Source organism: Sebastes fasciatus, chromosome 24, assembly GCF_043250625.1.
Source record: "Sebastes fasciatus isolate fSebFas1 chromosome 24, fSebFas1.pri, whole genome shotgun sequence".
In the NCBI taxonomy this organism is placed as follows: domain Eukaryota; kingdom Metazoa; phylum Chordata; class Actinopteri; order Perciformes; family Sebastidae; genus Sebastes; species Sebastes fasciatus.
Window position 1 is genome coordinate 14108280 of NC_133818.1, and position 144179 is coordinate 14252458.

Consider the following 144179-nt stretch of genomic DNA (forward strand, 5'->3'; position numbering starts at 1 on the left):
GCAAAAAAAAATCTGTTTGGAGCCTCAATCATTTGCGGTGAGGTAGGGGCCACATTGAGGGAACAAAAAACATGCAATTTCGTGAATAAAGTCATAACTTTACGAGAAAAAAAGTCGGAATATAAAGAGAATAAAGTCAGAACTTTACGAGAAAAAAGTCGTAATATTACCAGAATAAAGTCATAACTTTACAAGAAAAAAATAAAATAACATGTAAAATTACTACTATACTACTATACATATATATATACTAATATTATGACTTTATTCTCATAATACTGCAACTTTTTTTCTCGTAAACTTCTGACTTTATTCTCGTAATACTAGGACTTTTTTTACTCGTATTCTTTTTTTGTGAATTTCTGAGGATTTTTTTCGTGCAAATTTATGACTTTATAATATCAGAGAATATTCAATTTATTTTGTTTTGTAAAGAGTTTTTGCTTGCAAATTTGTGACTTTATAATCTCAGAATATTCTAATTTTTTCTCATAAATTTTCAACTTTAATCTCTGAATTTTTCCTCTGTCATTTTTTAATTTTATTTTTTACCTACAATGGCCCTAATATGTCTGAATGTAGACACCAAAGTCATTCCTGTGTCCCCAGGAGCTTAACACAGTGTCTATCTACTGTATGAGGAGATCTCATTCAACGTGTCCATGGCAACAGCTGCCTTAGAACTGATGATGTGTGTGCATGCTGACATCTAGTGGACATCTACAGCAGCTCTATTAACATTCATGTTTCTGTTCTTTCTCATGACAGTTTTCAGCAACCTGCTCAGGACGTCCTAGACACCTTCTGCACCCAGGACTAAGTCAATGTCTCCTCCTCTACACATCCCTACTCCATTCAGCTTTTTGGTCTCTCTATTCAAATCTATTATCCAACTTGGAAAACTATAAACCGAAAACACCGTTAGCTGTGTATCATTTATCTTTCCTTGACTTTCAACCCATCCTAGCTTTTTTAAATCTTATACTATGTCAAACTAAACACGTATTTGTTACTATAGTTGTTCCATGGGTGTGGATCACTGCACTGTAAGACTCTAATAAGGTGTTAGTTAGTTAGTTAGTTAGTTAATTTCTTTCCATTTAACCACCTACCTAACATTCTCACGTTAAAGGAGGTATTTAATTAAGGAGAAGTAGCGAGGCCAGCCTGAACTCATACTGAAGGCCATACAGTATAACCACTGAGCACAGGTGGACTCACCTGTACTTTTCATCACAACTTCCATTCACTAATTAACCCCATCAAGACCTTTCTCCCAGCAGACATTTAGACCCGTCGTAGTAGGAACAGCACGGATGTAAGCCTGTATACTCACATTAAGGATGGCTCAGTTCAAGTTTAATGGGATTAAACACACCTGTGCTTTTCCTACTATGACATAAAAAAAAGGCCGGTCGCTTCTACTTTGCTGTTTTATCAGTCTCTGTTCTGTTCAGTGGTGAGTGTGACATGACGTACATGTTCATTGACAATGCACAAATGACTAAAACCTGGTACAATATACTCATATAAGGGGTGAAATAATAAATAAATTACAGTTATCAGGGGTGCAAACTTACGTATACGTCTCATCCAAGTCATCCGCGAGTTGGCATAGTAACACATTTTCTGTTGTGTCATCAATCTACGGCGGAGTGTTAAAAAAATCGGAGATTTACAGAATAATGTCATAATATTACGAGCAAAAAGTCGTAATTTAATGAGAATAAAGTCATACTATTTCAAGAAAAAAAGTCGTAATATTACGAGAATAAAGTCATAACTTTACGAGAAAAAAAGTCGAGGGAAACTGACTCTTTGGTAAATTTTTGAATTTATTCTCGTAATATTATGACTTTTTTTCTTGTAAATTTATGACTTTATTCTTGTAATATTAGCACTTTTTTCTCCTGAAGTTCTGACTTTATTCTCGTAATATTACCATTTTTTCTCTTAAATTTATGAAACTTATTCTCGTAATCTCAGAATTATTTTTTTTCCTCAATGTGGCCTTTGTTTTGGGCCATCACCAGTTTGCACCCCTGGTTGTCCTACAGTGTGTACAGCACAACACGAGGATGTTTCACGTTGTATTGACATAATCATCATGTAGCTGGATGGAAGTCCAGCAGAAGGAGCTTTTTGAATATAAAACGCTGATTGTGATGTGAGCTAACGGAGGTTATGGAACCCAAAGGAGAAACATGCAGTTTGGTGGCGTGGCGTTGTGAGCGACATCTTTCCTATCACATACTGTATGTAAATGTAACATGTAATGTATACAGTATAGAAGCATCAGCTCTTTGTCTGTCGTCGTGTTCCAGATTGATCCCAAGTTTGTGCACTGCAAAAATTCATTCAGTCTGAATTTGATTCCTTAAAGTGTTATTTTTCTAAAGCTGCACCAATCGATATCTATTATATTATAAATGAATGAAATATCGACGTATAATGTGGGAGACAATTCGCCTCTTTTAGCTCATTGTTTTCCTTTTACAGCCAACTGTTTGTGTCAAAGTTAGCAACTAGCTGGTGAACACACAGGAGCATTTAGAAACTAGAGGAAGAAGAAACTTTATTAATTCATTAATTCATCAGGTGACACAAACAATGTCCCCCCCTAGTGATCTAAAAGAATGAATGCAGCTTTAAAACAAGCCGTCTTCTTGAAACAAGAGGATTTTAGTTGGAAACAAGTTGAGATATTTTCTACGACGAGAATTAGGAGGAAAATAAAATGGAGATTTCGAGAATAAAGTCATAACATTATGAGAATAAAGTCGTGATATTACGAGAATAAAGTCGTAATATAATGAGAATAAAGTCGTAATATTACGAGGGAAACTGACTTTTTAGTGCAGGAGGAAATTACTTTTTTCTCGTAAATTTATGACTTTATTCTCGTAATATTACGACTTTTTTTCTCGTAAATTTATCACTTTATTCTCGTAATCTCCGATTTATTTCCCCTCTCAATGTGGCCCTAATACTCTGTCATAATTTTAACACTTGTTTTAAGAAAATACATTTTTTTAGGACTCAATGACAGAAATGAGCCGACGACATGGAGAGTTTTCTTGGAGAGTCTGTGTATTTTATCAGTAGTATTAGTCAGCTTAGTGCTTGCCTTAGCAGCAGCAGCAGCAGCAGCAGCAGCAGCAGCAGCAGCAGCAGCAGCAGCAGCAGCGTGGAACAATGCTGATGCACTGCGGTCCATGTTGATTCCTCAGACTCGCCCAGGTGTCATCGCTTTATTCGAGGCGCACATATCATAAAATCCGGGGGGATTTATTGTTATGATGCTCAGATAAGAGTTGCACCCTTGTGAGCTGTAAATACTTGATGATAATGATGTGTATAATTGCCTGCTGACTTTAGCTTTAGTTTTCGGTGCTGCAGCGTGCTTTGAGCTTTTCAGTATCAAATATCATGATCTCTCTTTTGAAGTGTTTAATTTTTGTCTCAGTTTTACAAGCACAGGTATGTTATTACATCTGACGATTAGACGAATGTTACTGTTGTGTGTGGATTTAAAGTGTGTGTTTTCAATAAAGTGGTGTTGTACAGTTGGTCTGCGTTTTGTCATTGTCTTTATAATTAATTTAAGCTGAGGAGTTTTCGCTCTCTACGTGCACACACGCGTCTTTTCACAGGAAACAACTTGGTGTTTAGGCAACAAAACTACCTGGTTAGGTTTAGGAAAAGATAGTTTGAGTTAAAATAAGTACGTTTGTAGGCTATGTTACGTATGCAACGCAAGTTAACCCAGATAACGTAATGTTACGTAACTTAATAAGTTACGCTACCTTTTTGGTCCCCTGGGTCAAAGTCCTGTGTTTGTTTGACCCGTCCATCCACCCCGACCTCGTCCATACGCAGACACTCTGCATCACCTGACCTCCTCCTTTAAGCCCCAGTTTGTGCTTTCTGCACAGACATGAGCTGACAAGGAATCGTGACGAGGATACTTTTGGACCTTTTATACTCCGTTAGGGCGTCTCCTCAGTATCAGCCCGATATCCAATCCAGTATTGGTATCGGTGCATAGGTACAACACATGCAACACATGCATTTTACACGAGTAAAATTTGGTCTTCACTCCAAATTGAGCCAATAGCAACACACTGATGTCAGCAGTATGTTCATGAAATAAGTTCAGAGCCCATCATCCCCATGAGGACACTACTGTAGGCATGGCGGCAGCGGCGGCTGGTGGTACTACGGCCTTTGCACAGTTTCTGAGTTTTATTCTTGCAAATTTATGACTTAATAATCTCAGAATATTCTTTCTTTTGTGAATTTCTGAGTTTTTTTCTTGCAAATTTATGACTTTATAATTTTAGAGAATATTCAATTTATTTATTTTTTGTGATGAGTTTTTTTCTTAGAAATTTCTAATTTTATAATCTCAGAATATTCTTCCTTTCTGTGAATTTCTGAGTTTTTTCTTGCATATTTGTGACTTTATAATCTCAGAATATTCTTTCTTTGTGAATTTCAGTTTTTTTTGCAAATGTATGACTTTATAATCTCAGAGAATATTCAATTTATTATTTTTGTGAATTTGTGAGGTTTTTTTCTCACAAATTTTAGATTTTATAATCTCAGAATATTCTTTTTTTGTGAATTTGTGAGTTTTTTTTCTTGCAAATTTATGATTTTATAAACTCAAAATATATATATTTTTTTCTTGCAAATGTATGACTTTATAGTCTCAGAGAATATTCAATTTAATTTTTTTTGTTAAGATTTTTTTTTTCTCGCAAATATTTGATTTTATCATTTCAGAATATATATATATTTTTTTAGCCAAAAATTTAGCCAATAGCAACGCGCAGCTCCAGTTACGCTGTGCATGTGTCACACCTCATAGCTCCAGACAGCGTCCCAGCCTCTTTCAATAGGCTTTGGATGTGCACGGTGACAGGTGAAAACCTGCCGCACAGAGCCGCTGCGAAGGGGGCGTGTCTGATGGTGTGACGTCACTTTGGCTGTGCGGACGCTCACGGATGCGTCGAGCATAAATCAAACTTTACTCAGAGCTTAATTCATAGGCCACTATTTAAATCACGACTGTATCCTACGATACAGTAGGATACGTTACCATCTGTGTGTTTATCTGCTTGTTTCCTTTAAAGTGTAACAGGAACCGCTCAGTGGGAGGACGATTAGTGACTGGACCATGTGGACACACAGTGTGTAGGAGCCATCAGCAGAGGGACAGGAGGGCAGGGGTCGGGAGGTCAACGCTGTTGCACAACACTTGGCAAAGCTCACTGACTACTAGTTGAATGACCAGTTGGAACAAACAGATGAGCTGATATTTAAGGTCCCAGTAGCAGCAGACTGGCTCCCAGCAGCCTGTATGGGACAGACCAGTCCGAACACAGTCCTCGTCTCCTCTGTGGATACAGGTCCTGGATCTGCAGAAGATTTAAGACATCCAAAATGTCAGGTAGGTGACGTCTCTTCATATAAATGATCTACATGTATCAGGTCAAATTGTACTTGTTGAGTTCTATAGAGGAATAAAAGGGGAAGTAAAAGACAAGCTGGACCAGAATTGTGATTCTCTCTGGTCTCCCTCTCAGAGTTGATGTCGAGCACACTGTAGTTTGACTTCATATAATAATAATATTACTAGACATAGACAATATAATAGACTGTGTGCTCCTCCACACAGCACAGAGATGGCTGCAGACTACAGGTTACTACAGGTTACAAGGCTCCGCAACGACTACACACTTAATATTCCTCATGGAACTGGTTTTAATGGTAAAAGGTAAAAACCATTCTGGAAATAAATGCATCAATCAGAGGAACCGTAGTGGCCTTTAGTGTGAAAATAATATATAGAGTTGCAGTGGGAGCCAAAGCCATTTAGACATTTTAGGTTTGTGCATGTTGTTCTCGTGGTTTCATGTCAGCTCATTAATGTCTGGACACATGTGGGCTTCTGAAAGCATTATTAAGAATCTTTTTGTGGAAATCTGAGTAAAATTGAAATTCTCTTTATGGCCCCAAAATGGTGGAAGTGACTCAATCTGTCATCTAATAAAATAACGTCATATTTAGTTTCACAGGAAGAAAAGAGGATGGATTTTGAATCAAAGTTAACGCGATACTGAAGAGCAAATTTGTTTTAACGCCTCTAATTTCTTTAACGCATTAACGTAATTGATCTTTCGGAGGTTGTAGCGCTCTCACGCTCTTTTAACGCTAGAGTGAAGATACTAGTATCATAGGAAACTAGAAAAGCTAATGAACCCATTGGTATCAACCATGTCTTACTAGCTTGTTAAACTTACACTAAATATTGGTAAGGAAAAGCTGTCATGGCCATTTTCAAAAGGGGTACCTTGACGTCTGACCTCAAGATATATGAATGTGTGAGGGGTTTTGTCCAAAAAATGTCCAATAAAAAGTCAGAAAAATGTCTGAAAAAAAGTCCAAAAAATGTCTGATACAAGTCTGAAAAATGACAGTCCCAGCTGATCTCAGTGCATCTTTTATCTGCCCGTTCTCTAGCTGGTGAGGCCTTCGTCACCCTGGCAACCACAGACTCATACTGTAAGGGAGCTACAGTAGTGGCCAGATGTTTACGGCGTCACGGGACGACCCGCAGCATCGTCGTCATGGTAACACCAAACGTCTCAGAACAGTCACGGTGGGTGATACATCCCGTTTCTCTCACAATGTATATATACAGTATATATATATATATATATAACTATTGAAATCTTTCTACGTGTCACCAGGCTCGCCCTTGAGGACGTGTTCGATGAGGTCATCACGGTGGACCCGATGGACAGCGAGGACCGCGTCCACCTGGCCTCGCTGGGACGTCCTGAGCTCGGCATCACCTTCACCAAGATCCACTGCTGGTCTCTGACCCGCTACAGTAAATGTGTCTTCCTGGACGCCGACACACTCGTGAGTCCCGCTGAAACTTTCTCACTCATTTTAGCTTCACTGTTTACAGTGGCCACTGTTCTACAGACATATTGGAGCTGTTAATGATGGGGCATTAAAGGTCCCATATTATAAAAAAGTGAGATTTGCATGTTTTTTTTTATTATAAAGCAGCCTTAAGTCCTATATAAATACTGTGAAAGTATCAAAACGCTCAATCCACATGGAAATACTCACAGCCCGTATTCAGAAACTCTGCATTTGAAACAAGCTGTCAGGATTTCTGTCCATTTGTGATGTCACAATATACAATATTTAGACCCTTTACATAGATTTAAACATAAACATTCTAAACGTGTCCCAGTTTATTCCTGGTTGTATGTGAATGTCATCAGCTGAACATGGACCCAAGCTGTTGCCTAGCAACGCAATTCTGTTGCAATTTTGTCGCAATTCTGTCGAAATGCGCTAAAACGGAGCGTTTCAGAAAGAGGTTAAATACAGGTATATTCAGGCAGACAGTGCAAGGAAAATATATATATATTTTTTAACATTACAGCATGTAAACATGTTCTAGTAGAAACACAAAGTACAAGTATGAACCTGAAAATGAGCACGATATGGGACCTTTAAGTCTTAATGCAAAACAAACATTTCATGGTGCAAAACACTGGACTTTTATTGTGAAGGAGCTATGGGAAATGCAATGTATTTGTTACCGACATCAGCGCTGCAGCGGTTCAGTGCAGATATCCAGATGACGTCAACATGCCTGGCATGCTCTCACCCGTCTTACACTAAAATAGATCCATTCATCAAACAGTTAACTATTGACATAATCCCCCCCCCCCCGTCTCTCTGGTAAATATAGTAAACTCTAGTGAGTTTTATTCCACGTGGGCAGAACTCATCCACAGCTGGAAGCTAATTTGACATAGTGGCCGAACCGTGTAATGACATCTTCAGGGTCCAGTCCACTGGCCAACCCTCGCTCCGTCATTACCATAATAAATAATGATTTATTGACCATTAATAAAGGCATTAGTTACGCGTTATAAACCTGTTATAGAAGATGATTTACTTTAAAGGGAACTGCTAATGTTTTTGAATGTCTCACTCCAGTAGGAGAATAACAGTCTAAAGAGCCACAATAATACCCACACTGCTCACCTTCAGAGAGGTTATTAGGGCCCGAGCATGAAAGTGCCAGGGACCCAACGGTGTCAGAACTGGCGAAAATTGCAAAGTTCTGTAGTGATTGGGATCGGGCGTTGCCATCGAGCCTCAATGGCTCCTAATGCGTGGAAGGCCATAGATTTTTGACAAAGTTGATCCTATATTCATGAAAATTGGTAGGCACATCCCGCACATTATTTCAGACATATTCCTCATTTGGTTTCATTAGCTCCGCCCATCAGGAAGTCAGACATTTAGAATTTTGTGCGTTTTTCATGTATTTTATGCATACTTTTACATACTCCTCCTAGAGTGTTTATCGGATTTGCGACAAATTTGGGTGGTATAACCCTCAAACTAATGTGACGCTAAATTGCAAAGGAATTTTTGATCGCTCGAACGGGGATGTCATAGGTCATGTGAGAAGACGCCATTTTGTCCCTTTTCCAGGTATGCAACTTTATGATACTCCTCCTAGAGGATTCAAGAAATCCATCTCAAAGTTGGGCAGCAGAATCTCAACACCTTCACCATGCTAAATTGTGAAGCTTTTGTGTTTTCGCGAAACGGCGTTGTTGTGGCGGCGCGGCGAATTTCGATGCTTGGACATGACACAGGAGGCTGTTGTTACTTGACTTTACATAGTCCGATCTGCCCGATATTTCACAAGCTGGATAAGAGTCCAAGCCTGAAGAGATATACGTGCCATTATTGAGTTATGGCGGTAACGCCATCTACTGGCAACAAGAAATGGTTGTATACGGCCACCCACCCTCATAGAAGTGCCTTTTAAGGATGCCCCACATGTTCTCAACAAGTCATTGGCAGCGCCACGTGCTCCATGCAGAAAATACCTTCTAACTGTTGCTCGCAATGTCTGACTTTTATGGAAATGCATGTCAGCGGGTACCCACAGCTTTGATCCCTCTTCAAAGGACTAGTGTCTGGAAGCAAACACACATGGCTCTGTCTAAATAAAGGGATACTATGAACATCGTTGACCCTACTGTACATCCCTATCTATCAGTCAACACATGCCTCTATTCTCTTTAAGGGGTCATGTTGTGAACTGCTGGGCAGTGTTCTCCATGTTGTCATTGAAATCAATAGCAGCACGTTAGCGGACATCCTGGGGCTCTTCCTCTGTTGACTCAGTGTAAACATGTTGTCAAGTTAGCGGGAGCACAAGGTCAAGCCTCAAGGTCACACATGAGCTGACGTACCGACATCTACGTGTGCATCAACCAAATGTCACTTTACCCCTGATCCTCAATTCACGCTTTTATTGTTATTGTTTTACAGTAACAAGTAAATAATGACGGGTCACCTGACCAAGGTTAGTTATGTGAGACTATCAGGGTCGGCGCCATATCATTAGGAACGAACGGGCATTTATTTCACCTCACATAGCCTTTATTAAGTGTATAATTAACATTATCATGTTTCATGAAAGAAATAAACTATGAAAGAGAGGCTCAGGCTTCCACAAAACTAGAGGTTATAAACTCAGATACACAATCTGTTAATTGTTTTGCAACCCTGTAACACTGGGCCGCTTTCACCAGTTACATAACTAATTAAAGGATAAACAATGTCTTTAAAGATCCCATATTGTAAAAAGTGAGATTTTCATGTCTTTTATATTATAAAGCAGGTTTAAGTTCTATAAATAACATCAGCTGACAGGAAGTAAACATGGACCAAAGCCGTTTCTTAGCAATGCAATTCCGTTGCCATTCCAGAAATGCGCTAAAACGGAGCGTTTCTGACAGAGGGTAAATACAGGTATATTCAGACAGACAGTATGAGAAAAATAATGTGTTATTTGAACATTAAAGCATGTAAACATGTTCTAGGAGAACCCCCAAAAACAAGTATGAACCTGATTATGAGCATGATATGTCCCCTTTAAAGCTGTAAACGTATGTCAGTTTAGTTTTTTTGTCAGGAGAGAATTCAGCTGAGGGGGCACAGTGACCTTTTTGGACGGACCTGGACCCCCAAGGTCCGCCCCTAACGCCGACGCTGGAGACTATGCATGACAAACACGTAGGCCTCAAAGCATGGGTGATGAATATAGGGTTTTTAGTATGAAACCATCTAATTATCAGTATCAGTGTCTCTTCGCAGTGAATCAGCCTTCAGAATGCATTCACCTGCTCTAACACATGCTGTCCGACCTGTCCCTCTCAGGTTCTGTGTAACGTGGACGAGCTGTTTGAGAGAGACGAGCTGTCGGCGGCTCCCGATCCCGGCTGGCCGGACTGCTTCAACTCCGGCGTGTTCGTGTTCAGACCGTCCGTCCACACCCACAGCTGCCTCCTGGATCACGCCCTGCAGCACGGCAGCTTCGATGGTAACCCATGACTACATGTCTCTGAATACTGAAGACGTGACTGAGTGCATTCATACAAAACTAAAAGATGATGCCAGAGAATGTGTTGGAGTTTCAGAAGGGTCACGTTAATCCTCTCAGTGGGAATAACCAGACTTCCATTGTGTGTTAAAGGCATCTACTCTGAACCCACATTCAACTTTAGATCAACTCATCTATTATTTACATGTAGACATGGCATTTATTCATATGTTTTCCTCATTTCCATTCTCAGGAGGAGACCAGGGCCTGTTGAACTCCTTCTTCAGTAGCTGGCTGGTGGAAGACATCCGTAAACACCTGCCGTTTGTCTACAACCTCAGTGCCAGCTCCTTCTACAGCTACCTCCCTGCTTTCCAAAAGTGAGTATGTCCTACTGCGTCTCACAACACAGCTCCACTCTCTTTACACTCTCTCTATGTGTGGATTAGAGGTATCCTAATGTGTTTGCATTAGCCCAGGAGTGCCCAGGAGGTGAACTGAACAGTACGCTGTAATAAGCATTAAAACAGGCCTGTAAAGTTAAAAGGAAGCTTGTCCTAAAGTGTGCACCTTGTGGCGTTCAACTTTTCCTTTGTTAGAACCACTGGGCTGTTTGGGTTGATGCACTGCTCAGCACACACGTCCTGGACTTACAGTTGTGTTCCTGCAGGTTTGGCCACGGCGCAAAGATTGTCCATTTCTTAGGAGCGGTGAAACCCTGGAGCTGCAGCAGCCAGAGGGACGACAGCCGCTCACACACCATGCAACGGTTTGTGTCTCTGTGGTGGAAGGAATACCTCAGTTGCACAGCATCGTCGGCACCAGGGAAACCACAACAGGTACCCAACATCTCTGAGATATCTCTGACCGGCTGCACGCTCGGCCCGATAGGAGAGAATGATCTGGTTTAAATATAGGACACTTCAGAGAATGGAGTCTCTTTGTTCATTTGCTAATGTCTATGGAGAGCAAGCGCTGTCAAAAAGCAATTTCAGATTCTTACATAGAGCCCATTTAACTAAAGCTACATCATTAATAATGATTATTGTTAAGTCTCACTCCCAAGTGCAGTCTCTTTGCAAAATAAGCTACCAACGTAGGTTTACTCAGTTTTTAGATTTGACTTAAAACTACGTGGTTGAGTTATCAAACTCAAACAGGAGGAAACAGTTTGTTGGGGACTAACAAAATCCACATTTGGTGCTCTAGTGAGTATTGATGGCAGCAAAATCAACTACAGTGTGTGTGTTCATGGTGATAAAAGGAACACGTTTCCCCAGTTTTTTGGACAAAAATGGAGCTCTATGGCACAGAGGAAGAAAATGCACATGGGAGAAAATATAGAATATCACCAGAGTGAGTTATGTGTTAATATTATATATTGCTGATTATGTGTTCAGCAGTGCCACTCCATGTTGTTGTGCAGGAAGCCGACCGTGTGCCATGTCTGGCGGATGCTCTGCAGGGTTCCACTCCAAAACACTCGAGCAGAACATTTTCACTGATGACTTCCCCCTCTTTAGTCGGAGGTTTTGGAGTCACAGGAGCTAGCTGCAGAGTTTGGCTGTAAACTTAAACATGCAGACCGACAGCCAAACGCCACACATGGCTGCCCAGCCCTCCCTCCCTCCAAACACTCAACATCCTCCCCTTGTTTCTGCAGATCCAAGAACGAGAAGCCGAGATGCCATTTAGAGAAAACCTGGACGGTTCCGACTCACTGCTTGCCCCCCCTTCTGAGAGGCTTCATTCACCGCCTCAACCAGAGACAGTAAGCTTTACTCTAGCTCTTCTTTTGTGTCACTGTTGGATATTATGTTGTTGTGGCTATATTGTACCGCATCATAATGGAAACCCCCCATTCCCCCATAGAGGACATCAGATTTTGAAGCATCTTGCTACACATTTTATACAATAAAAGCAGTTTTTGATCTCCAAAGTTATAATCCGTAAAGCTGCACTGATCAATACTTGTTGCATTAACTCTGGGTCAAATCACAAATTTTACTTGTCGTGACAAACTCACAGAGAATTATCACCCCCACCTTTTATCTCGTTGTTTTGGTTTTATAGCCCACAAACTCCTTTATGAAGCTGTTTTCAGTGACAAAGCTCTGATAAAACCCACAGTTCCCTACCTGCCCAGCAGCAGACAGCTGGTGAACATATAGTGGAGCATCTAGCAGCTAAAGGGACAGATATTTGGGGGTGGAGACCAAAATAGAGCAAAAAGGAGAGTAACTATTGGACTAACACGACTCCAGATGTATGTTGCTGTGTATGATGTGTAGATAGGAAACTGTTTGCTAACACTATAGTTGTGTTGAAAGCTTTTTGTCCCAAAGTGACCAAAAAAATCAACTAATGCTGCTTTAACCCTAAGAGACCCTATCTTTGCCCTCGGCAGGGCCGAGGGCAAAGATTTTATGAATCCTTTAGGATTCTAAAATTAGATTAAAAAAATCACCTTGCTTACGATATCACGATATTGTATCGTGATACGTATCATATCAGGACATACTGGAAAGTGTGCATCCAGTACAGAGATGGGTCATGTTAGCCTAGCTTAGCACAAAGACTGGAAGCAGGGGGAAACTGCTAGCTCCAAAAAGAAAGGAAAAACAATCCCCCTCTTTTTAAACACAGAGTTCATGTAAAGTCACACATCTTCTGCGAAGTAAGGAGTCATTAGAAATATCAATCCGTTAATTAGCTGAATGAATGACCTTATTAGCATAGCCACTCGTGTTTATAATATATCACGGTGATTATTATGGAGGCTTATTAGGCAGCTCGAGTGCCTCTCGTTCGTTCCTGTTAATGTATGAGTGTTTGTGCTTGACTGCGGCGGAACAACAGAACACAGAGTCTATTATCTGTGTGGCCCTCTGAGCTCCTCATTGCCTTTCTGTCATTTGTTTAATTCCTTTCAACTTGATGCATTGAACAAGCTTGTACAGACACACTGCCTCCAGTATGACAGCAGCCAGGAACATACATCAACTGTGTTATCAAGCCTCCACTCTGCTGCTGTATTTCACGCTTTTAACAACATCAGTGTAGCAGCATGTATTGCAGCGGCTGACATGACTATGGTGTGTGTAGTGTTCCCACACAGATAACATATTGGAGGAAGAGTCCAGAGCGTCTGAGAGGACGGAGATCCAGGACCCAGCTTGTGAATCAGAGGGGTCGGAGGGCAGCGCTCGCTCCTCAGACTTTCATCCACATCCTGTACGTAACCGTTTCCTTTCTGACCTCTACGCCAACCTCACTCCCACATTAGTTAAAGGCCGTGTAAAGGAAATTCTAAACACATTATAAATGTTGGAAAATAATGACTGAAAACATGTGAAAAGGGTCAGTGTATCTTTTGGTCATTCGATTTTCCTTTCACAAACGGATATGGTGCTGTGTATGAGAGATAAAGAAGCACGGTGCTGCTGTGTAACTGAAGGTGATGGACATGGATCAGTACGTAGGTTTTTGAAACAATAAAAGAGTGTGTCTCAGGGAAGAAGGCATCTCTGTCTGATTAAGAACTATTTATAAGTCAATCAATCAAAAGTCTGCAATTATGTCATTATTTTTACTATTTGTAATATAATCCAAAAGCTGCTCTCTTGTTAATGCGTCCTATTAACTCATATTAAGCATGATTTATACCATTAATAAAGCATTCATTTATTATGAATTGGTTTGATCTTGAAACTCTCCACGGATCAGAGCTGAGAGAGATGATATTGCAGGTAATATAAGACACAGGTCGGTTGAACGTGTTCATAAGACGAGCATGAAAGAATAATGACAATCTACTGGTTTGAATGCTCAACTGCACATTCTGTCTGTGTGTAGAGATGAAAACTAGGAGCTGAGAGTCAGCCTGCTGTTTTTCTTTGAAGACTCATTTGTTATTCTCACGGCAGAGGGCTGCAGACACAGAGGCGGAGGCAGAGACGGAGGCAGAGCACGAGGCAGAGGCAGAGGCAGAGACAGAGACAGAGGCGGAGCGGCTGGAGCAGCGCAGGCTGTGGGAGGCCGGGCAGGCCGACTACCTGGGCAGAGACGCCTTCCATAACATCCAGAAGATGCTGGACCGCTTTCTGGATTAACTGAGAAACAACTATGGCACTCTATAGGGATCTGTTGATAATGTCACACGTTTTATCTTTGAAGTTTATATTGAAGAATTGTACTGTAATATTGTACTGTATGAAGCACATTTATATCGTGTTAAACATACATTTTTAAAGTACTCCAGGTAAAAAGTTGTCGTTTCTACTTTGGCTCCGTGTCAGAATTTCTTATCCACTTTTGTTGTTTACGCTCTGATACATTCTTGTAATACCTAACTGATAGATGCAATACCAGGATTTAGATTATCTGTTGCATAAACCTACAGTATCACAAACTGAAACTAAATAAAAACAATATCCTTTAAGACTAAAACTAAACTGAAACTAGTTAAAAAAAACTAATAAAATAAAATACAAAACATAAATTAATTTCAATACTGAACGATACCACTGACATGGAAGAAGAGGATGTTGAAACATTCAGTAAGGCTTTATTTTACAGGTGGACTCGTGGGGAGGTGCAGTGCCTCATAGAGATTTGGTCAGATGATTGTATGAGCTCGCAACTTTCGACAACCACACAAGAATACCGAAATCGACTCGCTCTTTAGCAAACGGCTCCGGGAGATGGGGTTTCTGAGGTCGGCTGCACAGTGCTGCATTAAGGCAAAAAAAAATTTGCCAGGAGTACATAAAAGTGCGCGATGCACTTAATAAAACAGGAAGTTCTGGTAAGGAGAAAGACAAATTTTCTTGGTTTGACGCGCTGGACAAAATAATGGGGACAAAACCGGTAACCCTAACCCTAAGTGAGCATCGGTGTAACGTTATGTACACTATAAGAACTTATTTTTGACAAGATTGTTAATATGGTCCAGGTTGAAAAATACCCTTTAATAAGATAAGTTAAAGAACAGTTCTTATAAGGAACTTCTTCTGAAAATATGCTTAGAAACTCATGATTATTACGTCATTATTTCCAGTAAACCCTCCAGGAAATTATAGGATTCCTAAAATAAAGCATTACCAAATATAACTTTTTAATATGCTGCATTACAAAAGCAAAACTTGAAGTTAATGATTCTCCAAGTTGTGAATGCTCCACTCTGTAAAAATGGATCCATGTTGGCAATAAAGCATGTGATATTTTCAATTTCTTTTTCTTTTTCAACTGTTTTTTTTGTGGAACTAAATACATTATTTCCTGGTGTCATTTGAGTTCACATAGATCCCACAGATACAAATGTTGAGTCTTCCGCCAGGGGGCACTGTGGCTCTTCTATGAGAACTCTCTCCATCATGGCAGCCAATCAGAGAAACAGGGAGGCAGATTAATAGATGTCTGACTGCAGTCAACAGTATGCTGTGTGATCCTTATCCACCGGGCACATGGTGCATGTCATTTCATAGGCATTCCTCTCATAATGTTGTGGCACAGTGAAGGAAAGATAGTGTGCTGAATACAGAGTGAATGGCAGGAGGTGAGGCCGGGCCGGGCCGGCGCTGTGCTGTGCCGTGCCGTGTCGCAAGTGAAAAAAGGCCTTATGATGATTGCTTTGAAAGGCAACCTGGCACATCGCTGCTCTCGGATGAGTGGCTCCCGCTTGACTCCGATTCATCAAGATTAAAGTGCGAGCACCGATCTGGGATAAGCTGCTGGTTTCCCTTGACCGCCTCATTCATTAAGCTCTGAAAAGGCAAAAGGAATCAGAAAGAGCATCAGTCCCTGCAGAGCGGACGCTTCCTGATATAATGCTGGTAAAGACGGCTTCTAAGCCAGGTTAACCAACAACAGAAGGAACGGCAATGTCTGTGTGTGTGGGGGCTGTTTTCTCAGATTGGATGTGGATTAATCAGTTCCTGTAATGATGAGCTGGCAGACTGGGGTCTACTCCTGCATTGTGTTGTGTGTGATTTAGCATAACCTGTTAACTGGGAGAAGTCCGTCATGTCAGCCCCCCAGTGGTAATTGTGTCAACATTGATATAGACCAGGGGTCAGCAACCTGCGGCTCTTCAGCCCCTCTCCTTTTGTTTACACTTTCATTTATCATTGTTGTAGGTCTTATATTCTCATATTGAGCGTTTTGATAGTTTAACAGTGTTTATATACGTAGCACTTAAACCTGCTTTATAATGTAAAAGGCCTGAAAATCTCACTTTTTACACTATGGGACCTTTAAATCAGCTGTTATAATGATGATTTTATTCTTTCCTTCAATAAGAAATACTCTAACGGAGATAAAAACATCAGACAAAAAATGTTTTATTTAGAGGTGAAATAATAGTTTTGTCCCTAAAAGAAGAAGAATGAAATGATTCGAACTTGCATTTAGTGGATGTCCCCACAGTGTTGCATGATGGGAGAATACTGTTTCTCAATCACTCTCTGACTCTGTGGCAGAAACCCTCATCCACGCTTTCGTCACCTCCCGTTTGGACTACTGCAATGGAGTTCTGTCCGGGGTTCCCAGCAAAGCCCTGGACAGGCTCCAGTATGTGCAAAACTCGGCTGCCAGGGTTCTCACCCGCACCAAGCCCTGGCAGCACATCACCATCCACCCTCATCCACCTCCACTGGCTCCCGGTCAAGTCCCGCATCACCTACAAGATCCTCCTCCTCACCTACAAATCCCTCAACGCCCTGGCTCCTCAGTACCTATCTGACCTCCTCCACCCTTACACACAGCCCCGGAACCTTAGATCCTCAGGCACGGGTCAGCTCTCCATCCCTCACACAAGAATGCAAACTTTTGGGGACAGAGCCTTCAGTGTGACAGCCCCCACACTTTGGAACTCTCTCCCCATAGAGCTCCGCAACGCACCATCTCTGGACACCTTCAAAAGACTCCTCAAAACCCACCTCTTCACCAAGGCCTATGGCCCCTAGCTTCTGTTACATTTGTTGTGTTTATTTATTACTTTGTTAAGCGTCCTTGGGTTTCATGAAAGGCGCTATATAAATCCAAGCTATTATTATTATTATTACTGTTGAACTTGCATGTTGAATTAGCAGTTTGAAACCAGGTTTCCGGTAAACTGATGCACATGAATCGACGAGACTGCGGCCTGAAGTCTTTGCTGCCAAGGCTGTACGTTGGCTCAGTGGTCACCCACTTTGAATGTTATCAGACGATTGAATGGGCGATATCAACGGTCATCGTTACCATTTTAATACTTCTTACGGGCCAAACTGAACCTACCACGTTGTGAAACTTCACGCTGTGAATTGATAAAAACAAACTTTAGGTTTAGGTAACAAAACTACTTGGTTAGGTTTAGGGAAAGATCGTGGTTTGGGTTAAAATAATGGTTGTTAGGTAACGAAAGTATGCTGAAATAAGTCAACGTTGACTTCTCACATGGGACAAGAACAGCAGTCTCCGAGGTTATTTGACTTATCCATCCACCCTAACCTCCTCCCGACATCGGCGTCGTCTTCTTGTGTTCGTATCGGTGATCAACCATGTGAATAAATGACCATACGGCCTTCTGAACCTACTGGTAGGTGTAACAGGCACCTTCTAACCCATATCTATGACAACCGCTGATTGATGAATCTCACATTCAATCAGCTGGTGCAGTGGTGATTTGAGCTAAATGCTCGCACTGACAATGCTAACATGCTGATGTTTAGCAGGTATCATATTTACCATGTCATTTTAACGTGTTAGCATGCTAACATTTACTAGTTAGCTGAGTCCAGCTGAGGCTGATGGATGTCATTAGTTCTGCAGGTATTTGGTCATAAACCAAAGTATTGAACAAATTGACCTGATGATGGTGCTAGAAGTCAAAGGATCCTCCTGAGGGGAACTTCACCACAAAGAAAATCTGCTGTTTGTTTGAATGTAATCTTTAAAACTCAGCGAGAGCCTCAGCCTCCCTTACGTAACCAGCACTGACACCACACTGACCCCATAAAGAATTTCACCACACTGACCCAGTCTGTTTGTTTTGACAGTGTGGGGCTGACACCCACATGTGCTTCCAAGAAATGCCACCTTTGTGGGGGTACATCAACGCAAATCTCAAGGTGGGATGAAACCATGACCAGGAGCTCGGAGCACCGTTCGGTCTGGATTGGTGGAGCTCCTGGCTTCTATTCCCCATCTCTTCCCCTTCGCTTGTTTATTCTGTATTTTCATCTAAAGTACTTCCCCCTCTCCCACCTCTTCTAGTGAGTTTAGATGAACAAATAGCCTTGATAATGTCCCCATCTGGAACTCCTCTGTGGCTTGATGAGTACACAGCTTTCTGCTTGATGGAGTGCTTGTGATTCGGAGATGATTGTGAATGAGGCTGAGAGAGAAAAGAGGAAAATGTGTGTGTGCAGGTGTAGGCTGCACGTCTATGCAAGTGAGCTGTTATATAAGCTGCCTTCAGATATACGCAGTGGGGACGAGAACGAAATGTGAGCTGTCGGAGAATCCTAAGCATCTCCATATGTTTTTTGGGGTTAACAGCTTTGAACCGCCTCCTCCGCTCATCTTGTGCGGGAGCCGTCGCACGACTATTTTGATTCATGCTTAAAGCCGCTCGGCTAATTTGATCAGCGGTTCAACTTCAGATTCTAATGAACCACAATTTTTTTTTTGCGATCAGGCTAATTGGGGATTTGCGAGAGTAAATGACAGTCAGCTGTGGAGGGTTTTTGGTCTGGTGGGGCGCAGCAGCTGAGTGGAGTTTGTCCCTGCAGTGGCAGGCTGCTGATTGAAACTGGGCCACAAACCAAAAACCAGTTCCCCACAATTAGAAAGTAAGCACTCTATTTAATGGACAGATGCATCATGTGGAACATTCAAGGTCAACTTCCTGACCTCATGACTTGTTAAGATACATTTTTCAGAGAGCTCGTAAAAGAGGATTTCAGTTTGTGTTTCTGCTGCTGACATCCAGAACTTGTAAATTACATACCGATACAGTGAATCCTCTCTATCTATCCAGGCCGAATAAATTAAACAACATTCAGCCGCATGTTGGCCTGCAGACATGTTCACATCTGCTGTAGACTTACACACTAATTCCCAGAGCGGGAGATGATCCAAAAGGTCCAAAGCTTTCTGCACAGCTGCTGGAACCTGAGAGAATCTTTGGATCTGTTATACGGTTCAAGCAAAGCAGCGGGTCAAATGCAGTTCGTTGACATTAACATCGAAGAAACAAACTGTTGTGGGTTGCTTTAAGCCTCTAATAAACATTATCTTTTTACATATGTGACCACGGTTCTTAAAAAGCACGAAACCATGACGCACCGTTCAAAGCACAGCTGGATACGGGAGCTGGTTTAATAAAAAAAAAAAAAAGGTGCAATGCTTCCTCCAGTTGGGTTGGATCGAGGACCAAGACCGCTTCTTCAACAAGGCCTCGGTCCGGTTGTTTTGGTCCGCACCCGACTGTGATGCTGTATTCACATAACTGGCGTACTTAAAGGCAGGGTTGACGATGTTCTCCGGGCTACACTATTTGATATATTGGTTGAAATGGTCTTTAGACCCCGATAGCGCTCCATTACTGATGAGCTCTGAAAAAGGACCGGAAAAGAGCCATCATCTGTAGCTGCTGTGATCCTGCAAAAACGTCTACCAATCACTGCGTCGAGGTCCGCTTGGAAAGAACCAATCAGATGCCTCCCTGCCTCCCCTGCTCGTACTCTACCCTTAGACGGAGCTCCGCAAGCGCTGCTACTTTCAAATTATGCTAGCTTTCCAACATCGTCGACCCTTTCTTTAACTAATGCCACCTATGTAAGTTACGTACCAAACGTAGGCTACTTATTCTGACCCAAACCATGATCTAATCCTGAACCTAACCAAGTCGTTTTGCTGCCTAAACCCAAAGTTGTTTTGTTTCAATTCACAACGTTAAGTTTACCTTTCACTTTCACAACGTGGTAGCAGGTGCAGTTTGGCCCGTGTGAAGCATTAGAATGGTAGTGATAACCGCTGATAACGCCCATTCAGTCTGCTGATAATAGGGATGCACTGATACCACTATTTTTCAGACCGAGTACAAGTACTTATATTTGGTTACTCACCGATACCGAGTACTGATACGAGTACTTCTCTGTGCCAAAAGACCCTCGTTAACAGCCAGCTGGAGGGTGTGAGCGACACATGGCAGGCTGGGGAGTCCCGCATAGAGGTTAACGTCACGCTTCTGTTAATTGGTATCGGTGCCGTTGTATCGGAGCCGTTTTGTGAGTACGAGTTCATGAGCACAGTATCGGACCCAATACCAGATACTGGTATCGGGTATAGGTGCATCTCTAGCTGATAACATCATTGTATTTGGTGGTGTGAAGATACTTCTTATGGGATTTGCAGAATGTTAGTAGACTGAACTGTCAGCAGTCAGGCTTTACCACAAAATACCATAAAGGCCTCAAAACGCTGTGTCACCTCTTTTCAATTTAGCAACTGAGACTGATGATCGCATGATTTATATGAATGCAAGCATTCACAAAAACAGCAATATATCGCACATGCACACTTTAAGTGTTTAAATCTGAGCCTGATGAAAATGTTGTCGACATCGCAGCAGCCACAGAGGAAGAAAGGTGTTAGCTCAGTGCTGCTTTCATTACCGAGGAGTCTGCAGCATGCACTGAAGAAAGAGGCCAACGCCTCCTGATGGAGCACTCCTTTCAACTCTCCTTCAAATTCACTTGCTCTGTTGCTCAGACATGAAGTGCCTTGATGTTCAGATGTATTGATGGTGTTGCTGTAGGACACAAATTCTCCACAGCCAGAGCTCCCTCGCACTGTCTTTGATTCGTCAATCAGCCACAGCGCCATGTGATCAGAGTAGGTTCCCTCGCTGAAGCTTCTCAGCAGAAGATATGCCTTGATTAACACTAATCCCTTGAATAGTCACTTCTTTTTCAATTTCCTATGATGTCAATTTCCTTAATAGACCATCTTAAGTCAGATCAGATAAGCACAGGAAAGTGCATGACCGGCGTAAACATCCGAAAGCGTGGCATTACTTATTTCTGATGACTGTCTGTTTCAGTAATGAGAGCAAACTACAGTCACGCATCGAGGGGGAAACAGGTGGGCACAAGATGTGAGGCTTTCCCAAACTGTATTCAAGCAGGTTCTGGGTCACAAGCAAGACAGAGATCGCGGCGACGTGGAGCGCTGTGAGCAATCTGGTTTAGCTGTCAGGGCTGCTTCAGCCGCAGGAGGAAAAACATGCATCACTGCAGCCTAATCAGCTCCCAGAGTGGAAAATGTTGATATCATCAGCAAGGAGGAGAAAAACTAAGGTTAGATGAGGCAGCAGAGTGTAGCGCTGGTTAACCCCAGAGCCCTGACTGGTGGGATTACTGCCAGGCTTAACAAAGACGCCCACGGATACGTAAGACTAGCAGAATACTCTACTCAAGTAGAAGTAACGTTCATATACGTTCATTCTAAAGGCATAATATAACCTCTCTGTCCCACTATAACCAGTCCACTCAGCCTCTCTGTCCCATTATAACCAGTCTACTCAGCCTCTCTGTCCCACTATAACCATTCCACTCAGCCTCTCTGTCCCCACTAGAACCAGTCCACTCAGCCTCTCTGAGAGGTCCTGGGTTCAAATCCCGGACGAGCCCCCAATTGTTACGTTTCCCCGTTTATCGTCCAGGGGATGGAGGGAGTAACAATAAAATGTACCCAGGATAGAGAGAGATGGGCAAACTTAAATTTACTTTCTATAAAAGGAAGCGCAACTTTAATTTAAAGCTACAGGTCAGTACTACAACAATAAACATTCTAAATGCACTAGAGCAGGGTTCAGCAACCTGCGACTTCGGAGCCACATGGGGCTCTAAAGCCCCTCTCCAGTGGCTCCCTGTAGACTTTTAAAAATGGAAATGAATGTTGTTTTTTGTTTACATTACCATTTTTAATTATCATTGTTGTAGGTCTGTGGTACGATGGTACAAAGGACTATTAGGGCCACATTGAGGAAAAAAAATAAATCTGAGAGTTTGAGAATAAAGTCATAGGTTTACGAGAAAAAAGTCATAAGTTTATAAAGTAGTAATTTTGTTATTGTTTTTTTCTCGTAAAGTTATGACTTTAATCTCGTAATATTACGACTTTATTCTCGTAATTGTCAGAATAACTGGGAGAGGGATGCAATTGCGGACCAGGGGAATCTTTAAATTAATCCCGAAGGATAACCACTAAAATCGCAAGCGATTCAAAGGGAGAGGGGAAACAGCAAATGAAAACAGGCCTAAAAGGAATGCTCCCTATACACTCAATATAACTTTAAAAGACTTAAACTAAAACACCAATGCCGAGCAGCTGACTTGAACATAAATGAAACAAAAGAACCAGCGAAGGCAGGCCACACAGACCTAACCCACTCTAAGAGACTCCAGAGAAGAGAAGAAGCTAAATGGTGAGAGAATCCCACAGATAGGTTCATGTGGTACTTCTGCAGATTCACACACCCCCTATACAGATAGAGCAACAACAGGACAGCACTCTCACTACCTCTGACAAAGAGACAATGATTCAGCATCTGAGCACTGAAACCAGGGGTAGATATAGGCTTCAACCAGCTGATCCTCATCAGGGACAATTAGGCTCCACAGCTGCCTCTGCTCAGAGATAATGAACCCAACCAGCCTGCTGAGTGGCAGGTGACAGTGTGTTTTCAGTACATGGAAGTTAGTTTAGACAGTTTATCAGGACTTTCTTTTATGTGATTTGTTTCTTACTCTGTAACAGATAAAACAATAACTAAGACATAAAGTGCTTTAGCAAAAATAACATTACTAATATGTAAAAATACTACACACAAAAACAACAACTTTTTTTACAGTAATGAGAATAAAGTCGATTTATTTCTTCCATCGCTGGACATTTGAAGTGTGACTCTTTCAGGCCGAAGCTGCTGAACTAATGGGGGATTTCCTCATGGCTCCAGATGTTTCTTCTTCATGGAAGACGAGACTGCAGCTGTATTCCCAGAGCGATGATTGCAAGTTTTCTAGTCTTCGAGGATAATGGTGACCTACTTCCTTCATCCAAAATACTGAATTGAGTATTTACAGATTTGTATGTGTGCTCTGCTTTTTAAAGACAGCTGAACAAAAAACTTCTGTATCATTTTGTATTGAATCATAAATATCTGTGTGTTTCCTTAAGCTTTTGTTGCGGATGTTCCTATCTCTAAGTTGATTCAAAAGCATTATTCTCAGTTATGAATGTCATTTATTGTACAGTGGCAAACATTCTGGTGTCATCATTTTTCCAATCTTTGCTTTCGCTGCCTCAGCAATAAAAAAAAGTTTTTGACTCTGAGCTTAGTAGAAACAGGTGGAAATGTTTTATTAAAATATGGGAAAATTGCTCTGCATCACAGTCTGTCAAAGACAAATAATTTACAAATGAGGACATATAACCGGCATCAGCATTTTTCAGAGGCAGATTCAAATATGATGCCCACTGTTATTGAAATATGTGCATTTATGGAAACACACACTTAAGATGGATGTTGATTTAAGGCACAAGATACCAACTGACTCAAATTTGGAGTCAAATATAAAAGTTATCTGCCTTAAAGAAGTCTTTATAGCAACATTACACATATTTTCAATTAATTCTGCAATTAAGTTAAACAATATTTCCTAGTTATAAAATGAGGTTATGCAATTCTTTACAGCTTGACATCTGTCATTGTCGGAAGCAATTATGTCATGAAAGCAAAGGTCCATGTACAGCTAAGGATGCTACGGAGAGACATAGTGAAACACCTAGAGTAGAGCTTATAGAGGCACAGTCTGATGGCATTTTGTAGGCTGTTGCAACTTTTTTTCTCATAAAGTTATGTCTTCATTCTTGTAATATTACGACGTTTTTTATCGTAAAGTTATGTCTTTATTCTCGTAATATTATGACTTTTTCTTGTAAAGTTATGTCTTTATTCTCGTAAATTACAACTTTTTTCTTGTAAAGTTATGTCTTTATTCTCGTAATATTACGACTTTTTTTCTCGTAAAGTTATGACTTTATTCTCGTAATATTACGTCTTTTTTTCTCCTAAAGCTATGACGTTATTCTCGTAATATCACGTCTTTCTTTCTCCTAAAGTTATGACCTGGAAATCTCAGATGTTTTTCCCCTCAATGTGGCCCTAATACTCCATAGTACATTTGCACTTTGGCCCTCACTGCATTAGACTTACAGTATATACTATATACTTAGACTATAAGCTGTGTTACCTTCATCACAATGCTCAAATGTTTTGATAGTAAAGGTTGCCGACCCCTGTGGTAGACAAAGAGGCGTGGGCTATGTGACCGAGTATCAGGGCGCCACTAGGGGATGGCACAGAAGAGCACTAGTAGTCTTTACCTGACTGGTTGGTGTTTTTTTGTTCCTAGTATGGTAGGAATATAGAGACACCTGTTGGTCACCTTTGTGCCCAATCTCCCTGAGTAATTTGAAATATACAGAAGTTTAGATTATGTCCATATATTTCAATTAAATACGGCTTTATAATGGTGTTTGGCCTGTGTAGAGCCAATCAGGTAACTACTACTACTACTCATCAATGCCATTACCTTATAGGATGAGGTGCAAATCATTTTTACAGTTATTTATTATTACTGGTAAATCATTCTGTAAAGGGTGATATGCTGCACTGTCAAAAGGGACTATACAAATCATTAGTCTAAAGATAAACACAACAACTGATATCCAAAAATAATGACAGCATCTGTCCACGAGCAATAACTATAAAAATGATGCAATACAACGACATAGACAAACTGGAACAGATGATTATGTCAAACCAAGTCATTATTGTAGTCTGCTTTCCCACTTGATTAGCATTTCTTTAGCAAACATTGCTATTAAAAGTATTTAAATTCTTATATTGGGAGGCCCAAAATGATGGAAATGGTAAACCATGGTGCACAAAATACCATCAACGTTTTGCCTCTATACAGCACACACTCAAAACTCCACTGCAGGTTTTAATAAACTCATTATTTCATCATTGTGACAGCAGTTTTTACAACATTTGGATCAATAAAACATTAGTTGCTATTAACTAGGCAGTTGCTTGGGCATACAGTATGGCAATGGACCATTATGAACAGTGAAATTCCTCAGAACACATTGAGAATGGTCGCTTTAGAGTCTACGCCGATGGCGTTCCTCGCCGTGCATCGATAGACGCCGGCGTCTCTTTGTGTCGGGTTCTGAATGATGAGGGAACCTTGTGGATGGAGGTACTTGTTTCCAAAAAGGCGTGGCTGTGCACTGACAGCCAAGCGGGTTTTATCAGGAGTTTCCCATGCTACCTCCACTCTTGGGATCCCAGTTGCTACGCAGTTCAACTGAACGGCAACTCCATGTTTGGCGTAAGTCATAGAGGGAGGGCCGTTGGTAATTCGAGGCGGGTACGCAATCACAATTACTGACACGGGAAGCTGAGAGCTGCCGTACTCGTTTGCAGCTCGGCAAACGTAGGAGCCCCGATCATATACCGATACTTGTTGGATGGCAAGCGTCCCATTCGGCAGTACAGCGTATCGTCCAGCTCTCTGTGGCCTGTTGAGGACAACCCCACTGGGTAGTGTCCATGTCAGTCTGAGAGGTTCGCCACTGGTTAGACAATGGAGCAAAAGTCTTTCCCCATTCACGACGCTGACTGGAGAGTTGAATCTGTTGTTGATCTCTGGCTTTCTCCCCGGCGACAACGTGACTGTACTCTCCACGAGCCCTCGAGAATTACGCCCCAGACAGCGGTACATACCGGCTTCGGCAACAGAGGGGTTGCTGATGACCAAAGAGCCGCCGGGCTGGTGGTAAAACTTGGAGAACCGAGCACCGCTATGCAAAGGTGTGCCGTTGGGTAAGATCCAAGTGACGTGAGGTACTGTGGAGCCCTCAAAGGAGCAATTCAAAGTCATGGCATTCCCCACAGTCAGCGACAGGCTATCTGTTTTGGGACCGCTAATTTGTAGCCTCTCGACAACCTCCCTCACATCCAAGTTGACCTCCAGCCTGACCTCCCCTCCCTCGTTACGAGCGATACAAGCCAGCCGCCCGGAGTCCGTCCTCTTAGGCGACCGGATTTCCAAGGTACCGTTTTTGTGAACTGTCATTCTGTTGCTGTAGTACGGCGCGGGAAGGATCACGTTTCCTGGTAGAACCCACATGATGCGAGGGGTGGGGGTTCCCTTTGCCACACAGTCCACCAGCCTCCGCTGATCCGGGACTGCGGTCACCTTGATGGCGTTGGCCGTTCCCGGTAAGCCGTTAATCACCGGAGATGTTACGAGGACCTCCAGCCTCATGGCTTTATGGTCTTGTCCTGCGTTGTTTCTGGACATGCAGGTGTAGTTACCTCCATCAAAACGCTGGACCTTTTGAACCACCAATGTCCCATCATCCAGGATCTGGTATTTGTCTAACGCGGGGGAGATCACTCTGTTTGTCGGGGATATCCACGTGATCACTGGCGTCGGGTCCCCTTTGGTGTTACATCTCAGCGTGACGGTCTCGCCGTAGAAAACCCTGACCATCTTTTGGTCTTTATCCTGGATTCGTGGCGGGGAAGTTGCAGCCTTGACCTTGACTCGAACCTTCATCTCGTCTTTGCCAAGTTGGTTCTCGGCGTAGCAGGTGTAATCGCCTTCTTCTGGCATGCCGACGTGGTTGAAGTACAGCGTCCCGTTGTCAAACACCACATACCTACGTACAGTTGAGAGAGGGAAGTATCAGTTAAGAGTTATGTGCATTCATGGAAATGTAATATGAGTATATGCAATGGATATTGAGGATATACTCAGCACAAATAATAAAAAATGCTGCCTTTATATGGAACAGTACATCCACATGAATGAACTCTGGTAGTGAAGCTCTTTGCATACCAGTAATGTAGGTTCTGTATTCATCTTCAAGGCTTTTGAAGCAGATGACAACAAAGGTATTTGATGCTCTGTGAGCCCTTTTTTTCCCTCCTGTGTTCAGGCAGCTATGTGTCAGGAAAAAATACGTTTGGTTGCCCAACCTTAATAGACTGACAAGTGGTATTTACAGCATGCTCCATGTGTCATGACAGGAAACAATAAATGCTGTTGAAATACAAAGGGGTTTTTGTATTGTAGCAGCTAAAATTGGTTTCTTGAAGTCTGTGGTCATCAATCTTAAGGTGGTGAGCTGCCACTGTGGCACAGAGTATATTCCAATAAATTATATGGACATTTCTAATTAATATTTACACGTCTTAATTGATTAATTGATGTGAATGTAATAACCATATTTACAGCTAATTCAGAACTTCTCATACATCCTTTTTCATTCATTCCAATGGCCCCAAAACTACAACTTGATTCAGCACCTCTGAATGAACCAGTGGAGGTATTTGTAAGCAGCTCATACCTGCGACTGCGCCCCCCGCTGACGCTCTCCCTTTGTTTGACCGGGTTGACCATGGTGCCATCCGGCAGCGCCCAGCTGATCTCGGGGTTGGGGAGACCAGAGGCCACGCAGTCCACCTTCAGGTCCCCGCCGTACACCACCTCCTGACTGGACCGCTGCTGCTTCTGCTCGATCTTGGCCGGCCTGGTCAGCACGTCGACCCGCAGCACGACGTAGTCATCGCCCATCTTGTTGCGCGCCACACACAGGTAGTCGCCGCTGTCCTTGTCGGTCACGGAATGAACGGTTATGGTGCCATTGGGGAACACCTTGATCCTGGGGTCAAAACTGCAAAGATAATAGAAACCATAGCATTCAGAGGACATTAAATGCATGCATTTAGTACAACATTTAATTGATTAATGCATTTGTTACCTGTACTGAGCATCCACCAGCTTCTTAGAGGGTGTCCTCCAGATGACCCGCCCTCCTGTTGCCACACAGTTGAGCAGCAGCCTCCCGCCGTAGATCACATCTGTTCTCTGGGGGGACGACAACGTGATACTGGCCTTGGCAGAGGACTGATTCCTCCTTACGCTCAATATCACTGTTCTCGTGCTGGACGCCACCGCGTTACTGGCTGAGCACTCGTATCTCCCGGCGTTCCCCAGACCCAGTCCCCGTATGTGCAAGGTCCCGTTGGGGAAGACGCTGAGGTTGCGTCCGGTGACAAACTGAGAAGCGGTGAGCTGTACGCCATCGGGCGTGATCCAGCGGATGACTGGCTGAGGGGCACCTGTGGCGGTGCAATGGATGTAGGCGGAGCCGCCCTCTGGGAGGGTGGCGTTCTCATGCTGCGTCTGCTGAATCACAGGCGGCAACGCCGAGACATACAGGCGGACTGTGACTGCGTCGGCTCCGGCCGTGCTGCTGCCGATGCACTTATAAATCCCTCCGTCTGTGTACGTGGCCTGGCTGATCCGGAGGGTTCCGTTACCGGAGACGGCCACATGCTGCTGAGTGGCAACGCCGAGTGGGGCGGCGGCCACTTGGACATGGTTCGGGAGCACCCATGTGACTCGAGGAGCAGGGTGCCCCTCCACGTTACACTCCAAATTGACTTTGCCTCCGAGGTGCACGGCGATGTCTCTGTGCCGAGGCTGGAGGACTCGCGGACGCTGAGACAGGACCACGAGGTTGGCCATCATCTTGTCTGTGCCATACTGGTTCTGGACTGTGCAAAGGTACTGGCCCCCGTCCATGGGCTGTGTGTTCCTGATGATTAATGTACCATTGGGATGGACCTCAAACCTCTGGACTCTGGTGTTCTGAGCAATACTCGCCCCTGCATGAATGGAAAGAGAGAGATTTCAAATGTGTGTAAAGCAGCATTAAATGTAGACAAGACAATAAACAATATAGTGTAGGTGAAATGGGTGTAGTATATGTGCAAAAATACAATAATTATAACGTAGTCGGGGTGCCCAAGTTTTTAAAATTTTGCCCAAAACCAGATTTTTTTTTACTTCAATCTCGTTTACGGAGCAGAACTTGAAAAACTATTTAACTTAGGAACTTCAAATTTGGTATGATGGTTGAAGTTGCCGTGTTATAAGCGTAATGTTCTCCTACTTGTACAGTTTTTAAAAAAAACACTGGAGTTTGTTATGAATTATCATTTTTGTGTTGTATAACAAATTACGGTACTACTACTACTAAAAATGCTGATGATTTATATTAATAATTGAATAAAACTGTGCTTATTGGACACAATTTTTTGGCTCTTCCGTATGTGAATACACAAATAATTATAGCCATTTTCTGTAGTGTTTTTAACGAAGGAAGTGACAAGCTTGACATGAGTTGTCATGAGGTTGAGTCATACATACCGCTGGCAACTTTAGTCCACAACAGGAAGGGCTTTGGCTCCCCCTCGGCCCCACAGGGAAGCTGAGCATCTGTTTCAGCTTCCACTGTGACAGTCTGGACGTTGCTCTTAGTTATCCTTGGCTTCCCTCTTGGAATAGATCCCTGTCCAGGTAGCTGGTGCTGTCTGGACACATCCTGAGTGCTTGTTGGAAGTCCCTCTCTGGATGGAGTGGTTTGGATTGTCGGGGAAGGGGTGGCCGTCGGCTTGATCGTCTGCCCGCTGCTCAATTTGAGGGCTGGGGAAGTTGGATTTGTACTAATGAACAGTTTTTGGTCAGTTGACTGGGTTGCAGGATGGAAGTCTGGTGTTCTCCTAGGCTCTGTTGTTATGATGATGGGTTGGATTTGTTGGCCTTGACTGTAGTTGTCTGCTACGCCGTTGATCCCGGGAGCCTCCGGAGTGGTGGCCCTCAATAAAGGGCCCGTGTCGGCCTCTGTGGAAGACGTTTTGGGTAGCGTGACATGTGGCGCCGCTGTAGATGGGATCGCAGTATCAGGCCTCGATGAAGTAGCAGAGGGGGGTGTTGTTATGGTGATAAAAGGAGCATCATTTCCTGTGCTTGCAGTTTCTTTAAGATGCTGATCTACCTCTGAACTATGATAGGGTCTTTCAGGTACTGTTGCGGTGACCAGTTCTGTGTCCGAACTGCCCTCAAAAAACATGTTCAGTGACGTAATTAAGCCACTTGAAGCGTATCCGGAGGTCGTCTTGATTTCATGCTCGATCAAGGAAGCAGCTGAGGCGAGCGGGGATGGCAGCGGTGACAAGTCAGTCTCTTTCAAAACCATCTCATTGCCTTTTTCCGTGGGAGCGTATTGATGGTTTGACTGATTCTGCCCGACATCTGTTTGCTTTTGTGTTACGGTGTGAAAACCCCCATAGGGATTGTCAGAGTGTGGCGTCGGTCCAAAGTCTCCCGTAACGCTCGCCCGTTGTGTCTCCTCTGAGGGTTGAACAGGTGGAAGAGGGCTGCCCGTAAACCCCTGCTGAGTGATTGATGTGAGCACATCCGGGCGCTCTGGAGGAGACGCACTCTCTGAGATTCTCAAGGCTGTTTGAGAACTTGTCTTTCCGTGACCCACTTCTGGAGAGGCTGTTGGAAATGATGGTGATGTGCTTTCGAACAGTGGTTTGGCCAGCGGTGGATGGCTGCGGTTTGTTTGCGAGGGAGAAGTTGGTAGTGAGGAGAGTTTGGTGGCGGCCTCGTCGTCATGCCCCGAGACTGTGCTTTCTTCATGACTCAGTCTGCCTGATGACGCCGCTTGGCTGCCGCTGAATGGAACAGTGGTATTGAATTTGGCTGTTGTAACTTCTAATGGTTCTATTTTTAGCTGTGTGGAGGCGGTGGTCCTGACTGTTGCTAGGGGAGCATCTGCAGGTGTTGTGGTCATAAACTGCTTTTGTTTCCTTTTGTTCGTCTTTCTCCGACGACCCCCGTTCCTCCTCCTGGAGTTGGGTTGCCGTGACGGCGATCGTCCTCCAGACCCCCTCCTTCTTGTAGTTGTCGGAGATACTGTCGTGAGCATTGCCTGAGATCGCAAATCAAGTGTTGTGTCCTCTGGCTGCGACTGCAAAGTCGAGGCAGTCGCGCTGAGATATTTTCCATTTTCCTCTTGGCTCGTCTCCGATTCATTTGGGTCGACCGAAGGGATAATTTGACTTCCCCTCGAAGAGAGTTCTCTGTCATTATTAGAGCTGGCAGCAACATTCGGTCTGTCCGTATCCTCGCTCCTCTCCGATGCCTTGGATACATCAGCTGTTTTGACTCCGTCAACATCTGTATTTGTGCTGTGGTTCTCTTGTAGAGAAAATGTAGTGCTGCTGCTTGCGGTGTTTGTGTTGGCCTGCCAGAAAGTGACAGCGTGTAGAGGAACAGATGTGGTCTGCTGCTGTGGGAGGAAAAATACACTGTTTGAAGTTGTGTGTATATCCAAGTCCATATCCTGGGTTGTGCGCTGTACATTGTATGTAGGCTCTGCTGCAACATGTATGCTGTTTGATGTCATATCGTGTGTAGTATGTGGGGTGTAGCTATCAGATGTCACATCAGTGCCTTGTGTATTGTGTTCATTCATTTGTGTATATTGCGTGTGTGGAGTTGTGAAGTAAGTCGTGCCGTCTGATGATCCCTCTATAGTCTCTTGTGACTGTGTCGTCTGCTCCGTCAGTATCCTCTCCGTTGTGTGCTGGACTGGGAGCGGTGTCGCAGCAGTCTGAGCATTTCGATCCCTAATCTTAGCCAAAATATCCGCCCATTTCTCTGGGTCTATTTTACCCTTTGACACATTAATCTTCCTTCTGCCCTCCACTGTGTTCTTCCTGTCTTCAACGCGCGATCCCGTCGGTTTTCGAAGCACCGGCGGCCTCCGCCAACCACCCCTTGACGGATGGACGCCCCTCCTTCCGGGGGCCACGCCTCCTGGAACTCTTCTTCTCATCGGAGCCTCCACCTGAGTCACCTCACCGCCCCCTGAGGCCTCCTCCGTATCCTCTGTGGGGACTTTAATCTGAGTGTTCACCCCGGACGCCGACTGAGGTCTTGCTGGAAACTTCCTCAAAGGCCTTATGAGCCCTTTGCGCCGTGCGAAATTGACTTTCGTGGCCAGCGTATCCACGCCGTGCTGATTAATGGCGATGCATTTATAATGACCACTGTCCGGTAACTGAGGTTGTGGGATATATAGCGTGCCGTTGGAATAGACCAACGCTCTAGAGGAGTTGGCTTGGAAACTAACGATGTTGCTGTTTGGTAGAATCCAGTTGATTTCAGCATCAGGAGAACCGGACGCCGTGCAGGGCAGAGAAATGGCGCTGCCTGCAAATCCCTCGATCGGTGCGATTGAGGCGTCCTCCCCTGGGGGAGGGCTCGAGGATTCCTGCACCGTCAGATGGAATGGCATGACAGCAAGGTCTCCGTGAACCTTAGCAATGCAGTAGTAAATTCCAGTGTCTGTGTGGCTGACAGCTTTAATGACCAGCCGCCCGTCGCTCGACACAGACACCCTATTGTCTAGACTGCTGTGCGGTGCCTCCACCTTAGAGCCGTCTGGCAGCATCCAGTGGATGACCGGTTGGCCGGAACTGAGCACGTTACAGTGCATTTCACTCGGACTTCCCAGGATAGCACTCAGCGCTTTACGCGTCGCGTTTGTCGACTCGATCATGACCCACGTCCTCCTCTGTCTCCGCACAAGCTCCGTCTCCACCGTCTCTGAGAAGTCCGTGCTCAGGGTCAGTTTTACCATCTTTGCTGATGACTTAAGTCTGTTCAGCTGAAGGTCTGCAGATGTCTGCATCAGCCATTCCGGCTGGGCCATGATATTAACTTTAACACCTGTGAAGTACTGGGCATCCTTCTCTGAGTCCTGTCTGTACACGTAGGTTGGATGAGGCTCTTTTCTGAGCATAATCCCCCTTTGTAAGTGGGCTGGCACACTGCTGTAGTACGCGATTAGCCTCCACAGTTGCTCATACTTTTCTCTATCAACAGGGCATTCAAGATCCACCGACAAAGTGATGTTGGAGGCCAGTTGGAGCTGGTCGACCTGCTCCCAGTTGATCTTGGTAAGCTCTCTTGGCTCGCCAATACCACACTCCAGATCCACCTGATTCCCATGCTCGTCCGACAGGCCCAGGGAGATGTTTCCAAACGGTTCGCCGAAGTCCTCCGCGGTCATGACCTCACTCTGGACGTCATCAGGTGGGGGTGTCCTGTGAGGAGAGCTGATGACGGGGCTGCTGCAGACCAGGTTCTCCGCAGCCTGGAGCTCTGCCTTCCGGAGGTGCCTGGGAGAGGAGCACATGGGACACAGCTGTCCTCCGGGAAGAGCTCTGTCCTTTTTACACTTCAAGACACCTGGAGACAAAAACAACCGAGCTGTCAAATAAGACCTTGAAGCAAGATAGACAGATCAGGTTACTAGACTAAAGAAAGGTCTAACCTGGAGAGGTTTTATCCCAGTCACGGAGCCACTTCATGTTGCAGTCGCATGTCCACGGGTTCCCGTGGAGGTACAGGTTCTCCAGCTGAGGCATGGCCGCCACCAGCCCCGAGGGCAGCGACGTCAGCCCGTTGTCCGACAGATAGAGGTGCCTCAGCGTGGAGACGTGGAAGTGGCCCATAAGAGTGAAGGTGGCGAAGGAGGCCGGGTGCAGCTGCTGGAGCCGGTTGCCTTCCAGCTGCAGCATGCGCAGGGAGGTGAGGCCCTGGAAGGCGTCCGGGTGGATGAACTCCAGTCGGTTGTGGTCCAGGTGTAACCTGGCCAAGGCCCACAGCCCCTGAAGGGTGTCTCTGTTGATCTCCTTCAGCTTGTTGTAGCTCATCTTCAGCATCTAAACCAGCGAGTCATCAGCAGTAATTATGACATTATGAAGCTCTTTAACCTGCCACACCACCAAGATAAGATGTTCCTAAAATGAGGCACGTTATGCTGAACAGGACAGACATCTTAAACAACTATTTCATGTGATGATGCAGCTTTATGGTGTGTTCAGCTGGTGTACCTGTAGTGAAGTAAGATCCCTGAACACTCCCTGGGGCAGACTGTGGATGTCGTTCCCATGGACCATCAGCAGCTCCAGCTTCCTCAGACCGACCAGCGATCGGTCTGTAATCGTATTAATGCTGTTGAACCTGAAACAACAGCACCAGAGTGTCTTATATACTGCATTAATCCAAACTAACATGCCAAATCATAATGCTGAGGACGGACTGACCCCAGATTCATGCGCTCCACGTGTTTAGACACGGCAGCTGGGATGGTGAGGAGGGAGCGGAAGGTGCAGTGGAGCTCGGCGGGCTGGGGGCAGGAGCAGGGCCGGGGGCAGGAGGGGACCGGGACTACGGAGGGCAAGACCATCAGCACCAGCAGAGTCTGGAGGACGCACATGGCGGGGGGGTCCATCTTCATCCAAGGGAGGAGTAGTCACTGCAGCTGCCTGGGTAATAGCTACAATAACAGTAATATTATTATTATGTTATGTTATTATTATAGATCCGGTTTTAAAGGTCCCATATCGTGCTCATTTTCAGGTTCATACTTGTATTCTATGTTTCTTCTAGAACATGTTTACATGCTGTAATGTTAAAAAAAACAACTTTATTTTCCTCATTCTGTCTGCCTGAATATACCTGTATTCGTGCTCTGTCTGAAACGCTCCGTTTTAGTGCATTTCAACGGAATTGCAATGGAATTGCGTTGCTAGGCAACAGCTAGGGTCCATGTTTACTTCCTGTCAGCTGATGTCATTCACATACACTGCAACAGGAAATAAACTGGGACACATTTAGAATGTTTACGTTGAAAACTGTGTAATGGTCTGTATATATTGTATATTTGTGACATCACAAATGGACAGAAATCCAAACGGCACAATTTCTGAATACGGGCTGTGTGTGTTTCTCAGTATATTGAGCGTTTTGATAGTTTAACAGTATTTATAAAGCACTTAAACCTGCTTTATAATATAAAAGACATGAAAGTCTCACTTTTTACAATATGAGACCTTTAAGAAACACCTTTTAAGGCAACATGCGACGGAGAATGTATACTAGTGTATAAAAGTATTTTATTCCCATTCTTGTGAAAATAAAAGTGGAACTGGAATAAAAACAGTCTGTCAGAAGTGAAACTTTTGCTGGAGCGCTGATCCGAGTTTGGCTCCAGTTTGGTGGGTGACTCTCTGTCTCCATCACTGTCTCCATGGATGAGCTGTGGTACATTACGCACAGCGCGCTGCAGCGCCGAAGTGCTCTCTAAATATTTCATAACTTCAGCTGAAATCCTCGTAAATAAAGAAACATAAATGCTCTCACCTCAAAGTGTGGATAGCCTCTCTCTGGGGAACTCCTCATATTCCATTTCAACGTCCAGAAACTTTGGCGCAGCTGAATTAAAACTAGAATAAAAAAAAAAACGGAACAAAGTTTGTGTTGCAAACTGTGAAAACACCGTGAACACGGACTTTAAAAGTGAAGTTTGGGTGTAACTCCTGAAGCCAGTGCGCTCCGTGGATCTCCAGTCAGGAATGAGTGAAGCAGCTTCTGCGCAACAGGAGGAGCCTCAAGATGTAGAGAGAGGACTGGAGAGGTTGGAGAGACTTTCAGTAGTTATATGATACTTTAATACAGCCACACACACACTCTGGTGCTGCTGACAACGCTTGGTTAGTGTTGATATATTAGATGAGTCATATAAACCAGGGGTCAGCAACCTGCAGCTCTCTGTAGCCCCTCCCCAGTGGCTCCCTGTGGATTTTTAAAAATGGAAATGAATAACTGTTTTTTGTTTACATTTTCATTTTTATTTATCATTGTTGTAGGTCTATGATATAACGGAGTATTAGGGCCACATTGAGGAAAAATAAATAAATCTGAGATTTAGAGAATAAAGTCATAATATTATGAAAATATAGTCATAGGTTTAAGAGAAAAAAACCCGACTTTTTTCTTGTTAAGCTATGACTTTATTCTCGTAATATAACGACTTTATTTATCGTAAAGTTATGACTTTATTCTCGTAATATTACGACTTTTTTCTCGTAAAGTTATAACTTTATTCTCGTAATATTACAACTTTTTTTTCTTGTAAAGTTATGACTATATTCTCTTAATATTACGACTTTTTTCTTGTAAAGTTATGACTTTATTCTCGTAATATTACGAGATCACGGTGATTAAAGGAGATTTTCATGTCTTTTATATTATAAAGCAGGTTTAAGTGATATATAAATACTGTCAAACTATCAAAACGCTCAATAGAAACACACGCAGCCCGTATTCAGAAATTGCGCGTTTGAAACAAGCCGTTAGGATTTCTGTCCATTTGTGATGTCACAAATATACAATATTTACACCATGACGCGTTTTTTAACATTCTAAATGTGTCCCAGTTTATTTCCTGTTGCAGTGGATGTGAATGACATCAACTGACAGGATGTAAACATGGACCCAAGCTGTTGCCTGGCAACGCAATTCCGTTGCATTCCGTTGAAACGCGCTAAAACGGAGCATTTCAGACAGAGGGTGAATACAGGTATATACAGGCAGACAGTATGAGGGAAATAACGTTTTTTTTTTCAACATTACAGCGTGTAAACATGTTCTAGTGGAAACACAAAATACAAGTATGAACCTGAAAATGAGCCCGATATGGGACCTTTAAAGATGTATCTTATCTTCACTAGCACCGTGCCACATAGTTCACCCATAAACTGTTAGCCTAAACAGTGTTGAACTGCTGTTTGCATGCTCTCTGTCTCTGACTGTAAAGACAGAGGGGGGGGGGGTGCTAAAGGTAAACTTCAAAGCCCTTTCATCAACATTGACTCACAGATGCACAGCATGCAGTCTAGACACACACTCACTGGAAAAAAGCATGCACAGACAAACACACAGGGCATAACAACAACGGGTTAGACACATTAGAACCACAGGACGGCCAGAAGGGAAGGAGGTCGGATACTGAGGCTGACTATCTGTCCTCTATCTGATCCCACAGATGATTTAATGGAACATCCTGCCATGATATCATGTGCTGGAACTTTGGACTCATTTGTGTTGATGTTTCTGCTCGTCCTTCTTGAAACCCTACCTGTGCTGTTAGCTTTGGCTTACCTGAGCCTTCCCCTCCTCTCCGGGCTGCTGAGTCCCGGCTTTGTGACGGTGTTTAAGTTGGAGGAAAGCGTTGGTCAAAAGGGACGGTTAGCGGAGGGGCCTCCCGTTCCCGCTTACTGGAGCCTCCATCCGTCACCATGTCAGTGCGGGGCCTTACAGCACGCCTGCACCAAAACCACATGGAAGTAAGGTCACTGGAGCTATGTGGCCTGCAGGCAGCATCGAGGACAGCCTCTATGCATCATCTGAGCACCGTGGATCACTTTATCTGAAGAAGGAATACTTTACAGAGCTCCTGAAACAAACTGCACATAAATATTAAAGGTCCCATATCGTGCTCATTTTCAGAATCATACTTGCATTTTGTGTTTTTACTAGAACATGTTTACATGCTGTAATGTTAAAAAAATATTTTCCTCATACTGTCTGCCTAAATATACCTGCCTGTGTCTGAAACGCTCCGTTTTAGTGCATTTCAACAGAATTGCGTTGCTAGGCAACAGTTTGGGTCCATGTTTACTTCCTGTCAGCTGATGTCATTCACATCCACTGCAACAGGAAATAAACTGGGACACATTTAGAATGTTTGAAACTGTGTAATGGTCTAAATATTGTAGATTTGTGACATCACAAATGGACAGAAATCCTAACGGCTTGTTTCAAACGCGCAATTTCTGAATACGGGCTGTGTTTATTTCTCTGCATATTGAGCTGTTGCAACAGCTGATTGTAAAGTGAAACTTAACGCCCCCCCTCTTTAAACTACGTCACCACAGCACTTTCCCTGAGCGTTTACTGTTGCCATGGATGGGTTTACATTGTAGTTAACGTGGAGCCCGGTGTGAAAGGCTGTCTGACTGCATTCCAACTTCAGTGTGTTCTGTGTGCATTAACACACTTTTTCCCTCATTTTCCTGCAAATTGGGTCCATAAATCATCTGTTAAAACAGCATGGAAACTATGTTTTTATACAACTTGAGTTTTATTTTTGGCTTGTCCGACCACCTGATGATATGATAACAATGTGTTCACCCTCGGTCCAAAAGGTTGGAAAAAAAAACAACAGTTTACCCCACATGATAGAAACCACTTTATTTTGAGGTCAAACCCCTGAAATGTCGCTAATAATCCCTCATTACACAAATGAATATGCACAATAAGTGCAGTAGGTCAAAGGTCAAGCGAGAAGTGGGTCTGTAAACCACTGAATGTCTGAACGTTTACAGCGGACATTAAAAGTCACACTTTAACCTTATAAGTTTGGTTATGTGAGGGCTTTCTCTGACTGCCATGTTGGACCTATTCACTGCGTTCTCAGATCTTAGTCATTACCTTTCTGAGTATGATGTTATCATAAGTGATAGGTCAGGGGTCAGCAACCTTTACTATGAAAGAGCCATTTTAAGCATAAAAAAAAAAAAAATCTGTCTGGAGCCGCCAAACATTTGAGCATTGTGATGAAGGTAACACAGTTTATAGTCTAAGTATATAGTATATACTGTAAGTCTAATGCAGTGAGGGCCAAAGAGCAAATGTACTACGGAGTATTAAGGCCACACTGAGGGAAAAAACATCTGAGATTTACAGAATAAAGTCACAACATTACAAGAATAAAGTCATAACTTTAGGAGAAACAAAGTCGTAATATTACGAGAATAAAGTCAGAACTTTCTCAGATTTTTTTCCTCAATGTGGCCCTAATACTCCATCATACCATCGTACCATAGACCAACAACAATGATAAATAAAAATGAAAATGTAAACAAAAACAGTTATTCATTTCCATTTTTAAAAATCCCCAGGGAGCCACTGGAGAGGGGCTGAAGAGACGCAGGTAGAAGACCCCTGGGAGTCCACCATGATTGGTGGACTCCGTCTACTTCAGCATTTTACAGTTTAGTTCCAGCTGACCGATCCTCATCACGGGGCTGAGTGGTGAGAAAGGGAAGAAACAGGCGTTGAAGCACGCTGCTGAAGGTGTGACGTCCTCATTGGATTCTGAGCACAACTGTGCTGCTAGATGCAAAAAAAAAAAAAAAGAATGGCCAATTTCCAAATTAGGATCCAATAAACTAACCGTGGAGCGGTTTACAGCCATCAGTTCCAATACAAACTACATTAGTCGACATTTTCCAGCAGCTCTGGTTCCTGGAACTCCTCTCGGTTACTGCCTGAGAAACAGCGGGAGGCTGTTAAATCAGAAGATGAAGACTAACGTGATGGATTGCTCTCTCTGTTGGTGAGGCTTCCAACATTCAATATGTGTGGCTTCCAGTGAGCCAGTAAGGCAACATTAGAAGCAGCCAGGGGACGCCAGCATGTCTCATCCTGCACTGTGGTATTTACTGTCAATCACTCACATGGTGCTGCTGATGAAGTTTCTCTCTTCTGTTACGTTTAACACACTGGAAACCCTCAAACACATCACTCACTGTGTGACGGAGGCTTGTTCTTCAATTATAATACAAACTTTCTGCTTTCTGAATGGTGTTTTTTTGATAAGGAAAGTTCCTTACTGAGTGTAATGACCTGGAATATCTACAGTAAGTGTCAGCCCGATAAGAGCTGGTCGACTTCTCTAAATGCTAAGGAAAGGTGCTTCAATGCTTCCTTCCTTATCTCCTTCAGCATAGGGAACACTCGCCCATCCTTTAACCAAAGGAAAGGAGATAATGCCGTCCCACAATCCCTTGTGGCGGCAACGTATAAAGTGACACGGCAGACCCAGGTGTCAAGGAAACGGGGAGAATTGTGGACCGGGGGAATCTAAAAGTTAATCCCGAAGGATAACCACAAAGGGAGCAGATGAAAAGGGGCCTAAAAGGAAGGCTCCCTACACTCAATACATGTTGAAAAGACTAAAACAGCGCTGCACAGGAAGTCTGCTGTGCCTCCATTTGATCAAATATCCGAGCAGTTTTATAATACAACATTCAGCGTGAAGGACTGACAGACATATTGGTGCCTTCAAATGAAACTCGTGAGCTCGTGTTTACAACGTGAGAAGTCTTGCACACGGTATGCGTGGCGTTCAAGTGGTTAAGTTGTGAAGATCACAGCTGCTAAACAACGGCAATGTTAACGTTTCTGTCGGCGTCTAGAAGCCACGGAGGCTAACAAGCTAGCATAACATAATGTAGGAAATGCAAAGATATAATGACAGAGGAGAAAGATGAGGCCGTTGGAAATATCAACATGTTATAAAATTAAGAAGAAAAACAATATACATCTGAAATTACAATATATTAACTTATCATGCACCGAACTGCCAAGGCCTCCGCCATTTCCGACAACGTCAACAAACACGTGAACTCGGAGCTTTCAGAAACTTTAGATTTACGAGGTCATGAATACGACAAGAGGAGGGCGTCGATATGGACTCTTCTGGTGAACACGATAAAAACGAGCCCATCTGAAGGCACCACTACATCAGTTCTTAGCTGGTTATGTTGCTGCTAGTATAGTCACGGTGACTGTGTTTTATTGTTATACCAGAGCACACCAACAAAGAGGGACCAAACTCTGTCAAGAAGCTTTCATGAACCGAGACATTGAATGACAGCTGTGTTACAACAATCACCGAGTGAGAGCAGCAAATGGACAATTAATTATATCCGAATGTCTCCATGATTATGATGAGGAATCCCTTCTGCTGACACGCTGTCAGTCACAGAGTAGACCGTGCGCAGATGATGGACGTATTGAGTGTTTCTGTCACGCTGCATCATCCCCGCCGTGGAACACTGTTATGACATCTGTACAAAGACTGAACCTGTCGGGGTAAATTACAGCTGTGCAGTCATAATGGACTTGATTTTCACCATAAACAAATCCAAAACATAATTCTGGCTTGATACTTCCTCAGTGCAGTGAGACACAACTTCCATTAAACTTAATAGCCTTTGTTGGCGAGTCATTACATGACGCGATTGGAACACGGTTAGCGTTGCCGAGTTCTCCGTGTTTCATCTTTACAACGAGGGATTCCTTCCGTGAGGTTTGGTCGGTGACGAGAGGCTCACGGACCACAGGAATTTGCTTCGATAGCTAAAAGAACACACGGCCTGAGACCCGATCTATTAAAACCCCAGAGAAAAACGCTGACGTTGGAAGATTCTGTCACCAGTGAATCCATTTCATCAGAGGAAGAGCGGTCACTGTAATGGAAGAAAAGAAAGAACTTTTTATGACTGAACCTTATTCGCAAGTAATGAGTTTAGTTTAACAATTCAATCTGTTTTGAATAAATATCACACATTAGAATAAACAATGCTTTTCAATGAGTTTAAAAATAACACGTCCTGATTCTGTTATAGAAGCCAATAGTGGTCTAATATAAAATGTTTTAAAACTCAACTCTGAAATTAGGAATTTGGTGGTTCTGCTAGGATCTTTAACAAGACCAGAGCTAATCTTTAATTGTTTGTTCTTTAGAAGGTTTCAATCGTTTCTTTGCGGTTTGGTGTGCTGAGGATCTAATCGCTGCCTTTTGCAGATGATGTGGTCCTGTTGTACAGAGTGACGACGACGCTTTAGGTGAGTTCTATTTTGTTTCTGACCACTTCTACTGAAGTCATTTTAAGATGCTCAGCTATGCTTTTCCGCGACGTACAGCTGATCTCAACATAAACAAAAACACATATGGATGATGGCGCAAGCTGAACCTGCCTTGGCGGAGGTCTGCGCTCTCCGAGTGCACTTCTAGTATACTGATAATTTCACTTCATAACATGCTGCAATTTATAAGTTTTAGTTTAGCCTAACTTTCTTTAAACAACCTCTTTGACCGTACATTTACCTTTCGTGGCCATGTGCAGATAATCTGCAGATAACAAGTCTATATTATAACGGAGGATTCTGTAATCTGGATGGTATTTTGCTAAAGATAATAGTGGCATAAGAACATAAAGTGCGGGACATGAGGTTGTGCGGATTGTCTGTATGGGCCTTCCCCATCAGTCCAGTCTCTGTGCCATAAAGTCCTGTGGATGAGTAGGTCCTCTGTACGCCACCAGCTACCGTGACACACCTGAAAATAAGCAGAGTTTCAGAGAGTGTATAAACGTGTCTGAGGCCGACTGAATGAAAAAGGCAATAAAAGAGGGAGGAGTGAAGAGATTCAGCGAGAGTATTGCTGCCTCTGCACACACTATAAATCTCTCTCCGTCAGACATATGGCTTTCGTATGTGCTCGGGGTGACTTTCTGCCATCTAATGACAATCTGCTTGGAGAAAAAAAAGCCCACAGAGGGCCGCGCCAGAGAGTGCTTGGATACAGTTTTGGACGTTACGTAAACACCAAGGGAAGCCTGCAAAGTTAGAAGGTGAAATCCTCCCAACATCTGCAGATGCATGCCGGGCTGCGGCGTTGGGAGGCTGACGAGGCAGCAGAAGGTAAAGGGATTAACGCTCCATCCCTCTCCCCCTCCAGACTTGTTTTCAGAGAGAGAGAGAGAGAGGCAGCGCAAGGTGAAGCAGGATCCCTCAAGATTTATTCTCACGCCCACGCCGTTTCAGCCTCCGAGCACCGAGGCAGAAATTGGGGGAAAAGGTTCAGATATAAGAGCTTCGGTGAACTTTAAGTCATTATGGAGTACAGGCAGCTTTACAGTCCGAGAGGAGAGGAGAGGAAAAAGTAACTCATTGCAGGATGGAAAATCCTCCATGACTCTGTCACCCCTGGACACATTCTGGAACGTTAACATGTGTGAGCCTTTACAACACAACCTCGGCCGATTTCCTCCCCCTGTGTACTCCTCGCTGGGACGGTTATGACCTCATGTAAGAGCCTGACCCACAGCAGATGACAGCGGGAGGAGGCTGATGGATGTCACTCAGGATCCAGCAGTGAGATCTCTTTCTACCAAAGACGGGAGTTCAGTTCCAGCAGCCAGACTTATTAGAACCACTGAGCCGGTTGAACATGTTATCCACAGTAAGAGGTGTGAAACATGTTACACTAGTGGTGTTCTACAGGCATTTGAACTAGTTTTAACTCTGGGGTTCCATCAGAGGAGCCACAGATTAGGACTCTTTAACACCGGCTTCAGCTTTAGTCTCATGCCACTTTCCCGCTGCAGGGTGCGGTACGGTACGGCTGAACTCGACTCGCTCTTATTACCGTAACAAAAGTCATGGATTGCAACCAGTAGCTGGTATCTGGTACTTTTTTTGGTACTGCCTCAGGTCGAGGTTCCAAGCGAGACACGGGACGTCCTGAACAAACCCACCATTTTTGCACTACGGCGCGCACTACGCTGCACACTACGCTGCACACTATGCCGTACACTACGCCAAACAGTAGGCTGCGGCGTACACTATGGCACACACTACGGCGCACACTACGGCGCACACTACGCCGTACACTACTCCGCACACTACGCCGCACACTACGCCGCACACTACGCCAAACAGTAGGCTACGGCGTACACTATGGTGCACACTACGCCGCACACTACTCCGCACACTACGCCGCACACTACGCCGCACATCACTACGCACATCACTACATACACTAGGCCGCACACTAAGCTGAACACTACGGCGTACAATACGGCATACACTATGGCGTACACTATGGCGTACACTATGGCGTACACTACGGTGTACACTAGGCCGCACACTAGGCCGCACACTAGGTCCAGACTGGGCCGAGCAATAAACCAAACAGTATGCAGTACACTACGGTGATCAGCTGAGAATGCAGTCTACTCTTAGGGGGAACTATCTGCAGTGGAAAATGAAGTAGAGCAAAGGACCTGGTACCAAAAGGTGAGTTGATCGAGTCGATGGAACCGTGCGGTAGAAACACAGTACTAGTAGTTTTTACTTGGGTTTGTTTCAATTTGCTTCTGATATCAGTGAGGTCATTTCTGTCTCCAAGAGAGCTACACAAATTCAAATGTACTGTACCGATCTCTGTAATGTTCTCCTTCAGACGGAGGAGAAGCAGACCTGTCCTCTGGTTGGAGAATAGTCTGAAGGTATAATCTCATTCCCTGCTCAGCCTCTCACACTCAACATGCTCTTGATCTTAGCTCCAGCTAGAAATCACTGAAGTTTCCATACTCTGTGATGTAGTCAGCCAGACCCTCCAGGACCAGGACGAACATCTGTTCTTCACACACACCTAGCAGGCACACTCCCTCACAACCACACAGGACCAAACACAAGCACTCACGTCCCAAATGGACCAAATATACACTGCATTAATATGTCAGAACCATAACACGTGTTTATTTTCCAGAAAGAACAAAAGCATCACTTTAACAGAAAGAATCCATGGGTTTTGTGAGGTTACTGCTGACCAAGAAATAGGTATTCTTGCATGATTTTAAAGGGTAAGGTTGGCGTCATTCTGTATTTCTCTTATTGTCAACAAAATCCCATGAAACCAGCAAACGTGTTGGTCCGGGAGTTCTCAGAGTTCTCATGACTGAGTGCCCGTTTTGGGGAGCCAGCATGTGATTGAGGGCCGACACGGGAGAAATGCACGATAAAACAAAATAATTCCAAGAGTGATCATTTATTGATGATGCCAGACAGCTTCCCCAGCAGCTCAGGAGAACCAGCAGAGAGAGAGAGAGAGATAAATAGCACACATTTCTGGAATGAGATTTAAACACTCTCCGTTTCCTCCGAAGCGCTCTGCTGCCAGGAGACGAACCCGGAGGAACCCGACCGCTAACATCATCACGCCACGACCACCTCGGCTGCAACACACTCCAGCAATTAGACCCAACCAAGTTATGATGAGGGAAAAATATAGATTTGACAGAACTAACGAGATGGAGACCTATCTGACCCTAAACAAGCAGAACTACAGTACAGGCATCAGACTGACTGATTTCTGCTCATGCATCACGTCACACTTGTAATAAAGCAGAATGGTTCTTTAACGTGGCCACATACGTTCAGGACACGTCCATCAGTAGCCCCCGAGGAAGCTGCTGTTCTCCCTCCTCGTGTCTCTGTGTGCTCAGTCACAGGTTTCTAGGTCACTTCCTCCATTCAAGGCGAGCCTTTCTCACCGTTTTGTATTCTGCTGGCTTGCAGCCTCACTTGAGAGAATCAGCAGCCCCCACCCCACCCTCCTGCCTGCTGTGCTGCAGCTGTGCTCAGACCTACAGATGCCTTGTGTCGACTGGCTGGTGGGCAGAAAAATAAAAAGGAAAGGGGTCTGGTGGCCGCCATCGTAAAGCACATGCAGCGCCGCCTGAGACGGAGGAGCAGCAGGTCATGTCGGAGGCCCTGCACACCGGCTGCCAGGTGTACATACACAACATGCACACTAATTACAGCAATGTGAAAGGGTTCATACCCATTAAACACACATATATGCCAACAGTCATGTTCAAGGATGCTGACATATCAAATAACACACACATGTGGACCAGGGGTGGAAATTCAGAGGAGTTCCTGTCCTGTCCTACCGATCCAATGATTCCTAAAACCACATATATGACCGCTGGAGACCGGCGACAGGCGCATGTATTTTGTCACTTTTTATACTACGTCACCTGACTTCCTTCTTTGCTCCCGTCATAATTATGACGGACACAAGAGGTCGCCGCCTAACAATAAACATAAATATGCCTTGTGTAAGGGATAATGTACAGCGAGCCGGTCTTTGTTGTGAAAGAATCCCCGACAGGGCGATGCTGCACCGTCTGTAAGCGCCCGCTAGCTGTACATTATCCCGCTTATTACACGGCTACTTACTGAAGAAATCCATATTTTGACACAAAAACGGTCCTCCAGAGTCCGACATCTGACCTGCGCCCATATCAAAGGTCTGTTATACGTAGCAACGGTCTGTTATACATAGCAACGGGCTGTTATACTTAGCAACGGTCTGCTATACATAGCAAAGGTCTGTTATATTTAGCAACGGTCTGTTATACGTAGCAACGGTCTGTTATACATAGCGACGGTCTGTTATACATAGCGACGGTCTGTTATACTTAGCGACGGTCTGCTATACATAACGACGGTCTGTTATACATAGCGACGGTCTGTTATACTTAGCAACGGTCTGCTATACATAGCGACGGTCTGTTATACATAGCGACGGTCTGTTATACTTAGCAACGGTCTGTTATACTTAGCGACGGTCTGTTATACATAGCGACAGTCTGTTATACTTAGCGACGGTCTGTTATACTTAGCGACGGTCTGTTATACATAGCGACAGTCTGTTATACTTAGCGACGGTCTGTTATACTTAGCGACGGTCTGTTATACATAGCGACAGTCTGTTATACTTAGCAACGGTCTGTTATACTTAGCAACGGTCTGTTATACATAGCAACGGTCTGTTATACTTAGCAACGGTCTGTTATACATAACAACGGTCTGTTATACATAGCAACGGTCTGTTATACTTAGCAACGGCCTGTTATACTTAGCAACGGTCTGTTATACATAGCAACGGCCTGTTATACTTAGCAACGGTCTGTTATACATAGCAACGGTCTGTTATACATAGCAACGGTCTGTTATACATAGCAACGGTCTGCTATACATAGCAATGGTCTGTTATACATAGCAACGGTCTTTTATACCTAGCAACGGTCTGTTATACATAGCAGGCGTGTAATAAAATTAAATAATAATAATATTGTCTTTTTTGGGGGGAGGACAGTCTGCTTTAGTGCTTTTCATGATAATTCCATTAAAGTTAATGAAATATTATGTTTGTATTTCACATTTGGAAACAAAATGGTAGGCTACATATAAAACTTGAATTTGCTCTTTTACTGATAATGACTGATGCAATCATTATAACTTTTTCGAGCGCTTCAGGCTGTGCGATTAGTTCTGATCACAAGCTCCATTTTCTCCGGTAGACGTACCGTAGGAGACTAAACGAATAAATGATGAAAGGGTAAAACACAAAGCACATGTAAAACTAATCTGACCTATATTTATGAACTCTGAAGGACTCTTTAATCTACAGCTGGATTTCACTTATTTTAATTCATTTCATAAGCCTGCACAGCCTGATATTCTCTTCCTTTGTGATATGAATCTTCTTTTCAGTTGATACCTTGAACGATGTGAGATCCTGGTTCTATCCAGACATACCGGTATGAGCAGAAGTCATACTGGGAGGTCTCAACTTGATCAGCTGTAGATGACTCCCTTGTCTGGCATTTCCACGAACACAAAGATGAGTCTGGCAGCTGGATCATGAGAAAGCTATGCGAGGGAATGATGATGTGCATGCTAGAGTTTCATGAGAGAGCGCGGCTGCTTGGTGACCACCTGTTATTGAGCACTCTGTAATGTTTAGCTGTTAGCTTGACAACCGTAGTTCACAGTGTGATTTTCTCATCATGTCATCGAGAAGTTGACCTCAGTCATCGGTCCTTGAGGTGCACGTGGAGCCAGATCACGGAGATAAAGCATGCTCCCAGTGCTTCCCACGGGAGCTATCAGTGCCAGGGAGCATCGTTTCAAATCTAAAGCACGTCTGCTCATTCGGCAAATCTCCTCTTCCATCGAGTGTCTCCCTCTCGGCAGCGTCCGCTCCCTCCCTGGGCACGAGCCAGCTGCTCTGTTTCCTCAGCTGGGGGACGGGGGGATATTCAGCCAGGCCCATTTGTCTCCATCAGCGGCGAGATCCGTCTCCAGAGAGTTAACGCTCAGCGATATGGAGCGGCTCGGAGTTTGCAAAAAATAACAGACGTTGCAGAGCTGCTGACTGTTTTAAAGCTGCTGGTGTTTAGTTCAATTATAACTAGAGTGAAGGGTTGAGGGTTCGCTGTGTGAACAGGAAGCAGCGCTGGTGCAATCGTGTGTCATTTTGACAATATTGGTGCTTCAATAAGAATTGGATATCAGCCAGAAACCTGTTCTAATGGAAGTGATGGTTGGACTCTCAGGATGAACTGGTGTCAGTTTTAATGAATAAAGCGAAGTAGGGATGCACCGATACCACTTTTTTTCAGACCGAGTACTTACATTTGGGTACTCGCCGATACGAGTACCGATACGAGTACTTCTCTGTGCCAAAAGACCGTCGTTGACAGCCAGCTCGAGCGCGTCATTCGGGTGCGAAATGACCCGAAAGATGGTGATGAGAGGTCAACGTCACGCTGCCGTAAAGTGGTATCGGCGCCGTTTTGCGAGTACGAGTACATGAGCACAGTATCGGACCCGATACCCGATACCAGATACCAGATACTGGTATCGGTGCATTCCTAAAGTGAAACCATTGATCTAAATTCCCTTCCTCTTTTCACAAAGCCAGAGCCGTGGCTGCTCAAACAGGAAGTGCTCTGCAGAAGATCAGGTGTCGTGTTCATGTGTTGCTGATAGAGGTTGATAAGTCAGAGGTTGCTCCAGGCCCGTGTAATGCTGTCCTATAGCCCATTTTGTAATATCTGCGTGCATCAGTGAGAGTAGCACCTCTCTCTGCTAACGGACCAACAGCACCGAGGTGAGGTGAGTCACACCTACGCAGTAAAAACTACCAGGAGCTGATGGAAAACATCTGTCAACACAACTCCGATCCCCAGGTTCCTCATCCGACGAGGGGGTGAGCGGCAGGGCCCTCATTAGCACAAGATGGAAGCGGCAAAAAAAAAAACGTGGACGTTATAAAGAAAGCAAGAGGACTGCCAATGAGATCCCACAGTGGACGACAAAGAAAGGAAAAGAGATGCTGTTAGGGACCTCTCTGCAGAGAGTCAAGAGAGAGAGAAGAGAGGATGAAATCATACTTAACTGGTTACAGCTGCTGGAAACACCCATTTATTATATCAAAGACAGGATGTATAGACGTTCACCCTGGACGTGGATCAGAAATCAGACTCTACTGTAATGTCTCATGACCTCGCATGACCTGACCATGAACAAAAGTGTTTCTCCTGCAGGTCAATGAAGAGAGACAGATATGGGAATCCACTCCTACTAACTGCAGCGGCCAACTGTGAGACTGTCACTGACAATCCATGTGATGATAGCAGCCTGTTTGTGTTATCACGCCCCCCCCCCCCCCCCTCCTTCCGCCGGGTAATGAAATGATAGTTGTATTCATGCTGGGCTGGGTTTGCCTAGCGCAATGAGCCACTGCTGTCGGCCAAAGATTGGATCATATAGTCTATGTTGGGTCTCTTATATGATGCAACTCAATGATTATGACGGCATTTTCTACTTTACTCTGAAGCTGTACCCTCGCAACATTTTTAGATCAACACCGATTATGTGTAATGTGAGATAGTGAAGAACCGACGGAGAATTCTCACCAACTCTGCAGTTCCCAAGTGACCGAAAAATCCATTAATGTTAATCAATGTATCTCCAAATTTGGTGAAATATTGAGAAAATTCTCCTACGAGATTTTATAAGATAAAAACAAATATTGGATCAGCTGGAAAATTCATAATAAATAAATCCGTAAAGTTACAGAAAAAATTAAATAAAAATAACTTTAAAAATAATTTAATTAATTAGTTCAAATGAAAGGTAATAATCGCTACAATAATATAATTCATGGTAGTGAGATAGAAACCTTAAATTAATGAATTAATGAATTAATTAAAAGTAAAAAAATAAATAAAACAGCACATAGAACATAATAATTAGTAATTAAATAAATACCATAGAAAGGTTAGGTTAAATAGATTCTAAGAGCTTTCTGATCCTCCAACACAACAAACACTGCGGTTTTTCCACCATGGATGTGTTCCTCTATTCCACCGCTGTCTTCTGGCAACACGTCACCTCACAGAGATTTCCCCTTGAGCGAGACTCTTTCCATAATGTCAGACACTTCTAATATCAATCAGAACCGGTCATGGCAATAACAAGCCCTTTTAGTGGATGTAATAGCATCGTATTACAGCCTGTGAGCAGCTACAGCGCTCTCCCTGTGTCATAAAGTTAAAGGAAACACGTCACATGCTTTGTCAGTCCACCATTAGTCCATCATTCTAGACCAGTCCACATCATTACATTGCATTTGACACATTTATCCACGTACAATCAGTCCCAACGTCTCTCTACTCCAGCCTTTGCTCCTGATTGACTAGAGTCATACGGTCCACGTCCTCTAGAGGTTTAAGAAACAATCAGGTTTTACCTGATTGACACTGAGCTTGGCCTCCTACTGCAACATGGAACACACTATGGGGAAGCTCACTGTAGAGATGAATCAACTCTTCACTCCGTGATCATCTCACGCTCGGTAAACTGAGACAGACGCAGCCAAACACAGGCTACCCCTCCCCCTCTTCCTCCTCCTCCTCCTCCCAGGTGAAACATAAAAGATTACAGAGGACACACGCTTATATAATTGCAAACAAAAAACGGATACGGGGTAGTGTATCGTAAAAACTATGGGATGCTCAGCAGGAGGCAGATGGGACAGCAGGCCTCCGAGTGCTGCTGGGAGTTTAGGCAGATGCATCTCTGGAACAGAAACACGTGGACGAAGGCTGGATGAGCATATGGAGAGGGGGGATTCGCAGGGACCATTGCCAAGCAGACACATGGAGACAGAACGGCTCAGGAAGAGGAGAAATATGCTCCCACAACTCAGTACAGTATCACAATCAGTCTTTATTAGGGATGCACCATCACCGATATCCAATATGTCGATATTTTCCAACTCATTTTGTCCGATACCGATATACACACAGAGAGCATCAAGTCTCTCCTGTAGTAGAATTAAAGGTCCCATATTGTAAAAAGTGAGATTTTCAGGCCTTTTACATTATAAAGTAGTCCTATATAAAAACTGTTAAACTATCAAAACGCTCAATATACGGAGAAATACACACAGCCCGTATTCATTAATAGTGCGTTTGAAACAAGCCGTTAGGATTTCCGTCCATTTGTGATGTCACAAATATACAATATTTAGACCATTACATGGTTTTAAACGTAAACATTCCAAATGTGTCCCGGTTTATTTCCTGTTGCAGTGTATGTGAATAACATCAGCTGACAGGAAGTAAACATGGACCCAAACTGTTGCCTAGCAACACAATTCCATTGCAATTCCATTGCAATTCCATTAAAACGCCTTAAAACGGAGCGTTTCAGACAGAGGGTAATTACATGTATATTCAGGCAGATAGTATGAGGAAAATAACGTTGTTTTTTTTCAACATTACAGCATGTAAACATGTTCTAGTAGAAACATAAATACAAGTATGAACCTGAAAATGAGCACGATATGGGACCTTTAACTTATTATTATGCATTGGTCAAAGTCTCCCGTCACGGGCTAGTTTTTCTAAAGCCTGAAAACAGAGCCATGAGGGGGTGCAGAAGTCTCTCTCAGAACACTTGAATTACAATATGCTGAAAGGTTATTATGGGATTTTTGCCCAATGATGTCAAAAACATACTGCCTACTGCAGCTTTAACTTGTCAAAAAAAAAATTAAATTAAAACTAGGCACTGCACTTTTCTATGAGCTACAAACAACCCTGTAATAGTCCGATAATGTGCAAACAAAACAAGTTGTACCAAAGTGTAAAGTGTCACCTGATTTGGACTGTTATCAGGCCATTAAAGCACCATAGTTGTGGGTCAGTAGGGGCCTACTGAGGTACTTGTCGTAGTATAATACAGTACATAAGTATTATCAGCTAAATGTACTTGAAGGAAAAGTTTGACTTTTTGAAAAATAGGCTTTCTGATGGAGAGTTCGATGACACCACGATGAATACGAAGCCACCGCGTGCATTCGGTTAGCTTAGCTTAGCATAAAGACTGGAAAACAAGGGGGAAACAGCTAGCCTGGCTCCGTCCAAAGCAAACAACCCTCAAACAGGCCTGTGAAGCATACTCTAGATGTACAAGTACACACAGAGGGAGCTGTAATAAGTGGGTGTTGAGGGGCAGATGATTAAAACAGGATCACTGTGCATTTCAACAGCGGAGTCTGAGGTAACCAGATTTCCATGCTTACACGTTAGCGATGTGTCTGGACACTCTCAATGAGTTATCCGTGATTCATAGAGGGGTAGATGGGCGACTGGCGTGAGTTTCTTTCCTTCCTGGAGCTTCCACGGAGCAAATATGAAAACACTCCCGGGCAGTGTGGCGGCTGTTCTTTTGCTGAATTAGGCCAGCTGGTCGCCGTGCACACTATCTAACACGGCCATGGATACGCAGCTTTGTAAAGAAGACACATTATCCATCAGGAATTAGGATGATTCATTGAGTTGCGGCGGGGCCAACTGAGCGAGGCAGCAGCGTTTTGGATGTGGTCCTGGCCAGCCGGGATGATGAATCTCTCTCTTGTCTTACAGCCATCAGCCTGTGTTTAATGTTTCCTTCCTCCCGTGCCAAGAAGACGTCTCCAAATAGCGGCGAATCCCACATTGTGCTTCGACAGCGGAGCGTCCGCCGAGCGCCAGGGAAACGCCGCAACACTTACTCTGTGTCAAGAGGTCGCGAGGCTAAGTGGGCTTAATGTGCAAACAAGCATGGCCGAACAGCTAAGTAGCAGCAAGAGGGGAAAGCTAATATGAAAATCCATCAATGAAATGATTTCTAGGGAGCTGGGAGAGAAATGTCAAGCGTACATTGGAAACACATGGGCGCTATTTGAGGGGAAGCCTGGATGATTGAGCTCCTACTGGTGCCTTCTCCAGAGGGTTGGTTAGACGAGAGAGACAGCGAGACTAGACTGTGTGTGTGTGTGTGCGTGTCGTCGTCTCCGGAGGACTTAAGGACGGGAGCGGAGGAAGGTTCAATCACATCCAGCTGTTGAGCTGACGGATGGGGAGCACCGGGGCATGTGTGTCCGTTTACCAAGAGAGGAGTTCCACCGTGACGTGCACGCGAAGAGACAAGCAAACACAAGCTGGCAAAAATAAGAAATACGGAGTGGAAATGAAAAAAAAAAAAAAGTTTCTGCGCTCACTCGCAGCAGCTCAGATGTGATGCCAAATGTGTTTCTGGTGGTGTTGAGTCACCATGATGTGATATACTGGTGGTTCTCAGATATTTGATTTACAAGCAATATTTTTTGACATTAAAGGGGTTGGTTCACCCAAATAACAAAAACATATTTTCGCAGCTTCCCACAGTGGTATCAATCACGCAGATGGGTTTCAAAATCTCTGAAAGTTCAGCATCCTCTCCGGTACGATGGAGGGGAATGGTTTGTGGCGCTCGCAACAATGAGAAATTACATATTAAAATGGATTGTTTACGTGTTACAAACAGTCGGTTGCGGGTCGGTGTCCCATGCTGCGATCGCGTGTAGCTACGCTGTTTCAGACTCAGACTCCAACACAAACTACACGGAAGCACCAAAACCGTAAAGATCTATCTATGGAAGCCCCGTCTTGCAAAACAGAGGACCCCGATGTCTCCGGTGACCCAGGGTTTATTGTCGGGGAAACAGCAGAAGGTGATGGACGCTGTGATGAATCCCATGAGCTCATCATTGTCCTCTAAGTGTGAATTACGGAGAACATCCCAGTCTGATGCTTCACAGCAGCCAATGTTACAAATGTGGCGAGAAGTAGAAAGTGAATTAAAGCCACAAGCAGCGACGAGCGGGCCCTCGGCTTCCTGTTGTCAGTAGGTGACTCTATGACAATAACACAATATGGCCGTGTGGATGTCTTCAGGCCTGGACTCTTGGATTGGACGACGTAAAGTCCAGTTACAACCGCTTCCTCTGTAATGGCGAAACATGCAAATTGCCCGCCTCGCCACGGAAACGCCGTTCCAGGGAAACTGAAAAGCTTGTGACAGAAAGTAGACCTCTGGGGTCTGCAGGGGACCCAGAAGGTAGACCTCTGGGGTCTGCAGGGGACCCAGAAAACTAAAACTAATGCAAACTAAAGCAGCAGCAGGGTTACTTTAGGTCAGACACCACGGGGGGAACAGAGAACTGTTCAGTGGAAGCATGGGCTGAGGTAAAAGCTGCAGCAACACCAACTCTACACCAGCATGCCAGGTAGAAACAAGAGGACTTATAGGCCCCAGGTGTCTTATATAACGCGGGTTGGTGGAGGAGGAGTCAGGTAAGGAGGCTGCGTTCAAATACTGCAGACACTATTAGGGGAACCAAAAAAAAGGATGTTTTGGATGATATTGTATCGTTGATCATTGAATTGATAAATTATGTTGACTGTTGCCATACAATAAGAGGTGCTGCAAGCTCCGAACATGATTCTGATTGACTACATCTGGAAGATAATATATATTTAAAATGCATTTGATATATTGTGAAATGTAATTATTCATTACTTAGCTTTGGCAATAATGGAACCTGAACATTCATGCCAATGAAGCATATTTGAATTTGATCCAGATCGATGGAAGGTTACACCCCCTAGCAGCTGCTGTAGCTCCTCACAGGACGCTGACTGCTCCGTGGTCTGGCTCTTATCAAATTAAGCTACCCTCCAGAAATAAAAAAATAAATCATTCACACTTGTAACCCTCAAAAATAACTTTGAAAAACATTTCTTTTGAAAACCAACCTTAAATTTATATTAGCATTGTTCCATAATTTGACCCCAACAAAAGAAAAACATCTCCTTTTAATATCCGTTTTTATCTTTTTGTACAGTATATTTACAAATACTTTTCAGATCATATTTGCTCTCCCGTAGTGAAAAAAACTTTGGGAGTGACTTTGATTTGGCTCTGAACATTATTTGCATTATTTTATAATACACCAAATCATTAGATTTCATAGCATGGGAACCGGCTCGTTTCTGTACGATTGAATCTAGAGTCGTTTTAAAGGTCGACCGCCCATGATTCCGCATGGTAAGAAACATAAGGAAGTATAAGTGAGCAATAAATTATATGCAAAGCCTTGTAATTTCATATATCCCCAGATCTATACGGGATTGCTACTGTGATCTTCATTATTTTGTCTCTTACATTTCATATTCAAAAGCCAACTGAGGACGAGAGGATGAAGCAGCAATCAGTTCTGTTTGCGGTGCTCAAAGCATGAAACAAATACACGCTTTAGTTATTCCAGATAATTAATGAAGCTCTGATGAAGGACGGTGATGAAGACTACCAGTGGAGAGCTCAGTGACCGTCCAGCAGCTACAATCAACCGCCTCTCAAATCAAACCGCACTTTGTTCCAACACCTGGTCCCCTCTAATTAAACCAGATGAAGGTAGAACCTCCTCTCAGCAACACTGGGCAACACTGAAGCACCTGTAGAACCGCAATGACCATGTTTCTCTTTATGAATTATGTTCAATTTACATTTCTTCCTGATTCACGTTTTAAAACCTCAACACAGGTCACAGCGTCAGTGATAGCGTTGGGGGGGAATTAATGTATCGAAGCAGGAAAAGTGGTCCAAGTGTAACAGGGGTGCCTTTAGGACCCTGGGGAGTGAGGGAAGATTATTTAGGGACACCGGTAGCGAGCGCTTTCTCTCTTTCTCTCTCTACTACCGATCCTGCCGACAACGCCAATTATGTAGTATTGAAAATTGTATTTAAGACTGTAACTATCAATTTCCAATCTAGTTCACCTCATCTCTCCCCAGCGTCAGTGATACGGAAATGAATGTATCGAAGCATGAAATTGTCACTGAAAAAAGCATAAGGAAATTTAATAAATATGAATTCAGACATCTGAGACTAAAGTTCCACAATTCTGATGAAGACCATGATTTTTTTTTTATTCTGGGTACTCTGAACTCATCTTCCTCAGAATTCAGAGATCAATTTCTGAATTATTTTTTTCTGTCTGAACTATTTTTTTTTTTGCACATGGCGTTAATAACCTCCCAGCGGTGCCTGCAAAGTTCTGGTCCTGCTGAGGTTAGCCTGAGGAGCCCAGGTGGGTGGGTGTTTGTCACCCAGCAGGGTGTGGTGGTGCGTTCACAACCTCTGCTGATGACAGGAATCCCCCAGTTGACCGCTGCGTGCTGACATGACCTGAGTGCTGACTTGTTATTAAAGTGATATCACAGGGCACGTAAACAAGCGCACCCTGTTGTTAGGGTGGGTGGAGCTTCACAGGGACAATAAGACACTAAGAAGACTCCACAAGACCGATGATTTACAGTGTATATATTACCTCAGATACATCACATGAGCTGCTCACTCATCTAAAGGACCTCCATTAGTGTGCCTCTCCAGACCTTAGTCATTCACTAACAAAGATATGCTAACGTTGTACTCATAGAACTCAACTGGTATAAAATCATGTAGATGATCTACAGTCTTGTTCTATTTGGTGGAATAATGCAGCCATAAAAAAAACCAAAAAACTTCATATTTGATTTCATATAAAAGCACTTCAAGGTGCTTTACATGCTAATAAAAGAATAAATCAAAAAAAGGCAAACTGAAGGGGAATATTCAGGGTGTACATACGTTTGAGTATGAGGCCTCAAATATTAATCTATCAGTGGTAGAAAATCTCTCTCTTGTGGGATCAGAGCTGGTGCCAGACAGCTCTCTGATTTCTACGGGGGCTTAAAGTGTTCATTATTCATTCATCTGAAGCTTTTTTTTTCCCCCACTTGATTTCAATTTCACCGCTGGACGACATTCAGCCACCGACTAATGAATCCATTCGCCGTCGGCTGAAGCATCAGAATCATTGTCACGTCTGTCTCTTATAGCCTCTCTAAAGTTGGCATTATAACCTGTCCGCGCACGAGCTGTGGTACAGGAGAGTTAAACTATACCATCCACATAATAATATAAAATAAAATGCCTCCTTAATAATAATAATAATGAACAAATGCCTCTACAATAAACAATTAAGGAAACTGAAATATAGTTTTTATTTTTCCTTTTACCCTCCTTTAAAGTTTCCCCAAATAAAATACACTAAAATTAATGGGTATAAAGGGTTTCAGTGAAAATCAACACACTGAATAACCCTCCAATCACTCAGCACTCAGCTGAAATGAAGCTTTTGCTTGTTGACTGGTTGACGTGATCTCTGCAGGTGGATGTCAGCTTTATAATTACACCAATTATCCTTAGTTGACCATAAGTGATCCAATCTGTATCTACCTCCTCTGGAAGCTCCGTCATGTTTTTATAGAACAGAGTGTGAAAAGCTTGTTTTCCTCTTCTCAGAGAAACACTTAAAGATGCACTTTCCCTCTTAAATCCCAGCTATGCTCGGCTGTGATATCATCTACTCTGTGAACGAGCTTATAGAACTCCATCACATCCCCTCTGTGTCTCCTGTATACGAGAGGAGGTCGTCTCCTTGTGTGACGTCTCTCTCAGAGTATGGTAGCTCTTCTTTGAACCTTCTTTCTATATATTTTATTTAATATAACACCCTCTAGCTGGCTGTTAACGAGGGTCTTTTGGCACAGAGAAGTACTCGTATCGGTACTCGAGTTCCCAAATGTAAGTACTTGTACTCGGTCTGAAAAAAAGTGTCATCGGTGCATCCCTAGTAGAAATATTTCCTCGCTTAAATTTTGAGAAGTTCTCCTGATTATCTCCAGTTTAGAGCCGGCATGACGTTCTCCGTGATGGATTATCTTCCTCCACATCCTGTTTGGGATCGTCCTCTGGGGAAATGTAGCAGGCCAGTTTGCATGACGCACTAAATTCACGACATAGTAAGATGGTTAATTCAGTGTACACGTTGCAGTTTTTTTAGTGTCTGATACGGGATACTGAGCATTTCCAGTCACAGAGGCCTTCTGGGAAGTTATATCCCCGTGCACTCCTGCAGCCTCTGCCATCACTCCAGCAAATCGTCCCAGAAAGCCCTTCATAAGGGATTCATTAGCGGACTATTAGGAGGCGTGCAGCTCCACAGTCCTGACTGTCACCACTCACGGCGAGACTCCAGACCAAACATGACTCACTGTTCCACTGTAAACACACAATAAGCCTCCGTGAGAGTTCAGCACATTAACGGCAGTCCTACCTTTGGGTTTCAGAGATTAAAGCTCACCATAATCTGTGTCAAATACCGAGTTAAATAGTGATTAGATTTAAGGAGATACAGATGGAGTACAGTCACACCTCTGTTGGAAAAACACATGGTACTAGTTGGGGAACGCCACGTCAGCGGTTTCCTCATGAGGGAAGAAAAAACACCGACACCTTGCTGGCTCTCAGAGAGCTTAATGATCACCAAGCATTCATAATATCCACCATCTGAGCATCAACAGTAGGACTCCACGTGGCAGTGAGAGGAACTGCAGCCGCCTCTGTGATGGTTATAATGTCTCTGAGGAATCAGGGCTAATTCATAGTTACTCATCATTTTCCCATCATGCAGAGCTGATGCATCCTGTGGTGAAATAATTCCTCCTTAGTCACACTGGAGGGAAAAAACATCGACCTCCTGGAGCTGTTAGTCTAGACTCCCACTAACAGGGAAATTCATTGCAAAATTGCTCATACATTTTTTTTCCTTTCTACAGAAATTTCTTTAAAGGTCCCATACCGTGCTCATTTTTAGGTTCATACTTGTATTTTGTGTTTCTACTAGAACATATTTACATGCTGTAATGTTAAAAAAAAAACATTATTTTCCTCGTACTGTCTGCTTGAATATACCTGTATTCACTCTCTGCCTGAAACACTCCGTTTTAGTGCATTTCAACGGAATTGCAACGGAATTGCGTTGCTAGGCAACAGCTTGGGTCCATGTTTACATCCTGTCAGCTGGTGTTATTTACATACACTGCAACAGGAAATAAACTGGGACACATTTAGAATGTTTAAAACCGTATAACGGTCTAAATATTGTGTATTTGTGACATCACAAATGGACAGAAATCCTGACAGTTTCAAACGCGCAATATCTATATATTATATTTTATTAAAATGTCATTATTTTAATACAATCTGCTTATTTTGTGTAGATTCATAATTTTGGGTGGGCGCAATTGCAGACCAGGGGAATATTTAATTTAATCCTGAAGGATAACCACTAAAATCGCAAGCGATTCAAAGGGAGAGGGGAAACAGCAAATGAAAACAGGCCTAAAAGGAAGGCTCCCTATACACAATAAAACTTGAAAAGACTAAAATTAAAACACCACTGCCGAGCAGCTGACTAGAACATAAATGAAACAAAAGGACCAGCGAAGGCAGGCCACACAGACCTAACCCACTCTAAGAGACTCCAGAGAAGAGAAGAAGCTAAATAGTGATAGGTTCACGTGGTACTTCTGCAGATTCAAACACCCCCTATACAGATAGAGCAAGAACAGGACAGCACGCTCACTACCTCTGACAAAGAGACAATGATTCAGCACCTGAGCATTGAAACCAGGGGTAGATATAGGCTTCAACCAGCTGATCCTCATCAGGGCCAATTAGGCTCCACAGCTGCGTCTGCTCAGAGATAATGAACCCAACCTGCCTGCTGAGTGGCAACTGACCCTCACACATTAGTCTCTAAATCCATTTTTAACTCTCAATATTGTTGTCATTCGTCTCTACCTCTGAGATTTACAGAATAAAGTTGTGATATTACGAGAAAAAAGTCCTAATGTTACGAGAATGAAAGACATAACTTTACGAGAAAAAACGTAATATTGCGAGAATAAAGTCATAACTTTACAAGAAAAAAGTTGTAATATTACGAGAATAAAGTCGTTACTTTACGAGAAAAAAGTCGTAATATTACGAGAATAAAGTCATAACTTTATTTTTTTTACCTGAGAAAAAAGTAATATTAATTCATCATAGCTTTCTCAGATCTCAGATTTATAATTTTTCCTCAATACTGCGTCGTACCATAGACCTACAACGATAAATACAAATTAAAATTATTTTAATATTTCAGTCTTGTAATGCAATATGTTTGCCGTTCATTTCAGAGCAGAGAACAGAACAGATGTTTACCTCTGCATGATGCTGAAGGTCTGTAGATGACAGTATCATGTGTGTAGTGATGCTCTCCTCTGTTACAGCCACTCAGAGCTGTGAGCCGAGAGAGAGAGTCGCTGCATTTCTGTCTATCTTTAAACACATCACTGAAATGAAGAGTTCATTTCCCAAATGTCAGATTTCCATTTTATGAATATGAAAGCGTTACTGCCTGACTACACGGCTGACCTTCAGAGCGCCGCTCGACAGCAGTGGCGGCGGCTGAGTGATGGGAGGATGAAGAGTGTGTGAGAGAGAGAGAGAGAGAGAGAGAGAGAGAGAGAGAGAGAGAGAGAGAGAGAGAGAGAGGGAGGAGTAGGAGGAGGAGGACGACAGAAAGGACCAGGCAGGACACGAGGAGAAGAGAATGTTTCTTTCTTATCACATTTCCTTAAGTCTTCATACAAACTTGTGCCATTTGCTTAAAGTTCCACAATGAAAGGTAGAAAAGAAGCTACTGTATATAGATTTAGAGGTGCTGATCCTCATCCGGGCCGCTTCACACTCCGAACCGATCCAGTGAGTGATGGAGGTCACGGACCGATTGATGCCAACAGGACCACATCATCTGCAAAAAGCAGATCCTCAGCACACCGAACTGCATTTGTTGTTATTGATACTAATTTAATTGCCAGTAAAATCCTAAATGTACTATTATAATTGCTATATGTTGTCGTTAGATAGACAGTTTATTTTTCAACCTTTCAGTACATATCTTTAATTTACAGGATCCTTTTTCAAAAATCTTTACTTTGTGTTAAAGTGGAAACAGACAACTTTTCGACACCCGTGTGGTTCCCAGTGGTATTATTGTTGGCGCCGCTGTCGTAAAGACAGAATTGCATAGTGAAAGTGCCGATGGTGTCATTACTCTACAGCCAGTACACTGTACAATCAGCATTTATTTCACAAGTTAAAAAACTGGTCTATTGCCACTTTAAGACGACAGAAGAAGAATGCTCTACAACAGTTTGTCTGCGATGTGAAAGCAATTAAATCATGGGAGTGATTCTGTTTTTTTTTTTTACTGGATGGTGGTGAGCGTGGCAGCAGCAGCACATGGATGTGTGTGGATGAGTGAAAGCGTGGCGAGGTGAGGATGTCAGCTGCCTGATAAAATATCTGGTCTAACATGCCGTCTTCTGAGAAAACACAAAAACACACCTAGAGTGTTTACTACGTACGTAACTTTGAGTTAAAGTCCGTGCACGTTCAAAAATGACGCTAAAGGAGTCCCGATGTGACGTGTTGGGAGTGAGGACCCGATGTTTTGCCTCCTTGTCTACTCTGGCTTGTGACCCAGGAAATCGATCTCAGCGCTCCGCCTCGGAGGACGTCCCTATTCCTAAAATGCATCTGGAGGAGCGAGGAGGCTTGCCGGAGGAGCCATAAGCGAGGATACACCGGTGTATCCTTCACGGAAGTTTTTTAACGACCGACACGCCCCAGCTCCCCCTTATAGGATATCGGTCACTGATTAGACGCTGCCGCCGACCGGACTGATCTGATACACGTCAACATCGCTGAGCTTTATACCGGAGTAGGGATGCTAAAGCTGCAGGAGCACAACAGATATTCGTTGACAGGAGTCCCCATTTCACCCGTCCGGGAGCGTTAACTTAGCAGCTACGATGCTGCGTGTAGTGTCGCGGACATGCAGCCACTTTCCCAGCAAAAGTCTCCACCGCACATTTAGTTTAGTTTAGCAGGTTGTCAGCTGTGTGTCTGCGCGGCGTAACGATAGCGAGTGTCCGACAAACAGTGTGTGTGTTTGTGCTACGTTCAAATCTAGCAAATCTAGCATTGCCGGAGGCTTCGTGCTCGCCGCCGCCGCACACGTAGTCTGCGTAACTTTAGCGAAGATTCCGACAGTGTGAGGTTGTTGGTGGCGTTACAGCTGTGAACGTAGGTGTAGCAGTGTTTGTACAGTTTATTTGTCGGTGAATAAATGCTACGAAACTACAACTCCGGAGCGCTCAAGCGAGCCGGAGACAGGTGCCGACTTCCTGTATCCTGCAACTCCGGCTCCGCCTCTTAAGGTGGGCTGTTAAGGTGGACCTCCTTAAAAAGACGAGCCGCTCCTCTGAGCCGCTCAGCTTTTGAATCAATTATTAACGTTTCTTTTAACCGTTTTAATTGATAGCGTTAATCGGTTAAAACGCTTAATGTCGATTAAACGGTTAATGATTAACATCTCTATACCGGAGTGAAGACAGATCACAGATTAAACGTTTTATAGTTAAAAACCTAAAAAAATATTTCCTCGCTTCATCTCCCCTCGCTTCCTATTCCGTGGGCGGGGGACTAAGACGCGAGGAGAGGAGTTGAGGAGAGGAATAGTTGACTAGCAGCAGCTCTGTAATGAAGCGTGAGGCACAAAAATAAATCACATCATCACTTGGATTTTAATGGCAGCGAACATAAAATCAAGTTTTGTGAAACTTTAAAAGGCCAATATTGTCCCCCAAATAGCAGACGAAGCATTCTGCAGAGTAGTAAGTGATGAATACTGTAACGTAGCTCACATCCCCAGCACCTCTCATGAGCTTTAAAAGCATGACAACAATGATGATGATGATGATGATGATGATGATGATGATGATGATGATAAGTGAAGTGTGTAGACCAGCTGGACGGTAATAACCGCTGGCTGTGAGTAAAGCTGGAGATAACAGAGCAGGGAGAGTTTACAGTGGGAGGACACGGGAGCGCGTTCGGCAGCTCGCGTGCGCGGAGTGTTCATCAGTTCTGCACGCGGCGCCGACGGCTGAGAGAAAAAAAAGCACTAGTTCAGGTGTAACTGCGAGACATCATGCCCATCACACTGTGATGTAAGGCACCTTTCTTTTAGTGCTACGCATTACCAAGTAAAGTGACTCGTGACTACAGAGAGTCGTCTACTGGCCAGCTGACGGGCTACAGCACCGGTCTAGGAGTCACATTTAATACGACTTGCATGAACACATTTTTTAAAAACATATAAAAACATGAGAATATAAAAAAAGACCTGATTGTTCTCTGTGTTTTAAACCTAGAAATTAACAGTCTTTAGTTTTGCATATGAGCAGGCTCAGAGAGAAAAACAAAAAAAATAAAAAATTGAAAAAAAACAGCAAAAGACTTTTTAGTCAGATAAATAAAAATATAAAAAAAAAAGCATCTCTGTGGTATGATATTGGAGTTTTGTCTTCAGGGAGGCCGTTATTAGATGATAGATAAGGGTCTCCTCCCGCGACGGTACCTGGAACAGTTGCTATTCTACATGTGGTGGACGTTCCGTCAATAAATATAAAGCAGGCTCAGTGGTCAGAAGTTCTTGAAGATCTCTAAGTCCTTCGGAGGCACGGGAGGGTCTTTCTTCCAGTCGTCCTCTGGGTAAACGTCGAAGTTGGACGTGTCCCCCTCGTGGGACACTTTGGGAACTATGGGAGGCTGTGGAGACAACGGGGGGGACACAGGATGAGTACAGGTCTGAGAATTCTCCTCCACAACACACCTTCCTGCTCCTCTCTGCCGACTGCGTTGCTGTATTTATGGCAGATTTTTTCACTGTACCAAGGTCTTCATCAGAACCTGAGATGAAGAGTTTAGACCTCTCACCTTCATCTTCCTCAGAGGAACGGCATCCCAGTCGACGGTCTTGAACCACCGGTGCTTCCTCACGTCGTCCGCTCCGTTCTGAAACACACAACACACGGCTGGATGCACACGTACTGTACAACAATACCGGTCATATTAAACAAATTGTTTTAATCAAATAATTAAAATGGACCGCTTAATATTTAAGTCCATCCCAGCAGCAGCAGCAGCAGCAGCAGCAGCAGCAGCAGCAGCAGCAGCAGCAGCAGGAGCTCTGATAGGCCAGACTCCTCGCTGACACATCACAGCTGGCCAATCAGAGCTCCTGCTGCTCTGTGGCCTGAACTTCATTTCAATGTAATTTTCATTAACTGATCTGAGCTCTGTCTGTGTGTGTTGATGAGGTATCGTGTCTGGTAATGAGAGGTCCCTCCAGATGTATCCAGCTGTGAGCTGATGTCTCTCTGCATGAGCTCAGGCTCAGCAGTGAGGGGGACATGTTGGACAACCTGTAGGGTTTATTACTAAGAGTACTAAGTCGTCTGCTAGACTTCAACACGTGGTTACGTTACGTATGTGATGTGACGTTACGTACGTGATGTAACTTTACGTATGTTACGTTACTACTGGGTCAGGTTTAGGAAAAGGGGATACAATTTGGGGTAAAATAAGCACGTTTGTATGTAAAATAAGTCAACGTTGACTTTTGGTTTCACACGGGACACAAACAGGGTGAAAGTCCTGTGTTTGTTGGACCCGTCCGTCCACCCCGACCTCATCCCTCAGACGACTTTGTCTTTATTACACGGCTGTGTTGAATACTCTATTCTGATTGGCCAATTACAGCGTTCTAAGGTCTGTTATTTCATTATAGCAGACGGTTTCTATGTATAACAGACGGTTGCTATGTATAACAGACGGTTGCTATGTATAGCAGACCGTTGCTATGTATAGCAGACCGTTGCTATGTATAGCAGACCATTGCTAAGTATAACAGACCGTTGCTACGTATAACAGACCGCTGCTACGTATAGCAGACCGCTGCTACGTATAGCAGACCGTTGCTACGTATAGCAGACCGTTGCTACGTATAGCAGACCGTTGTTATGTATTGCAGACCGTTGCTATGTATAACAGACCATCGCTACGTATAGCAGACCGTTGCTACATATAGCAGACCGTTGCTACGTATAGCAGACCGTTGCTATGTATTGCAGACCGTTGCTATGTATAACAGACCGTCGTTACGTATAGCAGACCGTTGCTATGTATAGCAGACCGTTGCTATGTATAACAGACCGTGTGTCAATTCATCATTGAAAGGAAGAGGAAAATAATTATAAATTACAGAATTTAGAGATTTTTTTTTTAATAATATATCATTTTATAATCCATGTGTAAAAGCTGTTTATGAAGTCTATGATTCTTATAGTGTGTTGGTCCAGCCAGCCGGTGACTCACAGCAGCGTCAGTGTTGTGCTCTCTTAGGAGGAATATTGGTAGCCTCCGATCAATAGCATCTTGTCTGGGATTATGTGGAGTTAATCACCGGGCTTAGACTAGTATTTGTTTTATTGAGAGCGGCTCTCAGTCTCCGCTCCTTTCACTAATGTTAATTGAAACGCTCCAGTCCTCCAGTGTGAATGGGGAATCTACACAGCTTCCCCATTGATGCGTGATGAAGTGGCAGGCTCCCAGTAAAAAAACGTACACACCATTTTCCACTCTGTAATTCTTCCAAGAGATCAACCCTCTCTCACATTCCTGAGGCTGTACGCAGAGAACCGACTCTGAATGCTTTTTTTTTTTCTCCTCCGCATTTCATACGCGCTCGTGTTGTAGCTGTGCAGTGGAGCTGTTTTAAGAGGTTTGAGAGGAGCCAAATGGAGCACATTCATGTGTGATTTTAATCCTCCTGTCATAATCAGGGCCACACTGGATCGGAGGGAGAAAAGAACAACCTCTCTCTGCAGACTCTAACACTATGGGACGGTTATTTATGTGTATTCTAACTCCCTCAGACCTGGGTAACTTCCTGTCCAGCCCTGTTTCAGGTACTTCAACTCAACTATCAAGAGAGAGCATCGCAGTCAGATCAGTCTATAAAGCTGCACCTTTCTCCTGTGAAACCCTACTTAAAGGTCCCATATAGTAAAAAGGGAGATTTTCACGTCTTTTATATTATAAAGCAGGTTTGAGTGCTATATAAATACTGTGAAAGTATCGAAACGATCAATCCACGGAGAAACACACACAGCCCGTATTCAGAAATTGCGCGTTTGAAACAAGCCGCCAGGATTTCTGTCCATTTGTGATGTCACAAATCTACAATATTTAGACCCTTTCACAGTTTTAAATGTAAACATACAAAATTTTTGCCCAGTTTATTTCCTGGCTGCAGTGTATGTAAATAACATTAGCTGACAGGAAGTAAACATGTACCAAAGCTGTTTCCTAGCAACGCAATTCCGTTGCCATTCCGTTGAAATGCACTAAAACGGAGCGTTTCAGACAGAGGTCAAATACAGACATTATCAGGCAGACAGGATGAGAAAAATAAAGTGTTTTTTTTAACATTAAAGCATGTAAACATGTTCTAGTAGAAACCCGAAATACAAGTATGAACCTGAAAATGAGCACGATATGGGACCTTTAATGCATTAATGCAATCAATCTTTCGGAGACTGACAGCTGCTGATTTTGCCATGTTGTGATTTGAGCATATTGTTTTATGCTAAATGCAGTACCTGTGAGGGTTTCTGGACAATATTTGTCATTGTTTTGTGTTGTTAATTGATTTCCAATAATAAATATATACACACATTTGCATAAAGCAGCATATTTGTCCACTCCCATGTTGATAAGAGGATTAAATACTTGACAAATCTCCCTTTAAGGTTCATTTTGAACAGATTAAAAATGTGCGATTATCGCCATTGAATATGTTAATTGATGGACAGCCCTAATTCTAATATCTAGAGGCGTTTCTACCCACATTGATTAAAGGGTCTATTGTAGTAGACTATCACATAGAGTTGGAGTCTTGTGAGGACAGGTATTGGGTTCTGATCTACGTCTGTGTTCTCTCTAACTCTGCCTCCACACTGGTCAACACTTGGAACTGTTGTGACGAGTGTGTGTCCGGGTAGTTTCGCTTGTCCTGTCCCGTCGTCCTCAGGCTGCTGACGGCTAAGTGAAACCACCTCCTGAAATGGTATGAAACATGGGGGAGCTGCCATGTGGTTCAGGGAGAACAGGAAGTCTAACCAACTCACCTTCATGTTGCCTAGCCGCCTGGCTCGGTCAATGACCAGAAACTTCTTGATGAGGTCTCTGGGGGGGAAGAAAGGAAACAGTCAGTGAGTCCAAAGCTGTACAGTCTCTCTCACACTCTCTCTCTCTCTCTCACACTGTCAGAATGACAGATGCATCCACACAAAAGGTAGCCGACAGCCTGTGAAAGGTGACGAGGGGCTGGCTAAGTGAGTTGTGTCCCTATCACAATCTTTTAATTGAAGAAAGTGAAGCTGCAGACGGGAACTTTTTTCTGAGCCGACTGTAACCTTGTGGCTGCGATGGAGACATCCGTGTGAGGGGAATGAGGATGATTCACAGGGCTGTTGTAATGGCAGAGAGGAGCAGATAGAGAGATGGAGAGATAGAGGTTGCTGTATCTCACATCCGACGAGCTGCTGACAGACTCATAAATACAGAGACTGGATGTCAGCAACTCAGCTATTTCTCAGTTTTTTTTGTCTAAATCCTTCCGATGCTTCGGAGTGAGATGTCACGGAGAAATATTGTAATCAGCTCCGGGGGGAAATATTTGTATTTATGGATTTTCATGACGGAGAATCCGTCTGGAGATGATGGGAACAAGACGTGAAGCAGGGCGAGAGGCGATCACATAGCTACAGGAAAGGGCTACCTTATATCGTGTTTCTTAAAGATGTTTCCCTTCAGTCTGAGGTTTCCCCCTCTGAGCTGCACTAATCACTTTTTATATCAACTCTCAGGGATGCACCGATACCGATACCAGTATCTGGTCCGATACTGTGCTAGGAGGAACAGGAGGAGCACTGCCAGAGCCCTACAAAATGACCACCAGCAGGCTACTGGTGTGCATGTTTCTGACCGAACTGTCAAGAAACAGACTCCACAAGGGTGGCATGAGGGCCCGACATCCTTTAGTGGGACCAGCCCAGCACAGTGCAGCTCCATCGGCATTCGCCAGAGAACGCCAGAATTGGTGCCCTGTTCTCATGCCGGAAGATGCTACAGGCAGCATAACGTTCACCGCGGGGTCTCCAGGCTCTTTCACTGTCATTTTTCAAAATATAATTTATACTTTCTTTCTTGTCCTCAAAAGACTTGGAGAGTTGTGTAACAAGTGGCTGAGCTCCTCGAACACAGTCTTCATCTGAGGCAATACAAGCTCTCCACTATGTAATGTAGACACGGAGGTGGTGCAGAGGGCGAAGGTCAGGTCAACACAATGTCCAGAACTAATCCTAAACTCATTTAATGACTGATGAGGAGACGTTTTTCCTGCAGGGTTCACCCTGGGACGGCTCTCCCGTCCGTCTCGTTGTCTCTGCTCGGCAGCAGCTGCAGTCTGCCTGCAGTCCTCTTGCAAGGCATTCCGCTTCTTGATGGATGGGAGTGTGTGTGTGAACTGTGTAAGAGTGATATAAATGGTGGAAATATTTAAAAAAATCCTTCTGTCTGCTGGCTGCAAGATAGATGGCTTAACAGTGGGTAGCTGCCGAATTATCAGGGGAAGCAGTGTGTGCCTGGTCTCTCCGGGGCCACTGTGTCAGCACTTGATTGAGTGAGTGCATGCACACTCACACACTCACACTCACACCCAAAGTGCGCCGAGCCTGTAATCTTGCACATTCCTGCAGCCTCCAGCTGGTGTAATGGGTGGTGTGAGCTGGGTGTGTCATTAGTGACTGCAGGTCCGACTGAAGCTCCTCCGTAGCTCCAGGGAGCTCATTGACCTCCGTGTTAAAAGGGACGCTGCGGTACTTAGAGACCCCCGCCCACGGCCGATATAACCCACACAATCGTTTGAAGTATGAGGCTTTAATTAGTCATTTGAATGGTTGGTGGGATGGCTAGACTATCGTTTCCTGAATGGCCACAGATCAGGTCCCCCTCCAGGCCAGGGTTAGACTCTAGATGAGCCCCAGTGAGGCTCAACAGATAATAGAGCTGGCCCTGGGGCTGCAGCTACAGCTGAGGACACTTAGGGCAGGTTCTTGGTGTATTTTCAGTTTTTTTTTTTTACATTCTCGAGTTAAAAGGTTGATTCGAGTAATAGATTACTATTTCAAGGTCAATGAGGACCGTTATGTTGAGAAATAAAAGGGGTTTACGGGTCTGTAATTCTTCCTAATCATTTCCTGGAAAGAATGTAATGCCATTTCGTACTACAGTAATAATCATACTTATGTAATATTACGATTTTTTTCTCATAAAGTTATGACTTTATTCTCGTAATATTACAACTTTATTCTCGTAATATTACGACTTTATTCTCATAATATTACAACTTTATTCTCGTAATATTACGACTTTATTCTCATAATATTACAACTTTTTTTCTTGTAAAGTTATGAATTTATTCTCTAGACAGGAAGTGCCCACTAAACAAGAAAGCCCGGTGTGTCCTGGGCTTAGGCTCGAGTTTGTCAGGCGCAATGGAACAAACCACAGGATGATTGAGGAGGGGGGCACCATAATTAATTTTATTATTTCGAGCAAATATGTATATCTTTGTATTGCCTATAATCTATCTAATGATGCCAGCTGTAGTTGCGCACTTGTGCTTCGTCTTAAATTTAAATAATTCATCATTATGATTGTTATGATGACGCACAGCGTGTGTAATATATGTAATATAGACTATACTGAGGGTAAAACACAGACATTATGCTACTGCGTTAAAATTAATTAAAACAATTTCAAATCAAAGCCTTCGCATTTGATTGGACTGCTAAAAAGTGGGCGGGCTTACAGTGTAGCGTGATACGGAGCTACAGGTCCTCTGTGTGCTAAAAGTTGCAGATTGATTGATGGATGTTATGATATTATTGGTTGAAACTGGTTGTTTTCTAGCTAACGTAACGAGAAAAGGTCATTGGATTTTGATATAAAAATACAAAGAAAATGATTTTTTGTATTTATATTATTAGATAGAGGCACAATATGACCTGGGGATGTGATCTGAAAACACACACAGTTCCTGGTCGGTGTAACTCGGGGTGTCTTACTTGACGTAGAAGTCCAGGTGGCGTGGGAATTCCAGTTTTCCGGCCAGAATCTTCTGATAGATTCCAAACGGATTGTCATCAAAGAACGGCGGGTACCTGTGAAGAGAGCGAGAGAGAGAGAGAGAGAGACACATGTTCATCTTCCGGCTGCCCCTCTCTTGAAGCTGAACACACACCGTCACATTGAGCAGAAACAGCCTGATGCAAGGAGCAGGTAACGGAAGGTAAGAGCTGGCGCACCTGGATCAGTCCGAACAACACGGGGAGAGGTCACCATTTAGAGTGTGTGTGTGTGGGGGGGGGGCTATGATAACTGGAGACAGAGCTGCCTTTGTGTTTTGTGTTTCAACCGCTCCACTGAATGCCTTCCCCAGCTCTCCTGTTCTTCCCTCCGCTCTGCTCTGCTCTGGACAAGTCATTACCCACAAATTACATAATGGGACCGGCCTCTAAACGCATTACGCACGGAGCAGACAGGCGCATAATCGCACCGGTTTGTCACACGCCGCTTGCCTTCCCAGTGAAAAGCTCCGGAGGCAGGAGACTGTGGGATGGGGGCGTCTGGGAGCCGGCGCTGCACCACAGACTACCACAGAATACTGGTGCTGTCATAGGAGGAGAATCTGGGTCACTGTGGAGGACCATATGATATGACCATTTACTGGTCAAACAGTGGATGATGTCACATACGACAAACACATTATACATCCAATCTGAATTTGTTATTGTATGGATCATAAAAGGTAAACAATGTGATGTTTAAACATCACAATCTGTTGAAGAGGGCGTGTTATACATTTACACTACGAAAGATGTCATTTGCGAGCTGTTTGATGAGTCGTGACTGCTCCGCCGCGACGTAGAGATGTGGTATGAGAAGGTAAACATGAAGGTACAGGCAGAGCATCTGTAGAACATGATGAATAACGCTTTAAATAGTTTCCTTTCAGGAAACTCAATATGTCCTCAGTGCTACTGTATATCCATGTTTTATTGACTTTACATGCACTGGCATAATTTTAGCACCTGTGAGTTGGAAACGGAGGTCGTGCGTATCATTTCCATAAGGGCTGCACGATGTGAGGAAAATATGCAATACGGAATAATAACATTGAATGTCGCAATAACGATATCACTCGCGATAAATAAACAGTTATTAGAGTGTCACGGTGAGAACACAAATACCGCGTTACAACGCAAAAGTAGTCCTCAAAACTTTTAATCTGCTTTTTGATTGGCCAAAGTCCATTTTCCACCTATTCTTTTCAATTCTATTAGGTGTGCTGAAGAGGCATTCAAGCCACTATGCGTCAGGCCCCCTCGTTTAATTCCTATATTCCCACACGCTGTATGTTACCTATTTGAAATGTATCATTTTGCAGGTTTAAACCCGTATTCTTCGCTGTGATTTATGTTAAAAGGTGCCACAGATGTGTATCTGTACATATTTATATAAAGTGTTGAAGTTAAAGTGACGATCTGCCTGTGTGGGTGACGGCTGGTGTTTCTCCAGCTCTAATCAGAAGGCTGATGCTCCGCTGATCCGAGGTGGACGAGGACCGACCGGGGAACAGGTGAGAAACGGGAAAGGGGTCAATTTCATTTTTTATGCACTCAATATGGAAAATTGAGTCCGAGGAATAGACATAATTAAATTGGGATTCATATTTTTGCATTAAAATACTTTTTGATTCAATAATTAACATGAAAATGACCCTGAGCCTGGTGTGAGTCTTGGTCTGGGGGAGTCAGATTTGTAGTGTGAGGGAGTCAGATTTCCAGAAATGTGGCCCCGGAGGCAGGATTATGGGAAGGAAGACTCATTCCTTATGTTTTTCTCTCCCTTGGGGGGCCCTGACCCTTCACTGAATGCTTTCTCAACTCCCGGAGGATGACGGTCCACCACCTCCACCACCGCTAACTTTTTCAGAAGCAGTTGCCACATTCTTGGATCGGGACCTCTGATGGACAGCTATACACAATACGGCCAGATGAAGGGAGCTCTTTGTCTGAAGGGTTGTTACAGTAGAGCCCCTCCATGGACACGTCTGGCTCGTGATGTGTAGGACAGCACAGCGTCCTAGTCTGCCAGGGCTGCACACTTCAAAGTCTGCCCTGATGAATGCTGGGAGAACGTTGCATTCTTTCTACAAAGTCAAAGCCAGGTAGCTTTTCCTAGCAGGATATGAAGAAGGTGGATGTAGGGGGTGAGGCTAGCTGACCTCTCAGTAGGACTGGAGGAAGGTGCTCCATATGTGGGAGTTAAAGCAGTAAGGTCCGATCTAGGGATGCACCGATACCAGTATCGGGTCCGATACTGTGCTCATGTACTTGCAAAACGGCTCCGATACAACGGCAATAATACCACTTTATGGTCATTTGGGTGTGCTGACCCTTTAAAGAGGACATATCGTGCTCATTTTCAAGTTCATGTTTGTATTTGGGGTTTTTACTAGAACATGTTTACATGCTTTAATGTTCAAAAAACACATTATTTTTCTCATACTGTCTGCTTGAATATGCCTGTATTTACCCTCTGTCTGAAATGCTCAGTTTTTCGTGAATTTCAACAGAATTGCAACGGAATTGCGTTGCTAGGAAACAGCTTGGGTCCATGTTTACTTCCTGTCAGCTGATGTCATTCACATACACTGCAACCAGGAAATAAACTGGAACACATTGGAGACGTTTACGTTTAAAACTGTGAAATGGTCTAAATATTGTAGATTTGTGACATCACAAATGGACAGAAATCCTGACGGCTTGTTTTCAAACGCAGTTTCTGAATACGGGCTGTGTGTGTTTCTCCGTGGATTGAGTGTTTTGATACTTTCACAGTATTTATATATCACTTAAACCTGAACAGGGAAAATCTCACTTTTTACAATATGGGACCTTTAAGTAGGGTTTCACAGGAGAAAGGCACTAAACACTGTCAGAATACAGAATACTCACGTTTAATCGTTATTCTATGTGTGAAAAGAATCAAATATGAAAATAAAATCTATTGAATATTGGCAAAAAATACCAGCCAATATTCAGGTAGGGCCTTGCTTATTGAACTGGTTCAATCCCTTAACTGCTGGATTACAGAATATCAACTGGTGTGTCTGTGAAAACAAAGTCTCAATCAATGTTGAAGTTGATCTCAACCTTCACACCAAGACACACATGATTATCATTCACAGTGAACGACAGAGAACAAACCAGAGCTCTTTCTAAAAGGGGATCGTTGTTCTTCAGTGATCCCCATTCACACGCTCATTTGTCGCACTGAGCACGGAGAGAATGGAGACAATAACAGCAGTACAATTAATAGAATAATTCCTTTGTTCGGTGTACACAGGCTCCTCCGGCTCTGCTCTCTCACTCGCCGACTCTTGCAGGGCTCTTCTGTCGGATTGCATCACTCATGTACAGGTGTTCGTGTTATTGTGTCCGCCCTCTATCCAGTTGTTTTGAGAGATGATTGTTGATCAGTGCTGCTCTGCCTCCGGTGCTCTGGTGGAGGAGAGCGCCCCCCGGTGTTTAAATGGGTGGAGTGTGTGTGTGTGTGTGTGTATACTACACTTACCCAGCCAGCATTTCAAAGATGAGGATGCCCAGAGCCCACCAGTCCACCGCCCGGCCGTGACCTTTGCTTTGGATGACTTCGGGGGCCAGGTACTCGGGAGTGCCGCACAGAGTCCAGGTCCTGATCACACAGAGAGAGAGGGGGGTCTGTTATTTATGAGCCGACTTTACTGTCTTCCAGAGGTTCAGTTCTAGGGCTAGAGTGAAGCCACGGATATCATATGAAACTAGAACACCTAAGGAATCCATCGGTACCAACCATGTCATGCTGACATGTCAGGAAGGAGGCTAAATAACGCTCCAAATTTTGCACAAAATTTTAGCGAGGAAAAACTGGCCATTTTCAAAAGGGGTCCCTTGACCTCTGACCTCCAGATATGGGAATGTAAATGGGTTCTATGGGTACCCACGAGTCTCCCCTTTACAGATATAACCACTTTATAATAATCACATGCAGTTTGAGGCAATCTTTTACGGTATTCCTCGAGGTTTTGGTGTCTTAATGTGGGATTATTGATCATTTTTATCAATTCTCCAGTGGTAAAAAATGCTTCAATTTAGCACCAAGTCTGTGTTACAAATGGTATCAACCCAAAAATTGCTACTTATGAGACATAACAGAGCATTATATCATAATGTTTTAAACCCTTATACACTTTTACAATTCATTTTAAATCATTATTTCATGCTTATTTCTGATTTATGACGAAGAACTTGACACACAATGCTGCATCTCAAATGAATCTCCAGGTTCCCAGCTTTCAGATGATGTACACCACTTCTATGTGACATCTACTGTTGACCTGCTATCTCCCCCTAAAGACCCCCCTAAAAGAAAAGTTGCATGGAAACAGCAACTCTCAATAAAGAAAGTTTTTACGCTCACTTGAGGTGGGTTTTTTTTTGTCGAAAAAGAGTTGATGCTCTAAATTGATCATAGAAACACCTTCGCTGAATAAATTCTGAGCTAGCGGATATTTAGCTCACATGACCGATCAGCTGGTCTCTGCAGTTGGCGTCTTCCCGGATATTCCCTGCCAGTCTGGCTCTTTTAACTGCTCCAAAGTCCAGGTTAAAGACAAAGGCTGACCCTGCAGGCATCGTACAGTACCGTCCGTACTGTAGAAAACGAGTACCGTCACGTTTTTAGAATTTTGGCATCGACTTGGTACCGAAGTATCGGTTCTCGTGACATCCCTAGTCTCTTGTATGCACAGTATATGCATATGTAATTGTGTGAATATGTATATGCAAGTTTCTTTATTTACCTATTCCACTGTTTTTATTTCATTATTTATGTTTCATATCTATGTTGTCTGCCGTCGTTGGGCTTGAAAAGTGCTCTACGAATAAAATAATAATTATTATATTCCCATATTCACTTGACAACACGACCTTGTCTATGTTGTCTGCTTTTTATGTTTCTTGTGTTTGGTGAGACAAAGACACATTTGGACATGACAGACTAATTCTAATTATTTTTTTTCATCATCGGTTAATTTTAAATTCCAATTCTTCTCTAAAAATGAATCGATTCATATTTTTTAATAGTTTACTACAACATCAGACGAGGACAAGTTGTCACATTTGCTGGAAACCGTGACGTGTTGTGAAAAAATGAAAACTATTAAATGGTTTTTATCAAATTGTGGCTTCCCTACCGATCAAGTTTCAGCTCTAGAAGGAAAAAAAAAGTGTAATTGTCTTTTTAGTGCGGCGGCATATCTTATTCTCTCCTGTGTTCAGGTTACAGACACTCATTTCAACATTTAGGAAAAACACTGCCGGGGAACAAAGTGCAATTATCTTTAAATGACTCAGTTAGACGAGGCTTCGCCGTAATGTTTCGACCTTCCCTTCTACCTTGTGTGAAGATATTCCACATAGTTGCTTGAGCGTGTTGAGCGGCCGCTGCTCTCTGACAGGTGAGAAGTGATAGCCTCTGTGTGTAAACAGACAGACTCCAGTTGCATGGGGAAGACAAACAGCCGCAGGTAAAGTGATCCGGCCGTGCCACCTGACCCCGGCCGTGTCATCCTCCATAGTACTACGAGGATAAGGAGCTCTGTGTGGATACAGGAAGGTAATAGATCCTGAAGTGTCAGTCACATACAGGCCTGGCAGACCTCGGGGATCAAAGTGTCACGAGGAGGCCAGAGTCCAGATATCAGTGTGAACAATGACAGGAAGTCTAAAGCAGATTATGTGCGCGGCTGACAGAGCGGCTGATTGACACCAACATGCGCGCCGTCTCTGTGAAAAAGCCACTTGTCCTCTGATGAAGAGCACTTGGCCCGGCGCCAGCCTTTCATCGTCTGTCACCGATATCACCTGGGTAATGACCTCTTTCGGCCAGTTGCCATGGCGACGGTAATTTGTATGGAAATGATGTCGGTCCCGGCAGGAGGATGAGGAGGCTGCTGATGTCGGGGGTGGGGAATAGAGCGAAGGGGGTGCGGAGGAGACGCCGACAGCCCAGCAGGGGACACTGTGGCAACGCGGGATGTCCCCGATCCATCACGTCCTCGAACATGGGAAGTACAAGAGAGCTGTAGGCAATGAGGCAGTTGTCTTCCTATCCGAGGCAATTCTGCTGCCCTCCATTTATATAAGTGGGTCACTTGCAACATCAGAGAGGTATCTACTCCTCCATCTGTTTTGCTCTCCCAGTCTGGGAGGAAAATGTAATCTTACTCCATTATGTTTACATGTCAGCGGGGGTCAACGCAGCCCTGGGTGAAACGCTCGGGAGAAACACTGCAGTGTAGCGAAGGCTGCGGTGCAGATAGATAAATATATATATAAAGCCATCTCTTTCTCCTCTTCAGCGCATCTTTTCAATTGTGCCGAGGTCGCCGGGAGGGCCTCGCTTCGCTGTACCTAATTCAGACAAAATGACATCGGTTGGGGGCGGGGGGGAGTTTGTCCTTCAGTGGCACTGCCGTGGCTTTCCCGTTGGGAGGATTCCCCTCAAACTACCGGAAGAAAACATGAGCTTTTCAAGGACACAAGCAAGATGCTCATTCCTCTGCTGTCAAATAGGGATGTAGATACATCGATGTAGCACGGCTTGTCCCACGCGCGGTGTTTTAAATTACTATATCGCGAACATCGACTACAAATTGTAATGTTTTTTAAGCCAACCCGCCGGCAAGAGACTCACTTTGGCATTTCCTTCTCTCCCTCTCAGACAGACACACACACCCCATCCAGACCACCTCTCTCCTTGGCGAGTGTGTGAGACGTATGCGATCCAAAGCTGTGAGCCTGAATAAGTGGACAAGACTGCAGTTTTGGCCACAGGCTACACCTCGCGATCGGAGAGTCTTTCTACACTAGTGGGAAAATAAGAATTTACAAAATACAATAAAACCTCATCTGTAGTGTTGTGAAATAAATAAATGCATTATAATCGTGGAACCGGGACTATAATGGTACCATCAAAATCTAGAACCGTTGCATTGTGTCAAACACTGTATTTCCCTACAGTAGTTTAATGTCTACATCTACTATTTACAAAGTTAATCATGTCAAGAGGTAATGGGCCAATGCTGATGAAAAAGAGGAGATAAAATGAGGCTAATACCCCATCCAGCAAGCGACAAGAGATTCAGGGTTAAGTGTGCTTGAAACAAACGGGTCCATAAAGCGTGTTTGTGTCTACCTGCTCTGAGCGTCCTCGCACTTCAGTCGCAGCCTCCTCCTTCTCAAACACCTCGGTGTCTTTTTAGTGTCCTGTAGTCTCGAAACCACATGATGAGTTGGACAAAAGTCTCCTAAATAGAAACATACGCAGCCCCCAAACCAACACGTGACCTGCAGACTACACCGACACGGTCTTAGATGGGTTTCTTCCGTCAGCAACTTCCACCAAAACAAGCTAAATCTAAGTGTATCCTGCTCAGCACAGCCTGTGAGGGAACATACAGTACCAGCTCAGTCCTACATTGAGGAAGTGACAGCTGCTTTGTCATTCACTTTCTACTGACAATCAATCACGCATCAAACATCACGAGCCGAGAGCCGAGGATCAACAGCTGTCATTCAGCGGCAGCCACACACTCACTGCAAGGCAGGGAGAGAGAGAGAGACTGTAACCGCAACAGCAAACAACACGAGATGGATGAAGAGGAAAAAACATCTGAGAAGAAACCTGGAAGCCAGCAGCAGCAGCACATCAGCCGTGTGCTTCATTACTGAACTGTGCTGGGTCTTCCATGGTGGTGTCATGTCTGAATAAATGTCACATCGGCCCTCTGATGAGGTCATGTTAACAGATTCTCTCTCCTCTTCCCTCGCTTCATCCCTCTCCTCTTCTCTCTCCTCTTCCCTCGCTTCATCCCTCTCCTCTTCTCTCTCCTCTTCCCTCGCTTCATCCCTCTCCTCTTCCATCTCCTCTTCCGACTCCTCTTCTCTTTCCTCTCTCTCCTCTTCCCTCACCTCTTTCCTCTTCTCTCTCCTCTTCTCTCTCCTCTTCCCTCTCCTCGTCCATCTCCTCTTCCCTCTCCTCTTCCCTCTCCTCATCCCTCTCCTCTCCTCTTCCTCTTCTCTCTCCTCTTCCCTCTCCTCTTCTCTCTCCTCATCCCTCTCTTCTTCTCTCCTCATCCCTCTCTTCTTCTCTCCTCATCCCTCTCCTCTTCTCATCCCTCTCCTCTTCTCTCTCCTCATCCCTCTCCTCATCCCTCTCCTCTTCCCTCTCCTCTTTTCTCTCCTCTTCCTCTTCTCTCTCCTCTTCCATCTCCTCTTCCCTCTCCTCTTCTCTCTCCTCTTCCCTCTCCTCTTCTCTCTCCTCATCCCTCTCTTCTTCTCTCCTCATCCCTCTCCTCTTCCCTCTCCTCTTCTCTCTCCTCATCCCTCTCCTCATCCCTCTCCTCTCTCCTCATCCCTCTCCCCTCTCCTCTTCCTCTTCTCTCTCCTCTTCCCTCTCCTCTTCTCTCTCCTCATCCCTCTCTTCTTCTCTCCTCATCCCTCTCCTCTTCTCATCCCTCTCCTCTTCCCTCTCCTCATCCCTCTCCTCATCCCTCTCCTCATCCCTCTCCTCTTCTCTCTCCTCATCCCTCTCCTCATCCCTCTCCTCTTCCCTCTCCTCTTCCCTCTCCTCATCCCTCTCCTCTTCCCTCTCCTCTTCTAGTATGCATATATAGTATGTATAGTATAGTATAGTATAGTATAGTATGAGGCGGTACTACTAGTATAGTATGAGGTTGTACTACTAGTATAGTATGAGGTGGTACTACTAGTATAGTATGAGGTGGTACTACTAGTATAGTATGAGGTTGTACTACTAGTATAGTATGAGGTGGTACTACTAGTATAGTATGAGGTGGTACTACTAGTATAGTATGCAGTTTCGAATACAGCCAATCTCTAATGCAGGACAAGAAGTAAAAACAGGATCTAGAGCGAGTTTTACAAACAGCGTGAGGGCAGATAGGACTGTCTATGCTTGTCAGACTTTATTCTATCTAATAAATGATGTCCTGTCAGATGTGAACAGACGATGACGCCACATGGGACATTTATGTAACGGACACCTCTGTCTGAATGAATGCAGGCCGTCACTTTTAGAGTCTAAAGGATATTTTTAAAAGTGAGGCTCTTTTTGATCTGTAAAGCATGTGAGACATCTCTGATAGTCCCGTCTGTAGGAGACAGCAGCTCAGAAACAAGACCTCACAACCAACGCCGTCTCAACATCTTACCGGTTAGGATCGCCATTAGCTTTGACTATGGCTTGATTCAGGGCTGTAACTAGTCATTATTTGATTATAAAAGAGTCAGAAAATAGTGACAAATACTCATACAAGTTCCTAGTGGCGAAGATGACGTCTTCAAATCACTTTTTTAGCCAAACAACAGCTAATTCTCACATTTGAGATGCTCTATTCAGTTACTGTAGCAGCCACGGTGCTGCGTTCACTGTCTCCAGTTCACCCGTCCAGGAGAGTTACTGTAGCAGCTATGGTGCTGCGTTCACTGTCTCCAGTTCACCGTTAGGAGAGTTACTGTAGCAGCCACAGTGCTGCATTCACTGTCTCCAGTTCACCCGTCCAGGAGAGTTACTGTAGCAGCCACGGTGCTGCGTTCACTGCCATTGTCGATTTCGTTAATTAGGGTTAATCGGTTAAAATGCTTAATGTCGGTTAACGGTTAAACGGTTAATTATTAACATCCCATATCCATTATCAAAATTGTTGCCAATTAATTGTTTTCCATCAACTTCAGCTCAGGTTAGATCACGACCCGGTGTCCACGAACAAACTACTCGGGTGTCGATGCTAAACGAATTGCTCCTATTGGCTGCTACCAAGTCTAGATTCTAAACAAGTAGTTGTAATTGGCTCCTAACAGATGGTTCACATTGGCTCCTTCAAGTCGGGATTTAAAACTAAAGCTGATCACTACTTTCCCATCAGGCCTCTCAGACTTGGCCGACCTGTCTGAGCTCCGACTGAATATCAATATCATCTTTATATCACCTCTTAAACTCCGTGGTTTAGATGATTCATTCACTGATTTGATGTCCCTTTGTTCTCTCTTACCTCGCCTGTACTCCATTCACTGTCAATTTCAAACTCCTTTCTTTATTTATCGCTCTACTACCATCAAAATGAACAGGGGTTGTTATTTCTGTCACCTGTCGGAGAGCTTCTTAGCGAAGCCGAAGTCGGTCAGGCGGATGTGTCCTTCGCTGTCCAGCAGGATGTTCTCGGGCTTCAGGTCGCGGTACACGATTTCTTTGGAGTGGAGGTACTCGATGGCGCACACGATCTCGGAGGTGTAGAAGAGGCCCGTGGCGTTGCTGAAGCGCCCGCGGCTGCGCAGGTAGCTGAACAGCTCGCCGCCCGGCACGTAGTCCATCAGCATGTAGAGGAAGCGCTCGTCGTGGTGGGTCCAGAACCTGGGGAAGGAACGGAAAGGACATTTGAATTAATACCGAACACTAAATAATTTTTTCCTCCGTCCGCAGTCGTCCTCTGTGTCCGCCGGAGGGTAACAGTGTTAAAGTGGTCTCTGATGAGTTGAGGAAATCAGATAAAATAAGAGGCTGTATCAGTCTCAGGCTGTTATCCCCAGTGTGGTTTGCAGCACTGTGCTACGACTATTTCAGCTGGAAGGGCACTTCAGAGGAATAAAACGCAGAGAGCTCTGTCACTGATGAAGATGGAGGAGGCTCCAGTGTTTCCCATAAGTGCTGGCTGCTGGCCACCGAGACGATTACTGGCTCTATCTCCACACTTCCTTTTTAGCTTTCTCTGTTTTCTGAAGCCATAGTTACCTCCATCTACTGTCACGCTTATTTTCGAAGGGCGCTCCGATGCATCGCCCGCCGATCGCTATCGGACGATATTCGTTGTGAATAGTTTGATCGGTCGTCTCTATAATCAGAGGAGCCGATCAGGTGACGCATTACTTACATACTTACATACATAGTTTACATTACGGGTCTTACTAGACCAAGTACAGTGTAAAACCAGGAGTCTACTTATTGATTATGGATTCATCGTCTCCGACCAAAACTCCGGTGTCTGAAAACATTTGTCACAGATTTGTGACTTTTATCGCAAAATGCACAATTGTTATGAATATTTCAGTTTAGCTGCTCCACTAATGAGGGTTTTCTGTGTGCGTTCTGTTTTCATATATATATTTAATGCTACTTTCATGAATAAATATTGTTCAAATGATCACTTTCCAGGGAATACATCAGTCTCTTCCCAGGGAGAATGTATCGCCATGAATAAAGTTTGATTTTAAACACAGGACTGTACATAAATACTGTTTAGAAAACCACTATAAATTAACCAGAAACTGTTTATGAAGTACAAAGGAGAAATGTGCGTTATATTCTCAGACGCCGGTACATTTGCTGTTATGAAACTATATCAGTGCACGACACTGAAACTGCAGCGAAACAGAAATGGGAGAGCATTTTTGAAATTGTTATTCACAGTCTGCTCCTTAAGTCTTCACATTATATTGGATTTGTATCAGCGGGGAGATCTATTGTATTATGGAAATTCCTCTCAGAATAGCTCTAGGATTTAATTTATTATGCATAATATCTACTGAGACGGTGGACAGAAAAGGTGGATATTGAATTAGATTAAAAAAACACAGGTGTTTTAACTCTTGTGCCTCACTTTAAAAAGTTACTCTGATGTGCTTAGAGCAGGGGTCAGCAACCTTTAGTATCAAAAGAGACATTTTAGGCAAAAAAAGAAAAACAAAAAAATCTGTCTGGAGCCGCAAAACATTTGAGCATTGTGATGAAAGTTACACAGCTTATAGTCTAAGTATATAGTATACTGTAAGAAAAAAAAGTTGTAATATTGCAAGAATAAAGTCAGAAGTTTACGAGAAAAAAACTAAATAACACGTAAAATTATTGTTTTTTATTATGACTTTATTCTGATAATATTGTGACTTTTTTCTCGTAAACCTATGATTTTATTTTCATAATATTACGACTTTTTTTTTATCATAAACCTATGACTTTATTCTCATAATATTACGACTTTTTTCTCGTAAACCTATGATTTTATTTTCATAATATCACAACTTTTTTCCCGTAAAGCTATGACTTTATTCTCACAATATTATGACTTTATTCTCGAAATCTCAGATTAATTAAGCTTAAATGTAATACATATCTGTAATCGTATACATATCTGTATGTATAGGGGCATATACAGCGGGTAAAATAAGTATTGAACACGTCACCATTTTTCTCAGTAAATATATTTCCAAAGGTGCTATTGACATGAAATTTTCACCAGATGTTGGTAACAACCCAAGTAATCTATACATACAAAGAAACCAAAACAAAATTAAGTTATGTGTAATAATGTGAAATGACACAGGGAAAAAGTATTGAACACATGAGGAAAGGGAGGTGCAAAAAGGCAAGGAAAGCCAAGACAACAGCTGAAATCTATCAGTAATTAGAAATTAATCCGAGCCCTTGTCAGTGCAAATTAATATCAACTGGTTCAGTCCCAACTGATGGCCTATAAAAAGGTGTCTCATGACCAAGGTGTCACACAAGAAACATCTCATGACGGGTAAAAGCAAAGAGCTCTCTCAAGACCGTCGCAACCTTATTGTTGCAAAACATACTGATGACATTGGCTACAGACGCATTTCTAAACTTCTGAATGTTCCAGTGAGCACTGTTGTGGCCATAATCCGGAAGTGGAAAGAACATCATTTCATCATTAACTGGCCATGACCAGGTGATCCTCGCAAGATTTCTGACAGAGGAGTGAAAAGAATTATCAGAAGAGTTGTCCAAGAGCCAAGGACCGCTTGTGGAGAGCTTCAGAAAGACCTGGAATTAGCAGGTACAATTGTTTCAAAGAAATCAATAAGTAATGCACTCAACCGCCATGGTCCTGTATGCACGCTCACCACGCAAGACTACATTGCTGAAGAAAAAGCATGTTGAAGCTCGTTTAAAGTTTGCTGCACAACATTTGGACAAGCCTGTGAAATACTGGGAGAATATAGTCTGGTCAGATGAGATTAACTCTTTGGATGCCATAATACACACCATGTTTCGAGGACAAATGGCACTGCACATCACCCTAAAAACACCATACCAACAGTGACGTTTGGAGGTGGGAACATCATGGTGTGGGGCTGCTTTTCAGCATACGGTACTGGCAAACTTCACATAATTGAAGGAAGGATGAATGGAAAAATGTACCGAGACATTCTTGATAAAAATCTGCTGCCAGGATGATGAAAATGAAACGAGGGTGGACATTTCAGCAAGACAATGATCCCAAACGCACAGCCAAGGAAACTCTCAATTGGTTTCAGAGAAAGAAAATAAAGCTGCTAGAATGGCCCAGCCAATCACCTGACTTGAATCCAATTGAAAATCTATGGAAAGAACTGAAGATCAGAGTTCGTAGAAGAGGCCCACGGAACCTTCAAGATTTGAAGACCGTTTGTGTGGAAGAATGGGCCAAAATCACACCTGAGCAATGCATACGACTAGTTTCTCCATACAGGAGGCGTCTTGAAGCTGTCATTACCAACAAAGGCTTTTGTGCAAAGTATTAAATAAATATCAGTAAGCGTGTTCAATACTTTTTCCCTGTGTCATTTCACATTATTACACATAACTTAATTTCTGAACTTATTTGTTTTGGTTTTCTTTGTATGTATGGATTACTTGGGTTGTTACCAACATCTGGTGAAAATTTCATGTCAATAGCACCTTTGGAAATATATTTACTGAGAAAAATGGTGACGTGTTCAATACTTATTTTACCCGCTGTATATTGCCATATTTACCAAATAACATCATTGTCTATTGTCTTTTATTATATTCATTTGTTTTTAGCCGTATCAAGTAGTGCACCACAACTGTACAACATCTAATATGACATCAGTAAGTAGCATCTTCGTGTATGTGATGAACAGTAAAGTCATTGTGACGCCACTATAATAGTACTGAATTGAACTGGGACTTTTGTGAATCCCTGCTACACACATACTACAATATCAGTGCACGTGGTGAGACTGGGGAGAGCGGACTCACAGTCGGATGAGGAAAGGGTGGTTGACCTCCGCCAGCACCTCCTTCTCGTTGTGGACGTGCTGCTCCTGCTTCAGTCGGATCACGTCCGAGATCTTCATCTGCTTCAGGGCATGGAAGGCCCTGCTCTTCTTGTCCTTGACCAGGAAGACTCGGCCAAAAGTCCCCGTGCCTGAGAGACAGGAAGGGGTAGGGGGGGGTGGGTGAGGATTAATCACCGTGACAGGAATCCACAGCACACAGAGGGGGAACTAGACCATGACAAATAACTGCTTAGCTAACATGCCGCGCGTATTGATTATGTTTGGGCGTTACGCTTGGTGTTCAAACCTGTCGTTTATCATCAATGCGTGCAGACAAATATTCAGTGATGTCAAGCAGAGACGGAAGGATGCTCTTCACATCATCAATGACTTCATCAAAAGGTCTGAAAAATTGCTATAATAAAAACACGCATATCTACGGCAGCAACTATGATGATTATTTTCATTATGAATTAATTCATGAATTCATTAGTGGATCAAAAGAGATTTAAAAGAAAACCAATTTAATCCATTAACCGCATTTTTCAAGCAAAGTGCAAAGGTGTAGCCTCTGAATTGTAAGAATTCACCGTCTATGTTTGTATTAAAAAGCAAAAGAATCATCAATATCAGTTGATATGTTGTTATCGGATTTTTTTTTGTTATGCTCAAATGTCGATATTGGCATCAGGCTCATAAATCCAGTCTCAGTGAGACTCTGATGGATTCGTGACAGGCTGTTATTATCAGTCTTAACCATGCATGTCAGAGCGCTGACTGACGGTAAGCTGTCTGCCTCCAGGGCACCACACGGAGGTTTGGTTTCAGTTTGAGTCTCCCTCTGTGTAGTTGTGTCAGTTACATGCCTTTTGTGTACGTGTCTATAATATTCAATGAGACTGCTATCTTTAATCATGTAATAAGAAAATAATGATTTCTCTGTGGGATGGGGCAGATAACAGAGACAGCGTTTGGGCAGCAGTAGTGATCAGTGGTCAGTGGACCCGGGTTAGGGTGGACAGTAACGGATGGGAATCCTGCCGGAGCAGCCAGATTCAGGAGAGAAAAAGCAGTCCAATGACTTCCCCCCGTCTGGCCTCACGTCGCCCTGAGCTCTGAGCTGTTGTTTTCTTCCTCAAGAAGGAGGAGAGACATTTCATTCCTACGGTGCTGATGAGCATTGAGGGGCACAATAAATGGCCGATGACAGTTTTGTGATATAACAGCCACTCTCAGACTGTCGGACATGGAAACTCACCGCTGCAACTTTCCTAATGAAATGCTGCTGTCTCGCTCCTCTGCTTTACCAACAATGAACCCTTTGTCTCAGGTGTATCGGTGTTTCCATAGCAACAAAGAAACAGCAGCGCGCCGTTGCTGTCAGACAAAAAAAACACCTCGTATCTCCATGATGACAAACTTTTCAAGCAATGCACCGGTTTTAAAGCCATCTGGGTTAGATACGGGCGTTTATTAGAGCAATAACTGTGAAAATGAAATTATCAGTGACTTTAGTTTAGCACTGGTATATACCAATAAATCAGCCAAGTTATCCGTCACATTCTAATTGATTGATTGGTCGTTATCGGCCGATAATCGTTCCAAATAGTTGGAAGTCAGAGAAACGAAAGGTTTGAAAGTTTGAGTTTGGAAAAAAGGATACAAATCGCTGCAGCAGATCATGTTTTTAAGCCATGCATTCCCCTTCCTTGTCATAACATGGCGTCTACAGTACCCACAATGCAACTTGACCGCCGACAGTAAGGTCGGAGATTGAGGTGCTAGGAGCGGCTAACCTTGAGCCTCCAGCGGAGATGAGGAGAGGGCTTTAGAGGTACAAATGTAGTTACGTGAAGCATGAAAAAGGTGAGCTAAATGCCCGGTTTGGACTACACGATATCAGCCAGATTATAGCCCGACACGGCCGTCGTAGGGTGTCGACTCGGATCGGGAACGATAAATGGGTGTCGTGTGCGAAAATCGATCGCTTTTTATCTTGTGTAGTGTGTCACAGTACAACCGACACCGCGTCTGGGACGCCTCACGACGTCCAGGAAGTGGGCGGGACTAGATGTTAGACTTCGACAGGAAGTCTAGCACGTTTGATTTTTGGTTTTGTTTTCCACGACGTCACGGCCGTGAATTTGACCGGCTGAGCACAGCTGTGAACAGAAGGCTACTTATTATGCAGAATGATATCATCGGGCCTTTAATTATGTTTTCAGTTTGTGAGTCCGTCTGTCCGTCCGTCCGTCCGTCCGTCCGTCCGTCCAGTTCTTGTGAACGCGATATCTCAAGAACGCCTTGAGGGAATTTCTTCAAATTTGACTCAAACCTCCACCTGGACTCCAGGATGAACTGATCAGATTTTGGTGGTCAAAGGTCAAATTCACTGTGACCTCATGTCCGCTCCATTCTTGTGAACATGATATCTCAGGATCACCTCGAGGCAATTTCTTCAAATTTGGCACAAAATGTCATATTCTAGTTAATTATGAGATTACGTTTACATAAAACGCAGTAGGATATTCAATCTAGGTTGTGTTGGTAAGCCCGTTTATATTAAGACGGCGGTGCCAGGAGAGTGTGAATTGTTGGAACAGGGGACCGACGTGTAGTTTGTCATGTGGCGCGGCCGAGTCACGACAAGAATTTATGACTCTCAATCGTCTTATCTGATATAGTGACCATCGTAACCGTCAAAAATATTGTGTAGTCTGATCCTGGCATTAGGGAGAAGATCAGACTCTCCTAGACAACAGCTGCTTTTGAAGCATACTGACTACTGAGGCCTTTAGTTTCCTGTTTCCTCCAGTCACGTTAAAATAATGCATGAAAATGACCTAAAACTGGAGAATCCACAACAAGAAAACAGAAGGAGGAGACGTCGGGCGTTTGATGCTGAGATATAGGAGGAGCTGTCGGGGTATCTAACCCTCTGCCTCTCTGCATAACAACGTGCTAAATCGGTGTAACGTTACACCTTGCTGAACAAGGACCTGCACTGTGTGAGTGTGTTTGAACGCTGGAAGGGGAGAGAAAAACAAGACGACGACGACGCAGTGATGGTATAAATCTTTGGGATTCTCTGAGCCAGGCTTGTTATCAGAAACCAAGCAGGGGGAAAAAAGGCAACTGACTATTAGACTCAACCGAGAACTGGCCGGTGTATTTCCACTGTACTGTCACTGATAGTTACCACTGAGGAAACTGGGTCATCCCTGACTCCTCTTCCACCTGCTCTGAAAACAAATGCACTGCACGCAACTTTTAGGAGATTCACAGATCAACAAATATCATGTGGGGATATTTTTGCTGCCGACTGGCGTCGCCTTTGGGACTGATATTCTCCGGGTCACCGAGGCCACCGCGGCATGTGACGGCAGCAAATATATCTAATGGCACCAGAGAGTTGCCTCATGATTTCAATGACAATTAAAACAACAGCAGGCAGATAAAGAGCTTTCGCTGATTTGTTTTAGGGCAGCAAATCCCTCTCATCAGACAAAATGGCTTGTGCAAATTGGATTTTTTTTTTTTGCGCGGTGGATCGTAAGCTCGGAGCTTTCTCCCCAACAGCGCTCGCTGCTGCTGCTCACCTCCCTGACGGGGTGTTAAGCTCGCATATAGCTTTTTTAATGCATATTATTGAGCTAGATGTGTTCGGTAAATACGCAGCGTGGGCTCATAAATCACAATGTATGTTAAATCAAACTATTAATGAGAAAGGTTTGAGGGATGCAGTGTCATCACTATCAATTCCTCCGCCATCTGGCCTTTTTATGATCAGCCTGCACCAGTTACACCGTCAACTGTAACACGCTGCACACTGAACAGACGGGTCTGCGTTGTGCATGCGCAGAAATCATTTTTGTTTGTATTTATTATGTATTGTTTTACTTTCAAAACTCTGTCGCTGACAGCAGCTTCACCAATAAATTGGACTTCATTGAAACACAGCAAAATACAGATACATATGACTTTATTTAAAACCCACTGCTTCTCTTTTCTTTGGCTTTTTTAATAGTCATCATGAAGATATGATTATTATTCATTACTTCTCTGTGCAATACTCAAAATAAGAAACATCTGCTGGTATTCCAGGCGTAGTAATAAGGTCTCGGGCTTTTTGCAGTCAAATATTATTCATTATTATTTACATGTTGATATTCAGATATGTTTGCTTCTATTCTAAATATATTACGTTTAAGCCAGGTCTATACGATTTGTGTAATAATGCTCAAATGGAAACGTGGCTTTGTGTTTCCTCGTCGCAATGTTAACTTTTGAAAATAATATCATCCTTCTAAATGAACTGAATTCAACATGCACATTTGACTCTTTTAACCCTCGGAGACACGCAGGATCGCCGGCAATTCGCCACCACTTTCTATTTATGAATTCAGATTTATCTATAAAACGTTGCAACATTCGTATATAGCATGTTTTAGTTTCATTGAAGTGTTCTTAACCACTGACTTTCTGCATACTGGTCAGCACAATGAATGAATAAGAATCTTGTGTACAGGCAATAGGATATAATTTATCATGGTTCCACTTAATATTGATATTAATTGTAGGTGATATTGCCCAGCCCTGCTCCACGCCTCTAGTTTGGAGGCTTTCAGCCAGGGAATGAAATCAACACCTGCCAAATAGGCTGCAGGGTGAATGTTGGCTGTGGCAGGTATAATGTCAGGACACCTGGAAGGTACGAAAGTATGAAAAATAGATACCGCCCGAGCCATATTGCCACTTTAATAGTTTGCGTTACCTCTCTAAAGAAGTCCAGTTTGAGAACATATTATTGTTAACTGACTACCTACACCAGTTTAGCCCGTAATCTCGTGATTTATAGGTGGCATGTGTCGTCATTTTGGATATTTTATTGATTCATTCATTAAGAATGTAGGCCTGTATTTGTTGCTCTTGCCTTGGGGCAGATGTATTCTTTAAATGAAGAGTCATAAAAAGGGGAGTTCTTGTGTAATCCCATGATGACTCAAACGGTGATGACTAACTTCCTGAAAGGGCAGGCCGTTGCCTGAACATTGACAAGCCTAATCTCGGCATCTGAGCTTCTCCAGCGTACAACGCCTCTGATTTATGGAGCGTTCGGAATATCTAATGACCGATCTACCGTGAACTGGCTCGCTGCTGCTGGTTGATGCAGGTTGGCGTCCCGTCGACACTCTGCATTATGATGAAAACAGCACAAAAATAGAACATATACACAGCTGTGCTTGACGGGTCATTACGTGGTTTAAGGTTTGAACTCTCCATACTGTCACTCCCACAGCATGAAGAAACATTAAACATGTTTGACTTCATGGAAAAAAAACGTGAGAAATTATTCTTTTAGCCCCTCAAAATTACTATACCATATACAATTAACATGACTGATACGTGGTATGTGTAGTACTTTAAACAGACAGTAAAGATGGAAGAGTTCAAATGTGTTTTGTTGAACGCAACACTTCATGGGAAAGACAATGACTACTATGGATGATACTGTGGTCCGATACTGTGCTCGTACTCGCAGAACGGCTCCGATACAACGGCACCGATACCACTTTACGGCAGCGTGGCGTTAACCTCTCATCACCAATCTATGGGACGATTAAATGTACAGATGGTGGTGGACCAACCCTCAGCCAGCTTTATACAAACTAAATGTACAAAGAAGACAACAAGATAAAGGATAAAGTAGGTCAGCTGTGACTGGGTGACAGTGATAAACAACTGATATCCTGATATGAGTTCAGTTCAGACGACGTCACGTAAAATCTTTATCAGAAGGAGCTGTCACATTTATCTCAATATCAACACGTAAGCAAATGTGTCTGTACATGATGTCTGAATTCATTACAGTATGACCCAGTTTAAAGTTCTGGACTACACTTTGGGCTGATTGGTCAAATGTCACTGGTTGTTGTAGCTTTTGGGATTCACACTACTGATAACAGCAGATTTAAGTCGGTAAGAGATTGTAGATGTGTGAACGCTCTGCTCATGTACAAGGTTGGGTATGTAGAGTGATGCAGGAGTGAGTCCTAAAACCTGGAAATGAGTCTGCATTTTTTGCACTTCCTGTTCCGTCGTCTGGAAGTCAATGGGTTTTTAGTTAGATGTCTGAAGTAAGGTCTGTGGTTAACACAAGCTGAAGAGATTTTAACGTTTTGCTCTACGATGTAAAATACGTCAGTAAATATCCCACTGGTGAATTATGAAGCCTTTACGTGGCTTAAAAAAGGCGGTTTCTAACAAGTCATCATTGTTGTAGGTCTATGGTACGACGGAGTATTAGGGCCACATTGAGGGAAAATAATAAATCTGAGATTTGAGAAAGTTATGACTTTATTGTCGTAATAGTACGACTTTTTTTCTCTTAAAGTTATGACTTAATTCTTGTAATATTACGACTTTCTTTCTCGTAAACTTCTGACTTTATTCTCGTAATATTACGACTTTATTCTCGTAATATTATGACTTTTATTCTCGTAATATTACGACTTTATTCTCAGAAAGTTATGACTTTATTCTCGTAATATTACGACTTTGTTTACCGTAAAGTAACGATTTTTTTCTCGTAAACTTCTGACTTTATTCTCGTAATATTACGACTTTTTTCTCGTAAACTTCTGACTTTATTCTCATAATATTACGACTTTTTTGACATTCCCTTTAATACTCAACCCTACTGTATTACCTTGTACAACATTGCATTACTAAATGATCTATTTACATACTCTTCTGTCTAACCTGGAGTTTGGACACTACTGGATGTTGCACTGGAGACACTTGAGTCCTGAATCCAGGACATGTCCAGGTCCATGTGTGAGACATGTCTGTGTGTAAAACTCACCCACTGTGGCGACGGTCTCCAGCTCATCGAGGCTATACATCCGGTTATTTGGAGCAGCTTCTCCAGCTGAACAGCTGGCGTTGCCTCTCGTCTCTTTCAGGGAGTTGTTGCTCTCAGCTCCCACCTTTGCTTTGGAGGACGCCATGTCTGTCTTCTTCTTCTTCTTTGGGGAAGGGGGACGAGCTGACTTATTTGGGGTTCAGAAGTATCCAAGTGGGACGCAGACAGAGTCCTTCTCATACATGTCTGGGAGAGGAAACGAAGCCACCAGAGAGACAAAGAGGCTGGAGACAGGTGCACTGGTATGTAGCGTTAGCACCCAGCAACCCACAGTGAGCTAATGCACCGCAACACTGGAGCTAAACTGGGATAAACGCCTGTTAGTCCGGGTTAAAAAGCGAGTTTTAAATCTAACTCGACGACTGCCGGTGCTTCTCTGACTCCCGTTTACTGCTTTCCTCCATTATTTACTCCAACAACAGACCTCACCCAGCAGCTCCACATCAACCAGGAAGCGAATCTCCCAATGATATCCGGTCAGGACTTTCAAAATAAAATACATCGACCAGCATTTTGACGTTTTACTAAGTGAAATCAAAGTTTGCGAGAGAATATCAGCGTTTTATTTGAGCATAAATGTGTCCTAGATGAAAATAAATCAAAACTGTAGCTGTAGTAAAGAAAGCGAAGAAGCATTTATTTTTAGTTGACACGTCTGTGTTGTGCTGGACTCTCCTACTTCCTGTATGTTCATGTGCCTTGACACAGCTGGAAGACAGCCGCTGAGTGTTGACAACATGCAGCCAATCAGAACGAAGCTGCCTCGGGACGTCAGCCAATCATGTGTGAGGAAGGGTGTGGTGATACAGACAGGTATGATTAACTCCATGCACCCATAGAGTACAACAAAAATCATCCAAATCAGTTGAAAATAAAATTTTGTATAACAATATTATTTTATTATATTTATTAATTTATTATTTTTTATTATTCAACAATTTTTTGTATTAATTTTCTCCATTCTCATGTGCAAACAATATGGTCATTGTTTGCAATATTATTGTCCATCATATGCAATATTACATATTTGTTTTAGCTTTCTTTACCTTTTCCATTTGACTTATCTTATTTACTCATTTTACAAAACGTATCTTATATAATTGTTATTCTATTGGGCACTGGTGCTAGAAATAGTAAGTTTTTTTTATTTTATACACTTGACGTGTTTTAATTTTGAGCAATCTCTGGCACAAGAATTTCCTTCGGGATTAATAAAGTTCTATCTTATTTTATAATATAAAATCCAACATTTTTAGTATATTAGTTATAAATAAGTTGAATAATGTCTTTAAAATCTACAAAATTCACGAAGAGCATTTCATTTAGAATATAACTGTATTAAAAGTTACTCCCAAAGATGACTCCACATGTGATTTGGCGATTTCTATAAATTGATAAATAAAAATGAAAATTTAGTCCATTCAACACATCAATCTGGAGAAACACATCTTACAATGTAGTAGCCAACCATGACATTACCGCATAGACAATGATCCCCTTTATTTGGTGACCCCTTTGACCTTTCACTCAGCCCACATCAGGTCAAACAATCCCTCCCATCAACATATAAGGTCTATTACGGCAACCTATCTTGAAACCTAATGTGGGAGCCATAATGTTCTGGTAACCCTATAGGCTTTTTCATCTCAGTCACAAATATTACAAGGGATATCAAAATCAAATGGGCAGACTGCCATAAAAATGTCCTGATCGCATCAAACCTTCCCAGAGGATTAACCCTTTCAAGCCTAAAATGTCAACGTTGCACTCAAGATATTTCATAATCCAATTCATGGCAGACTGCCCTGCAGGAGATTTGCAGAGCACCCAGAAAAAACCCCCAGAGATGATCTGCACCATGTCATCAGTATAGCTAATAGATGGTGCTTTTAAAGATACACTGGGATTATTTATCAATCACCAGCTAGTCTTAAAAAACGACAGTCTGTGTTTACCAAACTGACGAAGAAGGCCAGTGAAGCAAAGAGCCTTTGTTTAGTGGCGCACATCCTAATGAAACACAAAAAGCCCTTCACCTATGGAAGAATTGTAATATCGGCGATGACTGCGGTGGCTGAAACGTTATTAAATGACCATGAAAGTCGTAATAGTCAGGAATAAAGTCATACTTTAACAAGAAAAAAAGTCGTAATATTACGAGAGTAAAGTCATAACTTTACGAGAAAAAATTTCTTAATATTACGAGAATAAAGTCATAACTCTACGAGAAAAAAGTTGTAATATTACAAGAATAAAGTCATAACTTTAAAAGAAAAAAATTGTAATATTACGAGAATAAAGTCTGAACTTTGCGAGAAAAAGACGTAATATTACGAAAATAAAGTCATAACTTTACAAGAAAAAAGTTGTAATATTACCAGAAAAAAAGTCATAACTTTACGAGAAAAAAGTCAGAATATTACAAGAGTAAAGTCATAACTTTACGAGAAAAAAGTCGTAAAATTACGAGAATAAAGTCAGAACTTTTCAAGAAAAAAAGTCGTAATATTACGAAAATAAAGTCATAACTTTACAAGAAAAAAGTCGTAATATTACAAGAATAAAGTCATAACTTAACGAGAAAAAAGTCGTAATATTACGAGAATAAAGTCATAACTTAACGAGAAAAAAGTCGTAATATTACGAGAATAAAGTCATAACTTTACAAGAAAAAAGTTGTAATATTGCGAGAATAAAGTCATAACTTTACAAGAAAAAAGTTGTAATATTGCGAGAATAAAGTCATAACTTTACAAGAAAAAAGTTGAAATATTACAAGAATAAAGTTATATCCCGTAATATTAGTAAGTAAGTAAAGGAGCCAAAAACAACGCTATAGGAGCAGCGACACCTTCCAGTGTACACTTCAACACTGTTCAGATACTGTACGTGTCCTTTAAATAGCCTGGCTGTAAAGGCTATACTTGGGTTAAAGGTGTCATGGGGGGAGAAGGAGAAACTTAAGACACGTGTCCCACTAACATAAACTTAAAATACTCCACAGTGAGTCAGCTGCCCTCAGTGTTCACACTTGGCGAGCAGAGAGTCCTGGCTGGATGCTGGGACTACTTTTGGGACTCCTTCATTTAAATAATGTCTGCAGGTGGAGCAGCTCTGCTCGCTTTGAAGTCCTGTCTGTCCTACACATTTTTGTATTTCACCCTGACATAGCTCTCCTTCAGCGTGGCTTTTATCCTCCTCTGGACTAAATAAATCAGCACAATTCTGCATATCAGAAGCTATTTAAAAGACACAGAATGTGTAATACAAGCACATTAATTTGAATCAGACATAACTTGCACATTCAGTGATTTCCTAGTTTGAAAGTTTTTCCTGACCACATTAGCAATGCAGAGCAGAGCGGCTGCTATTAGTATTCATGCTGAGGCCTTGTGTTCTTTTTTTCAGACTGTCTGCTGCATGGATGGAATAAAGATGCGTTTGATTTAGACAGAGGTGGCCTAACATTTGCACTTGCGTCCTCAAGCTGTGAAACTATTTGGCGCTCCACCGTGATACCGGCTCTCCTCTGAAGCTGTCTGTCAGACACACAGAGAGAGGCTTTAAACAGGATTTCAGTCAGACAGATAAGGTATGTGGAGTGCTTCTGATGATTCACCTGATGGGATTCGAGGAGTTATCTTGATGAGTGAGACTTTAAGTAATTATGTTAACAAAGAATGTGTTCGGAGATATCAGCTGATGATCTGCTATCGTGGACTAAGTTTATTAAAATGACTTCAGTGATCAGTAGAAAAGGAGAGATTCCCCCACACTTAATTCTGGTATGACACTTTATTCACCAGGAAAGCTCTCCAGATTTCAAACTTTCAGGAATGTATCTATTATCTATGTCTATTTCTGCTTTAGGATTCCCTTTCCTTTAGTGCAGGGGTCAGCAACCTGCGTCTCTTCAGCCCCTCTCAAGTGGCTCCCTGTGGATTTTTTTAAAAATGGAAATGAATAACTGTGTTTTTTTTTTACATTTTCATTTTTATTTATCATTGTTGTAGGTCTATGGTACGACGGTACGATGGAGTATTAGGGCCACATTGAGGAAAAAAGATAAATCTGAGATTTCGAGAAAAAAGTCGTAATAATATGAGGATAAAGTCAGAAGTTTACGAGAAAAAAAGGCGTAATATTACGAGAATAAAGTCAGAAGTTTAGGAGGAAAAAAAGGCGTAATATTATGAAAATAAGGTCAGAAGTTTATGAGAAAAAAAGTCGTAGTATTATGAAAATAAAGGCCTAATAATTTAAAGTAGTAATTTTACATGTCATTGACTTTTTTTCTCGTAAAGTCATTACTTTATTCTCGTAATATTATGACTTATTTTCTCATAAAGTTAGGATTTTATTCTCGTAATATTACGACTTTTTTCTCGTTAAGTTATGACTTTATTCCCGTAATATTACGACTTTTTTTCTCATAAAGTTATGACTTTATTCCCGTAATATTACGACTTTTTTTCTCGTTAAGTTATGACTTTATTCTGGAAATTTCAGATGTTTTTTCCCTCAATATGGCCCTAATACTTTGTAGTGCATTTGCTGTTTGGCCCTCACTGCATTAGACTTACAGTATATACGATATTCTTAGACTATAAACTGTGTTACCTTCATCACAATGCTCAAATGTATTGCGGCTCCAGACAGATTTTTTTTTGCCTAAAATGGCTCTTTTGATAGTAAAGGTTGCTGACCCCGGACTAGGGGAAAGATCATAAGGTCACCAAAATCATCAAGAATCATCTTGAGGTGATTATAAATATCATACCATGACTGATGCCTCTGCCTGTGTGCACTGATATCCTGAAGCATGATGAGCAACTGTAGCTTTAACATGGTTTCTTTCTTGACCAGAAACTACATAAGTCATGTGATGCACGGATGGGACTCCCGTCTGTGGGTGTTTTAGTGTGCTGCGCCACCATTACCTGTCTCATAAATGCTTCTCCCATCTGCTGAAGTCAGCCATGCTGTAATATGGTCATCCAACTATGTAATTTGCCTTTGCAAACTGAACCCCCCCCCCCCTGACCACCACCACATTTCATGTCTAACCCTCCTTCTCTAGAAGTTCTCCTCCTGCTCTTAATGTTGCCTCCTGGCCGGTGTTTTAGCAGCTGCAGTGCTATCAGGATGATGATGATGATGATGATGATGATGATGATGGGGGGCAATGAGAAGTGAAGACGGTGTTGGTGGGGAGCGTGAGTTGCTTGATATTATTATGGTCTACCCAGTGGGGAGAACTCCTGTCGGGTTTTTTAATATCTCTTTGTCCCCGTCCTTCCATGACCTTTCCCCTGTATATTCAGGGAGGAATCAAAGAGAGGACGGGGACATAAGAGGGACATTAAATATGTTTTTACTGCTGCATAATTTAATCTTTAAGTAGAGGAAGAGTATATCAATGGGGATTAGGAGCTCTTAATACGAAGACAGTAGGTGTCTAACTCTGACGTGACGGACACGACTCTGTTTCCCGTCATAAATGAAATGTTACAAGCTCTTAATAATGTCTACTGGGAATACTGGGAATGTTTGGTTTTGTTAAAATGAATCTGGAATTATGAGCATGAATTTGAGAATTAAATATGAAGTGGTTGCTAAAAGGTGATGGAGAGAAAATGGCAAGAGGATATATTTGATATAAAACCACCTATCTGATGAATATTTATATCTGAAAGAATGTGCAAAAAAACTTGACACCCTAGCATAATCCTTAAAATACCTCCTGCCCCGTCCTGCAGATATGATGAAATGTGACATTTGATGAGAGCTTATTGAGCTAAAACCATCTTCCAACTCTCGCCGTTTCCTCATTGGTATTTTTGGCTGGACCACAGCAAAGCAGAGCCAGCTCTTTAAAGGTCCCATATTGTAAAAAGTGTCTAGTCTTTTACATTATAAAACAACTTTAAGTGCTATATAAATACTGTTAAACTATCAAAACGCTCAATATACGGAGAAATACACACAGCCTGTATTCATTAATAGTGCATTTGAAACAAGCCGTTAGGATTTCCGTCCATTTGTGATGTCAAATATACAATATTTAGACCATTACACGGTTTTAAACGTAAACATTCCAAATGTGTCCCGGTTTATTTCCTGTGCCAGTGTATGTAAATAACATCAGCTGACAGGAAGTAAACATGGACCCAAACTGTTGCCTAGCAACGCAATTCCATTGCAATTCCATTGCAATTCCATTGCAATACCATTGAAATACACTAAAACGGAGCATTTCAGACAGAGGGTAAATACAGGCATATTCAGACAGACAGTATGAGGAAAATATTTTTTTTTAACATTACAGCATAATACACAAAATAACACAAAATACAAGTATGAACCTGAAAATGTGCACGATATGGGACCTTTAAAGTCTGTCCCTCAGTGAGGGGGTGATGAAGTCACACCGTCGGTCGGTGAAGTGTTTGGGTTTCTTTATCGGCCGTTGCTCTTTCAAAATGAAGAAACATTATGAGGAGAAAATGGAAATAAGACACCGATGATTTCAGTAAAACAACTTCATCTAGTTGCAGTGGATCAATGGTGTCTTACAGGGATATGGTGCTCTAAGAAATAGAAAGGACTAAGCAAAGCATTATCAACTTCATTAGAAAGAAAAGCTCCCACAAGTGAAAAAGAAATTCAGACAAATGTTTCTGTGTGTGATCTATTTTCTAAATCGGATCTTAATTGTTTTCTCTTCTGTGTTTACGACTTAAGAGCAGCTGAAAAAAATGTCTTTCCGGAGGCGAATAATTTTTCTAAGTTAAGATAAAGTTTTGCAAGGTTAAAAATTCAGGACCATTTTGGTGCACATCCAACGAATGTTTGTTGTTGTAATACTCATTTCGGCCACACGAGACTTATAGTGCACTACTACTCCTTGTTCTAAATAGGACTAAAAAGCATTCATATTTTCTTTCAATTCAATTAAATTCAATTTATTTTTATGTAGCGTCAAATCATAACAGAAGTTATCTCGAGACGCTTTTAATGTAGAGCAGGTCTTAGACTGTAATCTATAATCTAGAGACCCAACAAAGTATTTTGTTTACAGTATTATCTGGTGTGTGGCTCAGTGATAGAACAGCATCAGTGATGTGAACTATGAGGTTAGAGTGCATTAGATTAATAACTGCTTTCTGCCATTACTGTTTCATTAGATAATAATGACTATATTTGGATCATCATTAAAAACTAATGGTGAATTACTTTCTATGAATGCTTACTCACTTGCGTGCTTTCATTAGATAATTACTGACTCATTTGGCATCCTTGCATGACTTTACTGAGGGGGCGCAGAACTAGTAATTCAGCATCAAGTAGCGGAGTGCTTAATTATTGTTCACTGAGGCCTGCTCGTGTATGCAGAGCGTATGAGGCAGAATAACATTTGAATGTGTAACACTGGCAGCATATCCAAACGCACGCTGTATGCTGCAGAGAGCTGGAGGATATGAAATATAAAATGGAGCAAATTAACCTGAAAGAGCATGTCCGTTCTCTGAGCTGCACAATGAGCCTGCATTGACTCTCCTCAATGGGAGTCTGCATGTGTGGGGACCAGGGTCTGAAATGAACTTTTTTCACTTCCTTTTATCTGCCACTTTTTGAAATCTCTGCGCTAAATGAAGGAATAATATTTTAGATCTGATGTCATTCAATGTTCGATATATTTAACATAAAAAACATTATATACATTCAGACAGACTTTGAACGCCTCATAATAACAACTCAATGGCACCTCCGTTAGCGTTCATATCTCATCTCTTTATCCAATCAGGACTGTGCTGCCCACCGGCTGCTAACAGGTAATGTTACTAATGGTGCGTGTCCACCGGGGCGTTTTTTTATCGCGAGAGGCGACCCGGTTCCCAGCATTGGACGCTTGGTGGGCTACCACTAGACCAGGGGCCAGCAACCTGCGGCCCCGGAGCCACATGCGTCTCTTTAGCCCCTCTCCAGTGGCTTCCCGTGGATTTTCAGACCCTGGTGGGGACGTTCTTTTACAGCTGAAAGGTCCTTATGGACAAGTATAAATAACATTCTGGTTTTAATGTCTAGGATAACATTTGATAATGTTTGAAATTAATTAATTCACCACCTCACCATTCTGTGGACCTTACATCTCCTGAGTGTAATTTAGTTCCAGGACCCGTTCACAATGAGTTCTGTTTGATCAAGTTGCTGCAGTGGTAAAGGGCTATTAGACAGCCTTGAAACGCTCATTAAGCTCCACTGATTCACTCTCTACTGAAAGAGTCAGGTTAAGAGTTAGGAAATGTTTTTTATCTTCATATGTAGAATAAAAAGTCTTTCTTTGAGCCTTCATTACTGTGAAAAACACCCACGGTAATAGGTTAACAAGGAGGTAAAGCAATGAGGCAGACATTCACACAGAATCTGAGGGTCTTTCAGTGAGGTTAATCAAGCCAGGGTGGACTTTATGTTTGCTGTGACCCATGTTGTTGACTTTATAGCCTCTGATAGGATGTGGAGAAATGAGGCCTCCAGTATTAGTGTGAGAAAGCATCCACTGAGCATTTACCTGTTACAGAAACATATCTTCTATGAACACAACAAAATGTAGATTTATGAGGCTACTTTTAACAGCATGGTTTCCGTGCTTTCAGTGCCATCTAAAGCACAACACTAGCTGGTACCCTGAGTTGTCTTGAATCGGACAGACCGTGTTTGATCTCCGACAAAACCGATTTGATCTTTTCTTGCTCTCATCTCCACCAGCAAACACAGCAGGACGGGGCTGCAGTCCTGACAGCTGAGGGATCCAGACTGACGGGAGCCCCGAGGCCAGCCAGCTCTATTCTCATTATCCATCTGCCTCAATTTGCCCCAAAAAAACAACAACATTTCCGTTCCCCTTTTTTTTACAAGCAGAAAGGAAATAAGAGATGTGATCTAATGGAGGCAAAGTACTACTTTGAAAGTGAAATCGCTCCCCTTTCAAAATTGGTCCCAGAAGTAATACGCAACCTTTTTTTTTTTGCATTATGATAATAATAGATGCGAGTCTGTCTGACTCACTGCGTTAAACTTTCAGTGACAGCTAAAATGTGTTAAAGGATTCCAGTTCATCACAGCTTCCGTCATATTGGTTAGTAGTTTTGGACATTTTATAGTTTGCATCAAAACATTTGATTGTACTTAAATCTTCTGTTCATAACTATAAATACATGCTCATGTAATCCCAATATAATAACCAAAGACAGGCATCCAAACCGAGGCTGCTGCGTCCCGTTCTGAAACTAAAGGTCACTCTATGGGCAGCTCCTACTGCTCAAATCAAGTCGACTCAACTTAATCAGATTAATGATAGAATCTGCTTCATTTAAACATAATAATAAGCACCTCTTAAATTCAAAGATTGTTTCAGCAAATCACCAAAATTACATTCAAGTGATGAGGCCCTCTATAGGTAGTAATTATCACTCATGTCCATCTGGAGCAGAGGAGGAAGTCAGGTGATTTTTTTTTTTTTCTTTCTTTATTTCTCATGCAGATTATCATTTAACTGACATTTTATATATTTACTGAACTTTATTGACTGTTTCAAAATACAGTACAGTTGTTTCAAACACAAATTACATTACCGTACTGTGTTCAAAAACACTATAATACATTACAGTGCTGTATATAAAGAATAGTTTACTGTAGGCCCGGTCAACCGGGGCATCATCAATCTACTTGACGAGGGCGGTGTCAACCACAAGTGCTGTCTCCATCTCTATAGCAACCATGACTGTTTCTCAAAGTATCCTGAGGAACGCCCCAGTTCAGGCTCATATTTGCCAGTTTGTCATAAGCTTGGAGGGAGAAACTGACTCTTTTTCCCGTCATGATTTCAGCGTGCAAGCAGCACCAGAACTCCGTGATCTCTACTGTATATAGCGGTTTCCACTGTATGTGATCAGTGATTCCACCACTTTGATCCAGACTGAAATATGTCAACTGCAGGAATGACGTATTTTAGTAGGCCAACCAGGAAGGGATCATCCATTGGGGTTCGGGATCATTGCAGAAAATCAGCTCACGTTTATGATTCTTACACGTTTTCTAGCGTAAATGCATCGATTTCCAGAAGGAAAGGCAGTCAGGTGTCACCGCTCTTTGCTTAATGTGAAGCTGTTATACTGAAAAACATAATAACAACTCCATATTTCTGGAGGATTTTATGCACCATTATATTAATAACAAAGTTGTGTTTCAGTATTGAACAGTTAAAACCTGCGGTCCTGGCTCTTATCTCTGAGGGAAACAATCTGGCCCCAAACTGCTTCACTAAACTCTTCTGTTACAAACAAACAACCGTAGACTGAACATACACACTATAAGGACAGTTTGTACATGACGTACAGCGATACGGTGGAGGCAGATAAAATCCGTCTTCCCGGAACGTTCTCTTATCAAATCGACAGAGATAAGAAGGAGGAGATGTAAATAAAGAGACTGTGTGATACAGCTGGAGGTGGATTGTCCAAAAGACTAGCTCAATATCAGCAAAATGTCCCTTAAATACAGAGAACAGAGCTGTTTCTCTGTGAAGTTCACCCTGAAGCTGATTCAACCAGAACACAGTCTGTCTCTGAGGAGAGCACTGCAGAACATTCTCATCGACAAATCCTGATAGAGACTGCAAAATGCTTCTGCTTCAGTTTTCTGCGGTGGTTTGTGGGTGCAAAACACACACAGGCTGGACAACTGAAACCCAAGTTGTTTAAAGGTTCCAGTGTGAAGTTGCAGATTGAAGAAGCATACTTACATACAGTATTAATTGAGGCACGTAACCTCCTTTACAGGCAGAAAACATATTGATCAAACTGTCTGAAGTGAACCAGCAGACAAAGCAAACTAGCCTGCACACCGATGGACTACTCCAAGGAACTGCTTGGCTCCTGACATGCTTGTATGCATGCCGCCCAATGGATACTAGAGGGGAGCTACTGTGCCTGAAATGTATGTGTGTATTTATGTATCTGACTTTCATGCAGGAGACCGGAGTTTTCCTCCTGTCACAAACCTGCAATTTACGTTCACTATTTGACTATAGTCATGATATTTCCCTTTCCCCAGATATTATAGAAAGGGAGAGTATTACAAACGTCGGCACTGAACATAATTTAGGGTTTGTGGCAAAAAATCAATCGTCTAACTGACTCAGTGACACCTGCACTGAGCCTACAGTTACCATATTAAGGCACAGTAGCCCGGCTTCACACAACGAGGGCATTCGATGTCATTTTAAGGGCAATTTGAGTCGGCGTATTTTTTCTGATGAGCACCACTCGGTCGCTCTGCCTGCAAAGTGGCCCTTGTTTCAGCGACGCACTGATTGTCTGGCCATCTGTCGCTGCAGCAGCAGAGCCAGCGTCTGAGGCGTCACCCCTGATGTTTAATGAATAAGCGCTGCTCTCCAGCAGCAGCCGTACTGAATGCATCTCCCCCTCTCCTGAACAGTCAAACAGCCAGGACGGCTCTGGGGCCAGACGTGCTCTTCAGAGCGTACCCACCGCTACCCAACCGCCTCTCTCTCTCTTGAGAGAGAGATGAGCGTCTCAGATAAGCCCTGAGTGTTTGATGGGGAAAAACTGTCTCCCCTTCCTCTATCAATCTCAAACAGAGAGCCTTTTTTTTGCACCATTATTCTGTGCTCTAACTGATAAGGTGTGGAGAGCCCAGGGTGGCGTGAAAGACATATTGTGAAGGCCTGCGGTTTGCGAAGATAAAATGAGACCGAACCACAAAGGTCAAAGGCATTTTAGAACACGCTGAATGAGACTGTCCTCTGTACAACATTCATGGATCATGTTTCATTCTAAACCTTTGTCAGGGAAATGTCTTATGTTCTGTGGGAACATGTTGCTGAGGAGTTCATCACGGCAGAGAATATGATCTCAGTTTCAGTAGTAACAGTGGACATCAAGAAATAATGGGAAAGTACGGAGCCTCCCTAGACCCCTAGGAGAAAATTTTATTAATTTGTACCCTCAAATTAGTTACTTGTTCCCTCACATTGGTAACTTGTTCCCTCAAATTAGTAACTTGTTCCCTCAAATTAGTAATTTATCCCCTCAAATTAGTAACTTATTCCCTCAAATTAGTTACTTGTTCCCTCAAATTAGTTACTTGTTCCCTCAAATGAGTTTCTTGTTCCCTCAAATTAGTAACTTGTTCCCTCAAATTAGTAACTTATTCCCTCAAATTAGTTACTTGTTCCCTCAAATTAGTAAAATTTTCTCTCAAATTAGTTACTTGTCTCAAATTAGTAACTTATTTCCTCAAATTAATAACTTGTTCCCTCAAATTAGTGACTTGTTCCCTCAAATTATTAACTTGTTCCCTCAAATTATTAATTTATTCCCTCAAATTAGTAACTTGTTCCCTCAAATTAGTAATTTATTCCCTCAAATTAGTAACTTTTTCCCTCAAATTAGTAACTTGTTCCCTCAAATTAGTAACTTGTTCCCTCAAATTAGTAACACAAAGCTCAGCTGGACCGGTACCGGGTTCATCGGGTTAAAGAAGTTAATATGTAACATCTTATAAAGGCACCACAGTGATGGTAGGCAACTTTAAAATAGAAATCTGTGGTAGCCCAATCTGGACCTTTGGGATGCAGCAAAAGGAAACAACACAGAGCTTCAACGATATGGAATGACCACCCACAATGCACGGAGTAGTGGCTGAAGGTAAAGCTTAAAGCGGAGCTGACGGTGCATCACTGTGAATATCACTGCAGTCACCTGTAAATATGAGAGGGGAGCTGCAGTAGCATCAGGTCTGTCTGAGGTGAAGCTCTGACTGATGTGGGTGTTGACATGAGGCAGAGCAGCGGTGCTAAACAAGCTTTACTCATTTACAGTGTCTACCCAGGAGAGCAGAGGGGCTGCCGGCTGCCTGACCTGAATCTGCCGTCGGATGCCCCCAGCTACATTGAGGGGGGAACACAAGGTGTCAGAAAGGGTTGCCTGTTTTTAGAAGAGCTGTTTTTAAAAATCTGCTCCTGTCTGGCATCTGGAGGTGTAGCTTCTCTGGTCAGAATAATGTCTGCTCAGACGGCAGGTTTCAGCCTGATCTGCTTCACCCGGTGGCATCACCTCTGATATGGACATGACTGTCTACATAATGATTGAAAAAGTTTATTCTAATGCGCTTTCTCGGTGGGAAAACCTTAACCTGATGTTATTTCAATAAGACATTTTCATCTGGATGTAACACTGAAGTGTTGTATTAATATTTATTAAAAATGACCATCTGTCTATCAGTTACTCAACCCGGTAAAACTGTTTTTCTCTCATTCCTTCATGATGAGCAGAGAATCCAAAAACAGGACTTTATTCTCATAATATTCCGACTTTTTTTCTCGTAAAGTTACGATTTTATTCTCGTAATATTACGACTTTTTTCTCCTAATATTCTGACTTTATTCTCGTAATATTACGACTTTATTCTGGAAGTCTCAGATATTTTTTCCCTCAATGTGGCCGTAATACTCCGTAGTACATTTGCACTTTGGCCCTCACTGCATTAGACTTACAGTATATACTATATACTTAGACTATAAGCTGTGTTACCTTCATCACAATGCTCAAATGTTTTGCGGCTCCAGACAGCAGAGTCGACCAACAACCTGGCCCCGCATCTATTTCAGGCTGTAAAGCCACAGCACATGAAAGCTCCCTGCAGCTGATTTGTACTTTGGGCTTTTAGGCACTTTGACGGCTCGACATCTGAACCACCTGCGGCCAAGTCCTGCTAATGATGCAAATATTTTCGCACATTTTTCTCGCTGCCTCTGTACAACGTGTCTCCAAATAAAGAGACAAGAAAGGAGCTACCCGTTGAGAGCGGGGGGATGAAGACATCCAAGTGTTCTCTTAGAGAAAACGAGTTAATCCGCCGCGGCGCTGCTCGATACAGGAAGCTGTCAGAGGCCTCCGCCAGATGATTAAGATAGGGAGCTGTTGCTCGGATGTGTTTTATCCACTTTTCTGCGGCTGCTGCTGCACAACAACAGTATTTAGGAAGCATGTTCAGCTTAGTAGTTGCGGTTTCACATTAACAGCACTGCAACGGCATTCCAATGCAATTACAAGAGTCCCACAGTTTATTTACAATTATAATATAATCCTACACTACACACAGCATCCTTTATGGTGGTGCTACACTGCAGTGTCTTCCTCTGTAGATGGGTTTGGTGACACTCTTATGGATTCCATGTCAAACTAAGAGAAAAGATAATGGTGGATCATAAGCTGTAGTGTTGATCAGGTTACACTATGTAATAAACATGTGATTTATGTTTATACAGGGTGTTAGAGGTGATCCACAGATTACCCCCCTGACCCCTAAACTGTGGTGCTTTTATTGCTCCCGTTAACTACCTTCAGTAAATAATTCTGAGCCTCAGGTAATAAACTGTAAAGGCGTCTGCTGCTGTATGTTACAGGATTTGCCAGCTCTCATCATGTGTTCAGCCTATGCAAACACTTGGGGTCAGTCTTTATAGTGAACATGCATTTATTGAACCAGGTCGGTCCCACTGAGATAAAGGCCAGCAGCAGTACACTGTGTAAACCTGCAGCCGGTCGGAGTGGATACAAATATTCTCACTGTGCTTTCAGAGTGTGTTGAAGAAGCTGCCAGATGAAGGAGTACCGGAGACCATTTTGCAAGGAAAAGAAAAGCAAAAAGAGAGTTTGTATAATTCAATGGAAGCAAACTTAAAATGTGTACCATCTGATGGTGGTGGTGTGTTGCAGAGAAGTTAGTGAGGCTCAGCAGGACTTTGACTCGAAAAAAGGAAAAGCCAATAACACTGAGGACAGGCCGTATCATGGCGTTGACTACCAAAGATTGTGTGCTTTGACGCTGGTATTAGTTAGTTAACTAGTTAGTTACTCAAGAACCACAAGATACACACAAAGCTTACATTTACCTCACCTCATGGACGTTCTATCCCGGACGAGCCCCCAATTTTTACGCCCCACCCTTGGGCAGCCCTATTGGGGCGAACAACACTCCAAGACTGACCCAAACCTACCACGGAAGACACCTTTAAAAAACTCTCAAATCCAGAGGATTTATTAACAAAGAAATATGAAAAAGACCATACAAAAATCACAAGCTGAGAGGCAGCAGAACCAACAGTCCTCACACCAGAAGCCTCTCTCTTCTGCTGCTGGCACAGGAGCTTTTAAGCACTTCCCTTCCTAACCTCGTTGAGCAAATGCAGTACACCTGGGCACCTCGTTGAGCAGTGCAGCACACCTGGGCAGAGCTAGAGAGAGAAAAGGGACAACAGCACAGAAAACATACTGCCGTAACAGTTAGGGGAAGATGGCAGTTTGGGAAAAAGTGAATTTATCTGGTGCATCAGGCCAGTTTTCACCTATAACAGAGCCATACCACTGTGTTAGCAATGTTTATCTCATTAACTACACATCATGTATGCTTTACATTTGTTGCCGTCCATTTTCAAAAGCAGCCTTTGCAGTATTTGATTTTTTAAAATGTATTTGTCCATGACATCTTTCCATGTCAGTGGGATATGAAAACCAGTGAGCAGCCTCTTGGAAGGTGCTTGAGTTGTGTAATCCATCACAGTACACATCAAGTCTACATTAGTTTGGCCATGTTGCAATCATTTTATTGATTCTTTTTACTAGTCAGCACTGCATTACTTCATGATAATAATAATAATTTAACTTTGGAAAATTTTAAGAAGAAGAAACCTTTATTTGTCATAGTACATTCAGGTACATACATGAAATGTGACCTCTGCATTTAACCCATCCTAAGTATTTTAGGAGCAGTGGGCTGCTGCAAACGCCCGGGGAGCAACTCAGGGTTTAGTGTCTCGCTCACCGACACTTCGACATGCAGTCTGTAGGAGCCGGGGATTGAACCGCCAACCTTGTGGTTAAAGGACGACCCGCTCTACCCACTTGTCGCCCCCACCAGTTTAACTCTGACTGACAGATCCCACCTCAGCCGGCGCGCACTGGTCCTCACTTTCATTGCGCCACGGGGGTTTTGCTTGCACCCTCTGACTCGCGCGTGCGTTAGACTCCTTGGCCCGTGTTTCAAGACGGGTCGGGTGGGTTGCCGACATCGCCGCAGACCCCTGGCGCCTTTTACGTGGGCCGAGCCCCGCCCTGGCTGCACTGAGAACAATCCGCCCCGGTCGACAGTCGCACCGGGAGCAAGGGGTCCCGTCCCTCCCTGGCGGGGAGAGAGGGCGCAGCGAGCCCTTTGTCCACGTTGCGGCTAGGTCCAGGCGGGGAGCGCTGTAAAGCTGCGGCCGCGAGCCACCTTCGCCCCGAGCCTTTCCAAGCCGACTGTTACGTCCACAAAGTGGAACAATAACTAAACAACAACCAAATTAAAACAGAGTCAACGTGAAGTTTCAAACTGTAACAGTTTATTTCAGTTCAACGGAAGGTTCACAAATGTGGGGGAGGTAGGGACAATATAGTTTTGCCAAATAATCAAAATTAAGAAACCAAAACTAGGCCTAACTAAATCTGTCTTCTTTAACACAACAAACAAAAAGGCTGACTAACTTCTCTACTAACAGCAGTTTTACAAAACATACATGAGATGGCAACAACCACTAAACCTAGTGTTTCTAGACATGAAACAACCTACGTGCAAGTGTACAGGGTACCCCAGACTTACCTATGCCCTCTACCTCCTTACCACAAACCTTATCTGTCCTTTCCCACTGGAAACAAGAGACTTCAACATACAAATACCTCATTACAAATGAGTTAGAGAGAGAGCGAGAGAGCCCAGAGTGTGCCTCTTTTATGGGCAGCCCACGACAGCGATTGGCTGGATGGAATTAGTGTGAGCTAATTGCAGCTGGCAAACTCTGCACAGGTGGACTCCAATCACCTCCATTAACTCTTTATCCTGGAAGCACCTGCAAGACAAGGAGGAGGGGCAGAACAACACAGGAGAAAACTCTGCAGGCCTGTCTGGCCCTGCAGGCACGTAACACCGACCTAGAACCGGCCGCGGCGCGCCGGCCCCTCATAATTATAAATGACAGCATCAACTGAGAATCCCTGTCGGCCTCGGCCTTCACTACAGAGGCCTCATATCTGTCTGCACAGCAGGGATGTCTAAAATCATACCTGTGATGTGACGCCCTCCCTCCCCTTCTCCTCTCTCCTCTTCCCTCTGTACACACTCAGGCCAGCTGTCTATCACAGGAGAAGAGAGATGGGGGTTGGGGGGGTGGATTGGTGAGGACGTAATGACAACTTACAGAATGGCTTCCTGACTAAACATAGCAAAGCCCCTCTGGCGATGGCTGAACTGTGCCTGCTGCGCCGTACAGCTCCTTAGCAAACAGGAGGCTTGTCTCTCCTCCATGTCTGGCCTTTTTGGGGGGGTTGGGTTGTGGGGGGTGGAGGGGACATCCCCTTCACGGCCATGTGGGGGCGCTGTGGAACTTTGTCTGCTGCAGGTGGCACACACTGTTGTTGATTCTGCTCTGCACTGGAGGTTTAAATTAAACATTAAACACTGAGGAAAATAAGAAGAGAGGAGCGGGAGGACGACAGGATGGAGGGAGGAAGAGAGAGAGAGAGAGAGAGAGTGATTCTATTCATGAAATGTCTACTTTCTTTCTTTGCAAAAAATCTGACATAACACGGTGGGTGGATGATTCATTGCTCATGAGGGACGATCTATTTCGGCAAAAGGATGAATATTTTGGCGCCGCGAGACCTTTTACTAACAGCCCCTGTTGTGTTGTAAATATACGAGGTCCCAAGGGAGGTTATCAAGTCATAAAGAACCTGCCAATAACCAATCAATGAAGCAGGGGTCTCTCTGGAAGACTGGTTCGGGATCAAGGTTAGGATTTGTAATGATTTTATGAAGGTTTGATGGGTAATTTATGAGTTATATATGTAAGGTTTTGTGAAAGGGTTAATGTTAAATGAGAAATGCCTTCCTTTCCCGCCGTTCCAGGGCCAGATGTGATGTAATCGAGTGGCTGAAATGTCAGAAGTGGGCTCAGGCAGGCGGAGTGAGAGGATTAATGCGGTGGCTCTGAGCCATGCAGCCAGTTTTGCTATCGTGACCTTGTCGACTAACTGCCAGTCAACTCAGACCTCCGAGGGGTTTCTGCTTCCTTAGCCGAGGCCGACGCCGTGTCTGTCACGCCAAAAAAAATGCTCCTTCCTCGCGCCCCCCCCCCAGGAGACGCCACATGGCAGGTAGGCAGAGTGTTTTTCCCCCCACCCTCTCAAAGCAGAAAGAGATTAGAGACCCAACTCAATCAACCTTGGCTTGAATTTTCCCTCTGAATTAAGAAATCAGCCGGGGACAATTGGAGGACTTAGTCAAAGACGCGCACAAAAAAAGTGATTTTCTCATTGTGTAGCTGGGGGTTTTGTGTCTAGAAGAAAGTGAATACATTAAATCACATTAGATAGCGCCTAAGTACTTGACACCGGTGCCCAATTAAGATGTGTAAGGCCTGGGGCACAGAGCACTGAAGGAGCCTATAGCTTTTTTAATAGCAAATATATGACAAAAGTGCTACTTTCGACTTTGATAACCTTGTTTTAATTACGCAATTACATGGCCGTCTTCTAACCCTGCTCTCTCTCTGGTGCATTTAAAAAGCAGCCAGGGCCATTTGTTCAGCATAACGACAGCTTTGAACTTGCGGGAAATAATATGCAAAAATCTCTCCTTTGATGCAGAGCAAAGTGCGCTTATTAAACAATTAGCATAGTTATTCTGGTGGTAATCACCCAGAGAGGCTGCAAATTTGCAGGAGAGTTTAAAAATAGCCTTGTTTGAAAAATGCGGTGCAGTGTTTAGTACCTGACTGCATGCCCCGCGGCGAAACATTGCTGCTCTGTCTCCAGTGTAGAGTGCAGATATACATTCATAAAGGCAACAACACAATGTACATCTTCATAGTTTCATCCCTTTTGAATGCTTCTTCTGTAAGAAAGTCTTATTAATGTTGCATAGAAACATGTTTCCAGCGATGAGAGGAGGAAGACATGACAGCAGCAGCTCTTCCTCACCCGGTTATGGATACAATACTGATGAGGAGCTTTTATTACCTGGAGATGATCGGAGTGTTTTAGCCGACATCACACATGCACCACATTAAAGTGCTAGTCCTTGAGATCACTTGTTTTTTCCTCTCAGTGCGTCTCCATCTGCGGCTGCTTTGGTGTTTTCCGACGCCGCACATCGCAGAGATCACCTGTCAGTTCGTGCAGTACCTGAGGTGCGAACTCCAAATGGGTGAGAAAGCTGACAGGTTTGCTATGTTTTTCATTTGCTTCAAGAGGAGGTAGTGATGTGATGCACAGGAAGGAGAAACATTTCTGTAAATCTTGTGAAACAATGACTAAATAAGGGAGTATACACTGTAGGGCCAAACATCCTTGTCTTAATACTACACCATGCAATGGTATTTTAGCCAACAGTGTGCTTCCAGATGTGTGTGCGAGGCATTAGGGTTGAGGACCCAACTGCAGACGCAGAGGCAGAACAGGTCGATGAAAAAGGACATTATTAAATCAATGTTCAAAAATACCAAAGCCAATAAACCTGAGGACTAGTCAACTAGTTAGTTACTCAAATGCCACAAGATACACACGAAGCCTACATTTACCTCGCCTCATGGACGTTCTATCCCGGACGAGCCCCCAAGCGGCGATTCCAGGTTCAAATTTTTTTATGATCAGCAGAGGTAAGAAGTTCTAAAGACTCAAATTAAAGACGCAAGCGCAGTGAGCTGGTTTCATTGTGTTTAAAGACGGAGTTAAGACCACTCCCATGCTTTTTATATTATAGTATTTCTCTTACATGTATCCTGAATGTGTTGTAATTACTTGAGTGTTTTGTCATTGACTTGTCAAATCTTACTGTAATTAAAATAGTAATTACAGTAAGTTAAAAGTTAAAAGTCTGCCTATTTGCATATTGAGATTGATGGGCAGAGTGAAGATAACGTGAACACTTAGAAATACCACACGTATCAGATGTCATTATAAACGCTATCAAAGTTAATAATAACGCACACACACAATCGATCTTTCAGATACAGATACAGATACAGAGAGCTTTATTTATCCCCGAAGGGCAATTCAGTTTCTGCAGTACACCGAAACATATACACACATTCATACTGCACAATCATCATTGACAGAGGGAACACAGTAGGTGGCATATGGGTAGGTGCAGAACAATAAAAGTACAAGATTAAAAATTAAAAATCTTCGCAATAAAAACAATGAATACAAGAATAAAAACGAGACGAGATAAAAGAATAACGGAATAAATAAATAATTAGAATAGAATAAAGTGCCAAGAGTATTTGCACATCGCAAATTGTATTCCAAGAATGTACCTAATGCAAACACAGACAACCGTTATGTGGTTAGTGCAAAATAATTGTACATTCAAAGTAAATAAAACATTTTTTTGTTGTCGTTCATTCATGATAGTTACTCTGCGTTCAGCAGTGTAATGGCAGAAGGAATGAATGACTTGGAGTAGCGGTTTGTCTTTCTGTGAGGCGGCAGATAGCGCCGTCCTGAAGGCAGTAGTGTGAACTCACTAGACAGGATTTGGTTGTGATTAATAATGTTTTTGGCCTTCTGGAGGACACGTTTCTCCCAGAGAGAGTTTAAGTTGCTCTGCTGGGCTCCGATGATTTTGGAGCAGACTTTCACAATGTTATTTAGGCAATTCCTGTCCTTCATAGACAAACCGTTAAACCAGCAAATAAATGAAAAGGTTAAAAGGCTCTCAATATATGACAAGTAGACAGTGCACAGGATAGATCTACTCACACCAAAGGAGTTGATTTTCCGCAGCAAATGAATTCTCTGTTGGCTTCGTTTAACAATGGACTCAGTGTTTACATCGAACTTGAGATGAGAGTCAAACACTGTGCCCAGGTACTTATAAGAGTGCACGATGTCAACATCGTCGCCATGAATTATACTCTGAGTGGGATTAATCTTGTTTTTTCTAAAGTCAATCACAAGTTCTTTAGTTTTTGAGACATTAAGATCAAGATAATTTTTGTCACACCACTCGACAAAGGCAGGAAGAGCGCAGCCATGATCTGACTCTGCCCCCTGTAGGAGCGACAGGAGTGCAGTGTCGTCTGAAAATTTCACTAATAAGCTGCCCTCCTTAGAAGACCTGCAGCTATCTGTGTACAAAATAAAAAGCAATGGCGAAAGGACGCAGCCTTGCGGAGAACCTGTATTAGAGACCGAGGTATTAGACATAATACCATTAACTAAAACCTGCTGTGTTCTGTCTGTTAAGAAGTTTAAAACCAATGTTAAAAGCTGGTGAGGTAGGTTAAAATGAGATGCAAGCCTCTCAATCAGAATGTGAGGCTGCATCTTATTAAAAGCTGAAGAGGTCGTAGCGGGTATTTTTAAATCTAGAGTGAGGATACTGGTATGATATGAAAGTAGAAAACCTGATGAATCCATTGATACCAACCATGTCATACTAGCTTGTCATAAAGGAGGTTAAATAATGCTCCAAAATTTGCACTACATTTTGTTGAGGAAAAACTGTCATGGGCATTTTCAAAGGGGTCCCTTGACTCCTGACCTCCAGATATGTGAATGTGTGAGGGCTTTTGTGCAAAAAAAGTCTGAAAAATATCCAATAAAAAGTCCCAAAAATGTCTGAAAAATGCCTGAAACAAGTCTGAAAAATATCTAAAGATGTCAGAAAAAGTCTGAAAAATATCAGAAAAAAGTCTGAAAAATGTCCATAAAAGGTCCGGCAAATACCTGAAAGAAAGGCAAAAGAAAAGCCTGATACTGGTATCATATGAAACTAGAAAACCTAATGAATCCATTAAAAATAAAAATTAACAATAAAAATAAATAAATACAAATTATGAAACTACACAAAATAAGCAGATTGTATTAAAATAATGAATTTTTAACAAAATAAAATAGAATAAAGAGATATTAATGATCAGCAATAATATGCTGATTAAATAAAATAGAGTAAAATAAACTATAATTATAAATAAAGAAATTAATTAAAGTACTTTCACACACATTTCCCACTCTCAGTCTGCACCAGTCTTATTGGAGTATGATCATAATTGTAAAATCTTATATTGTGTAAACTCCTTTGATACTATACCTCTGTATATATGCAGCGATACTGCCTGGTAATATACTATACAAGGGTAGTAGGAATCAAGCACATACTGTGTATTGTCTAGTTTAGCAAGGTGCTTTATTGGAATTACATAGATGAGTGTTGACAGAAAGTATACAGGGCATCTAAATATACACAGTCACAGGTTCTGTTTTCTTGGACTCAGTAATAAAGACAGTTCTAATTTGGGTAATTCAGGACCCCTTGCATTTAATCCAGTATATTTTATAAGAATCTTATAATGCCTGAGTTGTTTACGTGGTCATTTGGATTCTGCAGCGCTGCGTCGTGTCTCCGCCTGTCATCCTGATTTTCTTATTTTCATCTGAAGATCTTTCTACAGCCCCATTGTTGCTTTTTTAATTTCACTCGTTCAGATGATCGATTGCATCTTTTTCTCCATCTTGTTTTTCCGCCATCACATTTTATCAACTGTATTTTTCTTTATTGCCACTCAGCTGCTGTTTTATCGCCGCAACAAATAAACTCAAACTTGTTTTGTTTGTGCAGCTAATTCACTTTTTCTTTTCTGCCACCACATCTTAGGAGAACTATAAATCCTTTGGCTTATTTTTCTTTAACATCGTAACCCATTTGAGTCAGATGGGAGAATTAACCACCTGTCACACACACGCACACACACACAGAGAGAATGACTGAATGTTCAGACAGAAGCTGTGGATGAACATTTAGATGTGAATGCTATAAAGACGTTTACTCAGCTGGTGGAAATGTAAATGGTTGCATGCAGTTAAAAAGACGAGCAGGCAGCAGGGAGGGACGAATGGACGACTGAGCTGCATTATGGGAAAAGTAGGATCCACTAGTAGGGAGTAACAAAAGTTACGGTATTGTAACAATAATTCTGTAAGCACAGGCGGAGCCCTCTAGTGGACTCTATGGGTAATACTCTCCTCCAATCACATGCACTTGTTCGCCTACTGAGATCTGCATAAACGTAGCCGGCCAATCAGGACGTGCCTACCGAATATGTGCAGTATTTAAAGCAGCGTCCATCGCTCTCTGCATCTTACACCCTCCTCAGCAAGCGGCGCCGGAGCGACAGGGCCCCGCTTGGTAGAGGGCTGCGCCTGTGCTTATAGAACTCGGGTTACAATATCGTAACCTTCGCTCTACCTCACACAAGCTCCGCCTTCTACAGGTACAGTGGGTGGAGCCTGATGGATGCATGCCTTGCCGTGACACTATCTCAACCCAACCACGCTGATCCAGATCGGTTTAGGATTAGACACTGCTGACAAAGGTTACGATATTGTAACGATAGTTCTGCAAGCACAGGCGGAGCCCTCTACTGGACTCTATGGGTAATACTCTCCTCCAATCACATGCATGATATCAGCATTACAGCATACCTTTTGTTTCCTCCCCTGCGCATAAAGCTGGGGACACACCAACCCGACATTAGAGAACTAGCGGCAACGAAGGCTGCCTGTTGTTTTGTCTCACGTCGCCTCTGTTTTGGCCACCGAGCTGCACCCGAACACATCGCAAAGACTACAGCCGACGGCCAGTTAGCACGTACGTTCTGCTCCTGCGTGAGAAGAAATAACTCTGACTAACTCTCTCGTGATCAGATGAGATGAAGATGAAAAATTAGACTGTGTGTGTCCTCTTGACTTTACTTGTTGGCTTGCTTTCCTCACTTCAGCTTCTCTTCTCGTGCACTGATTAGTTTAAGCTGCCAATCAGAGTGATTTCTCTCACCGACGGGCTCCGCCGCTGATTCAACGTGCTGAATTGGCCAAAAAAAACTCCAACACGGGCAGACTAGAGACGACAGCTTGGTGCGTCAGGACCTCTAGGACCTTTGTAACATACACAGAAAACACAGACGTACAGGTTCGAGCCCTTTTTAACACTAAAACCGCCAAGATGGTCTTCAGACTTGTACCACTTCATGATTATTTAACAGTGAAAGAGTTCACAGAGAACAGTTGGTGGTCATACTATTGGTAGAAAACAATTCTTCCTGAGTAGAAGCCGTTCACACACAGCGAGGACTGTGGGTAACGTCAGGATGATGCATTAGCTCTATGCACTGAGAGAAAACCATGCATGTCTAATTATTAGTTTTAGTGGCTAAACTGCTGTTTCAGAGGCCTCGCATCATGCACCCCATGCAAAACACTTCACACCTTACCTCTCATTGTGTCATTTATTATAGCGTGCTGCAGCGTGACGTCACCTGTGAGGCATAAAACACAAGTAAGCAACTGTTTATAGTGGTGGTTTTACGTCTAAAAGCAAAGGGTGTCTATATCTTTTCAGCCACACATCACACATAACATATATGTGTACATATACAACCACGAGGTGGTGATTGTAGTTTATTTATCCAAGTGAGAGCAACTGTATTACATGTCAATCTGTGTTTGTCTCCTTTAGGGACGAATGGACGACTGAGCTGCATTATGGGAAAAGCAGGATCCTCTAGTAGGGTCTAACAAAGGTTACGATATTGTAACGATAGTTCTGTAAGCACAGGCGGAGCCCTCTACTGGATTCTATGGGTAATACTCTCCTCCAATCACATGCACTCAATCGCCCACTGAGATTTGCATAAAAGTAGCCGGTCAATCAGGACGTGCCTAACGAATACGTGCAGTATATAAAGCAACGTTTATTGCGTAGAGGGCTCCGCCTGTGCCTATAGAACTAGGGTTACAATATCGTAACCTTCGCTCTATCTCACACAAGCTCCTCTTTCTACAGGTACAGTGGGTGGAGCCTGATGGATGCATCCATGTGTCGAGCAACTGTATTACATGTGGGTCCAAACTGTGTTTGTCTCCTTTATTACATGATAAAAAAAAATATCAGGTAGATTTAAAAATGTATTTTTTTCTTTCTCCAATAACCTGACAAATATTGTCTTCATCTGAGGTTTGTTTGTTGTCTGAGTGTGTCTTCTGTATCAGAGGCCGCAGCTACAGCAAAAAAAAAATCATGGAAAATATTGAATCTATGGAATGTGAATTCAAGCGTTTCTACCTACTTCCTGTGTAGCAGGTCGTAAACAATGCAGCAGCAGCAGTGGAGTCATGTTGTGTGCCTCTGAGTTGGGACTTTCACACTGACACACAGAGACACATCAGTTATTGATTGCAGCCATTACCAAACCTCAAATGGGTTATTTCTGAAATCAACATGGGATAAAGAGGCTCCAGAAGAGGCCTTGAAGAGCGGCTGCCTTTGTTTTCCGAGGCTCCGGCTCCGCAGATGGAGCCCCAGGGTGCAGCCAACACCTGTCTGCTGATGGATTAGCACCTTTAAACAACAGTCTGCTTTAAATAACCTGATTGTGATGCCGTTCACTCGGCGTGTCTCTAAAATGCTCCTTCATGACACCCGGGTGTCATCTCAATATCACATTTACTTCAGCTAACTGATTTTTCTTTCAAATATCCAGGCCTGTGTGTTAACAGTGCAAGTGCAATACATCTTAACTCAAGGTCCTCTTACTGGCTTTTTATTGGAGCTTTCAAACCATCTCATGGTCTTGCCACATCGACCTAACAACACTGATCCAGGATTAGACACCTCAGCCCACCTACTTCTTTAAAACCTAAACTACCACAGCGGAGAAGTAGGAGACCCTAACCAACGCAGTTAGTACACAACTGATCTGGGTAAAGCCATGGTCTAAGCCTGCAGGGGTCAAAAAGACAGCAAGCAACTGGGGTGAACCGACAGGACGGTTAGTTCAAACACTCTCTTAGCTGAGGTCAGTGCAAGCAGCAAAGCTGTCTTGAATGACCTTTAAAGGGACTGCATGTAACTTTTTACAATTATAAATCGTTTTTTTTTTTTTTTATTGCCAATGTGTGAATACGTTGTAACCTAAAAAATGAGACCTTCCGTGACTTTCTGGGTTCCCTCTATCAGCCTGTAGAGTGCTATTAATGTGAAGAACCCGGGCTGGTTATACCGGGAAAATCCAACAAATGTGACGTCATGCACGCTCGCGAGTGCCTTTATTTTCAGCTCCGCTTACAAGGATAACCGTCAGAAACCGTAGCTAACGTTTGGTTAGAAATGGAGTCCATTAACGCCAACAAATGACCAGCCCCTACTACAACTCAGACTCCAACACAAACTCCAGGGAAGCACAAAAAAAAAAAGTTATATCTGGTGAAGAATTCGATTCATGGAGAGACCTTCGTTTACGAGCATAAGCGCGAGCAACAGGACGCTGACTGTCGCTGACTTAACGGCCACAGGTTTCACTGTTAACAAGCAATTTCTGATTCTTACATAGAGCCCCTTTAAAGAAGAAACGTTCTAGAGATTCAAAGGGGTCCTTCACCAAAGCCTGGAGCACCAATGGCAGTTCCCACTGCGGGGAGCCTGCAGCTGTAGTCTGCTCTAGAAAAAGCTCCTAAGTGCACCATGAATTCAGATTTGTTTTCAAACTACTTTTCCCAAGTTGAGAACATTTTCAACTGAGAAAAAAATACCACAAGATCTATTTAGTATATTCCATTTAGCTGGAGCTAAAGTTTGTCCAGTTGTCCGTTAATTGCAGGTATTCAGATTTCCATTTTTTTTCTGAGTACTTGCGTTGCATCTACAATTTCGTGACAACTACTGGTTTTACTGTGAAACAGTGATCTAAATAATACATCTTTATAATAACCGCTGCGTGCAGCGTAATGCATTTATGAATCTCGTCGTTTGGTTCCGTCTCAGCAGGCAGCAGATGTGATGTGTTTCAGTCGTGTTTTCAGGTGCGCTGTCTCCTCCAAAATCCCTTTTAAATACTAATTTGCAGCAGCAGAAATGCAATTTGAAAGGAACGCAATGCTGCAATGTTTTCTTCTCAACATAATTAGAAAAATTAAAAAAGAAATGTTGCTGATTGACATCTGTTGATACTGAGAGTAACCGCCAAATGTTCACTGAGCAGCAACTGAAGCAGGGTTGTATTTTATGGTTATGTTGGTCAATCTTTCACCAAAATACCAACAGCTCTATTTGAGCTGGCTAATTGGAATCAAACTCCCACCTGTTTGCACCTCTCACCGTGCACCGTGCGTGACAGACCGATGGATTTCATGGTCAGGAAAACACCGAAGCACCCGAGTGCTGCTCGTGCTGACCACCACAATAATGGAGCCCTTCATTTAGGCCTGATTATGATAGAGTTATAAAAATAGTTTACAATGTTGAGCCATTATGTAACAGCGTCTACTCAGTTGGCCTTTATGTGAACACTGTGTGCTTTAAATGATTGTACCGAAGCACACATTAAAATGCTGCTTTAAATAGCCTAGACTGATCATTCTGTCACACACACACACGCCGATCTGCTTCACACTGCTTTAGAAAAGAAAGTTGATTAAATAAGCCATAAATTGGTGTGAGATTTTACACTTGACTTTAATGTAACTCAAGACAGTGGGATGCTTCGTATTAGTATTCATCGGATAAAGCTGGAAAAATCATTTCTCAGCATGACTACACATGAGGGAATGTCACTCAGCGGCACGTCTGTACAGAGCGCTCACTACTCTACATCATTATTTACAGGCCACCACTGTAACATGCTAACATTTGGAATCTTAACACTCATTCATTTGCGCCCACGGAGACGTCCATTAGTGGACCGTCAGCCAGCAGGAATGCCATTATTCTGGATGGACGGCAGGATTAGGGGGGGGAATAGTTCAGCGGGGACTCTTTACTACGGTGGCCCTGAGAGCACATTAAGGAAACATCTTCACTTATTTGACAAGAGAAAAACACAACCAAACACACTTTTTACTGTCCCCTGGAAACAGTTGCTGTTTTCTGTATTTGCAGCGTTTTATCTTGAAATGGAAATTGTCATATCTGCAGTAGACACTCCAAGACCCCCGAGGAGTAGGCCAGAGTTAACCATGTACCTTTAGAGAATCTCAGGGCTTCACATCTAGCAGACCTTGCTCTGTTGCCTGTAAAGACGCTGTTCTGTACTGACTTAAGGATAATGATTCATTTTCTTGAGTAAGAAATAAGAACCATTCATAGGACCATTTCTTAGATGTTTCAAATTGTTTTAAAGTGTCTCCTGAGGTGCAGGTGATATAGCACTGTTTAGAGCAGTCTCAGCTGGGGTTAACTTTAGGCTTGGGGATAGGATAAGCTTTAGTAAATAATGATAAGCTGCATTGGGACATGTGCTCTACACAGGTGTTCAGTCTCTGTTTCCCATAATATACCTGTGTTATGGAACTATGTCTATTTTCAGATGCGACCACAGTAGACTGGACCACACCAGCTGAGAGGTCTCCTGGGCCATATGGCCCCATCTGTTCCGGTACCAAGCGTTTATCATGCAGCCAAGTGCTACATCAGGCTGTGTGTTAAAGTGCCTTGTATGATAGAGATGTACATGATGGTTAAATGGAAAGTTAACTGCTTAAGATCATTCGTTGCAACGCCAGTGTGCAAGGTATAAGAAACATGAACAAAACATGAAAAATAAAATGTATAGAAAACCAGCTGCCTCCTAAATTTTTTTTAACATTTTTATCACAATATGTTCTTATCGCAACTCGTCACCCTTTGTCGGCGTCAACGCCCCCTTTGTCAACGCCCCCATGGTCAACGCCCCCTTGGCCGGCGTCAAAGCCCCCTTGGCTGGCATCAACGCCCCCCTTGGTCAACTTGGTCAGCGTCAACACCCCCTTGGCCGTCGTCAACGACCCCTTGGCCAAGGGGTTACCTAGTATTTACCTAGTATTACTGTAAATAGATCAGTTGATTTTTGTATTGTTGGCTGTTAACTTGTATGAGGTACTCGCTTTGTGGTTTATTTTTAGTAGAGTTTAGTTGTCAGTTGTCTGTTTGTTAGTGAATATTCAGGACTAGGTTGTGTGCTTTTGTTTTACCTCTTTCGCGCCACCCGAAACCCTCACTTTTTGTTGTTATATCCTAAGTATTGTACCCTTTATTTTCCTTTAATTTCATCCACGACAATAAAAGTGATTGCCTGATAACACCAGTTGCATGTTACTTCTCTTACCCCTACATCACCTCTGGGTTGCAACATAAATGGGGGCTCGTCCGGGATGTTAACTATTCCCGTGAATCATGTGACATGGGTGAAAGCCTTGTGTTTGTTGGACCCATCCAACTCCCCTCCTGCCCACCCGGTGTGTCTCTTTTCGGCCTTTAAACTACGTCATCAAACTTCTGGTGCCCTTTATCGGAGCGTTTACTGTTGCATTGAATATTCTGTCTCCAAAGAGGGCATTTCCTACAGTCCCTCTGTCGTTTGTCTCTTATTCTGTCCATAATGTATAAGGTCAGTCTTCCAAAGTTGACTGTTGTCTCTTTACGTCTGATTTTTTTAGTTCCACATGTCCATGCCTAGCCTTCTTTAATCATATTAACCAATCATATTACTAAGTTCTCTACACCGTGTTATGACTTGCTGCTGCTGGCTATTATTACCATGTATGCTATTACCTCTGTATTATGTTGTCATTCCCATTATATCACCTTATAACTGAGCTCTGATGTACCTACATTTCATAGATTTTTTACTCTTAAACCAACCTTTTATCGTCCCTTTTCTGGTATGATGAGGAGATTAAGAACCCTGAAGTTGACCGACAGGCTAATCTTCCCAAACCCTCCACTGTATGTGTTTGATCTCCTGTTCCCTGGGTGATGCTGGTATTTCGGGGCTATTGTCAAATCTTTCACAATAGATTACCGGCCTGTTGCTTTTTTCCCCTCTGAAGTGAGCACAGTGTTTCCCCTCTCAGTCTCCTTTCTCTCAGTAATGACCTAGTGTCCTGGAAGAAGAAAAGGCTGGATCCTCAGAGTGTGAGCAGCCTGAGGCGCCGTCGCTCCGCTCCTCTCACCTCACTAAATGATTGATATCGTGATCCTGAGAGATAGAAGAGTCCCTTCAGCTTCAGCTCCGTCACACACTGCTCTCAGGGAGACAGTGACCAGCAACCAGCAGCAGTGGAGGCTCATTCAAATCTGACATTTCTCTAGGGAAAATTACATCCTTATTGGACGATTCTGCCAACGCAATAAATAACATGCCCTATACCCAGTGAGCACATACAGTATACGTCGCTGCGATGTCTTTGCCATCTACAGTTGATCGCGGGTTATTTTGAAGCGTTGTCTATTGAGCATCTTAAAGGTCCCATATTGTAAAAAGTGAGATTTTTATGTCTTTTATATTATAAAGCAGGTTTAAGTGCTTCATAAATACTGTTAAACTATCAAAACACTCAATATACGGAGGAATACACACAGCCCGTATTCAGAAATGTGTGTTTGAAACAAGCCGTTTGGATTTCTGTCCATTTGTGATGTCACAAATATACAATATTTAGACCATTACGCGGTTTTAAACGTAAACATTCTAAATGTGTCCCAGTTTATTTCCTGTTGCAGTGTAGGTGAATGACATTAGCTGACAGGAAGTAAACATGGACCCAAGCTGTTGCCTAGCAACACAATTCCATTGCAATTCCATTGAAATGTACTAAAATGGAGTGTTTCCGGCAGAGTACAGGTATATTCAAGCAGGAAAATAAAGTTTTTTTTAACATTAAAGTATGTAAACATGTTCTAGTAAAACTCAAAATACAAATATGAACCTGAAAATGAGCATGATATGTCTCCTTTAACATACTATTACAATACAATCTAGCAAGGAAGGGCTAGAAATAGATATAAATTATATACTATATTTGAGCCCTATGTACTTTGTCATATTCACCAGATAAATATGCCAATATTACTTTCATCCTTCCCATCTTGTAACAGTATTTTGGGCAGCAATGGTCTTCCATATTTGTTTCCAGTGAAGACAACAGAAGTGAAACCATGTGTTGTTGGCTTTATCAGCCACGAGGTGGACCCTGGGCTTCCTCTGTGATGCCTCCAGGAAGGTGTCGGTGAAGCAGGCGCCCACTAATGAAGCTCTCCGAGAGGCGTTTTGTGGTTGAATGTGTCTAGAGTAATTTCTCTGATCCATTACCCTTCACTCCCCTGTGTCTGCTTGGACCTGACGTCTGGCGGCTTGCTCTTAATCTGTTGGATGTGAAACATTAACTCAGGCAGTACCCCCCCCACACCCCCCAAGGGTGCTTCTGATCCTCTCACCCCTGACCAGGAAACACAAGTAAACACTAAACTGATACTCCCAACCGCTCCATCAGCCCCAGGCATTCTCTGTTAACGTGTGTGTTTATGTGGGTGTGAGTTGCTGGTGTGTCACATTGACCGTTAACTGCAAGTGTATACCATAAAGTGAATGTGTAGATAACTTTGGTTTCTTCTATTTCTATATATATGAGGACCAAACGCCCTCTGAAGCTGAGAAATGTGAGGAATATTTTTGCTTCTCTACTTTAAAAAAAACAACAATCCATTTAAGATGAAGGCTAGAACTGTGGACTCAGCCTCTTTAGTAGAATTAATGTGAATGTAAAGATGACAAGCGATGCTCAGCTCGGCTGCATTTTGCACATTAAGACGAACTGACCAGCAACACAAGACTTAGTAAATCATTTATAGACTGTTTTCAGTGTTTCTTGACATTTAGATTTGACTACTTTAGGGCAACAGAAAAATAAATGAATAAAGGATTTAGCATTTGCCCGTCAGAATATTATTTCTGGTATGAAACTACATCTATAAGCTTTTTTCGTTTTATGAAATAGATTGTGCATACGATATAATTTAGCATTACTTGATAAATAAAATATGAACAATTCAATTAATGAATAAAATACACAGACTCCAACTCCAGTAGCAATGTCTCTGGCCTGTGAGGGATCAGGTCTGGGGTGAAAATCATGAACCTCCCCATGCATTATGCCACCCTTAGGATGGGACAATGAGTGCATAATACATGGGGAATGTGCCATTTCATATTGTGAGAAAAAGAAGGAAAATGCTGTATGCGTATCACCCAATATGTTTTTCCATGAAACATGCAGAGGGGCACCATTAGGTTTACAATATTAGATCAAATATGAGACCTTTTTTTCCTGCAAATTACATTTGAAAAGTAGGGGTTGTACTATACTCGGGGATTAGACTTTTGCAGCAGATTGTTTAGTTAATGAAACAAGTAACAGTTCTAAAATGAGTCTTACTTCTGTTGAATTGATGAACCATATTAGCCGGGCACACAAACTTGGGTGAAAGCACCCGAAAGTAACTTCAAAATAACTCAACAACACTTTAGGACACAGACACCAGTCTCCTTGTTGAACGTCCTGTGTTTGTTGGACCCATCCAGCTCAACCTCTCACCTGCCCCTTGGCGTCGCGCTGCGTCTCGCACTCCTTGTTTGGCGTCACGCTCCTTGGCGTCATGGCGTCACGCTCCTTGGCGTCACTTTAGACCATTTAGTTTAGGAACTAGGTTTAGGAAAAAAAAACTATATGGTTGGGCTAAAAACAAATGACACTGAACATTGTAAACATTGGACATCTACAAACAGCTAATTGTTACGTGAAAGTGACACTTAACACACGAGACACGAACAGCAGTCTCCTGGATGAAAGTCCTGTGTTTATTGGACCCATCCACCTCCCTTTTCGCTCTCAAAACACGCTGATGGCTGTGAGAACGCCTCGGTATTTGACGCCCTGTGAACAAGAACAGGCGGGTAGTTAGTGTCCTCACTCAGTGTCCAAGTTGCTAAGAAAGTTTTTGTCTCATCCTTTCATATGAAAATGTCTAACAACATGTTGGAGGGAAGGAAACTAATGGTGGCCTATAATGGGAGTACTTAAAGAAAACAACACTGTCACAGCCACTCGTGTGAGACGAGATGAAGATCTAAGTTGTTTATATCAACTAAACAAAGGTAGCACAATTAATTTGACAAAGATTATTTGATGTTTTAAAGCTTAACAGGTAGCAGCTTTAACATTCATCAGCCTGTCATCATATCTGTGTTTGATGCTGGAGAGAAATCTGCTGTTGCCAACTATTTTGTCACTAGACTTGGCAGCTTTTCAGCCCTCTTAATGACTTGATTTCCATAAAGGGCCTGCAGCGACTTGAGGCTCTCCTGGCAGTGGAGAAAAAAAATAGTGCACAACAAAAACCAGAAAATTACTCAATTTGATATAATGTGCTATTTCACAGTTAAACACAGGTAATAATCTGCCTGAGCACATACCTGTTTCTCCTCAACCTGCTCTCAGTTTGGGTAGCTATGATTTGTGAGCAAGACAATTTTACCAAATTGTTCAGCTGCTTTCATGTTTGCTAATCAGAAAGATGCTTGAGATCCTCCTGTAATATCACAAGTTCTCAGAACCCAAAGTTACAACTTCACAGTGCTTGCTTCATCCATTTCTGCTCCAGTCTTACTTGGTCTGTTATGACCGGTACCTTCTGGTGACTATTCTTAGCTAATGTGAGCCAGCTAATTTTAGAAAACTGTCTAAGTGACATTCCTAATTCCCTTCTCCGACTTGTGTGGTATTGTCACACTACATTTGACCATTCAACATTATCCTGTTTTTTTTGGCCACTTGTGGCACCAGTGGCTGAAACAGTTAAATAATGTAGCTTTAAAACTGCATTCATTGTTTTTTTTTTGGCCACCTGTGGGTAGTATGCAGCTGTGAACACATCACTGGTTTATCTGTTTAAACAGCTATAATGTGCTTAACTACACATCCAGGAGACAGAGCAACATTATCATTCATTTTGTAAATGCGAGTGCAATATTTTTTCTCTTTTAGCTCTGTTTTTGGTCTCCACCAACTCCTGAGAAAACTATGTGTCTCTTTAGCTGCTAAATGCTCCACTATGTTCACCAGCTGGTGTCTGTCTGCAGGTGTTCAGTGAGTTTATCAGAGCTTTTTCACCGAAAACAGCTTAAGACTGAACCAGAACAGTAAAGTTGTGGGCCATAAAACCAAAACAATGAGCTAAAAGACGCAACAAAAGACCGCCACATACCACGTAACGTACTTTTATTGGGTTACATTTTAACTAGGGATGCACCGATACCCCCGTCTGCTGTTAGGCACAATGGTGCACAATGGTGCAGTGAGGCTCCTCGGTGTCCTTCATGCAGGCGGCGGCGGCAGCGGCAGCGGCCTGTGATTCAGAGCTTTAATAGCCCAAATAAAGTTTTCATGTTCACAGTATTCCTGTCAGCCCCGCCTGCTTCCTGGTTGTCAGCTCGTTTTCAGCTGGCCTCTTTTGACACCGCTAAAGAAAGCGAGGAATAATGTCGACTTATCAGCGCGGCACGGCGGCAAAGAAATCAAAATGTCACAAGGAGCTTTCAAGGCTGTTTCCACCCCGACCGCCCGTCTCCCGTTTCCTTCCTGCAATAAGCGGCCTCAGACCGTGTGATAGCAGTGATGAGCCACCTCCCGTGCACTCCTGACTGCAGCTTCTGATCAACTTCTGTTGGTCAAAAGGTCAATTTGTCTCCGAACAATCGGCGTTGCTTGGCAACATTCCGACAATACTCACTAATTAAAGTGAGCTGACACAGATTTAAATGTCAGAAATATTTCATTATCTGAGCTTTACAACAATAACGGCCCTCCGGTGTTTTGTTAAATCAAACTGAAGTATGTGTGGCTCATTTTGACTGTGACATAAAAATCTGTTTTTTGCACCGTTATTGTGCACTCCGCTCACTAATGAATCCAATTTATAGAGCTCAATTAAAGGAGACATATCGTGCTCATTTTCAGGTTCATATTTGTATTTTGGGTTTCTACTAGAACACGTTGACATACTTGCCAAATGCCATGGAAATGTCACTTTTTATAATATGGGACCTTTAAGTTCAATTGGATCTGCTTACTGTTTGCCAGAATTGATTAAAGTCTGTGTGACTTCAGGCCACTTTCCTGAAGAGGATTTTAATGAATCTCCCATTATGACGATAGTGCTTATTTAAGTGCATGATCTGCCTACCTTTAAAAGCATGACAAGGAAAGCCAAATGTGGCAAATAATATAAAAAATATCCTTAAAATTAGGACTTTTTAAAGGGGATTTTGCTGCCGAGCCTGGACTGTTTTCTCCATTTTCGTTCAAACTAGGAGAAAGTTCATTATTGGCTTTAAACGCCCGATTAGACTGTTATCAGGCCATCAAATAGCCGTTATCAGTCACTATAAGCACCATAGATGTGGGTCATTAGGGGCCTACTACGCCTACAATGTTGTAAAAGTGAAAGTGAAACTTAAAAGCAACATGTTATAACGCTTAAAACTGAATGAAACGTCATGTTTTGAACACAAACAAAAAGATTTCTTTAGGTTTAGGCAAAAAACTACAACTACTTTAGAATTAGGCGACAAAAACAGTTAGGTTTAGGCAACAAAACTACAACTTCTTTAAGTTTAGGCTACAAAACTACAACTTCTTTAGGTTTAGACAACAAAACTACAACTTCTTTAAGTTTAGGCAACCAAACTACAACTTCTTTAGGTTTAGGCAACAAAACTACAACTTCTTTAAGTTTAGGCAACAAAACTACAACTTCTTTAGGTTTAGGCAACAAAACTATAACTTCTTTAGGTTTAGACAAAATAAAACAGTTAAGTCTAGGGGAAAAAATGGTTTTGGGCTAAAATAACTACGGACACAAAGACAACTACGTATTTTCATAATTACTAAGGTTGCTTAATGTCACTGTTGTGTTCTTTTATACCTTCTTTTGGTGATCTGCGATGTTAATAGAGGGTAAAACCTACTAGTGGGTGTAGTAGGCCCCTATTGACCCACATCTATAGGGCTTATAGCGACTGATAACGTCTATTTAATAGCCTGACAACAGTCTAATCGGCTGCTTTAAAATTGCTCTTAAATTCATAAAAACTTAGCTGGAATTACAAACGTATATTGCAGAGATAGTGGAAAGATAACTTCCAGTATTCTGCACTGATACAGATGCAAATGTATCAGACAAATGTCGCCTTATTTCGTCTGTATTCGGAGGACACAATCAGTGCATCCTTTGTATCCCACAATCTATTTGAAATGGAGTCAACGCTGCATTCAGGAGCTCCCTGACAATTTGTACTTGCAGAATAAATACCGCATGCATATATTCAGCAGGTATTTGCCCTGCAGGTCTTCATCAGTCGCTGAGACTGTCCTCAAACAACATCTGTTTACGTTCAAGCTACACATCCCTCCAGCGACCATAATAATTATGATGGAAGAGGTGAGGTGACGGTATTATAGAGGGAGGAGGTCAGTGTAAACATTATGACAAAGGTCTCCTAACATTATCAAAGTAGTACCCAAATATCTGAGTGATTTAATAACCCGCCCACACTGATCTGAGCTCTAAGATTAACATAGATTCATGGAAGGTTTCCCTGATGGGAGTAAATCTAAAGAAGGAGCCACAGAGCCAGCAGGGGACCTGTTGGAATCACTCATATGTTATTAATAGCATAAGGAAGACACACACAGTCCCCCAGACTAGGAAAGGCCTTCAGGACATAAAAGATTTAAACCAATCTAACTCGCGTCCTGAGAGACCGGCAATCTTTTTTTCAGGCTCCTGCATTAAAATATGATGATCTGCTTTATCAAAAAACAGCAATTAAAGCCAGCAAAGTGAAAGGCTGACACATTGTCAGGATCCATGTTACATCTAAAACCCAGATCTGCTGAGGCCTGTGGTGGTTTCAGTAGGATCTTTCTTATGTGACGTAGATTCGTCGTTGCTGCAAACTGAGAGAGAGTTTTCTGTCAAACAACAGAAGGCTTACTCTTAGAAGTAAAATGATAAGTCTAACATGATTTGCATGCTGTACAACCGATGTAAATTAGTATAAACTTCAACAGTTCAGAGTTGCCGGTGACTGGTCCTTCAATCAGGAATACATTAGAGAACAAGAACGTCCACAGCAGCTCGTCGGTTTGCTTCTGTGCGGTAACTCCTGTCTGTTTTTTCCAAAGTGGGGGCGTGCCGACTGCCATCTCCGGTAGGTAATACACTGACTATGGCTAAGTACCTCTTACAACCCCAATGAAAAAGACCCAAACTATCCCTTTAATGAGCTTTAGAGGTGGCTTGATTGCAGGCCACTAGGCACTAGGCACCTGATTGGACCAACGCTTTCACTCATGAGATGCTGCTCCTACACAAATCATTTTGGAATTTCTTTTCTCCTTTATATTATGTTCACCGAAATATGTTTCTGAAAACATTTGAGGTGAGAGATAAGTAGAGGTGTAACAATTCATCTACTACATCGACGTCACCAACATAACGTAGACTGAAATTTCCAGAATAAAGTCAGAAGTTTACTAGAAAAAAAGTCGTAATATCACGAGAATAAAGTCAGAACTTTACGAGAAAAAAATTCGTAATATTACAACAATAAAGTCATAACTTTACGGGAAAAAAAGTCGTAATATTACGAGAATAAAGTCAGAACTTTGCGGGAAAAAAAATCGTAATATTATGAGAATAGTCATAACTTTACAAGAAAAAAGAAAATAACACGTAAAATTGCTACTTTATAATATTATGACTTTATTCTCATAATACTATGACTTTTTTCTCTTAAATTTCTGACTTTATTCTCATAATATTACGACTTTTTTTCTCATAAACTTATGACTTTATCATCATAATACTACGACTTTTTTTTTCTCGTAAACCTATGACTTTATTTTCATACTATTACGACTTTTTTCTTGTAAACATATGACTTTATTCTCGTAATATTAAGACTTTATTCTCTAAATCTCAGATTATAGATATTTTATTTCCTCAATGTGGCCCTAATACTCCGTCGTACCGTCGTACCATAGACCTACAACAATGATAAATAAAAATGAAAATGTAAACACGACTGAAGTGCTCCATGTTCTCACCCCCGAACACAAGTTAAAAAAAACAACCAGAACTATCTGCTCAGAAACTTCCCTTTTACTCCACAGTATTAAAATTGCAGAGCGGGGTTGAATTTTCAAAATGTTCCATCTGGTATTACACATGATGATATCAAACAAGTTGCGCTACACGAAAATGTACTGCAATATCAATTGAGCAGATAGAGGAGTAGAGGGACAGGAGCAGTGAAAACAGCCCTTTGACTGAGTGGGGAGGCGTTCGGGGGGGGGGAGAGATGGCAGTGTTTGCGCACAGACTTCCTCACCTCTCTCCCAACAGCCAGCCTTATCTGATGCTCGCTTGTAGTGGAAGGCTTCAGGAAGTTTTGGAGGAAAGTGGGGCAAGGTAGACTTACAAAGACCCATCACTTTCTTTATATAGTACACATCCTGTCCAGAATATAGATCAGGTTGCGGCATAGTATCTGCTCCTCGCTGTTCCGTCCTTGAGAGGCAGTGGTGGGGGGGAAGGACGGAGAATGTCTTCCGTGGTATAGACTTCTGGAAAACTTGGTCCATCCACAGATGGAAACAGAACTGGCAACGTCGTTGATAGCATTGATTGGACGCAGATGGGGGGAAACTGAATAGCACTTGGCAAGTAGTTCCTCGGGCTGCAAAAGCATGTCCTTGAAATATTATTTTCCCAACAGTGTCGTTGGATTACAGCACAGGACAGACGGACGGTCACTCAAGAATGTACGACTCAGACCTCTTTTTAGAGGTGCCTTTGGAAAATCTGTCTCAAAGCTTTTCAAGCTTAATACAAGACGTCAATAACTGACTGAATAACCCCCAGGTGGCAGAGAACATCCTCATGATGTTGTGTAACATTTCAAGTTATAACATTGGCATTTTAATAGTAAGCATAAATGCTTATCTGAGCAAATTGCTAATAAACTCCTCAGTGAGAGATTCTATTGAGTAACAGAAGCCGGTGGAACAGCTCTCTATAATGCTCATAGAACGGTTTGCAGGATTCAGAACATCCCATAATGATTCGGAAATCTTTCCAAAGGTGTAACACTCTGGGAATGTTTCGGAGACGTCTGAATCATTGCCCATATCTTTGATTTGTGCAGCGGTTATTGTGCTCATCGACGTCTGTTTCCAGCGGGTTGGAGAAACAATCAACCAATCAGCTTTGTGTAGGCAGGATGAAGGATGTGGACGTTATCACTCTGTGCCGGAGCCAGAACAAAAAACGGCTACTTCCATAAACAATAGTGACAGAAAGAATTGCCACAAAAATGACGAGACTGAGGCAGCTGTACAGGTTGTAACAGGCTGCTCACACATACAGACTGAGAGGCTGCTATTCATTGTAAATGGGACCAGCACTGTTTCTCATTTCAGATACTTCCACATAATACACTGTGTACACCTTTACTATCAAAAGAGCTATTTTAGGCAAAAATAAATAAATAAATAATCCGTCTGGAGCCGCAAAATATTAGAGCATTGTGATGAAGGTAAAACAGCCTATTAAGTTTAAGTATATAGTATATAAGTCTAATGCAGTCAGGGTCCAAGTGCAAATGTACTGTGGAGTATTAGGGCCACATTGAGGGAAAAATAATCTGAGATTTACAGAATAAAGTCAAAAGAAAAACAGTTGTATTATTACAAGATTAAAATCATAACTTTATGAGAAAAAAAGTCGTAATATTACGAGAATAAAGTCACAACTTTACAAGAAAAAAGAAAATAACACGGAAAATTACTACTTTATAATACTACGACTTTTTTCTCTTAAACCTATGACTTTATTTTCATAATATTCCGACTTTTTCAAGCCGTGACAACGGCGTGACGTTGGGACCCCGTGACCGAGTCATGTGACCGAGCGGACGCCACTCCGCCAAGATCCGGGTATTCAAGCCATTTAGGCTTCATGCGCAAATGGGCAACTCTCACAGGATGACCAGGGCCCCGCCTCCAATGCTTTATCCAGTTCTCTTAATACATCAATGACACAGACCAGCAATTCAATCATGTTTGCTTTTGTATTAACCGTAACCACAATCTGATGATGAAATGATTTTAAAAATATTGGAAAAGCCTCGTCATTGAACGTTAGTTAACAGTTCTTAGTAAGTGGCTGCTTCCATATTGACTTGAAATGATGTTGGAAGACAGATAGGCTACTGTACTTTCTACTGATTAGGGCAGAACTTTGCAAAATAACCTCCACATCCCGATAAGGAAACCGGCTATCATGAACACGGTGTCAGGCTTAATGGATGAAGTGAAACAACTTCAGTCTGATTATCAGTACAAGTAACTTTACATCTGTGCTCTTTGATATGAGCACAGACTGCAACAGTCAGACGAATGAAAAGAGCAATTACTCGCTGGCTAATAGCTTTTATTGATTCGCTTAATCAGACTTCATGTCTCTGTATAATCGTTGGCTATAGTTTTCAGATCCATGTGGTCATACAGAAATAATACACTGACCTTGCCCTATACTCTTTTACATTAATTAACAACTCAATGTTTTCACTTTTCTTTTTGGCTGCTCTCTCTCAGTGTCACAAGGTCAGTTTTCTCTCAGACGGAGATAAGGAAGCGTTCCCCCATCGGCGCAAGCAGAGGTCCCCGAGAGCGCGCCGATAACGCCGCACCTGCGTTATCTTTCGTGTTAAAATCCCTCGCCTTGTTAGCATGTTAAATGATGGATCGTCCTCTCGGAGTATAAGGGGGCCTCGGCGGCCCCGCGGCTCGGAAACCCCCAGCGCCCCCGCGGTCCGATGATAGATTACCCCGCCTTTATCTCAACCGGGCTGATTATTCCTCCTCTCTATCACGAAGGCTAAGTCTGAGCAGGGGGAATGTGATCGCCTTGTAATGTGGCCTGAAATAGCTCGATTATGCTCAGGGTTGTTATCAGCCCGGATTACACTCTTCACATTCCAGCTGTTTGTCGTCACAGTGATGCCGTCACGCAGAGACTTCCTGTTTTCAAAAGATGTACGGTGGAGGCAGGAGATGCACCTTCATCACATCTAGTTGTCTTATTTGTGTTGAATATAATCAACACGGAACACGACAGGAATTAAGTAGCTTCCTCATTGGTATCCATAACACCATCAGTGGGAATGACCTATTTAAACCATCTATCAAAGGATCATTAAGCCAACAATCAATCACACACTGAGATACTAATTATCTATTAAAGGGGAGGAGGAGCATTTTACAAGACTGCCTATTATTACTGTCATTATTAATAATCACAGCTGGACTGTATTACTGCGTAAAATCCCAGGCTGGTTCAGGATTTAGTGTAATGTCTGACCTTCAGATGAGATAATCAGATGTCACACTTTAATGCCAGTTCTGTTCCTTCTCAGCAGCGGAGGTTTTCACACCCAGGACAGTATGAAGCGTCACACAGGGATAACACACACACACACTGCACTGCTCCTCTATGCTACACTATGAAATTTAGATCGAACATCCAGCTTTATATCATCAGATTGATGAAAACGTAAAAGTAAGAATTAACACATCTTCATCCAATCACCACATAATTAAAAATAATCTTAATCTTAATTATCTCCATAAACTGCTGACCCCATATTACATATAATTCACAATTTATACTTGCTATGGATATATAGTTGAAAATTGTGCAGTTCTCGCTATTTTTTGCTGGTGTTGCATCGCTCTCAAAAGCTCTAAAAAAAACCAACTGAACACTATTCCTGCTCAGCAGCAAACATCAGAGACTATCTGGTGAACACAGTGGAGCATTTAGCAGCTAAAGAGACAGATATTGTGATATTGGTGGTGGGGACCAAAATCGGAGCAAAAACAGGTGGACACAAACACTAATGCTAATGTCGCTACATGTCTGATGGATGTGTAAATAAGCAACTGTTTGCTAACTTAACTTCACAACCTGTTTCTGCTGCCCTCAAGTAGCTAAAGCAATTCTGTTATTGCAGTTTTATTACATAATAATGTGTGTTTGTGTGTGTAGAGTATCAGATCATTAGTGGTTATATGTGAGCTTCATTTGAGGGGATCACCTCGGCCCAACGGTGCAGTTCTCTCCGGATGGGAGAAACGTCAGTGAGATGATAGTGAGTGGGTGAGTGGCAATAACATTAACCAGATGCTGTTGCATGTTCATTTGTCGAACACCACAGTTGAATGATTCTGGAGCAGCGTGGCAAACTGTGTTTCCCAAAATCCTTAATAAAAATAAAAGTCTCAGATAATCAGACAATGAGCTGCATCTTAACGTCTTACAATTGAACATACAGAGCAGCCAGTTATCTCTCTTTCCATATTAATTATTCAATGCCTGAGTAGGATTCCTAGATAATGTTTATCAATCATTTACAATATTTCCAGGTTCTTCCGTTGTGAAGATTTGTCAAAGATGTAATATTCTTTAATCTGTCAGTCAGACTCATAAACAAATTCATTATATTAGGTTGCAGGGACTTGATTTTTTTTTTTTTTTTTTACATTTTACAGATAAGTAATGGATTGATGATTAAAAAAATAACACATATTAATACTTTTTAAATGATCTTTTATTAATATTTAGAATAACCAGCTTTCAGATGTTGTGCTGCAGGCAGCTCCTGGCGTTAACTACGTAAGTGAAGCAGAGAAAAATAAATAACATGGCTCTGCAGATTATTCCAGGTTGGATGGAAGGTGTGAGAGAGAAAAAAAAAACAACAACCTGAGAGTGTTTCCATTTATTTATTTTTCACACACACACACATACAGTAGAGTGAAAAAAACAGCAATGAACATGCAATCTGAGTGCGAGGCCGAGCCACATGAGATAAACACACAGGCACGGCTGGGAGAGAAAATGACTCTGTTATTGGGTCCTGAATGGAATTGGAGCCCTGTGGGGGCGATGACAGCTTCTCTGTGTTGTTGTGCGTCGTTCCATCTCGTGGCAAGCTCCTCCGCGTCTGCGTCTCGGCGTCGTGTTAACACGGCTTTACATGGAGCTCATGTCGCCGCTGACAGTGACGAGGAACAGCGAGCAACAGCCGTCTGTGTCTGTCTGCAGAGGGTGGATGCATGGACGCTGAGTGGTGTGTAAAAGGGTAAAGCCACGGTTCTAAATCACCCGCAATAAAAAACAAGTAAGGGGAAAATCTATAGAATTATTCATGGCTACTTTTTAGATTCAACAGAACGATGACAGCGTGGGGTAGCAGCGGCGACAGACACGGCCCCACGGAACATTTCTGAGATGAGAAACTGAATCAATATCCCCGCCGCTGATGCCATGTGGCAGAGATTGATACTCTGCTAGTGCGAATGAAATATGCATGCCTTTCTAAATTTGAAAATATTGTTGTTGTGGAACCGACCCGTTAGGCCGTGGCGAAACTTCGAGATTGTGTTACAGGCGGCTAAGAATACACACGCGCCTCCACCCTCCGCGGTGCTGATCGCTATCTGAAACCCAGGCTAATGTCAATCACTGGATGCCACTGTCTAATGATTACCTCACATCGACGAGCGAGTCACTCCCAGAATATCATGAAACGGGGAACAAATCTTCCATGTTTGTCATTCCCCGAGATGTAGCACCCACACATGGAGGTAGACCCCGCTGTGAGTCTGGATGTACTGCAGCACTAGATTCTTTTTATGCATATCAGTGGCAACACGTTGGCGGTTCTACAGCTCAAAGTGTCGAGATCATCAAGAGGAAATATGAATAAAAGATTGGTTTAACCTTCCTTCTTGTATGTTTGTTGATCAGCTATTATAACAGAGCTTTGAATTTTCAAACATCCATACACTTGCAAACTTGGGGGAGCACATATATTGCATGAATTACAAATTGGTCAATAGGCCCTTGCACTTTTCCACGCGTCGGGGGTACTTTGTATAGTGGAGTAACAACAACTTCCTGTTTCATGGCGAATGGCTCAAAATGGCCGCCACGCCACGGTCAGGTCTTTCAGTGAAAACTCACCATTTGAATAACTTTTCATCCTCGAGGTTTTAAGATGGTCCTGACCAAATTTCAAGTCGATCTGATTAAATCTGTAGGAGGAGGAGTTAAAGTACACAACCTGTAAAACGCTAAAAATGGGCGAAAATCGCATATTAAATTCAAAATGGCTGACTTCCTGTTGAGTTTTGGGCATATCTCCAAGAGGCTTTTTTTGTGCGTCTCTACATGTTACATCTGCCTGCTAAATTTCATACACGTAGCTGAAACCGGAGCGAAGGGTTCAATTTTTCAAATTTTCTAGGGGGCACTGGCAAGCCATTTTGCAACACCCAAGCCTGAAGCCCTTAAAATATCAAATTTTTCACCGCATCTGATAAGTGTGCCAAGTTTAACAACTTTTTGAGCATGCTAAGGCCCTCAAAAAGGCAATTCATTTGCATGAAAAAGAAAAAGAAGAATCCCTACAGTCTCAATAGGGCCTTCGCTGGCCCGACGTTGTCGGTGCTCCGTCCCTAATTATATTAATCTGAAAACTCCTGGGTGAACCCTAACCCTCCTCTTCGTGTGTTTTATCCTCATATCACACTTTAGACCAATTCAGCCAAAAAAATCTACTCTTAGTTTCCAAAGTCGGTAGAAATTTCCAATTTAAATCTCATCGGTTGGAGAGTTAATGATGTGGATAATGCTGAATTAATGGTGTGTTGGCTTCCAAATGAGATTTGTCCACATATTCTCTGTTCTTTCCGCCATCCTTTTTAAAGTCGTTCACAAATGACACTTTCACTTAATGATAGTAGAAACTCCATGTTGATTCAGTCATTGTCAATAATGGCGATCATCATTATGATGGCGTGAGAGCAGCCCTGTAGAAGGCATTTTTTTACTTGACCGTCGAGGGCCAGCCCTACAAACGCAAAAGTCTGTCACTGAGTGACTGTGAAGTTAACAGAGTTTGGTTTGTCCGTTCAGGGCTACTGTAGAAACATGGCGGACTCCGTAAAGAGAGGACCAGTTCCCTATGTAGATATAAACACCTCATTCTAAGCTAACAAAAACACAACAGCTCTTATCAGGTGATTATACACTAAAGAAAACATAGTTATTAATATCATATTCCATTTCTGCCAATAGATCCCCCTAAATGTAACACACTGGTCCTTTAACATCTTTAATGTTGCATGTACATATCATCAGTGTTGGGTTCATTTGGGGTTGAATCTCTGCACCACATAGTCATACGTTAGTCTTGTCGACTCATGCCAGCCTTTTAATTGTATTTGAAAATGTGTATTCCCTGAACAATGTGCTTCCTTGGCAGTGTGTCCTCATTTTGCTCTGAATGTGTTGCACCAGACACAGTATCACCACGGGAGAAATCACACTAATAAATGACAAGCAGGCTAACGTACAACCTGACAACGTTATTGAAGAGCCAGATGACACTTGCGGTTTGAAATGAGATCATAAACAAGCCTGATCGGTCATTATGAGGCAGCTACACACTTTCACTGCTTGTCATCCTACCAAAACCCCCCCCAAAACAACAGTGTTGAAGTAGAATAATAGTGGTGTTTTCTGTCCTGGCAGGGTGGAATCACTGAGGTCTTTTTATGAGAACCCTGAGGTACATACTATATGCCAAGTCAACCTCTGTCCATCCACTGCCTAAAGAGAGGAGTGGTGTCAGCTGGAGTTACCAGTAAGAGCAGGATGGTTATTGAATGTGAGCCAGTTAAAGAATAAAATAAAAATCTTTGGACCTGTCTCGGTACTGACTGGTTTACCAGTGATTGTGTGCAAACCTGCTGCATCTCATGTTTTTTTTCAATGGTTGAAGTGTAGAGAACGTCAATTGCAATGAATGTCTATTAAGGCCCTGATACCGGCGATCCTGACTAACTTTATTGTCTTTCAGAGGTTGCAGCAGGTTCACTTTTAGGGCTTTGAATTTACAAAACTAAAATGAAGTCATAAACCCTCGTTTCAGTTGATATGCACATTAGTGGTGCATGCTCAACTATAATGGCACTCGGAGAGCGCAGACCTCCGCCAAGCTGCCCAAGTACGATTGCACCCCAATGTGAAAGAACGTTGAATCTACATCCCCTGCTCTTTCTCTGTCCCTCTCTCTGCAGGCAGAAGGAAAGAGGCAGGCTGTCATCAGTTACACTGCGCATGTCTTAAAGCCTGTGGTGTTAATGCACAGGCTGAGCGGAGTTATTAAAAAAATTCCCGAAGCCGCATCATGACCTGGATCGCCACCAAAATCGAATGGATTGTTCATTGTGCCACACCCCACCCCTCCAAAAACTTTCATTAAAATCCATTGCGGACTTTGGAGTTATCCTCCAAACGGACAAACCAACAAACCAACCAACCAACCAACAAACAAACAAACAAACAAACCAACAAACAAACAAACAAACAAACAAACAAACCAATAAACCAACCAACCAACCAACGCCGGTGAAAACATAACCTCCTTCCTAGGCCTTCAGCCTTGGCACAGGTCATTAATCAAGCTACGATGAATTAATTGACTGAACAGTGAACCTGCAGCTTGCAGGAACCTGAAGCAGCCCTGCACATTGTGGATGAAGAAAACACTGAGTCAAGAAAAGGCACAGTACATGTGGATCATCAGTCCTTGAAAGGAAACAAGAGGGTATTATACGATAGCTCTGTTTGAGTATCGAAATATAAAAAGACAACATGAATCCTCAGTTGACTGCAACTGGTGTTGAATACACAAAGATCCAATAAGGGATGTACCGAGAGAAGTACAATGCAGTCAGTGGCTCAGACAAATTGTACATAGTGCATACAGTATATGTATAGTGTACTAAAGTATTTATAGAGGAGATCAAGGCAATGTAACAGATGACATATTGTCTGTATAGCTGCAAGTGGAACATCAGAAGGGGTCTTGTGAGGGAACCTAATTTAAATACATGCAAATATCACAGGAGCACCGTGACGCTATCTGCTTGGCGGCTCAGTAAGGGTGCATTTCAATCTTTGTGTTGCTTTGAGATGTTTTTCTATTTGTCTTATTTGTGCGGGTTCAGCTGTACAATCCTTTTGTGAATTGGCCGCTGCGTGTTTGCTTCTCGACTTGTGCTGACAGCAATATGACACAGGGAGGTTGTACTGTTACTGGCTTTTCAAAGTAATTGTGCTCGACTTCAGCCTTTAGGGCAGAGTGAGGGAGAGAGACGCTACCTGTCCATCTCAGCATGAAATAATCAGCCCGGTCAAGTGGCCATCTGTCCACTGGAGCTGCTGAGTGGATGGATTCTGCTGCATTTGTTCTACATATGGATTAGACTCATCACAATCAGACATTGCATATCCTTCCAATCAAGATAATGTTTAGTTCTTTAAATAAGGATCCGTAAACCGTCCTTTATTATCATCATAAAACTGAAAGACGTGTTACAAGAATTGCGCATTAAGGGGTTGATGGGATAGTGCCTGTGTGGTTGAAGAAGTTATTTAAAAGCACTTAAAGGTTTTCAAAAATGTAGCTACATCAGGGTTTGGCAGACTTTTTTTTTTTTAAATTGGAAGAACATTGCAAGGCATATAAATTACAGAACAAATAAGTAGTCTTGGTCGAGTATTTTTTATCCATTTTTCCCTCCCTATCCCGACAATAAAGGAAATAACCAATATAACACTAATAGTGATAAGACTTAAGGCAGCAATGACATCAAAATTAGAAACACACTAAACACATGAAATAATAAAACACATAAAATATTCACATATACACAAAAATATCAACAACACGTAAATAAAGTAGTATAGATAAAGAATTGAGGGAACCCTTAAGGGAAAATGGAAATTTCTCCAAACCAATGGACAGTAACGTATCTTTCACCCACCTATTGTGAGTCGGAGTTAGAACTTGTTTCCATTTTATATTCTTTCATCTTGCTTTTATACATGTAAAGCACTTTGAATTGCCTTTGTGAATGACATGTGCTATATAAATAAACTTGCCTTGCCTTGAACAGAATAAGTCGCCTTGCCAACAAGGCGGTAAAGGCGAGAACATGTTACATGATTTGTTTGATGAATGTTTCAGGAACGACAAACAACATTGTATTCTTATCTTGCCATGTTGTACATTTGATCATAAAAATAAAAAAATGTGGGACACGAGCTGGAAGAACTTCCAAAGAAGTAGAAAGTTTCAATACACATGTACAAATGTGTGGCAAAAAATGATAATGAAACGTTCGCAAAACAGATAACATTACCTTCTTCCATCCATTTCACACCCACATGCACAGCTGCAGATTCTTTTTTAAAGATTTATTTTTTCTCCTTGCTGTTTTGTGATTATGTATTTTTCATCAGAAAAATAGATGTGAACTGAAATCACTCTTCAAAAAGTGGTTTTATTATATGTGGTAGATGGTACTTCTGTCACACCTCAGCATTATCAGTAAACGTATGATTTTATTTACCTCATTGTTTTGTTACTGTACCCTAACAGACTCTGCATGCCCATGTTTCAGAATTGGTAGATACATGTTTTATACCATACATGTATGTTTTAGGTCTACTGTTTGTGTGTGTTTAGTCCTATTTTGAGAGACCCCAGGGAATGCTTAATAAATAATAATACTAAAAACAACAACAACAATAGCTACCCTAACCCTAATTGGCTTGGTAACATCCCTAATAGCAGCACTACTGACTCAGCGTCAGTTTAAAAAGGACCACAACATGAGCTCCAGCGTGCCGCTCTGGTGCCTCTGGAAGCTCAAGTGCAGACCATATAATCCTGTTAGAGATTGGGATGTGATTCATGATCTTTAGTGGATGTCATCCCTTTCTCTTCCTCTCCCATTTCTCATGTCACTGTCCTTCTGTATGCAGGCACTGAAATAATCTTACACTCTCTAAGACTCTCCGCTAATACGCAGTGTGAAATCCGGCCGTGTTCAGTGGGATTCCTCTCGCTCTGAGGAGGAGGAGGGGGAATTATGGAGTGCAGGAAGTTTACACAGTAAATGTTTGGAAGTACACCCCACTAATTAGACACAGATGCAGAGAGTGTTTTCCTTTTGATTTGATATTAATGCCATTAAAGCCACATTTGATCCCCTCCACTCAAATACAGGTTTTTCTTATGCTTATGTCCTCTAAAATGTCTGACCTTCACATAGTGACCTGTATCTGTGCAAAGTTTGTCACCAGAGAGATGTTTTCACATTCCTCTACTGAAGGGGGAGATGTCTGTGCAAGCTAGATTTGGTCTTGGATGTATAAAGAGAACTGGATCCAGCGTTGGAGGCGGGGCTCCATTCATTCCTATGAAAGTGTCTCAGTGGAGCGTGAAGCCTAAATGGCTCGACTTCCGTCTGGAAAAGTACTTGGGCGCGCGGAACATGCGCAGTAGCGTCCGCTTCGGTCACATGACTCGGTAGCGGGATCCCAACGTCATGGCATTGTCGGGCTTGCGCTCCAGCCTCGTTCTGGGTCTCACTCACATGAACGGAGGAAGGGAAATAACTCTGGATTCAGCTATTAGTGCATTTTACAACTTTAAAAACTTTATTTTAAGGGCTATTTAGGTGTTCGTACCGGGAAGTTTATTCACCTCAAAATAAATGATCCACTGAGTTACAGACGTCTCTTTCCCAATGTAAGTTTATGGGAAAAGTATTTTTGGGCCCGATGGCATCACGTGACGGACACGGAAGTTGAAGTACCGCCGTTTAGCCACTACAAAAGCTGGGATCGACGACCGGCGCTCTTCCTGGGGGCTTAGATTTGGTACGTCACAACTTCGAAAGCCAATCGCTGTCTGATACGCTAACGCCGACGCATATCGACAGGGAAACAGTCTTAGACACAACACCGGTGTTAGGTTTAAGTTTTATCTGGACCCCAGAAGCAGAGACGGACTCAGGTAAGTGAAAAAATGAGAACATAGTTTATTTTTCAATCAGGAAACAAAAATGCAGGCAGGGTGGCAGGGAGCTGGCAGGCTCGTGGTGAGGCGAGAATGAACACGAGGCTGGAGTAAACGGAATCTCTTAGCCACCGGAGAACATGCAAGCTGAGCAGCAACAAGGCACCAAGGAACCTGAGTACAGGAAAAAACACCACAGGTAAGTAACACTATCAATAAAGACACTAGGAAAAAAAAGTAGACTGAAAAAACACTAGAGAAAGTACGCAGAGCAACTACTGAACGAGACGGAATTATCTGGCGAAGTAGTGGAGTCCAGACCAGGCTTTTATGGAGGGGTTGATTATCTGAATGAAGATCTGGTGTGCCTCGTTGCTGCCCTGGGAGGAGCCAGCCACGCCCCCTGCCACACACATGCCCTGCCAGGAGAAAAAGAGAGAAACAGGAAGGGGAAAACAAACACCAACAACACAACAACAAAACCAAAACCAACAGAATCGTAGCAACCGGCAAAGAAACCTGAAACCTCCAGAGCAGAGCGGTCGTGTCAGTACAGAGATTTTAGCATTAGCATAGTGAAAGATTTGACAGCAAACATGGTAGAGTGTGCAGCAGCATAGAATGATAGTGATTGGTCCCAGTGCACTTTTTTTTTTTTGGCCCTCACCCCAAACACAAGCGCATGTTCGTGCTCTATAATGCATGTACAGAATTGCAAAGCAGACAATCGTTATGCCACCATGGAGAGGCTCACCATGCAACACCCATCCTGCAAACCAGCCAAGATCAGCACCACGGACAGCAGCCAAAGGCTAATTTAACAGCATGCCCTGAACTCAGCAGCCACATGTTCTCACACATTACAGTAGGTGCACATTTTCCAACATATGAGACGTAACAATTACAGTGTGTTGTTTTTGGTTAAAGTATAAACTTAAAGACAATCTATATAATCAAAATAGTGTTTGATGCAAGCAAAACTACACCAGCTTCTGACATAATGCTGCACTTGGATGAACCGCTGTGAACTACAGTCAGCCGTGGCATCGTGGGCATCGGCGCGCTTTTTTTTTTTTTGAGTCAGCGAAGGGAACTGGGCCAGTGTAACACGATACTCACCCCGCAGGCCGCTGCCATGTCGAAAACATACAAATCACTGTCACGAGTAGCCTTTGAACCAGCTGGAATCAAACCTTTTTGCTGAGCTTGCAGGAAAATAATGAGTTTTTGGGCCAGTAGGGCAGTAAAGACAAGCAGGAGAGCAACAGGTTATGTGTGTTTTGAGAAATGATTGGACAGTTTAGAAGGAAAAGTGAGGAGCAGAGAGATGTTATTTAAGACGTATATTGCCCTTTTGTTCTCCAGTTGGGCTTCCGGAGGCACGACTCGGGTTTATATCCCATGAAAGAATAAACTCTGTGGTGTTAAACTTTGATCATGTCCAGTGCATTTTTGAACCCGATTTTTTGAGAACTCCAATAGTTTCAATTATGATAAAGATAAAGATGCTGAAGAAGGATGCCCTATCTTTTGCTAGCCCAAGCTCGGAGGACCTTATCTTCAACAAGTGCTATAGATTTAAATCCCCGATCCCACTCCTTCATAACAAAGAGAAAACCAGCAGAGGAAGAGAAGCAGATGTGCTTCCAGCCCCTTTTCAGAGGTTTTTACTTTTTATGTTGGAAAACATTAATCATAGCAGAGTATTTTTACATAGTTTAATATGTGTCTGGAGGATAATTTCAAACTTTAGCATCCAGAATTCTGCACAAAGTTTTTAATCATAGTGATTTAAATATGTAGTTTTGCTCATTTTGGTCCAGACAGGAGGGAACGAATGCATCTTTTAGTTCTGATGTGTTAAATGTTCACACTGACTTTTTACAACCCAGGATGAGGAAACAAGCACTGTCGGGGACTGACGGGTAACTCACTGATTGGACACTATTTCTGGCTGATTGTGCTATATTAAAGTGGGTGTTGGGTTGGGGTTGGTTTTCAAATCATTTTCTGTGACATCGGTAACTGGTACAGGTTGACAATCAGATACAGGTCCAGTCTGTGGTTTGAGTTAAGATAGTTGGAAATCAAAGGCATGGACAACATTGCAACTTTGACAGTCAACTGACTGGTGAAAAGGAGCTGGTATATGTAATGCACGGCTGATGAGGGAAACGGAAAACAGCTGAGCAGGTAAATGAGAGAGTCAGATGACTGGGACAGGTTGGAAAGTCTGAGGGCATCTGGTGGACAGGTAGAGAATGAACATGTAGAGGGACTGTTGACTTTACATTTTTATCCTCGCCTAAAATGTTTTCTAGATTAGACAGTGAATAACACCATTATAGCAATGATGCCACAGCAGAGACGCCACTGAATTCATTCAGCAACTCCTTGACTACAACTGTGCCAAAGCAGATATAAACAACACAAAGCACATAGATTCTACAAAGGTTTTAGTCAGGATAGGACCAGGAGGACTCTCCATTTGGCTTCTTGGATACCCAAAGTGTGCCAAATGGGTTTTTCTACCTCTTGAAAGGGAATCTGGCTCTAAAATACTACCGATATCCACTACAGGAGGCTACATGCACACAATGGAGCCTTTGGCCATGACATTTACCCTGTGCATCATCACATTCTACCATTGTGCACAGTATAAAATCAATAAAAAAAAAACTAAATTGACTCCAAATGGAGTAGATTTATTATAATAATGACTTATGATCAAGTACATAATAACAAATAAGATCAATAATATGGCAGGTACTACTTAAAACACTAATTTATTCATGTTCATTGAAATATGGACTAAATAAGACAACATCGTGCTGCATTAAAAAAGACAAAGAAGACACAAAAAAAGACATTACTAACCAGCACTTTGGATCAAACTAGCTTACACTTAATTCCCCGTGAGTCTGTGTAACTCTGTCGCCATGTTTCTATCTGTTGGAACATCTAAACCTCTAAAGCAATCCACTC

The 144179-nt window shown here is 42.7% G+C and overlaps 4 protein-coding genes and 1 long non-coding RNA gene across 8 annotated transcripts in view; 2 read left to right on the forward strand and 3 right to left on the reverse strand.

The window, feature by feature from the left end:
* cd99 (CD99 molecule) overlaps window positions 1-3569 on the forward strand; it is a 25142-nt gene extending 21573 nt beyond the window's left edge. The window contains exon 13 of the mRNA XM_074627835.1: window positions 769-3569. Within this exon, the coding sequence (XP_074483936.1) occupies window positions 769-797 (29 nt within the window). The 3' untranslated portion in view covers window positions 798-3569. The remainder of the gene's footprint in view (window positions 1-768) is intronic.
* A 1683-nt stretch (window positions 3570-5252) lies between these two features.
* On the forward strand, window positions 5253-14797 carry gyg2 (glycogenin 2). 2 transcript variants are annotated; one of them, XM_074627825.1, is made up of 9 exons: window positions 5253-5455; window positions 6529-6667; window positions 6759-6933; window positions 10282-10444; window positions 10698-10824; window positions 11115-11283; window positions 12108-12215; window positions 13550-13682; window positions 14387-14797. In XM_074627825.1, the coding sequence occupies exons 1-9, from the start codon at window positions 5449-5451 to the stop codon at window positions 14554-14556; spliced, it is 1191 nt and encodes a 396-aa protein (XP_074483926.1). In that variant the 5' UTR covers window positions 5253-5448; the 3' UTR covers window positions 14557-14797. The 2 variants fall into 2 exon arrangements, with proteins under 2 accessions (XP_074483926.1, XP_074483925.1); XM_074627824.1 differs by having other exon boundaries at window positions 5299-5455; window positions 13550-13678; window positions 14371-14620.
* A 9032-nt stretch (window positions 14798-23829) lies between these two features.
* On the reverse strand, window positions 23830-95826 carry LOC141763270 (uncharacterized). 3 transcript variants are annotated; one of them, XR_012593065.1, is made up of 2 exons: window positions 95574-95826; window positions 23830-24599 (listed from the first exon to the last, which is right to left on the reverse strand). It is a non-coding gene; the product is annotated as an uncharacterized LOC141763270 (long non-coding RNA). The 3 variants fall into 3 exon arrangements; XR_012593066.1 differs by lacking the exon at window positions 95574-95826 and adding an exon at window positions 36450-36649; XR_012593064.1 differs by lacking the exon at window positions 95574-95826 and adding an exon at window positions 36360-36413.
* On the reverse strand, window positions 25110-35916 carry mxra5a (matrix-remodelling associated 5a). The gene is made up of 8 exons (XM_074627809.1): window positions 35644-35916; window positions 34545-34777; window positions 34332-34461; window positions 33770-34160; window positions 29788-33684; window positions 28334-29243; window positions 27920-28246; window positions 25110-27229 (listed from the first exon to the last, which is right to left on the reverse strand). Exons 2-8 carry the CDS (start codon window positions 34736-34738, stop codon window positions 25639-25641), a joined length of 7440 nt encoding a protein of 2479 aa, XP_074483910.1. The 5' UTR covers window positions 34739-34777; window positions 35644-35916; the 3' UTR covers window positions 25110-25638.
* Window positions 62655-91679, reverse strand: prkx (protein kinase X-linked). The gene is made up of 8 exons (XM_074627826.1): window positions 91136-91679; window positions 84251-84419; window positions 80336-80599; window positions 73700-73819; window positions 70126-70221; window positions 67123-67180; window positions 63869-63946; window positions 62655-63700 (listed from the first exon to the last, which is right to left on the reverse strand). Exons 1-8 carry the CDS (start codon window positions 91278-91280, stop codon window positions 63575-63577), a joined length of 1056 nt encoding a protein of 351 aa, XP_074483927.1. The 5' UTR covers window positions 91281-91679; the 3' UTR covers window positions 62655-63574.
* Window positions 95827-144179: the final 48353 nt, after the last annotated feature.

Coding starts and splice junctions, on each gene's coding strand:
- gyg2 (XM_074627824.1), top strand. Junction 11,284..12,107: donor CACCAGGGAAACCACAACAG/GTACCCAACATC, acceptor TTGTTTCTGCAG/ATCCAAGAACGAGAAGCCGA. Junction 12,216..13,549: donor CACCGCCTCAACCAGAGACA/GTAAGCTTTACT, acceptor TGGTGTGTGTAG/TGTTCCCACACAGATAACAT.
- mxra5a (XM_074627809.1), bottom strand. CDS start 34,738: ATGAAGATGGACCCCCCCGCCATGTGCGTCCTCCAGACTCTGCTGGTG. Junction 34,161..34,331: donor GGGATCTTACTTCACTACAG/GTACACCAGCTG, acceptor TCGCTGGTTTAG/ATGCTGAAGATGAGCTACAA. Junction 27,230..27,919: donor AGCGGGGGGCGCAGTCGCAG/GTATGAGCTGCT, acceptor AACTGTACGTAG/GTATGTGGTGTTTGACAACG.
- prkx (XM_074627826.1), bottom strand. CDS start 91,280: ATGGCGTCCTCCAAAGCAAAGGTGGGAGCTGAGAGCAACAACTCCCTG. Junction 80,600..84,250: donor CACCCTTTCCTCATCCGACT/GTGAGTCCGCTC, acceptor TTCCTTCCCCAG/GTTCTGGACCCACCACGACG. Junction 73,820..80,335: donor GCTAAGAAGCTCTCCGACAG/GTGACAGAAATA, acceptor CTGTGTGATCAG/GACCTGGACTCTGTGCGGCA.